This window comes from Agelaius tricolor, unplaced genomic scaffold (genome assembly GCF_023055355.1).
Source record: "Agelaius tricolor isolate 1412-34295 unplaced genomic scaffold, bAgeTri1.0.p SCAF_2, whole genome shotgun sequence".
Lineage (NCBI taxonomy): Eukaryota > Metazoa > Chordata > Aves > Passeriformes > Icteridae > Agelaius > Agelaius tricolor.
This window is the reverse complement of record NW_027269262.1, coordinates 14568823-14713001: the sequence shown is the minus strand read 5'-3', so window position 1 is coordinate 14713001 and position 144179 is coordinate 14568823. Positions and strand designations below refer to the sequence as shown.

Here is a 144179-nt window from a genome sequence, read left to right as displayed (position 1 = left end):
GTTGCATACAGAGAGAAAAAGCCTTCAGAGCTTGCCTTTTCTTCTTCAAAAGCATGCATGAGAATTTTCATTTAGCTAAGATTTAAATTAAGGTTTTGATTTTTAAAAGTTTTACAGTTCTTTCTAGTCTGCAACCAAGGAACGCTGGTGTGACTACATCAGTATCAAAAGAAAAAGCAAATAGTTTCTTCTCTCTACTTCACATTCACAAATGATGAAAAAAAACCCTGCCTGAACCAGAACAGACTTTTCCCCCTTTAATTCAGAAATCCCATGTTCCTTTCCTATAATACCAACTATCAAATGAAAAAACATTTAGTGTCTCTTCAGATTTAGCTGACATTTGAATTCTTACAAACTTGGGAAACAAGTAAATGTGCAAGATTACTGTTTGCTAGAAATCAGTCATCTTCCTATGAGGTTACACCAGAAAGTCTCAGCACCACAGAACAAGTAGCACTTGATGCAGGACAAAGGACAAGTTCGGACTTCAGCCACTCTTCTTGTATAATCTTCCCCCACAACAAGTAACTAAAAATGAGGTCCATGAGCTTACTGAAAGCGACAGAGATCCAACCTAGCAGGACAATATCCTCTTCTCATTTGTCTGGCCCCTTGGAAGAAGCCTTCAGGAGAAGATGCAGGAGAGCATTCCCTGCCAAAGAACAGCCTCAAAGAGATAATATTGAGAAATGAATTATAACTCAAACACAGAGAGTTTGGTTGGGTGGCTAATTTAATGAGAAGACATCCAAGCACACAGAAGTGCTTGCGATGATGCAGGTGCTGCAAGGTATTGTGGATTAAGTTAACTACACTTGTGCTATTGGGTCATTAAATCTTATTCATTCTTCAGAGATCTTTCCTGCCTACTAGACAGTGCTATGGAAATGAGAATGAAAAGCTCTTATGGCACAGCACTACCCTGCTTGGCAGAACAGGTGATGATGCCTAAAGCTATGACGGAGCAAAACAGAACTAAGATTTGGAAGGAACATTTGGTAGAGTCTCCTCATTAGCAATATTTAGTCTCTTGACAGAGTTGAGTGATAAATATATTTTCCTTTACTTTAGAATGTTAATTGTATCACAAACCAGAGGACTTCAGTGGCATGGGTGAAAATTCATAACTGCTAGTTCCCTGACCTGCTGTCCCCTCTAGATGAGGAAAAGCCCAAAATGGGTCTTTGTATTCAGTTAATAGGAATATTGCAACCAATTAGGGATATAAACAACTAGATCAAGCAACTTGCTCCAGCCTGTGATAAACAATGATTTTGTGTCACTATAAGTGTTCTCTATTGTCCTGGTGTCCAGGTTCTATTGCCTGTTCTCTTTTTATGAGTGCTGTCAATGGCTGCTGTAGTCTTGCAAACCAACCAGGTGCCTATGCCAAATGACACCAACTGTCTTCCACATGTCTAATTTCCCTTCAAAACACAGGCTTTTCCCCAACCTACCACAGTCCTGACAAATGCATTTCTTTATGAAGTTCCCACAAGCATGGTAGGTTACTGCATCTTCTCATTTCTGTACTATGAAGTTTAGCACACAGAGCAGCGCAAAACTGGCATGTCACTGTGACTGAGAACAGCTCCAGGACCTTTTTCTCAGCAGCCAAGGCCTTAACCAGTAAGCAGCAAATAGAAGTTGCCATGCAGAAGGAGCTGTAATTAGACCCAAAACAGGCTGGCAACACTGACAGAGACAGATGACCTTGAGATGGATAGGTGATCAATAGATAGATAGACTTGTTCTTTTGTTTTTCAATCATTATTGATAGTACATCTTAAATTAATTCATCATTCTGTAAATCTTCAACTCTTTTAGAACAAAAGCATTCTGGAAGTTTAATTTATCTTTTTTTTTTTTTTTTAACTAACACATACACTAAGCAGCAACTGAAAGGCAGGAAAAATCAAATCCAGAGCAAACTAGTTGTACTCAAATATTTGTAATTAAGCATGATAACCAATTACAGAAATACCTGGAATAGCTTCTGATTCACTCTCATATCAGAGGTTCCCTAATCAAACTGAAACAACTAAACACTGCTACAGAAAATAAGCAAGATCACAGCATTTACTAATGAGTCTCAAAAATGGATCTCACTGCATGAAAATCTTCATTGTCAGGAGAAAGCCTGTGTTCCCTGAATCTTTAGGGTCATTTCCATTTGCATTCAACTAGAGAGAAGTCCTTTGTTCTTTTCTTCCTTCTCACATCCTCTACAACTCCACTCATTTTTTCCCCTCTCTCCCTCTGTGAGTTGGTGTTTTGTATCAATGTGCTACACTATCTTCTAAAAATATATCCGAATGAGGCCCTTTGTGCTGAAGTAGTTTAAATCCACTTCAATTACTATCTACTTTCTCTATGTTGCTCTGATTACCATGAATATAAATTTGGAGATGTGTGATTTCTGGAAAATTATATGGCAGAAGATGCAACAGCATAACTCTGAAGCACACACCAAGGTAGTGTATTATGTTATGAATAATACCACTTAAACATTTGTAAAATGTAAAGCTTTTCTGAGCTCTTGTCCTTCCCCAGAGACTTGAACTCTTGTTGAACAAGCTGTTCAAAGCTCACAACTCTGTTGAAACCCTACCCCAATAACTGAGTGACAGTGACTTTTTGTTGTTGTTGTTGTTATTTTTATTATTAAATCACTGTTTCAGGTTGCCAATTGCTTGGTCTTCCTGCAACAAAAAAAACCCAACAGTATCCATTTGACCTACTTGTCCCTAACCCAGCAATGTTTGGAGCAAGATGAAATCTGATGATAATGAACTTTTCTTGAAAAAGGAATTGCAAACTATGTCCCAGACCCTGCAATCAATTATTCATGTGAGCAACTTTGAACTCAGCAGGAGCACCCACAGGCATAAACCTTCTTACAGGGGAACAGTTGGCAGGATCAAGACCCACCTCAGGAGGAAGACACACAACACAACATTTGAACCCTTTGTGACTCTTTATTTTATTATTTTTTCCCCTTTTTGTCCTTGTTATTGTTCAATTTCATTTGCTAGTGTATTTCCCACTTCCAGCTGGGAGTAGAAGTGAAGATGCTGAAATAAAAAGACAAAAGCTGTTGTTATGCTCAGCTGGAAGAGAAAGTCCTAGAAATCTCTCTCTCAAAAAAAAAAAAAAAAATTAGGCATAGAGATTTTCAGACTAATTTTTAACTCCCCAAAGGCACCATGATGGTTCAAAGAAATTTTGTAAAATTTGTAATGGAAAGCAAAGGAAGAAAGACAAGTTACTGGTGTGTTGTAATTGTCCTGCCTAACTTCCCTCACCATAATCATTCTTCATCAAGACAATGTTAACAATCCCTACCCAGATGATGTTGCAGAGCCCTCTAGATGCAGAAAGACCCCAGGTCCACAAGTCATGTAACCCTCAGGTCTACAGCAAGAGAAAAGACATCTCTTATGATCCTCCTCCCGAAGAAAAGGGGTTCCCTGGGCAGAGAAGATGTCACCCATAGAAAAACTCTCTTCTTTAAAGCAAGCACTTCTTTGAGCAAGTCTTTGAGCTCAACAAACTCAGAGAAGGAATGAGATGACTGGCTGTTGATAAAACAAAGATTAAATGCATAAGAGCTATTTTTGTAGACCCGAATCTCTTATACACAAATGCAGAAACTTGGACTTAAGGAGTAAATTACTGAGTCAGAGGAATTAATGTCTCACTTCCAGGATAAAGCTGGTAAGAGGAACAAACCTCTTAAAAAGAGGAAAAAAGAAATGAAGACTTTCTAGGACAAGGTTATAAAACAGATGAGGAACAGATAATGTTAGGATTGTTGGTGTTCCTGAGGAGTAGCAAGCATAAGACATCTCAAGCTTGAAGCCCTTGAAGTAGACGTTGCAATTAATGTCACAGAGAGGGAAGCAGGAGAGCACCAGTAAGCTTCTGCAAGGTGATTAATCTAGGATAGCTAACATACTGAAGTTCATGACTGTATACAAATTGCTCAGAAGAGCTGGAATATGTGGTAAACTGAAGAGGGAAGACATATTCCTCTACAGAGGTGTTCTAAGAGTGTTGAAAAGCAAATACACACTATTCATAGCACTAGCCACATGTTTTTACAAGCCATGAAATGCCTCATGAAACACCTAAGTACTCTATTCAAGCTGTGTGATAGCCACTAACAGTTTCCAGTATTCAGCTCTGTCAAAATCCTCTGCTAAACAAAATCCTTTCCTTGTGCTGCTGTTGGGTAAATAAGCAAGAGGATCCCAGCTGAGATTAAGGTATATAGGTGTTTCACATTGTGTGAGACTACAGCCAGAATGCTGTCCTGTTCAAATGTCCACACTACAGGGGGATGACACTAAATTGACAAAGGCTATGAGAAGAGCTGCTTGGATGTTTATATTCACTGAATCACATGCCCTAGAGTGACATGTCAGCTTTATGACAAGGGGATACAGGTATGATTTGATCAAAAACAGGGGAGAAGCAGAAGAAAAGTCAAAGTCTGAAAGTCAGAGCTAGACAAAATTCAAGCTAGCCATAAGGCAGAATTTTTTAATAGTAAGGATAATTAACTACCAGAGTGTTAGAAATAATAGAGTGGAATTTCCATTACTGGAAATGCCTCAGAGTAAGGGTGGGATGTCTTTTTTTTCTGACAAGCTCAGATGATAAGTCAATTAGGAACTTCCTGTGGCCTGCATGATTACTGAGGTCAGAAGAAGTGGTTGACAGTGTTTCTTCTGGCTGTGCATTTTGCATGCTGAATGCAAGAAAAAACTCTCCTGCAAAAGTCCACAGTGTATAGCTGAATGCCATCTGGGTAACTCTGGGTTTGTTTTCCTTTCATCCATTGTTTTCCTTTCATCTGCTGAGCATGTCCTAAAGACTGCCAGTGGTTAGGCTTTATATGGTGCTTAACAGCAGCATTCCCACCATGTCCCAGTTATCAGAGCTTTAGAAAATATGAAGGAGATCAGTCATTCCCACCAACACATAGAAGCTTTGAAAAGAAGAATACTTAACTGTACATTATTCTCATTTTGGCTCTTATGCTGGATTGAAGTAAAAAGGAACACTCCAAATCACTCTGGATCTTTGGTGCTGTGGTATCAACAGGTGTCTTTGGGATCACAAATTTTTGCTTTGTCAGGGAGAAATTAATTCAAAAATTAGCTCGAACCATTATGGGTCTATATGAGCCAAACAGCGCCATAGTCAGTTCCTGACAAGCAAAGCCTGTAGACACAAGGAGGCTTACTCATTCCACTAGCAGCTGGAAAATCTCTTCATTTTGGGGGCTCAGTTCAACCTCTGAGAAGAGATGGAAATCTCTTCAGAAAGAAGAGATTCTAACATACCACTAGTTAACTGAAATTGCAAATGATGCAGCAATGAAGAGAGTTTCTAAACCATACTTCAAGAACAGTATTGTGACTATCTCTTATTTGGGAAGTGAGTTTCCCAGGCAGTTAGGGAAGCTAAGGTCCTGATGGATGGTTGTGGCCTTTGTGACTTTAAGCATTGATGAATGAGGGACTTTTGAAATAAGTAATTTTGCCTCCCTAACAACTGTAGTATTCTAAGATATTGCAAATGCTTACATGAAAGAAATACAGCATACTCTCCAGTAGCAGGAGAAAAAATCTTCATAAAGGCTAATAAAATGTTGGCATCTCTATGTGAGACATTTAAATTTATACCAAGATCATGCCAAAACAGTATGAAGAGAAAACTGTGAATCAAATGAGGTAATAGCTTAGAAAAAGTGCTAGAAAATTAATAAATTATATTTCATTTTGGCATAACCAAAAATTTTAGAAAGCATAAAAAAGCAGATTGATAAACTAATAGTATAAGGTAACTTAGTATAAGTACACATAGTACAAGATAACTATAGATAGATAACTCACAGACTAAAACAAAAACCTATGTTCAGCTTTATATCCTTCATGACTATCCATATAAAAAGACTGGAAAGAATACCTGAGAGCATGACTGCATTTCACAGAAATAGACCTAACTGTGAGAAAAATGGTAAGTCCCAAAGCAGCAAAGGCTTTCCAGTGGAGTTTTATTTAAACTCTAACTAAATAACCCCCAGGCTCTCCAATGAGCTCAGTGAGGCCAAAGAGCAGTATCTCACCTCTGACCAAGCAAGAGGTACCATGATATGTTACTCAGGCTGAGGAAGCAATCCTGCTGACTCTGCATGCTGGAAGCCCATTTCATTGATAAATTATGATGGGATCATTCTTGCCAGAGCCTTCGTTGTCAGTTGGAAGAAGTTACAACTCAAATTATTCACGTAAATCAGGTCAGATTCATTTCATGTCAGATTTGGACACACCACCCCAGGCCATTCATTGAAACAAGTACCATTTCACAGCACTCACAAGAGCCTTTGGGAGCCTTTTTGCTAGATTCTTTCCTTAGATTTGGCTGGGATGTCCCCATAATTTCTTAATGGCCTACAGTTTGGCGACCAGTGTCGATTAGGGTGGATTGGGCTGCTTCAGCCCCACTCCTCCTGCCTGTGCACCTCCTTGCCTCATTATGAAGGCAGGACCACTTCATCCCAATGGCTGAGTCAGCACTGGTACCACTAAAATGAGCATCTGTGGGGATTGGAGAGTGCAATGTAGGGGTAAAACTGACCATATAAAATGACAGCAGCAACAGACTGCTTATTTGGACCCAGCACAGACTCAATTCTTGAGCTCAGAAAGCTCAGTGCCCAAACTGTTGAAGGGTTTGGCTTCTTGCCTGGATATGGGATTAAAAACAAAAAGACATTGGTGGGATTTCCAATAGCTGTTTTGACTGCCAGGTGAATTTATATATCTAGGAATTACGATTTCTGGAAATTTAAAACAAATGCTTCAGTTATCATACCAATCACAAATAAATGAGCTCTATCTCCATAAAATTTCATAAAATCCTGCTTCAGTGAAATTGTTGCCCAGACAGATCACATGCAAGCAACTCCATTACTATGCTCCACAAACCACACAAAGCAAAGCAGCTTTTTCTATTATAGTGTGATACTATTTTCAAATCTGTTTTCCAAAGTGCTTCTACTGTTTGTGTGGATATTCATCCCTCCAAGAGCTTGTTCTTAGCATGACTTTTGAACCATTGGCCAAATTTAGACAAGCTGAACAAAAGGGCAGAGGCTGTAACAGTCTTAAATTCCTGTGAGTTTGATGAAAAGAGATGACAGGGTAAGAAGATCTTACTACTGAATGGATCACTGAAAGGCTGTGACCTATACATAAGGAACAATTCTCCAACCTCAAATCACCCACTTCTAAGACAGAAGGCTTGCCTCCAAGGCTCATAGGCTACCTTCCTGCTAGAAGAGGGAAATGTCCATACGTCTATTTTAAAGAGACTGTGCCTACCAGCTGAGAATCAGTAGCTAAGATTCCCAGATTTGAGGGAGCATTATGATGCCTTTGTAACTAGTTCATAACATAGCCTTATGAACTACTCTTAATAAAACAAAAAAAAGTCCTAGAAAGCAAAAGCTTTGGAATTTTGTAGATGCCAAACATTATGGTGAGTGTTGGGCCCTGACACTGCTCACTGCACAGCAAGCACTTGTTCCACTGAAGTCCTTCCCATTGGCATTAGCAGATCTCCAGGTATGGCTTGACGTTGCAGCTTCACCCATGGCTCCAGCACGGTGTGGAGGTACTTAATCAAGTTTCCACCCAATTAGTGTGAGTACCAGGCACAATAAACACAGCAACATAGAGGTCAGAACTGACTCCAACCCACACTAGTCCTTGCATGATAACTTTTCAGATGTAGTCAGTGCAGCAGAACCAATAGACTAGAAGTCCTGAATAAAGTCTGAATATAAACCCACATGCTTTCATTCTCTCTCTCTCTCTCTCATCCATTATCTCTAATCCCAGAGTTTGGCAATACTGAGATGCACGACTGCAGCACACATATCCCCACATGGGCCAACCTGCATAATGAGCTAGCATAACCTAGAAAGGCTTCAGAAAAGCATGCTTCCCACCTGTCTGGGATTGGAATACACAGTTTGCCTCAGGTAGCAACTCTCTGTATTAAACATATCTAAAAGAACTCAAAAACACCTGCAGCAGCGCTTCAGACACAGCAATGTGCACTCTAACCTCTAGTGTTACTGCCAGATTATCGACTGCATCCTTCTATCTCTGTCACCTGTTCTTTTTCCCTTTCCCTTTCAACTGCTAACTGCTTCTGCATTTGAAATCACTGGGAGCATTGAGAACCCAAGCACTGTTTGAATGCATGTCACTCCTCTTTCTAATGTATAATATTTTGGTACCCAAAACGTGCTTGTTTTGGAGTACTTGAACACATAATGTAGGGGGAAAAGCACAAAAACAGAAAGGAAAATGGACCTTGGCTAAAAGTCCAGCAGTTTGTGAACCACTGCAAACTGACAGAAATGAAGTAGCACAGTTTGCTTGGAATAATTTCACAGAATCACACAATGGGTCAAATTGGAAGGCACCACACTGGTCACCTGGTCCAACCTCTCTGCTCAAGCAGGGTCATCCTAGAGCACATGGCACAGAATTGTGTCAGGGTGTTTCTTCAATATCTCCCATGAGGGACTCACCAAAACACCTCTGGGCAATCTGTTCATTCCACAGTCACCTGCACAGTAAAGAAGTTCTGCCTCGTGTTCAGGTGGAACTTTCTGTACCTCAGTTTCTGCCCATTGACCCTTCACCTGTTGCACAGCACTGCCGAGAAGAGCCTGGACAGCCTCCCTTAGATACTGATAGACATTGATGAGATTTCTTCTCAGTTTTGCCTTCTCAAGACTGAACAGGCTCAGCTCTCTCAGCCTTCCTTTGTAAGAGAGAGGGTCCAGTCCCTTAATCACCTTTTTCGCCCTCCTCTGGACCCACACCAGCAGCTCCCTGTCTCTCTTGTGCTGAGAGGCCAGAACTGGACACACCAGGGCTGAGCAGAGGGGCAGGGTCACCTCTCTTAATCTGCTGGCAACAATGTTCTTCCTAATGTAGCCCAGGATACCTTTGTCCTTCTTGGCCACAAGGACACACTGGTGGCTCATGGACAGCTTGTTGTCCACCAGGAGCCTCAGGTCACTCTCCGCAGAGCTGCTCCCCAGCAGGTAAAACCATGCTGGTCCATGGGGTTATCCTCCTCCAGGGGCAGGACCCTGCCTTTGTTGAATTTCAGAAGGTTCCACTCTGCCCATCTCTCCAACCTGTTGAGGTCCCTCTGAGGGGCTGCACAGCCCTCTGGGGTTGGCCTACTCCTCCTAGCTTTGTGCTATCAGTGAATTTGCTTATCTGGAAGCAGTTTCTCTCATTAGAGGAGGACTTGTAAACTTGTATCACACCTATGAAATGTCCTTCAATTTTCTTCTTTTCTTCTGATTTTTTCCATACTACTGTAGTTCATGGAAGAGTTTGTTTTAAATACCTCTAGTGTGACAAAAGGGGAGAGAATCCATATGAGCAAGACATTTCAGGGTGCGCTACCTACATCTTTAACTGAAAAACTCCCTCTAAAATCAAAATGCTCTGTAGACTTTAAATCTAATTTTGATTAGAACATAAACTAAGACAAACTAACATACAGGAAATCTTGTGTAAATTTGAACCTGTCAAGGGACAGTTACCAAAGTAAATAGTTCCATGGCAGAAGTGCTGCATGCCTTCAGTGAGTCCCACCTCAGAGCACAATATGAACTTTTTCTGATGAAGTTACGGTGAACTGAGAAAATTCATAATACCTCTTAAGTGCTCAGATATTATGATATTACCCATGCAAATAATTAAATAGATAGATTAATTTTCTTTTTCGCAATTGAGATCCCTATTTAGCTCACAATTCTTTTTTACTTCAGTCAATAACTTTTAAACCACTTCACTTTTAGTAGTCTCTTATCCTGAAAATTTCCAATTAAATTTATGGTTGGAAATTATAGAGCTTTATATAAAAAAAGATTGTATTGTTCAGCTCACTCTACAGTATAATTCAACTGGCAGCCTACAGCCTGATTCCTCGGAGATCCTTGGACAGGGGAACAGGGACAGCATTTCTGTATTGCCTGTGAATAGGCAAAAGCAGAAAGATAATGGTATTAAATATTACGCCCCGAATGTTTTGGGGTGTGTCCTGCCTGGCTTCGTCTGGCCTCACTGCTGGACCAAAGGCGGCAGCTGTGGCGTTTTTCATCCCAGAGATGCCTTTGGCTGGCTAGGTGCTGCAGCTGGGCACTCAGAACAAGTCCAGGCAAAATAGGAAATGGTTCAGGCGACAGTGAAGAGAAAAGAAGCAGGTTCTGCCGTGGAGCTTAGATCCAGAATTTTATTGTAGCATGGTAGACTTCTGAATGTCGTAACAGCTCCAGACAGACAGACCCCGACTGCATGGTCTCGTGTCCTTTTAAGCCCCGGGGACAGGGGGAGGGGAGGGACAGGTGAGGGCCAACCAGGTGTGAGCAGGGGAAGGGTCAGGGGATGTGGATGCTAGGACAAACCAATGAGCCCAGGCCTGGGGGGCATCTGCCAACCACACGACGCCTTGCTGGAAGGTTTAAGATTGATGGGCAGCTCCTAGGCAGGAGGGCAAAGGGGGAGGGGGAAAGGTTGGCATACCTGAGGGGGATGGGATAGGTGAGACAGGAAACCACACTGCAACATAATGGCATCTGCTGGAGTACTTTGCACGGCACTCTTTGGGCAGATGCCACTCCTGCCACAGAGGCATTGCTCGTTCATTTTCCTACTGTGGAGCTGCACTGTCAGCTGGAAAGGAACCTGGGTAACCTTGTTGCCACTCCACCCTCAGCAGGAGTATGTAAAACTGCATATTCTCAACAATAAATATTGTTGTCCAAATGTGCAACTTCACCCTTTGTTCATACACCTTGACTACTGGTAATGGTCTGAACTGGAACTAGTAAGGGCTCACGGAACTGGAGAAGCCTTGACATTTGTTTAAACTTTGTTGCAGAGTTGAAATGCCCTTGATATGAATGAAGTGGCAGGGCAGGAGTGAAAACAGAGTTGTCCTGGCAAATTACGGAAACTTCTCTTAGGTGATTGTCTTTGAGGAGCAACATTTTGGAGTAGGTTACTTTGCATAATTACAGATTGCTCATGCCTGGTTAAATAGGAGAATAACCAAATCAAAGAATTACAGAATGATAGAATGGTTGAGGCTGGAAAGGACCTCTGGAGGCCATCTGGTCCAAGTCTCCTGCTTAGGCAGGATCACCTGGAGACAGCTGTCCAGGGCCACATCAACAATACTCCTGTTGTGGTCTCACAAGCACTAAACAAAGGGGAAGGATCACATCCCTCTACATGCTGGCAATACTTTGCTGAATGTAGCCCAAGATAACCTTAGCCTTCTTAGCTACTAGGGCATGTTGCTGGATCACATTCAACTTGGTCTTCAACAGAACATCCAGGTTTTTTCTGCAAAGCTGCCTGTCAGCTGGGTGGCACACAGTGTACATTGGTGCATGGGGTTGTTTCTCCCTGCATCCAGGAATTTAAACTTCCCCTTGCTGAACTTTCTGAGATTTCTGTCAGCCCGTTTCTCCAGCCTGTCAAGGTCCCTCTGGCTGGCAGCATGACCCTCTGACCTATCAGTCACTCTTGCACTCATTCATACCAATACCAGAAAAACACATTGGTACACTTGAATTGTCTTTTAATTCATAGGTGGAGACGAAAAAAAGCAAAGCGAAACACTATACAGGTAGACCCTCATGAGAATATTATGTGTAAGAGTCAAAAATGGGATTGGTAATGACTGATGCAAGTGATAATCTTTCAAACTATAATAAAAATTGCTAATAAAGGAAGGAGGGTGACTATTTAAAAAGCAAGATAGGGTTTGGGTTATGTTTTCTTGTTTGTTTTTTTTTTAATTTTGTTCTTTTTTTTTTTTTTTAGATTTAAAGACATCTATATAATATCAGTAGGAATTAATGGATACATAGCAGGGAGATGGATTTGCACCTTATTAGTGAGTCCATTCCAGAGAATGCACATATTTCTGCAAACAGAATGTGGTAAGGTAATATGGAAAGACAGACAGAAAAGGATTTTGTTCTTCACTACAAAGTAATCATGACGAGCTTTTGTTTTCTGTGATTACAAAGCCAATAACACAAAAAAAGTGCCTTGCAGCCCAAGAACACCTTGGTGACAACAATAGATTATGCATGGATAGGTGGAAATGTATCTACCATGAGCATGGTAACAGAGGACAAAGCACTGAAAATGAGAGATAAAGAAAGTTTGTCTACTTCCCAACTTTATAGTCATCCTAGTAAACAATTAGAAAACATCACATTTGTGTTTTTCAGCTTTTGTCTGCTCCACACCATATCTTTCATCCCACTTCTTGGATAAGTCAGTGTTTGAAAATGAAGTCTAAAACCCAATGAGTTTGTCATGATTAAAGGACCACGAGGATCCAACTTCAAAGCTTCATGCAGACAAAATAAACGGAGTTACTGTGTGTGGCAACTGCCACCATGCTGGGCTTATGATTCTGGCAGCTACTTTCAATATTAAGGAGCAGGAAACAGGATGACAGAGGCCTTTCTCTACATACCAGACAGATACTTCGAGCCTTTTGTTAACATTCAGAAGAGTTTCTCTGGTGGTCTCAGAGGAGAGAACAAACAAGAATAGTATCATTTCTGTTGCAACTACATCAGTTGATGATGATGACAGGGAAACAGGAAAGGAAGAGTGACCTTACCTCCTCTGCCTTCTGCTCATCAGCAGTACAAACGCCTAGAAAGGCAGAGGGAAGTATAACACGAGAAATTCACATAACTACAGTCAGATCTAAAGAAAAAAGAGAAAAAAAAAGAGGTATCTTTTTAGCCTGTGTTCCATCAGGCAAACTTTTATTAAGTACTATTCATATGCACTGTATCTGGGATCGTAGTATGCTAAACCACATCAGCAAATATGAATACACTTATTATTCCAATTAGTTTCTGTGACTCCCCTGGAAGATATTAATTTGAGATCTAATGAAAAAAATGGGATAAACAATTCTTTTGTTGAAAGGATGATGAACAAGACTGGTACAAAGTTGATTAAAATAAGTAGAAATCGCTGCTTTCTAATCTGGGATTTTGGCTAATTCAGTGGGACACTGAACACCCATTCTACAATCTTTTTAGCCCCAAGCAGGAGACATGAGAGAGAAAATCCCCAGCAGGGGGTAATGTAATGTGACCTTGTTGGGATGTTCCTACAGAGATGATAACAGAAGGTTTTGTTCATGACAGGGCACCCTGCAAATGTACTAGTTTGCTAGGATTGGTAAAAATTTCATGTGTGTGGCTTTTTTGGTTACAGAAATGCCAATATTTTATGGAGTTGTTATTGCAATACTAGTGGGAGAATTGTATATTCACCTGATCTCTCTAATATAAGAACCATTCACAAAATAAAAGGGGAAAAAATACTGCCTGGAATCCTGTCAATATTTTAAAGGAAGAAATAAGAGTTTACCACCCAAATGCCACTGAAAAGTACAAGCAGTTTGGCATCCGAGTCTTAATGTTGTCTAAATCTGATGAGGCTAAATGTTTACGTGCAGTTACATGCTCTTTTAATTGAAGAGAAACTGGAAGAGTCATAGATGAGCCTGAATCACAAATTAAATACCACAGGGCTAATTTGCTCCATCTAGAGCTTTTGTTTTAGTGTAAACAAACATCTTTTAGCCTGTTCTATTTTAAGATGAAGATTGTACAGTGAGAAGTGGCTGTTCCTATGATACCTCTGGGAGCCGTGCTGCAAAATATACACCATATTCTTCAACTCTGACAGGGAGGCATTGTCAGAGAGCCCAGAGTGGTTGGGTCAGTGCAGTTACCCGCTCTGCCTCTCACTTCACACTGCAGCCTTGCTCTTCCTGATGAGCCACAGCAACTGTTATCTGACTGCTCTGTAAACCAGATCACTCAACTGCTTGGGGTTAAAAGTAACCCTGAGAAGTTACAGCAAAATAACTTCAGTGACCTAGCTCACTGGTTCAGCTCTCATCGAGCTGTGTCAGCAGAGCTGGAGGAGTTGGGATGGTGAACTGCAATGCAGTCTTCAGCATTTCCCAAGCAGCCTTCCCAAATGGAACAAGTAATTACACCCTCCTCAGCCCCTGCAGCCCTAGGAGCTGGATGCCTCTTACCAAAAATCCCAAAAATAACAATGCTGTGTTTTGGGAATATAGTACATTTGGCTTCAGAGTTCATCACAGATCGTGGATGTAATGTATTAATTCACTCTGCCAGAGGTGACAGGTGAATTTTTACCAGTTGGCTGTATCAGCATTGTCTGTTGCCCCATAGCCAGCATGCAGCCACTGTACCAACACATCATCATTCATTACTGTGAATCTATGCTCTGTTCAACAACCAAAGAAATAGCAACTGTGAGCCGGTTCTTGATCCAGGCCAGATGTCTGTTTTGCAGCAACCCAGCCCACAGATCCACAGCTCGGGAGTGTGGAATTACAGGCTGGGCAAGGCTGGCATGAAGGCAGCTTCACTCCCACCCTGTGCCTCACGCCTGGCTTGCCCCAGCTCTGTGCCAGCAGGATGGGCCCACGCAAGGAAGCCCAGCAGCTTTCACCTGATATCTCATCAGCTCGGCCACAGGAGCTCTCAGTGCTGCTATGGCAATGGATACATCGTCGTGCAAGATTGGGAAATTATTTTCATCCAGCTCTAACAGCGTTTTCCTTTAAAAATTTGCCCACTGTGTAAGAGAGTGAAAGCAGTGATGGATTGCTTTCTACCTGGCAGCTGACACAGTTGGCGAAGGCCAACTGGAAAGGCCTTCTTGAGGAGGGAGAGCTGATGTGCCATTCCAAAAGCCGCACTGGAGGGGGAACTTTTCCATAAAAGGTAATGCCGCAGCTCGGAGATTTTGCAGGGAGATGTTGCAGTGTGTCTAGGGAAGCTTCTGCGACAATCAGTTCCCAGTTCCAAACCAATCCTGGTAATAAGACTGCGTAAGTTCTGAAGACTGGTTCAGAAATAACAGGGACCCTCTCCAAGGCTCTTTGGTCATCTTGTGACACAAACTATACTTTGATGAGATTACTTTGCACTTTCAGAAGCAGTATTCACCTCCTTAACAGATATGGAGCCTTTGTATGTGTCACTTTTCATTTCAAGATTTTGGATCCCTGAATAAAGCTCACCTGTCTTTTCACTATAATATTTCAGATTTTTTTTTCTGTTGATTATGCCCATACTCCTTGCAGATTTCAGAGAGCCAGGTTTTCTCTTGCAAACTACCCAAGAAAAGAAATGGAAGTATCTTGTAAATCCCAAACCAAGCCAGCATAAGCTAGTAAGTGCAAAAAGGACAGAAAGAGCCATAATATTCTGTAGATGAAATGCACGGGTAAGAAAGGATTCTGTGTGTGTTCTTGCCTCCTTATGTACATTAGAGATTCATTGCAGCCTTTAATTGCTGGTGCAGGTGGATAAAATAGAAGGGTTGAAGAAGAGAGCTAAGGAAAAAATAATGGAAACCTGACCAGTGACAGGAACTGATTACTGTTGGCAGACTGTATAGGTTTCAAATTCATGCTGTGACTTAGGAAATAAGGCCTGGCTGGGATGCATTTTTCTGGAATATCCCTAAGGAATATCTATCAGTGATTCATCTAAGCAGCCACTGGATATCATTACCACTCTACCAAAAATGAGGATAAAATAACAATCTGGAAGAAATGAAAGAAACAAGTGCCCCAGATTTTCTCTCCAGCTGTAGTAAAGAGATCACAAGGGTGGGTAAAGAAAGGAGGGGGGAAAGAGGAAAGGGCTGAACTTTTCATCTGCATGTCCTCAGTTTGCCTTTAAGCTGTGCACATCTAGTTTACTCTTGTCAGAAGCTTCCACCACCGTACTTTGTAGCTCTAAAAGAAAGAGATAATTGCCTTTTTTTCCAGTCACATGCTTACTAATACAGAACTTTATTTCTTTTTCCCCAGCCCTACGCAGTAGGACCTCCATCATTCAAAATAGCATAAGCTTTGCTAGAGATGTTAATGCACCATCCAGAGCAAATACAATGCACAGGCTTTGACAGGTTCACATTTTGAAGTCCCTTTTGAACTCACAGTTTCTCTCTTTTTTGTCAGATGAACAGTGGCCAATTATAAATTATGGCTCTTTCCAAAGGCCCCATCCCAGCAGCTCCTATGAGTTACGTTCCTACTGGGGGTCTGTTACATTAGGCTGATTTTATGTCTCCAGATAGTTGTTGGGCATTTTCCTTGCTGTGGTGGTTAGCTAATATATAACTAATCTTATGGGAGAAAATAGAAGGGGAAATTAATTCTAGCAATAAAAAGCCTTATAAACATTTTTTTTTTAAGGACATGCCAAGAAACCTATTTTTATCCATAGCATCAGATACTCAGCTGGACCTCGAACAACAGTTCACTAATTACGTCAGATGCCCCATAGGGTCTCTTTGATTTGCAAGTTTAAATAGAAGACTGTTACTGAAATCAGTGTTCTTATATAAAATACATAGCTGATCCAAAGAGAAAGTAAGTATCTACCACAAACCAAATTCACCCTAGATTCTCTGAACCTTTTAGGAATTAACTGCAAGAATTACACTTTGGAGCTTTTAAAACAAGAGATAATTGCCTCTTTTTTCTGTCATGGGTTTACTAATACAGAACTTTAGATTTTCCCAATCCTCCACAGTGGGACTTCCATAAGTCAAAGTAATGTAAACTGTGTGAAAGATGCTAATGTTAAGCACTACAAAAATATTCAAATAGGCTATACAGTATTTCAAGTGTGAAACAAAGCCTGTGGGTTCAGGAAATATTTCCTCACCCAATTCAAGAGGAACATTTAAACAGGATTTTTTAACTCTTCATAGTCTGCAGTGAAGCTGTACTGTAGTGCTAATCCCTATACCACCTTGAGCCCTGACTCAACAGAGATGTAAGGTGAACACTCCATACTTGGGTGGACTGCCCTGGTGCCTTTAGTCTGTTTCTAATAACTTGCAGAGTGGCAACCTAGGTCAATAAAGTAGGATTTCCAACAAGAATCCCAAAGCAGCTACTGTCTTCCCCTGCATTTTTATGGGTCCTTCCTAGTATACTTATTTTCATCCAACTACGAGATGGTCTTTTCCTACAAGAGCCCACCAGCATCACTCTAATTCCTGCTAAAATACTTCCTACTTTAAGAGAAGGCCAGCTGAATAAAAGGTTAGAAGGAGGATCTAGTAGAGGATGTTTAGCTTTTTCCTTTTCAGTGTAGTACCTATTAACAGGATCTAGGTGTGTCCCACAGCATTGCAGTTCCTGAAATAGCTGCAGGAAAAGGAGACAGTGAAATGCAGAAGGCAGTGTGTTATTTCTCTTGTGAATTACTATCACAGTTTGCAATTGAGAATGTAAATAAAAAAAGGTCCTGAAAATACGTTCTTTCCTAGTGGGGACTATTCTCATTAAATGCAAAATAAAAGGCTCTTCCTGCATCTCTTTCTGACTGGAAATCCTTAACAGAGGCAAGAATACTTCTCTTCATTCAAGGAAAAATGGTCCAAAATTATATTTACAACAGGCTGAGTATCCAGCTGCATTATGCAGTTTCAATATTTCCTTTGCATTTCATAGCAACCATTAGTGAGCTGCCTCATCCTTAGGGACTCTACTTCTAATGCCACGCATAGTTGTGCAACTCCATTTGAAGGGAGTCATAAAAAATTCTGCTAAGAGTTTGGGTCCTGGTTTCTACAAGTTCCTTGAAAGTCTCAGGGCTTGAGGACACAGGATACAGGATGACTGGGCAACCATGTAAGTAACCCTGGAGGATTAGAATGAGGAGTTACAAGTTAACAGCATGGAGGCAGATGAGGTGGAAATCTTTTAAATTTTGCAGCCTTCTAAGAGAAGTATATGTATTTATAGACACTGCATGGACATTTGTACACTTTCAGTTGCAATCACACTTTCATTTGACATTCAGAAATCAATTTAAATCCAAAATACCCTTGCCTTCTTATGATGCAGACTGAGATTAGTGCCAGTCTCCTACAGTAACAAGTGTTACAGTCACAAGAGATAGGGACCAAAAAAGTTCTGAAAATGTCCTGGTCACTGGACTTCATAAACTAGAATCACAAAGTTTGCCTGGTGGCTTCAAAAAAAGGCAGAAGGAGCTGCAATTTCCACTCTTCAGATGAAGGCTTTTGTGACAAACCAGAGGAGAGGAATTCCAAAAAGAAGAAGGAGGGGGAGAAAAAAGACCTATTGTAGGGAAGAATAAAATAGCCCATGTGAAATGTCACAAAAAGAAATTTGCTAGGCCCTTGCCTTCAGCCAAACATCAGGAACAGCAAATTATGTTCTTAAATAAAGCAAATAGCATACAAAAAACCCATAAAAATGTGGTGCCAAGGGTGTTTGTTTCTTCTGGGATGACAATATCCATTGTCAAGTAGAAAGGCAGCAGCAGATCCACTGATTAGCTCAAGTAAATGCTAATACAAACTCTAGGTCACTTCAAATTCTGTATATAGCTAGAGAACAATCTTTCACAAGTGTCCTGGGGATTTTTCATCATTTTTATTACTATGCTGCTACACAACTTCTACTAAAAGGGAATGTATCTCTTAATGTGCAATATGATGCTACATTTTTTCCAGTGACACAGTCTTTAAGAAATTTCCCCCAACCACTCTCCTGCACATACACAAAGGTGCAGTAGTTCACAATCCACTCAAATTTACCACTTCAACAGGTGACCCAAACGGTCCAAATAAAAAAACTAACTTTGTCAAGAATCATTTCTAACCATATTGATCTCTGTGCCCAGGTTACAGCACATCCCATTGATGGTTTTGATGACAAAACTGGAGAGAGGTGAGCAGGGGCAGAGGCAGGAATGATGAGCCCACAGGTAGAGGAAGGGGAAATGACTTGAACTGCTTTGTCAAGAAAAATGCAATGTGCATTTACAGCCTTAGTGTAAGAGAGGTTTGTGGGTGAGTGGGTGTGTTGCAGAATTCAGAGCTGGTAAAACCTCACAGGTCACTGCAGCCACGCACAGAACATCCTTGGGATTTTATCAGTCAAAAAGGGGAGGAGATGGGGGAAAGCAAAGTACCACTTTTTAGAAAACTACTCAAAAATTATCTACTATTCATTAGGTAAACCACCTAGCCTAATAGAAAATTCTGTATGTGTCAACACTGTTATGAGGAAAGATAAAGATTTGGGCTAAGTCCTAATCCTGAGAAGGAGGAACTGATCAGCCTGGGGGAAAAGAGTGACCTGTGGTTCTCAGCAATACTTATCTGAGAAATGAGAAAGATACACCTGGATCGAAACCTTTGGTAGGGACCAGCCATGACAGGCACTCTGAATAAGAGGATAAAATACTGTTTTGAGCTAGAGCAGAGTAGGAGCCCGGTTTGAATTTTATCCCCAGATCTAAACTGACCCATGACATGAATCTGAACTCACTTCATCTCTTCATTTTCCTTTTTAGCATTTGCCTTTCATCTCTATTTAGGTGGCAAATCCTTTGGGCCAGGAAATCTGCAAATGGGTGTGTATATGTGTGCACTACTGAAAAATACACTGTGATTTTGACATATTAATTATCTGCGTGACTTTTTTAGTGCTTTTTCTCCCGTTGTACTAGGTACTGTGCAAGCTGAGGTAGAAAAGACAGTTATTTCTCCAGAGGTTATTAAAATACAAAGTATGTTCATGTCAGACTCACAAGCAAGTTATTACTGCACAGTGAGTAGCCTACATCAGCTGAGGCATAGTACCTGTTCATAGAGGTACTCTTAGCCAGGAACACATGGAAGATAATTCTTTTTAGCCCAGTCCACAGTGAAAAGGGATTGACAAAATCAAATTACATGGTGTTTTCTACCATCTGACAGTACATACAGACAGTCACTGTGGCTCAGGCAGTGAGAAGTAACTGGTTAAACCATGGTAAATTACACAGAATCTCTGAGCCCTTAGAGAAGAGAGAATGATGGATACAAACAGACAGGAGACTGGTAAGAACGTTAGATTCACACAAATAAATAATAGGTTCCTTGGCCAAAGTGCAGCTTGTGACAACAAATGCAATCATATAGAAGAGTTCTGCAGGTTGCACAATAAATTAAAGGATATTTTTTACAGAAAATTAAGTATTTCTTGAAAAATGTTTATATGTATCTTGTAAAATATTCCCAAAGCATCCAAAACTTTGACCGATGTGGAAAAATGCATTACCTTCTAATTTTGCTTCAATAACATGGCATGTGGAAAAAGGCAGATTCTGATAGTGTCCATGACTAACAACTCCTACAACAGCAGCATCAGATTATTACTGATAACCTTTTGTATCAGTTCCAGGGAAGCTATCAAGAGTCTGACTGCAGCTGGACGACGTACAGTGAAATTTGGTCATGAACTGATTCTATTGTATAATGATTATTCAGCTAGAGGGATAGAATCTGATTTTTCATTTGCTGCCATCCCTTGCATGTAGATGTGTGCTGGCTTCTCATTTATCCTAATGATGTAAGCTTTCATTTTTAAAGACCATACCCATTGAGGTTTAGTTGATCTCCATGGTGTTTTGCATGGAAGAAGTCTCTGTCCTTTCAGGCCTTTTCTAAGGCAAGTTGAAGGGCTGGTTTCTTGTAGGAATGCTGATTAGTGCAATTACAACTTCATGTACCTTATGAGGCAATGAAACTCCCCAGGCATTAGCTGCTATTTACCCATCTTATTTGTTACACTGACATTTTTATGCTTCTGTCAGGAATGATCAATCCAACATATTGGGAATGCAAAAGGTGAAGGATGCTGTTGTATTACTTTTAAGAGCAGAGTTTCTTGGTTGCTTGCCATGAGTGAGGGGTGAACCCTGAAACACAAAGGTTTGGTTCAGCTGAACCTATTTAAACTATCTGCGTGTGAAACTTACCTGCCACCCTTCAGCTCATTACTTTCACAACAAAATACTGCAATTACCGATTCCACAAGCAACACAACAACAGCTGTTCTTGTGATATTTTAATACCACTGGAATTAGGAGAGCTAAGAAATTCAGAGGTATATGACAGTTTTGAAAATATCTGTTTCAGTATGAGTTTATTCCAAAACGAAATTGGTTTTGCCATCCCTAGGCAAAAAAGGCATGGACTAAACACTGAAGAAAAAAATGGTGAGGGACCAAGATGGTCAGGTTTATTCAATTCAGAAGTAAAGCTATTCCTTAAAGAAAATCTGTGTTTCTTTGAAACAGTACCCAGAGAAGGATAGGAATGGCTACCATGGTAGTTGACTGGAAAATCAAATTTCCAGAATAGTTTTGAAAATAAATTTTCATCTTCAACCTTGACAAAAAGAAGTTCCAGTTTGCTCAGAGGAACTGCACAATTAATGAATAAATACAACTTCTTCAAGGATAAACCAAAAATGCTATTACTATTTCCTAATTACTATCATTCCCTGAGTTACACCACTGAAATGGCGAAAGACAGACACTCAAGAAACCATAAAACTGCAAGAATTTGCAGTATCAGGTTCCCTACTTGGGAAGCAGCTGAGAGGTTCAGACAGCAAGCTAAGAAAAAACAGGCAGATTTTATAATGTTTCCACAAAATCAGCAAGCTCTGATTCACATTTTGCTTCTTTGTTCTTTTGTATCTCACAGTGGGAATCTTTTTCACCCTAAAATATCTATGGAGTAGGCAGAAATGGAGTAGTTCCTTCCTCATGTGGCTTATGAAGGAACAAATCAAACCATCTGCTGCTTTTCTTCATCACTTCTAGAAGGGGCTAAAACATGTAACTAACTCAAATTAGAACAAGGCATTCAGATTCATTGGAATAATCTCCTCCTACAATTTTAGGGGCCTCACTGGAAGAAGGACATTGACAAAGAACAAAACTATTCAGAAATTGAGGACAAATATGCTTTGCAGGGCTGCGTGCAATCACTGGGATCCTTTGGGCAAGCCATTACTCTTCCAGTGGCCAAGCAGATCAGGATGAATTGACATAAAATGGGAAAGTGGTTTGTGCTATCCTGTTTCTTAGGTATCTGGAACAAACTAGGACTAGGAAGACAGCAGGGCTGCTTCAGTGCTGTGAGAAGCACATCTTGCTTGAAGAATGGTAAAATGTGACATTATCTCAACCCTTACAATTGCCTGGCTAATCCTTGATCACTGCATATAGATCTACAGGACTGGGCTTAAACACTTAAAAGATGTGTCATTCAAGCTTGAAAAAGCAAGGCTCCCCACCTCTAGGAAAAAAAATAAAGCAGAAAAGAGGGAAGAAACATTTTCTTAGACTGAGGTTTCCCCTTTATAAATTCAGAATAAGGTCCCTCTATTTTTGGAAGAGGCTGGGCAAACTGTGAAGTGTGGAGTTACAAAGTAAGACATTCAGATTGTTTTGTAGATACTGCAGCTTGTAGTGAACCATAAGTGGCTGTTTACTCTTCAAATCCCACATAGACATCTTCTACACCTGAATAGCTTAGAGAATATTGCCATATATTCCTAGCTCACACTGCATGTCCTTTTTGTGCTGGTGACGGAGACTCATGGACATTATGGTCACAGTTGGAAGGGTTTGGATATTCCACAGAGACTGCAGAGGCAGAAGTTGCTGCTTGAAGTCTTTGTTCTGGCTAATTCTTGTCAGTCCATGGGCAGGAATGCTTGCTTGAGAGAACAGCCACAGACTAGACAGGCATTGAGACAGTAAGTTTTACCTTGAGTACTCATCTGATTTCCAAATACGAGATTGGTTCAAGAGCTGCAAACAATGTTTGTCTCCTTTACAGTCTTGGAGTCTTAGACTCATGGACATTCAGTTCTTCTTTGAATTGTCTTATATTCTCCACCTCACGACAGGGAAGTTGTTTTCAGCCAATCTTGACCAATTTTCACAATCCTAGCTGAGCCCTTCACTCAGCTAATGTATCAGTTATACAGGACTCTTCACTGGCTAATGATGTGATCTAATCCGCTAATTCTATTATTATTATAGCTGTCAATAGAAGAGGGCTGAGGAAGAAAAGCATCATCCTGAAAATATCTCTCAAAAATGAAAGAAGTTTTCTTCACACAGCTATGGACTTCAAATTGTGAACCACAAATTTATATAATTGATTAGAAGATAAATATCTTATGCACATGTTATGGAGAACACAACAGTTCCTGCACTAACTTTTCCTTTTTAACAAAAATACAGAAGTCCTTCTTGGATATTATTAATTTCACTCTGTCTGAGCAAATAAAAATTAAATTAAATTAAAATAAAATAATAAAAGCAGCCTTACCAAGGCTAATCAGAATATGACGCATCTGGGAATGAATAATGCCCAAGGAGACCTCAGGGTTAGAGTGGGCAGTGAATCGACAATGCAATATGGCAGGGAACAAGAGAGCCTGCAAATGTGGTCTGTCATAAAGAGAGATAGACTGTGTCCAGAAAGGTCCCATGGGAATGCTCTGCAAATATTCACTCAGTTCCTGACCTGTCATTGCTGAAAAAAAAAGAAAATAATGAGGGAACCAGGGGAAGTTCAAAGAAGAGCAACCAGAATGATCTCCAGGCTGGAAAAACTCAGCCATGGAAAGACTAAAATAGCCAGATAGTGACAGTGGTACCTAAGTGGGTTTTCAGGGTGATTTGCTTGAGTTCACAAATATTTGCAAAGCAGAATGCAGCTTCTTTACACTGCTTTGGCTTTTGCAGTATCATACAGAGTCCTTAAAATAATTAATTTTGCCAACACAGTGGCTGTGGGAAATAGCTTGAAGGCTTTCTTAAGGAGCCTGTTGTCCACAAAAGCCAGACTCATTACCTGGTGTGCAACAAGCCAATAATTATACACTCAAGAGAGACATTGATTATTTATTTCACAGTTGCACAAGCCTAGGTGCTTGGTGGTATTCCACAAATCAAGCACACCAGCTATCAAATTTTTACTATTTATACATTTCAGCAAACAAAGGAGTTAGTGTTCATTGGTGACAAGTTACATAGTTCTCTATTAGTTACTATCCTATCTTCTATTGGTTAATGATTCTCTTGCTTCTCATGCTAATTAATCTTTATGCTCAATCTTTCTCCTGAGTTGTTGGGTTTCTTGGGTCGATGATGCATGAGTTGGCAGCCATGATCTCTCCCTGCCAGAATTACCTTTTACCCAGTTGGAAATGATTTCAGCACAATTGCTGAGTTATCTTTATTAGTTTCTTCCTTACCTTGGGAGTTCTGCCAGTTGTCCTTGTGGCCAGCAAATTCTGCATTCTTTGTGTCCACTAATGGAACATCCTTCTTCCCAAGCTCTGGTAACCTTCCCCTAGGTCCAAGATCACTGAAGCATGTCAGGCCCTAACCCTTAACAAGGCAATTCTACCAACAAGTAATTTGTTTTTCTAACACCTGGACATCACTTAGAGCATGATTGTTAGCTGTGTTTCATGGATTAAATCTCCCTTCTTGTTGACTAGTCTTGAGAGTACACAAAGATCAAATATTAAAGAACATATTTCCTTAAAAATTTTTACATATTCCACACCAGTTTCAGCTGTGCTGTGAAGATGGTGCTGCAGCACTGAGCACAAGCAGCAAGATTGCTACCTGAATTCCTGGTGCTCAGGGTATTTAAATTAAACTACAAGCCTTGAAATAGTCCAAAAACAGGACACAAAGATGGCTTAGAGCCAGCACAGACCCATCCTTAAGACATACAGCATGTAGAAATTGTGAAAGGTGGATAGGAGCAAGGGAAGAAAAAAGGAAGAGAAAAATAAAGAAAAACAGGATGACTTTAGATTTACTGGCAGGGAAAAAAAATCATAAAGGTCAAACCTAAGACGGTGGAGATGCGAGAATCAAATGGCAGAAAGCTTCAGTTCTTGCAACATTTCCTATGAATCTTAAGGGGACACCGTGCAGCTGAATTGGAGCAGACTCTTGTCAGGTAAATAATAAACTGGCTGGAAATTTCCATCTTGTAATTTAAAACATAGATTAAGAAAATGCAAAGCCTTATTTCAGGCTCTATTTAGGGGTTTGGTGGTTGTGGGGGGGAGAGACTGTAAAAAATGCATGTGTGCAGAGGGCTCCACGAGTCCCGCAAGCAAAAGCTGAGATTTCAGTTTGTTCTGCATTAAGATCAGTCATAACCTCCTGAGTGGGGAGCCCTCTGGGAAGAGAGGGACCAAGCAAAGGCAGGCACCTGGAAAATCCCCCTCCGCTGCTTTCCATTCACATAGAAACCGCCACATGCGACCACGAAGTGTCATGTCCATTAATAATTCACCGAAATATCTTGATTCATCAAGTCCAGGAACTTCCTGGGAAGTGTGGGAAAAGACCAGCGGGGCATCTCGAATGTCGAGAGGAGGACTTAAGACTAGCTCGGAGGATGAGAAGCCGCACAGCACAAACACACAGTTAACAACAGAGGAGCGTGCCTCTGTCTCCTCTTTATACCCCCTCCCCCGATTTTATTCCGCTTTAGCTATCGCTACCAAACGATTGGGAAGAAGCTGGCTGCTCTCCACCTCAAGCACGGAGCTGCTCTCGGGGGGGAAGGGGGGCTCGCTGGCACAACCCTCCTCCTCTGCCCTCCCACTGCATTCAGTTGCAAATCCCTGCCCGCCCGGAGGAATCGGCTCCGCGCCCGCTCCGCGCCCCCCCGGCCCCAGTGCGGCAGCCCCGGCAGCCGCAGCGCCGGCGCCAGGGGTGCGGGTGCGCGTATGTGCGGGTGTGTGTGCGCGCCTGCCAGGGAGCCCAGCCGAGAGGGAGGAGTTTGGCTTTTTTTTTTTTTTCTTTTTTCTTCCCTCCCCCTCCTCCTTTCCTTTTTTTTTTTTTTTTTTTTTTTTTTTTTTTTTTTTTTTTTTTTTTTTATTAATCAGGAGCAGTGAATGGAAACCAATCAGATAGAGAGCCCCCTCGGCTCGGGCTGCCTGCATGCCGGAGTTAAAAAGTGCTGCTGGCCGAGCGGGAGCCCTAGTGCGAGGCGGGGAAGCTGAGCGGCGGGAGAAGGGGCCGGGAGCTGCGCCGACCCGGGCGAGGCTCGGCCGCGTCGTCCCTGCGTGCCGGTAAGGAGATGCGGCTCTGCACCTCTGGAGGGGCAAGTTCTAGCTCTCACCAGCCAGCCGCCTTCTGCTTTTTTTTTTTTTTTTTTTCTTTTCCGCTTTCTTTCTTATTATTTCCGTGCTTATTGGGGATGCTAATTAAGGGGGGTGGGGGGCGCAGAGGAGGGGGACAGCACTTATTTTGCAAAGTTGGCAGCTGTCTTGCGGAGGGCTCTGCCCCCGCCGCCGCGCCGGGGTGACCCCCCCGGGGCTCCGCGCCCTGCCCGGCGCTCAGGGGCGTGTGGGGACCACGTTTGCTGGCGTTGCCAGTCAAGCGAAGGGATGCGGCGTTTTCCTGGGGGTTGTCATCGCCAGCAAGACACTTCGGGCGAGGAGAGGCGGTGAGAGAGGGAGAAGGGGTCCTGTGTGCTTGGAAGAGAATAACAGTAATAATTAGTAATAACAACAGCAAAGGGATGAATAACTAGAACGTAATAATTTTTAAAGTCTGTTTCTTGATACTGCCTAGTTGCTTTGAAATGAACACAGGGCAAAGCCCTTCGAATCATGAGCGAAATCCGAGGCAAAGTGCAGAACTGAATGTAGAGCACAGTTGAATTGAGGCGCTCCCTCAGTGAAAAGAAGGGGGCAGAGCGAGCAGATCGGGAGACGTTACAGGAATTGACAAATGTGAAGTCTTTTATTTGATAAAAGAACGGGTTGAGGAGTGCTGGAGGAGGTGGAAGTAAGAGGGTAGGCGTATAGGCATTTTTACAGGAAAGAAGTTGGGTAATTGCAGAAAGCAAGCACTGAATTTGGTGGTGTAGTAAATGTTTCTAAGGAGCTGGTAACATACTTTCTGTGTCAGCTAGCTTGAACTATTTATGTATTCATATGTATGTAACACCTACTTACATGCACGCACAGGGAATACAGTTTGCATACTACATCTGTGTATTCTTATGCAGAAGGTCGAGTCAAGAGATAAGCAATAGCAGTAGAGGTCAGTGGCTGTGGAAAGGAGTCCTGTCACTGCTGCAATAAAATCCATATTTTACGGGGAGTTAAATGCAGTACTTTTTAAGTGCAAGTGGATGGTCACCTAAGTAACTCCTGATGACATTCAAGGTTCGAGAAGTTTAACGACCGAAATTACTCCCAGCACAATGGCACAGCTACTACTTTTATACAAATTGAGAAGATAGGGTACCTTTTCCCTTTTACTTGTGTGTGTTTTGGGATTTTAAAGTTCTGTTCGCCGTGCATGAGAGATTGAGTAGCACAGATTACTTACAGAGTGTAAGGTCAGTCCCTTCTCCAAATTTACTGTTCTTCTAGCTCAGCTGGAATAAAGAGTACAGTTCTTGTCTATTCAGGAATCTCTGAGGATAGAATGTACATCCTACATGTGCACTTCTTGAGCTACATGGATGAACGTTTATGCAAGGAGAACATTTCAATCAAGAGCAAGGTTATTTCCATTCCTTTTTGTCACACTAGTAGTGTGTACTAGCATTCTAGAAATGACATAATTCCAAGGGAATAAAATTACTTGATCGTGCAGACCTCTTTGGTTTTAATCAAAATAGACATAACTCCTCCAGTCAAGATAAAGGCTTATCTCCTGTATTTGCTGGGCTGAAATCTCTATTATGCAAGACAGTTCTTTACAAAAGTACTTGCATGTTACTTAAAGCATTCCATAAAATTGATTAACATCTGTTCCTGAGCAATATAATGCTATGGGTAATGGTGCATCCCTGTTCATTTCTTTTTTTTCTAATTCCTGTTTAAAGGCAATAAGTTTGCATGTCACAGGAGAGTCGGTAGGGCTCGGAGGCTTGTGATCAAGATTAAGTAGATTCCTTTATCATGGATATATACAGTTTTAAAGGCCTGGCAGCAATGACACAATTGGATAGCTCCTTTAAAGAGCCCAAACATGCTAATAAAGACTGCAAAGCTGAATCTCTTTTTTCCTCTCCTCTCAGATGTTATCTGACACAGCTCCAGTAAATATATAATCTCATATGCTTCTGGCTTTCAGCTGCACCATAATCTTTCTGGACATATTTCTGGTGGTTTGCAGTTGACTTTTGAGCTGAGGGAGGGAAGAGGAAAGCAGCCAGTCTTTTCAGAATAACGTAATCAGAGCAGTAATACTTTTTTTTTCTTTTTTTTTTTTTTTTCCCCTGGAAAATGGCATTGATTCAGTCCTGTTGTAGCTCTCTGCAATTATCCTTTGCAGCCGTTTAAGTAACTGGGGTCCCCGAAGGGACTTATTAGTCTCTCTAGGTATTTTAATTTTCACACCAGTTCACAGCTCTTGCATATCTCCATGCCAGCACTCTAAAGATTATATTTATAGACACGGTCATCATTTTCTAACCGAGTTGTTTGGCTAGAAATGTGCATCTTAACTTCTGACTCTTCTCTCCCTCCCTCCCTTCCTCCCTCCCTTCTTCCCTTGCACAGCTCTTCCATGCAAGCAGTAACCTGCCGCTCAAGGCATCCTTCCCTTTCATAAAGTTTGCATTTTGCCATCTGCTGTTTCAATAATATTTAGTTGAGAGACTTCCTTCAAAGCAAAACATACACATGTTAAGAAGTGTGGGGGTTTTTTTTCCCTGCTTTCTGCAGAAGATCTCAAAACTCATGTGAACTTGATAGAAGTTATGAATGTGCCTGTGCTCTCACCAGCTGAGATCCTTCTCTAAATGAGCAGCACTCTTCTCAAGGGCATACTGGGTTCCTCTGGGCAGGAGCCTCTCTTCAGTCCACTGTCCCCTCAAGTGTGCTACATCATTTTTGCTTTGACTGAAGAAGTTTTCAGCAAGCTGATATGCTGCTTATTAATAGACTCCTGCAGTATTTTGGGGTTTGGAAGGAACCACTCTTGGGTTTTCTGGTGGTTGCCTGTGTGCTGTTTGGGGGGGTCAAGCAACATTTATCTGTTGTTATGAAATGATGGTCACTGTCTTATGCTTAACTGAACATTTCAGTGTGTCACCTTCCCTTTGTTGACTACTTTTAAATTCTGTTACCTTTCTAGTGCAATCTTGCAGCATTATGGCTCAAGATGTGCAGGAAATTACTTATGGATCTCCTTGGAAATGGTGGCTAATTACTAAAATAAAAGGTAGCTGAAATCTATAAAAAAGAGTGGGTAGAATGCATTTGAAGCAGCAAGCCCCACTGTGATGGTGCCTCATCTTACATAATGGTTACAATTCCTCTAGTGGCTCTGCTGCAATTATACCAGAATGAAGGAGAATTGGTTTTCAGTATCTTTTGATTATCATAAGCATGTGGGAAAGGCTTTGCCTTGGAAGCTGGGTGTTAGGGAGACTTTCTCATTAACTCCTTGAAGACCTAGTTACTTGCAGTAACTGTTCCTGTGTCTTCAAAGGCTTTGCATCATTTGGGGTTTGCGTCATTTTTCCTTTTTCTTTTTCCTATATAATTTCTTGGGTTCATAGCTCTTAGAAACAGGGCTGATAAACTCAGTTGTGGTTATCCTGACTGCTATGGTGGGGCCAAATTCAGGATCTTTTCAATGTGAATCTTTAAAGTGAGTCTCCCATCCCGTGCACAGAGTGAAGAGTTCTGTGGCACAGAGATCAAATCTCTTCTGCTGACTCTATGCAGGATTCAGTTTGAGTATAAACACCATTCTCAAGTTTAAATGTATTCTGGTTGAGATAAAAATCCAGTAGCAGCTGGTTTGCTCATGCTGCATGCTTAGTCATGGCAGACCTTTCCAAGGGGTCTGAAAAAAACTATACCGTGTGAGGAGAAAGGTATGGCATCTTGCCTTGTTTCATTTGGGATGGGGGGACATGAGAGGTAGCATGAACGTTTAGTATTAAATGCAGCTTTTAGTTGTCTTTATTGCTTAACAAAAGGTACAGGGCAGATTATTAATCCCTGTTTAAAAACACCCTTGAAGATGCATAATTAACACAAAACATCAGCAGAAAAATCATCCTCTCTGGGTTGTGCTGTGAGTGTTGCTGCAGTGGAATTAGGTGGGCAAAGTGCTGGATAAAAGCATTTTTAAAGTTTGACTGTGAGTTCTTCATATCCAGCTATGCTTTCTATGCCATACATCTCAGCCTAAGAATCTCTTTTTGGTTCTTCCCCAACGACTAGCTGGTATGTGTTGGGAGTCCATCCAGGTTCAGGTTCCTAAGCTTCTTTAGGGCATTGCTGTGTGTCCTGATCCTGATCACCCATTATCTACTTCCCCATCCCATTCCAGGCAGGCTTATCCCTCTTTGTATCCCTGACCATCTCCTTATTCCAGACGGGGCTGGCTGCCACCATTATATTCCACTTTATTTTCCTGGTTGTGCATTTGGCACTGAAAGGCCCAAACAAAGACTGTAAATATTTGAGTTTATGCTTTTGTTTGTTTGTTAGCAAGAGCATTCCCAGAAGAAAATAAAATAACTGAATTTCAGGAGTGTTTATAGAGTGGTGTGAATTAATGTTATTGGTCGGTACATCCAGTCTTGTGGAGCTGCCTGCTCCTTGAGTATTTTTCTCTCTGAAAACAAACCAGAAAGGATAGTTTCCTCTGCAGCTGCAACCCTCTGAGCCCAGTGAGGATCAATGCAGATGGGGAAGGGTGAGGAGAGCCTGTGAGCCCTGTCAAGATGAAAAACACTCAGCTGGCATGGTGTCCTTCCTGAGTCTGGATGTTGGATCTCCAGAAAAAATCTTTAAGCAAAGAAGTGATTGCTTAACTGTGATGGTGCCAGAGCACTTGATAGCACCATGCTGAAACATCCAAGATAGAGTGATACTGCATTATCTTTCTTCACACCCAGCCACAAGACAGACACCTCTCCATACCCTCCTCTGCACCAGGCACATAGACAAAAAGTGCATATACATTTCCATCTGGTCTCATTCGAGAACACTGCCAGCTTTGCTATATTTTAAGTAACCTGTTCAATAATGGCTTTATTCTGGCATGGTGGGCAAATATTTTATGGGTTAATTAGCCTTTCTTGTCAGGATATGCATATATATTTATATATAGTCAGAAAATTCTAGCCAGAATGCAACTATTAGATTTCATTTGCAACATAAATACCCATCATAGGTCCTCAGCTCTTCCCTAGTGACACACTGCAATGCACAGAAGAGAGCACTTTATGAATGAGATCCGTCCTGTACTAACTGGGTACCGTAATTCCTCTCAGCTAAACTAATTTCATTATCATGCTGTAATGTTTACAGCTGCCTCTGAGATAATAGGTGGTGTATCTTTCCAGCATTCCCACTTCTGCATCTAATCACAGAGTCAGAGCAGGAGGACCTAGGAGAAGGGTCAGCAGGAATTGAAAATTAGCACAAAAATTAAACACTAGTCAAGTTTCCCCAGGTACTGCAGGTTCATGCCTGTCTGGTGGAAAGCAGAGCTGCCTGTTCCCTCATTACAATTGTCAGCTAATAGCTTCTGTAAGCACAAAGGCTGCTTAATCAACACGATCATTACCATGTAGCTCTGCTTTGTTGTGAGGGTAACATCAAACTCAAAGAGAATACTTGCCTCTGATGGTAAGTCCACTTAGCATTGAGGGTCATGGTGATCCAGACTTGCATGAGAGGCCCTGGAGTGGTGGGAGAACCACTTGTGCCCGTGGGCCCCAGCTGGGGTGCTGGCACTGCAGCACTGGGGCCATCCTTCGTACTGACAGTCTCACTCCAGGGAAAACCCTCTCTCTTAGAAAGATGTCTCCTCCTCCCTCATCCTCTTAGATCCAATACCATAGCAAAAATAATTAAAAGTACAGTTCCTTTTAGTTTTGCCCTGAGGACTCAGGTGAAATCTGTTTCCTCACTGAATTGATTCACTTTGAGTGCCTGGTGGTTTATAACTTTAGTGTGTGATTAGTCTGGCAATCATTGTTTGACACAAGTATCTTCGTGCACAAAAAGAACATTATATAGCTTATTGTAGTCTGCTAAACTTTCCCCAAGAACCCACAGATACTCTGTGCACATTGGGAGTCTCACTTCAAGTAAGGGACAAGGTGTAGTTCATTAATGTGAGGCCTTCACTCAAAAGCTGTTCAAGTATTCCAGAATTCCACATCTTCACCACATGGCCCCACTGTGAGGCTGGCCTGTATAATTGGCCGTGTTTTACAGCAGGGGAAGCGAATCACCACGAAGGTGAGTGACTTGCCCAAGGTCACAGGAGGAGATCATAACACAGCAGGGATGCTGAACCAGGCTCTTATAGCAAGTACAGCTTGCAGTCAACCTGCCTGCCTCTCTCCTGCTCTCTTCAGTTGTTGTAGCTGATCAAAGAATGGATGGGGGGGAAAAGTCAGATTTGGGTCTCTTTTTTTCATCCAAAAGAAAGCCAATTATTTTTCTCAAGGACTCCTTGCATCTGCTTTGACACTCTCTCCCCAAAGGATTTTCTGGATATTTTTTGCTTGTATGTTCAGCCATGTTTTCTGTGGTGGGGAAGGGGGGGAAGCTGAGTAGCTCCAGAGCTGTCTGAGACAAGGCTGAGTATCTTATTCCCAGGAGAAAGTAATCTGAGCTGTCCCCAAGCAAGGTGGCAATGACCTTGCTCTCTGCATTGGCCGAGTTGGACTGGCCACAGAGTTTCTTTACCATTCCCTGCCTCATACATTCCCACCTACTTATGCCTGTGGGAGAGAAGGGGATAAAAAAGAAATCTCATAAAAGGCTGCCTATTCTGCATGCTGCTCCCTGTGGTTTGGGGCAGCCAGAGGTCATACCACACTATCTCTTGTTCATGTCCATGCCTGCATGAATTCATTTCAAAGCACCCCTGCTTTGTAAATATCTAAGGAGTAGTATTCCTAGCACATAGATATGAAGGTGAGTCAAAGGGAAGCTACTTGAATAAGGACATGGTGTACACCAATACCTCTGACACGGGTATTGATCTTAGTGTAAATAAAATAGAGGAAGAAGTAGAAAAAGACACATAAAAAAGACACATTAAATTTAAAAGTTACGTGGCCAGTTTAGATCGAAGCAGTACCAGGTCCTGAGCTCTGTGCCACCTACTATGACCTAATGCTTTTGGAGCTGGCCTGACAAACTGATCAAGCTCTACAAGAATTCAAGAGAGCCTATTTCCTCACTTTCGTAGTGTGAAGAGTGCCCTGGCAGATCACAGAGCAGGAATATATAGAGGTAGAATCTCTTTCAGGGAGCAAATTTCTTTTGTGAAATTGGTGCTCAATTTAGCTGTCAGGGCTGAAAGGGAAAAAGATACAGAAGCAACTCTTAAGTCCACCAGCCACATCCCTTTAAGCAATTCATGCTGTGCCAACCAGTTTTATAAAACCCTATATTTCATCTAAACTCCATTTAAGCCTAAATAATATGAATGCTCTGCTATGGTATTTCCCTTCTCACTGCTGATAATTACCAAGTTTTTTCTGCCATAAATGAAGCATGTTCTTCTCTCTGACTTATCATACCTGGTCCCAGAGTATTTTGCTTTTAAAAGTAGCAATAAACTGAACTGAAGTCTACAAGGCTGTTTGAATATTTGAGTGTTCTTCTGGAACAAGATGTCAGGGTTTGTAATGAAGTGTTTACAACTTTGCAATTACTTTCATGGTGACCACAACACGACTGCCAAATGTTTGCATAATTTGTATCCCTAAATAATAGACTACACTAACAGGGGATGGAAGGAAAACCTGTATAAGGAATAAGCATCATTTCCCATTGATGCCAACAGATGATCCCTGGATCATCTGTACAGCATGGAGAAGGATTCTCTGCAGTCTCTGTCAGCTCCCATCAGCAGTTGCAGGGGGGATAGAGAGGACTGGACTGAGATTTTCACTTCCTGGCAGTTTCTGCTGGCATGTAATGGGAACATCCTTCCTTTGTGCAAGTGTCACTGTGTATTGCATCTCTAAAACCAATTCTTAGCTCAGATTCTTCCTCTTGGTGCCTGTGTCTTCAGGTCATCTGCACTTAAGAGGAAGCAGAGCATAAGCATCTGAAAAAAAAGCTGGCCCAGTGTATCATATTTATTAATATTTACAGCCATCAGCACAATATACTCTCAAGCAGCTTTAAAATTCAGTGCTTTTCAGAGCGGTGTTTCCCATCAGAACCAGAAGTGTGCACTCTGATTTATAGGAAGGATTTCTGTTCCTCTTGGAAAAAAAAAACCAAACACAACAAAACAACACAAGAGGCTCCCACTTTTCTCAGCACATAATTTATATTGCTATTAAATGAAATGCATTACCATATTGTAACATGTAAGGGTCGCTTTTGCAGGATTTCTGAAGCAGCTTCTCATTAATCCATCGTAATTCACTTGTCAGATATCTCAAAGCTACTTGATATTGGAGTTACTTTAATGTATGACAGAGTTTTCCTTGGCAGCAGGTTGTAATTTCAACCAGGCTGGTAAATGTGAGGTCAGAGGCTGGTTGCTGCAAATCTAGAAGGTTACAATTTGCTGCACATCCTTCTTCCCTGTTGCAATAGCATCCTGAGTCCTGGATGAGAAAAAGTAAATACTGGAATTGTTCAGGAAGAACAGGTTTCATCCTCTTGGAATGGTCACTTAATATTGTGTGTTTTGTGTCTTTTGCAGAAGTATTTATATTTGTCAAGCTGGCATTAAAACCGGCCTCCATGTGACGCAGACACCTCAGGCTCAGATTTAGTTTCGAGCCCTGACCCGAGCAGGTATCTGTTACGTCTCGGATGCTGTGGGTCTCTGTGGATGGAGCTGCTGGAGCCAGGGTGGTGCCTGGGGGGGTCGCGGTGTTAACAACAGTCATCCTGGCATGGGCAAGCAGGCATCCCAGCACTAGGAGCAGCCAGGAAACTTACTTCTGAAGGCTGAGCTGAGCAAGGCAAATGGAAAGACTAGCACGGATGAGCAGCTGCAGCTTCAGTCAGTGTTTGACTGGGGCCAGCTTGTTGCAATCCAAAACACCAGAGGTCTTTTGTTAAGTCCCACAATTAGTGTACTTTGCTGCTGGTGATATAAAGTACCAGATTATGGCAGCAGGAGCAGTTTCTGGCTCTGGGAATGGTGGGGCCAGCATAAGCAGGAGATATTCAACCAGATGGTGTTCAAGTCCTATTTTTCACTTCGTTCAAAGGTGACATGGTTGACTGTTTGATACTTTTTTATATACACTACTGATGGTAGTGCAGGACTCATGCTGATTGCAGCTTTATTTCCAGGATATGTTGCATAAGGGGTTAATGAGGACATGCTTTCAGATACCACCCAACTTCCTGTATTCTCCTTCCCTTACAGATTTCTCTTCTTCCATGGGAATGTTATATACTTGTCTGTTGTTTTATAAGATACTAATTCTTTGCTCAGCCCTGTGCATGTTCTAATCATAGAACATTTAAGGTTAGAAAAGACCGCTAAGATCACCAAGTCCAAGAGTTAACCCAGCACCGTCAAGTCCATCACTAAACCATATCTTTAAGCGCCATGTTTCCTCAGGAAGGACAAGGCACACCAGGAAGCCAAAAGTTCAAAAGACTTCAGTGTGTTGGAATAGGTGTTTGTTGTCACATTGTGGGTTTATCACGAGGCTGGATGAGCTCGCTTTTGCAATTGCTGTTTTACCATTGACTCCAAGCTGCCCAAAACAAAGCAGAGACCAAGCAGAATTCATCTGCAAACTGGGATAGGATGAATTATCACAGAATATTCTGAGCTGGAAGGGATCCATAAGGATCTTGAAGTCCAGCTCTTAAGTGAATGGCCCATACAGGGATTGAACTCACAACCTTGGCTTTATTAACACCATGCTCAAACCAAATAATTGAACCGAGCCATTAGAAATAAGTTGCTAATGCAAGCAAGATTAACTTGATATGCTGCCTGAAATGAGATGTTAGAGATGATAGGGAGGAGAGAAAACTTTTAATTTAGATGGAAACAGGACTGATTAATTAAGCAGTAACGAACAGGGAACCTTGCCTTGAATTGATATGAGGCTTGCAGTGCTAATTTAACACAGAATACAGCTTCCAATTTGTTATTAAATTAAAATGGCTTTTAAAATTGTTTACTTTTTTTTTCCCTTTTCTGCTTCTGTGTGGCAAAATGATTATTCTGGCTAGTTAGAGAAACCAATCAGAGCAGCAGAAAGTGTAGGTTGAAAGAGGAAAGATTGTTCTGTTTTGTAATTAAGAAATATACACTAATATCCATGACATCATGAATAAGCACTTCAAAGTAGTAAGTATGCTCTGTATTGCATATTAAATGAAACAATCAGTATGCTAACAAGCTGCTCTGGACATACACTAAAAAAGACATCACAGTTCAGGAAATGATTGTTTCTTATATTTTACTCTAAGGATCTGCTCACCTGACTGACAAATAGTATTAAGAAATAATGAGGAAGAAGCATTCTTCCTTTTCATCCTTTCCTCTTTTCTTGGAATTTTCAAAGCAGTTTTAATTTTGGAGACTTTGTGGTTACTCCACACAAAGGAGGTTTTTCTACCCCAATCAAATTATATGGTGGAAGTGTGAGAGATTGTATGTGATAGACAAATCCTATGGAACAAGAGGGAAAACAACCTTGTAGCGACATTGCTTTTTTTAGTCTCAAACAAAATACACTCTTGACAGGAATGATTCCTTGTAATTTATTGTAGGATAGCGCAACAGTAGCAATTTGTCATACGTAGTTATGTAATTTGATGGGTTCATTTCTTAAATGAATTATGGATTATGGATTACCTCTGTATATCAACAACAGAGCTGTATCTTTTATGTAAATATTCCCTCAACTTTTTCTTCCTCTTCCAATCCATTTCCCGTCATACAGAGATGACTTTTTTCCATCTAATCTTTCAACTAATAAGGTGTTTAATAATTTAGCAACCTAAAAAATGAGCATATTTCAAAGGAGTTAGTATCAGTGGTAGTGTAAGAGCCTCAGGCTACAAAAAAGTGGATGAGGTTACCAAAGTTTCAGAGTCAGGATCCCAACTGTCTTTCTGCTTCAGGCAGCTATTTTATTAAAGTTGGTATTAAACAACACTGCCTAAGGTCTGATTAACAATTTATGACTTCCTAAGAAGGATTAACAAAAGCCTATCATTTTTATATTTAAATCTTGATTTACATCTAAGAGAAATAATACCCAGGTTTATATTATTATTATTATTATTATTATTATTATTATTATTGCTGCTCTGCTGCCTCTGAAATGTTACTTTTGTGAATATTCCAGGCACCAATTGGTTGTGCTGATCTGTTGGTACCTCATCCCCACATGTGTCAGAGGGATAACTTGCTTCTAGCATCCTGTGATGGGCTTGATCCTGCAAAGTGATGGCTTTTGACTCATGCTGGGCTCAGTTTCTCTTCACTGTCCCTGAAGTCCATTGGGACAGGGTGATCTGCAGTTGGCAGTCAGGCTGAGATCTGCAAGACCAGGAGCTGAACGTTGTCCAGCTAACATTACTTTGGGGAGTAAAATCCAGATGTACAGGACCAAGGCTTGCCTGAGGTACCTTCCCAGAGGGGAATTTTCCTGTTTGACGTTCACTTTGCACAACCACTAGCAACTCCATCCCAGTGTCTCAGTTTTTTATAAGGCTCCCAGTCCTGCTTATGAGGCTGCTTCTGGGCCACCTCTGCTAGGAGAGGAGCAGAGGGTGATTCTGCTGGTATTTTCTGGGATACAACAGAGCAGGAGCTCTGTTGTTGCTCTTTTTTGCTCTTACGGAGGCAGCCCAGAAAGAGGCATGCTACCAGGTGGGAAAGGGGTGAGGAGTAGATACCTAAATCTGCTGGCCAAACTTTGCTCACTCTCCTGTACAGGGAATCAGGTCAAACACATGGAGCTTAGTGGAGCAGAGTGGAATTTATTCTACTTCTGGCCGAGATTTTTTTTTTATTATTTTTGTTTTACTGTTCAAATAGAAAATAGTAACAATGGCCTGTTCTAACAGAAAATAGTAACAATGTTCTGTTACCTCATTTCAAACTGTCCTAATTCCCCCATTGACTGTCTTTTCCAAGTTCAGCTGCTTTAGAAAATTGTGTGGCTTTTTTTTTTCCCCTGTGTATTTCCATTTCTGATACTCTTCAGTGAATTTAACACTCATTTCACCAAGGGCTGGATGTGGTGATCATAGCATGTAGAGCTAAGGGAAAAGATTATCAGCTAGGGGCTATGAACTCCACTGGCTCACAGCAAGGGAGACGGTATTTTGGTTTTCCTGAGTTTTTCTAGTCAGTAAGAAATTAAAAGGTTGTGAAGAAATGTTGATATTTAAGGATCTTCATTACTTTATTTGAACTCTCAGCATGTCCATGGTTTTCTTTATGACCAATAGCATGGTTTTTGTCTTGGTCTTAAGGGCTCTTAAGTTTTAAAATACTAAAATAATCTGAAAACTGCTGGTTCTTCAGAGCAAAAACAAGCATTACCACATTCAGCAAAAGACTTCTCATTTTTCTGGCTTTTCAAGATTTGCTAAACTGAATTTAAGTTTTAGGGCTGCATTCACGTTTCAATAATCTGCTGTTAGAAAGACTCCAAGAACTGCAGTCAGAATATTTTCTTGTGACACTTGCCTTCGGCCTGTGCTTGTGGGTCATTATTGACAGAGGGATTTAAACAAATGCTCAAAAGATTTGCTGAATCGGGGAGAAGTACCTGAGAGGAATAAACCCCTTAGATGCTGGATTAACAACACTCAAGGTTTCTAGCTTATTCTTCAGTTCTGACTAAAATTTTATCCAGTCATATTCTCAGTCAAAAGAGGACAAACGAATATTATTCCATTGACTTCTAAGGAGCTGTAATGATAAATATGAGCTGAAAAACCAGACCAAGGAAGCAGAAGCAAATGCATGAATAAATTATCAACAGTGGACATGCCCAGGCACTTCGAGCAGTCAGCTCTCCCCACTTTCTCTTCTCTCTCTCCCATTAAAAAATCCTCAGCCACGTATCCGGAGAGCAGGAGCAATATCATGGGACTTCTGTGGCCAGAGATACAGAAATCAACTGTGCAAGTGGATATTTCGTACTTAATCTGTGTGGTGAATTAGTTATCAAATATATTCTACAGCAACACATATTTATTTGTATGGCGTTTATGTCCATGGGTCCTAATTGTGGGAAGCAGCGCTCTAACCTAATAGAGTCCCAGCTGGCAAATATGTTCAGAGAAATCAGTCTTAGCTGCAGGATTATTTGACCAAAATATGGCTAACTTCACAGGAAATCATATTGGAAGAGAGTGGTTAAGTGAGTTCTACCTTATAATAGATGTGTAAGTTAAACATGTCAGCTACACTTTTGTCCAATTAAAGCATACTTATTAAAAAAGATAGCTGAATACCTGCAGTACTGTGATTCATTCTGTAGCCACTGAAATGGTTTTAAAGTCTTCTGCACAAAGAATTTGCAGGTGAGGTCTGTGATTTTTCACTCACAAAAATGGCTTCCTGGTTCCCTAAAATGAATCAGAAATAGAAAAACAAAACCCAACAAAAAACAGGTCTGACTGTAAGACAGACACAAGAATGTCTTATATATAGGAACAGCATGGTATCAGGCATAACAAAGAATATCACAGTTCTTTAAAGAAAATAATAGAAAGAAGTAAGAAATAAAAAGTGAGGTACAAAATATTTGCCGGGAGTCACAGAAGACCATACTATGTGACTTCAGTTGTCTTCAGGATAAATTTTGCTCTGAGAATGACATATCTTTCCCCTGTATTTGTGGGTAGGATTGTTGCCAGCAAAATGACCTCTTCTCTGAGCTTTGATATTTTCATTTTATTCGTATTCTGTGACTACACTCTTGGAACTACATAAGCTGTTCAGCTTTGGTCAATAGCTACTTTGTGGTTATCCCAGGTTACTTTCTGCTGCAAGGTTAACAGAGTTTGGAGGGAAAGGTTGTCTGTGTCATCACAGTTTGCAGATACGGATCCGGTATGTCTATCAAAAGAACTGCTAGATGAAAACAGTCTGTCAGCGCCTGGTTTGTCGACATCTCTCAACATCTGCTTTTGGATGCTCCTTATGAGTTGATTTCCACCACACAAGAGTGCTCTAAAATGTTCTCATGTGGACATCAGCTTGCAGTGGAGTGTCAGGTAGCCGGAATCCAAACATAAAGCCAAGTACCTTCCCATTTTGTAAGTTTCACAAATGGTCTCATCTTGACATGACTGAATGAGGGAAATATGTAAAGTTGTGATCTCCTAACATCTGCTCCTGCCTTATTTTCTGAATCTCTTCAGAACGAGCAGACACCCAACCCTGCATTCACACACCCAGCTTTAAATGGGTTACTGGTATTCTGCACTTTGCTGCTTGAGTCTTTCTGCAGCTTCAGCCCAGCTCTGAAATGTGTCCCTCCAGGTTAGCTTGCATAAACATAAAGCCTCAAATTAGCATTGCAAGCAACCATTGCCCTCAAAAACCAGTAGTTTTTCTGTGCTCAGTGCATATTTGCCATCTGCTAATGCATTAAAAAAAAGAAAAAAAAATCTCGGCCAAGTCCTTAATTTGGAGTAAATCCATGTCTAACTCTAGTAACTTTAAGGAACTGTTACTGCCTTTACCAGCTAGAGAACAGACCTCTGTGACTGCAAAGTAGATGATGCTTTGGAGCATTTGGGCTATGCATTGTTTCTGCCTGCCTGAAAGCACGCCAAAAAGACAGAATACGTTTTCACAGAGGCAGCCTTCTGGTTGTTGTCCACTGTGCAGAACGGGGTGTGTATACAGTGTCTATACAGTGCAAGTCTTCTGTACTGCTTGGCTCTAGGCACAGCTCACATACCTATGTGATATAAATACTCAGCTTTGCTTTCTCAGCTCTAACCCTTCCCATGCAAAGTCAGAAGCATGGACACTGTGCCAAAAATAGGATGCTGAATCCTAGTTCTTTGCAGAAATGATCTCTTTAAAAGCCACAAGCAAAGAGGGAAAATGATCTGCAACCATCTCACACCGTAAAGAATATTTTGGTTTTTCTTCTATCGGGAAAAAAGGCCCCAAATAAAATAAAATATTGTAATTATAACACCAGTTCTTGTAGACACAGGAATGAACATTTTACCCAGAGTCCTGCTCAGGACAAGTACTGTGTGACAGTCTGGCTTGTTCTATAGTATTACTATTCAGGCCACTGGCACTGGAAAAAATACAGAATGTCAACACAAGAAATGTAGAAGGGTAAGAATTCTTAGAGGAAATTATTGTATTTTACATCTAAAATTCTGTCTATCTTTAAAAAGAAAAAGAGGGACTCCTAGAATTTTTTCTCCCACCGCAGTATGATGGATTGATAAATCACTCTGGGGGAGTGATATTTTTGGACAGAATAAAATACTCTCCAAAAGTTTTTAAATAATGCTACCTGAACAAGGTAGTTCAGTAGGAGTGTTTTAAAAGGCCTCACAAGAAATTCTGCGTCTTTATTTCACAGCTCGCCCTCACTTGCCTGTCTCTTTCAATAAAGTGTTACTCTGCCATTGAGGGTACCTGGCTTGCTGGCTGGTGTCACACATCTTTCAGTACATTGATACCAATGTAGTTGTTATTCCTCAGGGGATTGGCAAGTAAATGGGTGTTTGAAAGCCCTCTACCTTCAAGGCCCCTACTCCAACCCCATCTAGAGCAGATGCCAGCAGTCAAAAGCACCATTAGTACCACCTAATGGCTCTTCACATGACTGTGTCAGCAAAACAAGTATTTTATTCCCTTTCATACAGAAAAAAAGATAAATAGTAGTGGGTTGTACTAATAGCATCGTCTGTTGAGAACTTCAGTGGCACTGGCCCATGAACCAGAAGCAGAAGTGGTGTGGAGGATGGCACTGCCAAGTGATCTCTAGGCTCCTGGGTGCAGTGGACTGAATAAACTCTCATTGCTGCTGTTTATCCATTATCTGTTCTGTTGACAAATAAGCCTTCAAGCTCTGAGGCTGACAGTGTCTATACTGCAGAAGCATTGCACCAATAAAAAAAATTCAAAGGGAAAAAGGAAAAGCACATTCTGAGGTAGCTGATTTATCATGGGAAAATGTCCCGTACTTTTGGGCTCGTGAGTTGCTCAAAGAGCCTGTGGCCTGTGTTTTCTCATATCTGCAGAGAACTACAAAGTCTCTAATCTCAGGGTGGAATTCACTTGTCTCACATTCTAGTCATACAGTGAAAGACCTGCAGTATATAAATATGTACCTGATGTATTTAGGCTACATTTTTAAATCTGAGTGTAGAACTTTGAGTTGTGATATCTCCTCTGATAGAGGAGAAACAGGAAAGGAGCACAAAAAATACAGTTTTGCAACCACCTATTAGAGACCACTTTTTAAAGAAGGAATTGGATAACTTGAGGTTTGAGTGTCTGTGCCCTTCCTTTCATGAGTGAGCTCATGCTGAGTTCAATTTTTTTTTTCCTAAAGTGCATTTTATCACTTCCTTTTAAGGTCTTTCTACCCCAGAGCAGATCACTTGCAAGTTTACAATGGAAAATTATTTCATGAAGCTGGTGGTGACTCACTGGAATAGATATTTGCAGACCTGGACACTGGGGTTTGAAGATTGTTTGCGTGCACAAGCTTTTTAGATATGCACCCCAACAGAAGCACAGGCATGTACAAAAAAGACTATATGGCATGTAATTGTAAGTAGAACCAATTTTTGCCCTCACATAAATAGATCTATATGCACCTAGAATGCATGTATCTGTTCATCCCATACAGACATCTTTTTCTTCCACTTAAACCTAAGTCAGATCTATAACTCAGCCTTAAGTTTCAGTTAATCAGACAAGCACATCAGTATTCTTCCAAGGAAAAAGCAAAGCCAAACTCAATGAAATTTATAAAAGGACATGATCCTGTCTTCTGTCATTTAGATTGTCTGGCCAAATGACAGGACCTACAATCGCTCTTGGTTAAATTGAATTATTGGTCCCCCACTACCCACCAGGAGATCCTGGGGATATTTTCAGTGGACTTCTATGAGTTTGCAAGGCTGAGATTTTAACTCATAGATTTTAAGGAAATTGTCAGCTTATGTGACTAGAATTAATGAATATTTAATATTTTAGGTTTTAGGTGATGTTTGTTTCTTCTGAAAATTTATTGTGTATATCACTCCTTGTCTACTCTTAGAATTTATTTCCTTAAAGCTCTGACCTGCTAAGGTAAGAATGTTATTAAACATGGATTTTACTAAAAAAGTTAAATCCTTAGCTCTTGCATGTGAAGAAGTCCTTGAAAACATGAAGTCTACCGAAGGAAAAAAATATAAACGAACAGTCTCAAGATATTTTTAAGTCAGTTCAGCTTACGAGTAATTTGGAGACTTGGGGTTTGCAATATAGTAAATTTAATTAAAAATATTTATAATTTCTTCTTGCTAACTGGTTGCTTATTACCAGCAAACTTATCTCATAGCTTTCTGGAGCTGGGCATATTTCAGGACTCCACTTTTCCATTCCTGTGGTCTCACTAGTTCACTCATGTGCAGCCTGGCCAAAGACATGTGGATGCCTTGGTCACAAGTAGCTAAATAAAACAGAAATGTATTAAGTAAAGGTGAATGATAATGACTGTAACACTTAACACTTGCATGTTCCTCTGTGTCCAAGTGCTTCATAAGCAGGAACTAATTACCATTCATTCGGTAATAATGGTATGTTCAAAGAGTTGTTAAATCGTGCTCTTCTTGAAATAAACTGCTGTGCTAGGAAAGGAAATCACTAGATTACAAGATAGAAGGCAGCATCTTTAGGATAATCCCTCTGTAACCACATGCACCGAGGTCCCTCCCATGAGATGGCACATATCCACATTTTCCCACTAACACCTACTTGGGAGAGGTTTGTACCTTGCCTGCGTTGCCTTTGCTTCAGCTTTGTTGGTGCAAAGGGGCTGCAGGGCTACAGGAACTTCTGCCTTTGTCTGTTTGTGATAGGATAGAGAAACAGGGTTGGGAAAACATTTTTTAATGGCCATGGTTTTAAAGAAAGCTGACTAACCCCTAAAGCATTTTCAGTTACATATTGCAGAGCAAGACAAAAAAAAACCAAACCTCTTTGCTGCTCTGCTGTACTGGTGTAGCAGAGTCATCCTGTGTTTTCTCCTTGAAGTATGTGATATCACTAAAAATTGATTACTTGGGTAAAAAGAAATAGGATTGCAGGGAAAAAACAGATTTGTTATATTAACCTGATTATAGCTTCAGGTAATAGATAACCTCGTGCTTTATTTTGAGGGGAAAAAAGATAGCTTTTTTAAACACTTGAAAATTACACATTTTTAATGATGTATTTAGAAACAAAGTAAAAAGCATCCTCCTTTTTGTTTTGGTTTGGTTTTTTGTTGTTTTTTTGTTTTGCATTTGCTTACTTGTAAGAAACCTTCAAGGGACGTTCACATTTTAATATAATCTTTTTTTAACTTTAGCCAATAAGCCTTTCCAGGAAGGCTCTGCATGAGAGAGGTGGTGGCAGATACTTTCTAAGATACTTTCTAACTAAATTGTGCATGTTGTGCTTTCTCAGTACTGAACTCCAGGCTCTGTGCAGCTGCCCTGGAGCTGCTCCTTGGGGGTGCCAGCGATACTATTGCTGTGGCCCCTCAGGGAGCTAAGGCATTTTGGATAAGAGGGACCCTACAATGTGTTAGGCATTAAACAAACTTTGGAAATGAACAGGAGTTTCTGTTGTCTTGGCCATGCCCCCAACCAACATGTTCATGGCATTCCTGAGCTTGCCTAGCACATGTCACTGCAGGCAATTTTGCCTTTCCTTGTAAGGGATGGTGTGGAGATGAGCTTCCTATCCATAGATGTTTCAGGCATGGATGTTCTTAAAAAAATATACAGCCACTAAACAGCAGTGGTGGATATCTTAGTTACTGGAAATGTTCACGGTTATAGAAGAACACCCACCCCCAACTTTAGTTTCTTGACATTAAAAATTGATCTTGAAATACCAGCGCTATAAAATCCATTGATCACTCCTTCTAATGCAAGAGATAAGGCATTCCTGAACCTCTTCAGTGTTTATAATATAGATTTAGTGAAGGTGGATGTTGCAAGTTTCATGGGTGGGAACAGCTTGTGTTGTTTTCTTTCTGCTTCTCATTCTTAAAGCAGCATTTGATGGCAGTTTCCCTGGGCTAAGATGCTGAATGTCTTTTTCTCTTCTCAGCTTTCTAAAAATTAAGTGTAATTCAACTCCTGTGAACAATAGCCTGCAGATAACGACCTAGCCAAAATTCCAACTGGAGCTCATTTAAAGAGGTCATTATTCCTTTTAATTAAATAAAAAATAGAAGTTGGTCCTTTCTGATTGTCAAGGAGTATGAATTCTTTTCTCATTGATCTATGTTCAGTAAATCCCATAACTACGTGAATTCTAAAAGCCATTTTTGAAGGTATTACAGCACAATTTTTTCACAAATAATGTACGTGCTGAAACCTTATCTTTCTTTTTCTTTTTTATTTTTTTTTTCAAAACCTTCCTAAACCAGTATCTATTTGACTTAAGCTTTCACGGTTATCAAAGCACTAAAAGCATGGAAGTTCTTAGATTATTGGCAGGGCTAGCATAGCTCATGATCTATATAACTAGAAGAAGTTAATCTTCTAAAATGCTGATTTAAGAAAACAATAGCAAACAGAAGGTGTTTACATTCAGATGAGGGTAATACATTAAAAAGAAGAAAAACCCAACAAAACAGGGTCAAAAGCAAACAAACAAAAAAAATCCCCAGCTACCCAAATAGACTGTGGAAAATGGAAATGATTAAAAAAAAGTCTCTGATCAAAAAAAACATCTGCATGCTAATCCTGGTGTTTTCAAGTGGAACAACAGAGTAAGAGGAAAAAACCCACACATTTAAAAAGAAATGTGAGAAGCAAACAAAAATATAATGATGAATGGAAAAATAAGACCAAGTCAGAAAAATTCAGAGAAAGAAACAGATTGAATCTGCGTGTTCTTTCACAATAGAGCTTCTGCTGGTGTGACTGCATATTCAGCAGTGTGAATATTATAATTAAAGAATGTCAGCTCAAGCAAAATGTTTTAAAACCTTCCTATTAATAAGCAGATAAACTGCTTAAAAATACTGATTACATTAGGAAAAAAGGGAAGTGTTTGGGTTTTATGTTTCCATTCCTTTCATCTGCTAGAATACATTTAAATAGCAGATGTCTTTCGCAGGCAGTGTTTGACAGCGGCAGTGTTGATTTTGATGCCGAGGTGATAAGACCATCTTCGTGGAGGGGCTCAGTGCTGTGCTGCAGGTCCCGGCGCTGCCTGGTACCTGTGCGAGCGCCAAGCCCGGCGCCAGGCAGAGCCCCCTCAGCAGCAGCCCGCCCGCAGGATGGATGAAGTGCTGCTCCGGCGGGGCTGCTGACAGCGCCGGGCGGAGCTGGGGGCTCTGCTCAGCGCCCTTGGCTGCGCAGCCCTGCGGAGCTGCGGACAAAGAGCGCGGCTCCTCGGGATGGCAGGCAGCAAGGGCTGCGCGGCGCCTGGTGCCGGGCTGGGAGCAGAGAAGGAATGCCTGGCCTCCCTGGAGCCGGGAGGTGTGGATGCCTGGTCAATGCAAATCTCTCTCCTCTCAGGAGTTTGGAATTTCTCTCCAGCTGCGTTGCAGTTCAAGTCGCTGCTCCTTTTTGTACTGGCAAGGCTAAGCTATGAAGGTACTGGACAAGTGCAAAAAAAATTTAATTTAAGCTAGAGTGAGAATTAACTCTGGTGCCCACAAGTTAGCCTAGACAAGCCCAATCTTGCAAATAGTTACACACATAGATAATTTTAGAGACACAGTCTGAAGCCCTTACATGTATAGCCAGTTGCTTATCATTCAGAGATTTAGGGTAGATCTAATCATTACATGCAGTGATCTCAAGGAAGATCATGACACTGTAGCTTAAACCAACACCTTTTTATGTCTCTTTAAGATATTGTTCCAATACAAATAATTCAAAGTTGGCTCAACTGTGAAAAAATAGCAGTTGAAAAATAGCTGCTGATGTATATATTCATCCTAGGCTCGAAGGAAAACATTTGTTATTTGGAAAGCCACTCTGACCTTGCTTTTTTAACACCCAAAAGTATCAGAGTATCTTAAGGTTTTGTCAGGTTCTACATGTGAGGCTGCAATGCACTTTTTTCCCCATTGTGGCCAAGCTCTGTGTTGTGAGCAAGACAGTTTACCTGAGGTGTCATTACAAAGCGTGAGAAAATTGTCATCATAAATCATCAATGTGAAAATAGAGACAGCCTCGGGGGTTGACGGATTTCTTCCAAATTTTTCTTCTAGCTGTGAGGAGAACAGTAAGCTAGCACTAGGTTTCAGTCTTTTTTGGTTGCTAAAGTGCTGTTCTGCATTTCCAGGTTTCCAGAGAGTCACCATGGCAGTCACACTGTTAACCCAACCTTGAAGAGCAAACAACAGCACCAGCAACAGCCTGGTTATGAGTCTGTAAAGATTACCTCATCCATTTCAGAGAAATTTTAACTCTCTTCCCCACTCCAGACAGTGACATACAAACTGCCCACTCCAGTGTCAACTGTTTAGAGAACAAAAACTTTAAACATTACAAAAACCAATTTTAAAAATTCCAGAGTAATAAAAATGCATGTAATCACAGTCTGGTGACACCCTGATTAGGCACTTTTTGAGTCAAAGACGAAACTAAATAAATGTTTCTTACTGCATATTGTATTTAGCTTTCTTTTGTATAGAAATCTCAACAGAAATGACAGAAGTTTCAAGTTTGGCAGATGAGTAGAAAATAATGCATTCCACTACACATTAGTGTAGCAGAGCTATGTGATGCAATATGATGAATATCTAGACGAACAAAAGCTTCACATTTAATGGGTAGGGTTTGGAGAGAACAGCATTTAGTAATGTCAGTTCTGAGCGTAATTCTCCCTTCTCATTCGTTCATCCAGTTGTTGACTTTCCATGCTGTAGTAGTTTTATGGTTTTGTATAGGAAATTTATTTACCTCATGTTCACGGCCAGTCTCTCTTCTACAGTTTGGTCATCACTGTTTGTCCATCACTGTTTGGGCACTATTTCTTGCAGTGTGCTGTTTTAGGCTGCTTAATTAGAAATGGTTAATTGTCCTCAGTTCTTATGTCAGGGAAAATAGCAATATTTTAACTGTATTAAGCTCCCACAAATATTTCACTTCATGCTAAATTCCTTGCTTCCAGCTGAGCTGTTTAAAACGCTAAAAAAACCCACCCTTGTCTTCTCACAGTTAAATAGTTTACTAGGAATTTGTGTAAGGATTAGCTATTTGTAGTTTAAAATGTGTATCAGTGAAGGAGATGGGGGGGTTGTTTGTTTTGGGTTTGGGGTTTTTTGAACATTGGCTATCCTTTCCCTTTTGCTCTTAAATTATTTGCCGATATCCCATCAGAGCACGGATTTAATTATTTTTTTCCCAAGTGTCGGCGGGCCGGGCCTGAGGCCGGGTGAGTCCCAGGCCGCTGCCAGGCCTGGAGCTCCCCCGCGTGGCGGCCGCGGCCGGAGCGGGGCCGGGAGCGGGGCTGAGTCCCGCACCTCCCGCCTGGAAATAATGCTGCACCGAGTCCACCGGAATTTCAGCCCTGCGAACATCGGTAGTTAAAGGTGCACCGAAGCACCGCTTTCAATTTTTTTTTTAATTTTTTTTTTTTTTTTTTTTTTTTGGTAATTGGAAGAAACTTCTCTTTTCATCGTTTCTGCCGTGCCTGGTTTTGTAAGGTTTCCTCCCTGAGCAGTGAGGAAGGGGAGCTATTCCAGAGCGTAGTGCAGTCACACTGGGGAGGCCTGAGCACCCCCTTGGGCTGTGCCTCGTCTCCAGCCCCGGTGGGCCCGGGCACCACAGCCCGTGGGTGTGATCCAGGGGATGCCAAGTGTCATGGCAATTGTAAGGTCACATCCCCTCACAGGAGAGGAACCTCCATGCAGGGAGAGCTGACGGAGCAAACACAGCGCAGGCAGGTAGTGGGGGGCCGAAAATACCCCATCGTTCTATTGAGCATGAACAGGGGAGGCATTCAGTCATGGGGCAGGAGAGCACCATGGAAGTGGCTTGAAAGGTTTTTGACAGCAGCTGAATGTCATCATGCTGCTACCAGCAATTGCAATTGATAGAGCACAGTATTAAGTTTGGTGCCTGGACAAACTCAAACTATTCTCCACTGACAAGTAAATGAAGTGTGCTTTGTGGATCAGCAGCACCTGTGCGGACCTCACTGTGTTCGAGTGTGGGGACAAAGACTTTTCCATCTGAAGTCCTGTAACTGACATGGTCTGAGCCCTGCAATGGTGCCTCCACCATCCAACTACAGCCCTTGCCTGAGCTAGCTCCTGAGCACGAGTAGTCACAAGAGCTGACACCATCAAACCCTTCATCAAGTTTTTCAGTGTTATTTTTTCAATACATGTAACAAGGCAGCATACTTTTACCTGCATTCACTGCTGCCTCTCATAGCTTCAATTTACAGCTGCCTAGTGTCATTTCAAAATCTTGGCTTTTGAATCACACATAAAGCTCAGAGCTTAGAGATTTTCCCTCAAACATCCCAACCTTTCTTTACTTGTTACTACCCATAGGGAGAGTATTGAAGGAGCACTATATCATGCTCAGTACATTATGCCCATGTTTAGAGTAAAAGTGCAGTAATATGGACACAATTTTGCCTATCCATTTCTATATGATGGTTTCTTTAACAGCTTGTTAAAGCACTGATCCAATTGAGTTGCATTAACAGGGACTGAAACTGGGTTAACAGTTAAATGAATAAAAAATCAAATACCAAACAAAAGCCCAGCCTCCAGCCAGCCAGGTCTGAAATATCAATCCTTGGCTTTAAATGGTTCTTCTATTGTTACTCCCTTTCCACATTTAGACCTTGTTTGCATTATTGTAGATTTGCACTATTCATCTAATATAAATCTGCCCTCATTCAGCCCTGGAAAGTTTATTCCAAAATAGGTGAATTCTCAGACTGAACAGAGCATTCCTAGCAATTTTTGTATTACCTCCCTGCAGTGAGTGTAAGTCAGGACTTCATCTAAAATGTCCTTTATCACCCTGTTGAATCCCTGCTGTGTTTAGCAGCTGGCACAACTTAAAATAGCCTTCATACTACGCTAAATATTGCTGAACTTCTAGTGTACTTTCTAGTGCTATGTTCCCATAGCACTAGAGGAAATCATTTGGGACACTGAGTCCAGCTCTTCCGTAAGAACAAGTGTCCATGTAATACACATCTAGTTTGTGGGAGAGCACAATTCACCCTTCACCTCATCCTGTAACGCACCTGAGACCTGAAGTATAAGATGCAGAAGCAGTTTAAAAATGGCAGAAACATTGTTGTAAAGGAAAGGAAGTGATCCAGGCTATGACCTGGCAGAAACTGACAGAGAACTAGTAATATATAAGGATGTCATAAAGCCACCTTTAACCTTACTTTTGCTCCCCAAGCTGCTCTTAAGCCACAATTTAGCATGAGTCAGGCCCCCCTATACTGCTTTTGTGTAGTGTCAACTCTGTAATCCTTTCTAGAAGTCTGAGGCTCTGACAAAAAAGATCTGTGAGACTCATTTTAAAGCTGGAGTGCTTTACAGCCATGTAGGAGTTTGTGCTGTGTGGTTTCTGCTGAATCATGTAACATTATACTGGTGAGCTGAAAAATGCATCATAAAATAGCTTGGTTTGATACTGGCCAAAAGCAAGATCTTCCTCACCATGGTGATGTATGTCCAAGTCTTACATTCCTGTCCAAGTCTTACATTTCCCTTCTGAAATACAGGAAATACATTGTTCTAAAATCTTTGACATGACAATAATGACTTAGGAGTGCATTCCCTCAAACTGTACCTATACTTTTCCCACTTCCTCGCTACATTTCCACTAAAAAAAAAACTACCACAGGCATAGTTAATATCTGATTAATTTTTAGGGTCCACTGAGAAGGATTGTGATCCTTTCAGTCATTCTGGTTTCTTTTAATGAATAATTAAATATATGAATGTGAAATGGATTCAGAAATTATTTTCAGGAGCTTGAATTTTACTTGCCAGCTTTTCTGCTGCTTATTAGTTCGATTGACAATGACATGTTATTGCTCACCCAATAAACTTGTATGCAATACTGACACAGTGGCAGTGTTTTTTTTATTTTTCATTTTTCCCAAGAAAGGAGCAGTGCAAAAGCAATAACAATTTATCTTCTTCAGAAGTCTAAGTGTTTGCAAAAGTCTGGAAAAGTTTATGTCCTCATTTAGCAGTATGCCTACAGCTTTGTGTTGCAGTGGAGCCAAAAGAGGCAAATAGAAAGACATGTTTAAGAGCACTAATAGGAATATGCCCAAAAAATTAGTCTCATCAGAGCACACATAGCTGTTAGAATCAGTGATAACAAGGGAAGGATCTTGAAATTTTCTTCTAGATGAAATACAGCAACCAGAAAGTCTTGAGGAAGGACTAAAAAAAAACAACCTGTTAGCAGTATCTGTAACATGCAGGAATCCTGCCCCCGCTTCCATTTCCTTCTCTCCCTCATGTGCTTGCAATATGTTGTAAGGGTGCAAGTGTGAAAATGAGCACATACAGAGTTACTTGTAGGCAGTGCAGAGACACTTGTAGCTTTTCTTGGTGTGTGTATTTATTTTTGATGGCCAAACATCATAATTTGGCCATTTTCATGGAGTTAATTTGGCGATAGAGATTGCATCTGACACTTTTTCTTCCCTGAAATCTTACAAAGGTATTAGAAGTTACGGTCTCACCTGAGATGGATCATTGGGACCTAATTTTCCCTGTAATCTGAATATACTTAACACTGAAAGTCTTCCTTATACACATACTAATATACTCATGTACTGTCACCATTCATTCAAATAAAACCTTGTAAAAATCAGTTTTATATAAGTATATGGATAATTTCCATATAGATATGGATTTTTTGACTTTTATAATGAAGCGAAAGGTCTTTTACTGCTTTGTTTGCTGGACAGGGAGTGAGTAGTTTGGTAGGGTTTTGTTTGACAAGTGCATATTGTTTCACATGTTGTCTGGGCTCTGGTTGTCATGCATGTTTGTGCAACTCTGTGGGATCAGCAGAGACAAGCATTGTTTGTCAGGTATCTGTGTTTCATTGGTTCCCATTCACATAGCTGTTGTAATTCTTGCTGTGTTCTACTCTTACAGCTGCTTTGCAGAGCCTTCCACTGCTCTAAGCTTTATGGCCCCATCCCTAAATGTATAAATTCAGGGTATAGGAAATGTGGGGTTTCTCATCTAACAGGATTATGTACTGCAGGAACTGCTGCTGCACAGAATCCTGATAAACCAAATTTTTCTAGTTCTGAAGAAGGGTGTGTGTGTGGACAAACAGTAAACTGGGAATGAGAATTCCTCAGGATCCCCATAACTACTTTTGGAAAGTCCATAATACCTCAGATTTTTCAAGCTGAAAGTAGTCTGTAACTCCAGCAGATGAGGCTCCCCATGTGGAAAGCAGATTATCCCCATAACAGCCTGTTGCTGGGATCTTTGACCATTCCTCTAAATGCAGGTCATCCACCAGATGCTGGCCACCTTCAGAGAAGAGGCATCAGACTCCATCTGCCATGTGCTCATTCTCACACTGCTCAACAGCTCTAGTCCTATGTTCCTTTTTTTTTTCCCTAATGCTTCAAGTTCAAATTCTAACTCCTGTTGAGCTCTGCTAAAATAAAATAGCCATTGCCTGGAAGTGTTATGATAATCAATCTTTTAACAAACCAGGTAGAAGAGACAGAAGAGCAGAGACATAGAAAATGCCACTGCACAGTGTGCTCTCCTGTTACCTGGGGGCGTTAGGCTGTACAGAAGCATAATGTCAGCAAGCACTTGGCTAATTCAGCTCCTCCTCATCCTCAGTACTACCTTGGTAAGAGGTATAATAGAGCTCTTATTTCTGTTCTTTACAGATTTTGTTGCTATGTGTTTTTGTAAAGTCAAACAAATAGGAAAACTAAATGACAGCATGTGAATATAACACAGAATAATGTTACTTAGGGACCGCTGTGCCGTTGTTTCCAATTAACCTTAGTGTTCATCATAGGTTGCAGCCAGCTGCATCTATCACAGTTACTTGGGTTGGGGGAAAACATACATCATTATTACAGCCACACAGAGGTATATATATTATTTTCCTAAAGCATCATAATCCTCCACTTAACCAAAGAGGGCCTGGGGTAGCTGGGAGGAAATGAAACTCAATTTTCACTCACATCTGCTTCAGACTTCGGTATAATCAGCACCACATGCACTAGGCAAGGTCACAAACTTTGGCAATGCTCATCGCAACATGCAATTTCTCCATTCTAGTGCCATTAACTGCTCAGCAACCTTTCTTTCTCCATCCCACTGTTTTTAATCTGTTAGAGCACTTCAGAGCAGGAATAGAAGAGCTTGTCTTGCAGACCAGTTTCCAAGATCACTGCCACACACCACGCTTTGAGAAAGAGTCAGCAGTGAACCAGTACCCCATTTGTTTCAGTGGAATAAGGAAAAGAACATCACAGTGGGATGCAATTTCAAGTTTGCTGGCCAGCACCTGAATCTGGAAAGAGATTCTGATGGTACCAGCATTACAGGCATTGTAGTGTCTCCTCTGAGTAACACTTGTGATAGTTTGTAGGGACCTGTAGCTGACGTGTAGAGACAATGGGACCAAAAGCATATTTTTTTCTTTTATTTTTAAAAGGGTAGAGAGTCATTGTTTTTATTGCCCTCTGTTACAAAGCTGGTTGTTTGCAGAATGATGCGGTCAATGATGCACTATTTCTGAAAGCCTGTTTGCTTAACCTGCATTGTTTTAGCTGAATCTTTGTTCAAAGCCTGTAGTTTGTTTGAAGCAGAAATGAAATCAAAGCATGCATCACTTGAGACAAGGGTAGGAGGTTCTTGTGAATCTTGCCTTATACTATTTCATATGGTGATTTTTGTGCTGCAGTTGCTTCCTTCATAAAAGCAAACCTTTCCCAAGCTACCTCCCTGTAAAAACAAAGGGTTAAATGCATTCCCATTGGCTTTGCTGACTACCTCTCTCCCAGACATTGACTGTACTCTCCTTCCATGGAGGGCCTTTCCTCCCCATTGCACGAGGCAGCACCTCCACACACCACTGCCTCACTGCCCCTGGGTAAAGGTTTGCCCTGCCCAAGGGTCAGAGCACCCAAACATCAGCCACTTATTTTGAAGCTGCCCTTAGCTCAAACAAGGGGATGTAAAAGTGAGTAGAAGCATTATGAAATAGGCAAGACAGGCCACAGGTGCACAGAAGTAAAAAGATAACCAAGTCCCTGTCTTCCAAGCAGCAACATCAGCTCTAAATAGCTCTCTCTGTATGTATCCAGCTGATGAGCTGACAGATACTTCACAGCCCTCTGGCTGAGGATTTGGTTCTTATGCAAACCTATGACTTCAGATTGCATTCATGCAGGAGGATCTGGGATTTTTATAGAACCAGATGCATCTTTTGGCAGGAGGTGTGTAAGCATGTGTGTGGAGGGGGGCACATTCAAATTCAAATTCTCCTCTCCCTTCTTTTTCTCTGTAAGGGAAATTGTTAACCAGGGAAGACATTTATGTTCCCAGAACATTGTTTGCTTTTCCTAGTTTCAGAAACGCTGCTGGACTTAGCAAATGGTGTGCTGGTCTCCAGCACAGAGGATAAACAGACATCCTACTCCTGGTTTGCCAACATGTAGAACAAAATGTGTCACTGGACAAAAACTAAGGCTGCTCTGAACTTGCAGGACAATCAGAAGAGTTCATTCACCTTTGTTCCTACCTGACTCAAAAACAAAATGCCTATTTGGAAAGAATAAGTTAAATAAACTTACTGGAAACATAAAACCATTTGTTTCAATGACTGAGAGATAAGATGCAGAAATCTATTCCTCACCTGTAATCCCTACTGTTTTTATGTGCACTGAAAAAGTACTTCTATCAGCATGATGCCAGCCCATCATTTCTTAGATAATGATCAACATTTTCTGTGTTTTGCTCTCCTTCTCAGGCCCCAATTCAGCAAAACATTCAGGTACATCTTTATCTGTAGGTCCTCTAGCAGCCTTCAGTAAAAGCGTACAGTTTGAAAGTAAAGTGCTCTGCTAAATTGGGTCTTTCACAGAACTAAAGAGAAAGCTCACACAAGAGCAAAGCAGCTTTGCTTTCCTTCCAGTCACACTTGGTTTATTCACTTGCTCTTGCTGTGTACAGCTGTGGATTGCTGGCAGTGTGCTTGGATGGAATTTGCAGGATTCACAGCTTCAAAAATGAGATGTGCCAGCCTTTAGAACCAGCTTGTATAAACACAGGCAACCAAAGCCTCCATGTAAACAAAGGGAGGTAATACATATATTCACACCTGAGCAAACAGACACACTCGTACATGCAGCAGCAATGCTCCAGCAGGTTCTACAGCATTCACTGTATCAGCAGACACAGCTCTCATTTCTTCTATTGCTTTTCTCTTGGCTTTGTGATCAGAGAAGCAGTGGAGCCAAGTCTTCTAGTTTTGCAGCACACTGTAAAATGTATGAAGAGGTCTCAAAAGCTCTGACAGGGTCTCATCTATACTGAGCTAGCATTATAGTTGTGCTCAGGGAGTGCAGTATGCTACATTGAATTCCTACCCTACTTTTTGTTGTCCATGTACTTTTTGTGTTTTCTGTAATTTTTGACTGTGGGTGTGGATTTGCCAGCTGTCTTGCTGAGATCTTGGAGGGAAGGAGATGTTGCTTGATTTTTGAGGAGACGAGGAAATTTTAAAATATATCTTGTAATTTGAAAGACATGGTTTAGAGACTAAACCACTAAGTGATGTATCATAGAGACCAGAAGAAGAAAGAAACTTAGCATCACAAAGATTGAACATTTCTGAAGTCAGGCACAAAAAATCTCCCAGGTATCTCAAGACTTCAGAGGAAGTAGGTTGCTTTATTGTAGTCTTCGCTGTCTCAGTGCCTTCCCTGCCCGGCCACAACCTACACCAAGAAGCAGCACTACCTTCATTGCTGGTGTAAGATGAGCTAGATTGTACTTCCTGCTCCATTACAGAGTGGCATGTGCAAGTCACCCCAGAGGTGACTTAGTCTTTTGTGGGCTACCCAGGGCCACCTTCAGTACCAAGTAAAAGTTGATCCTGAACACACATAGTCAGAACATGTGGAGCCTTTCATGTCTGAGCACACTTAACCAGCTAGTGTGGCAGGCTTCTGGATTACCCAGGCTCACTGTCATCTCCTTAGAGCTGGATAGGCTGACCTCTTGTATAGTCACAAGTCCCATTTACTGCAGTGAGAGGTAGAAACATTCAACCATAATCATAGTTGGCTCAGACTTGACATACTCTTCTGTATGAGATTTGCAAAGATTTAATGTTACTTCAAGAGACTTGCAAAAGTCCCTGAGGGAGTTCATCCACAGGAGTTAGATTCCTTCACGGGATGCATTGAAGTCAGATGGGTGCCTAATTCCCATTAAGTTGCACAAGTATTTTTATAAGTCCCTCTCGGCACTATTCCCTTTTGGTTTCCCTTCCCTCCTCTCCTTCCCCCTTCAATCTTTTAAATAAAGATAGCACTTAGCATAAAGATGTGTTGCAAGGCTCTTCTCAGTGCCTATAAAGTGCTTTTAAACTCTGGCAGGAGTGCCTGAGTGTACAGTGTTCAGTGAAACTGGAAACAGTGGGGATTTTTATGGAGATGATGTGCAAGCTCTGTTCTATCCGATACATTCATTTCAAATTTCCCAGGTGTCAACGTAGGAAGGCTAAAAGATGGTGCTGATTCCCCAGGGCTCTCCCTGCCTTTTGGCACTGCAATTAAATCCCCTAAGTCTGATTCCCATTTCATCCATTTCTGCATGACTGAAGTGGAAGATGTGGTTTTAGCAACAACATAACAGGAGATATTTTAGCTAAAGCTATGTAGCTAAGGCTTAGTTATACTTTGTCACCTTCAAAGAAAAGATGGATAATATACAACCACCTGCATCACAAACAAAAGATGCAGGAAGAAAGTAGGGAAGGGTGGAAGCAGACAACTGACAAACCAGTAATTTGTTAACAGGGAGATGAAATGCAACAACAGATTTATTTATCAGACCATTCTGTTAACCTCTAATGCAACATTTCATCATTTATAATTAAGCTTTCCATTTTGTTATTAGACCTTAATAGCTAAATTGGCATCCTGCAGACTAGGCCAGGAAATAGAAGCAAGCACAGGAGTTCAGGCACAATTCAGTCCCTTCATCAGTTCTCCTCATTAGCCCCCATTTTTCGATGTTGCTGAAGTCTTATTCCTATATCCTCTTCTGGCTATGCTGTGCTGGTGAAGGAGACTTCCTCACTCCTCCACCTGCAGGCCACCTTCCCAGAACTGTTCACATGGACCTCTCCCTGGGACCCCTCCCCACCTCCTTTGTGTCGACTGTTTGCTTTGAGATCTACAATCTACAATGAGTTTATTTCAACTGAGATTGGTTAAGGCATTGTGCAGCTTAACAACCTCCTTTCCTGGCAGGGTGTACAGATGAGCATTTGGTGACAAAAACTAAGCCAACACAGCTGCAGCTGAGAGAGAACATGTGGACAAGACTTTGCTCCTCCATCTGAGCCCATTCAGTTGTGTAAGGTAGAGTTGCAGCACTCTTTATGCTCCATCCATTTCGGCAGGAGCAGGGAAAAGGAAAATAAACAGGAGAGAGAACTTGAGCCAAAGCTTTCCCTTTGCTACCACACCAAAGAAAGGCTGGAGATGGGTCTCAGATGTGGTGGTTGTGCAGTCAGATGGGCAGCCTGGGTGCTATAAATATTGGAGTGTGGTACTCAGCTTTAGCACAACCCGGTTGGAAAGGATTTTCCTCTGAGAGCCCCACCAGATCACAGTGGCTGGAGGTGGAAAATGGACTTGCATGCCATTCCAATTTGGTAGACACAGTTTGATGTCCCAGCTGAGGCTCCTGAGGGGAAATAGGAAAATGAGGGTCTAGCTTGTGAATCATGCCAAGTGTTAGCTGCCTGCCACATTGCCTGCCTGCATCAGATTTGCATAATTTTGCCCTTTCTCAATAGCAGAAGTGCACGCACCTGGAGGGCTTTGATGACAGAAGTACAAGTGCCTGGGGAATTCTGGCACCACCAGGGTGAGCTGGCAGCTGAGAAGAGGTTCAAAGGCTCTAAATACTGAGCCTCAGGGTCCAAATTGTCCAGGAACACTGATCACATTGGCTGTTTATTTTCCAATCATTTTTTCCAATCATTTTCAATGATTGGACAAGTATTACTTCCATTACATGAAAGTTGCTTTTGCACTTTGAGGAACCCTCTTTTTTCCTTGAATGTCACCAATCCATTAAAAATCCCACATAATAGCCACTCTTATTCCATTCCTTTATCCCATTCTTCCTGATATGCTCATCCTTTTAAAAGTGGACAAATTATTAAAGCTTGTTCTTAAAACTCTGCCAATTGCATAAGTGGCGACTGTTATCAGCCATATTTGGGAGAAAAAAAGGCATCAAATTGCCTAATGCCAGGGCAGATAGTATGTAAAATCAGGGTGTTCCAACCAATGATTCTATCCAACAAACTAGGTCACTTCATGACTGTCTTCCATGGGATTGTGACAGGTTTCATGAGGTAGGGAAGGAAGAAAGTACAATTTGCTAGTTGGAGATGGATTCTATCCTACTCCTCCTGAAGTCCATGTAAGAAATCCTATGAATTTGAGTAGGCATAAGAAAAAGGCAAAATACAATGAGTAATAAAATATTATTTTCTGGCCAGTAAGAGGTTTTTATTAAAATATTACTGAGTAGTAAAAAACAAACATGAAAGCTACAGAACTGCACTTGACATGAATGTCTTTTTAAAAATAAACAGACATGTTTGATTATTTGTAATCCAGTATAATCCACTGTGTAATATTAAATATTTTAAGAGAATTTTTCTTCCATTTGTTCTCAGCATGGTTGGCCTGAAGCCACAATCTTGTTATTTTTAAAGGCAACACTCCACTAAGGGTTTTGAATTTCTTTCATGTTGGCTCTTTTTATGGCATTTTGAAATTGATTGTGCATAGCAAATTTATAAGAGGGGGGAAAAAAAACCAAAACCCACAAACAAACTATGGCAGCATATTTCTCTCATGTACATAAACTCCTGGTCTTGTTTCCCAGGTTTCTGCAGCAGGAGAGACTCTACAAAATAGTTGCTAGGAAAAATAAACCTGTAAGTATGGAAGAATGGTAAAAATCCTACTTCCACAAGGCCAAAATATAACCAGTTCCTCCCTGTGCCAATACCAGAGAAGGAGAAGCAGGTGGGTTTCTTAGAACCCTTCAGAGCTGAGAGTGCCAGCGGTGAAAGAATTTGCCTGAGCCTCAGCCAGATATAGAGGTCTGGGGAGAATACAGCTTGGCCATGGACTGAAACCAGGGCCTAGTTCATTTTATACAGCTTTGAATGCACAGTTTAATGGCATTTTGGTGCCAAAAGATCAAGTAAATCAGTTTCTGTGAGAAACTGGATTCTGCAGTAGAAGGCAACAAAGCAATTTTTTTCTGATAGTGTTTCACTCCCTGGCAGAAATCATCCTTTTTGCTCTGTCCTGGATGTACACCTAGCAGATCAAATTTGCTAGGACTGCTGTGTTGCTCCTGGTCACAAGAGGTATTTTGCACCCCTACCACATCCTCCTTCCCATGACAGCCTCTTCCATCTGCCATTCTCAATCTCAGCATGATTCAGGTCTTGAATTTGAACATCCAGAATTAACTATACCACATTTGAAAGTCTGGGGCACAGCCCCAGTGTGTATTACTTTGGCTTTCCACTCAAGAGGTGTTTTGTCTCAAACAATGAGAACACATTGTGCATCAGATTAGCTTTCATTGCATTTGAGCCCAGCTAGCAGGCTAGGACACAGGTTATATTTCCAAATATTGTTTGGCAAATATCAGACTAGAAACATGCTTTCCTAAAAGAAAATGGAATTTCTCCAACATTAACCCTTCTCTAAGAGCTGGGACTTTAATTAAAATAACAATTACTGCAAGACTTGTAATGAAATTGCCAGTCTGATCATCTCGCATTCCTGCCCTACTCAGACTTCTAAGGTGACATCCCTTTCTTCCTAAAACTTTCTGCAATGTAAAAAATGACCTGCATGAGCAGCCCAATTCTCTTGTAAGATATTTGTATAGGCCTATAACCTCTTTCGGGGATTTCTTCTTAATTTGTATTCATTCGCAACCAGCAGAGAGAATGAAAAGTGTGGCAGGGAGAAACTCATTCCAGCAGTTCTGCAGCACCCTGCAGCTTAGCAAAGGTAATTTGTGTAGTTACAGCTCTGCTTTTATTGAACACATCTGCAGCAGTCATTGGATTGGGATGTTTCCTTTATGCCTCCTTGAGAGCTAGTACATGTCCTGGGTGGAAGGCTGAATTTGAGAAATGTTCATATAGCCTGTGACTGGCTATGAGAATACAAAAGTCAGATTACTTTGATCCTATTAAACCACAGAGATACTATAACACACACACATACACACACAAAAAGAGAAACAATAGAAAGGACTCATGGGTAAACAGCTATTTATTTGTTATGATCTCACCCTAAAGATTTTCACGTTAAGGCTTAATGTGATTTGGAACAGAGGTGAGCTGGGGCATGGGGTTGGAGATCAAGCCTATAAATAACAGTAAGTACAAAAAACAGTTTAAAATTTTGTTCAGATCGTTTTTCCTTGTCTAAAATAGAATTTATGGATTTTTCCCTTCTACTATTAGGATGAAAATAAAGTAGGATAAAGCAGCTTTAAAGTGCAATTAGGAGCAATTCAGGATAAAAAGCTAATCATGACTAAACAAGTGCAGCTGCAGGCAAAAGGCAGAGAAGGACTGACCCCCAGCCACAAGGTTGATTTTATCCAGCCAAGCGGATTAGGAGTAGGGTTAGATACCTGGAGTGTTTGTGGCCTACTGTCCCCCAGAGTGGGTGAAAGAGGTGCAGTGGAAGCACACACTCCCTTTTCAACCCATAAGGAAATTCTGTTTGACCAAACCAAAGTTGTCTGCCATCCCTTTCCCATCCCTCCCAGGCTCTGAAATGTTCAGAAGCAGAATAGTGACCCGTTCTACTTCTGATTTTCTTCCTCCAGTTTTGCATTTTAATATAATTCTTGCTACACCTAGCACTACAAGTATTATGTTCACATATATATGGGGAAAGAAAAAGACATTTAAAAAGTATAGATCCTACACTACACTACATAGAAGTCTTTCAAAATTTTGCACTATAGACCAGCTGACAATTAATCTTCCTTTCACCCCCAGCCACAAGCTGTGCTTACATCCCTCCACGTCAGAAAAAGCACATTCATCCATTATCTGTCTCTTTCCCGTCTCACTCACCAAACAGCTGTAATAAAAAATCCCACCTTATAAATTACTTCAGAACACAAAGGGAAATCTCTCCATTTTGTAACAGATTGGCTAATTTAAAATGGAATGAGGATTCTTTTTCCCTCATGTTTTATGCTAGCATATACTTTCTAGGACATCATATCTTGTAATCAATTTAGCAAGTATTCATCCAGATTACTACAGGGTCCTCCAGCAAATGCAGAAACAAATTGACATTAAGAAGCCACACATTTTCTGTAGGGAGTCACCTTCTGCAAACCTTGCCTGCCCATAAGTATGCATAAAAATGTGGCTTCTGGGAAAAAAAAGATTGAATTCTTATCTTGGGGGAATGGAGGAGGGAAGTTGGACTATTAATAAATCCAAATGTTAGGCTTAAAAAATTATGCAGAGTTTGAGAAGGAATGATAGATTGTACTCTCCCATTTGAGAAGGAATGGCAAAGACAGACATTGCCATTTTTCCCTTGAAGACAACTCATTTTCTTTCATATGCTTATTCAGGACTCAAGACTTGAGTGCCTTTTAAGTGGGAGTCCCCACAGGAACTGCATCCTGGCCTTTCCCCACCATGTCAGTTCAATGGGTATGCAACTCCACTGAAGTGAAAGGCTCTCTTTCCCTGTTTAGCTTTCAAGAGCAGTGAGGCATGTTATTTTTTCCTTTTTTATGACTGAGGAAGCCAACTTGTCTGTCCCACCTTTTGCTGCAATTGGATATGAACAGGGACCCAGCCATCACTCCCAGATTCCCTGTATTTACCAGAGGGTCTGTTTAAGGAGCTGATAAGGAACTTTAGAAGCCCCAGACACTATCAGGAAGGACACATTCCCTCAGACTTCATTGCACAGGAACTGAATTTCAGCAGCTCTGCTCACATATTTTATCAGCCATGGGTGCATGTCCAAAGACGGTCTTGGATTTGGAGAGGTGGAGGCTAAATTGCAAAACCCAGGCTGATGTGGTGACTACAGAGCTCCTCAGGACTGCCTAGGCTTTGTCAGAGGCCACTTCAGGCCTTAGAGTATGGCAGAAAGCAAGGCTGCCTAAAGTCACCCTCATCCACATTTCCCTCAGGCATCCATACAGGCTGCACCTCTGAAATGTGGCTCTGAATTTCAGTCAGCCTTGACTAATGAATTGATGCTGTCTGTTTTGGCATGGGGCTTGTCCCTGCAGTGCAAAACTGCTGAGAATAGGGGCTGTTTCAAGACCAAAAATTATCTCGTGACCAAGAGAGCAGTCACAGCCCTCGTGACACACACAGTGCCCTTCCTTCAATGCTGCTCCGAGAGGACGGCACAGGGGAGGGGCACCCACTCAGATCATTGCTGGGCTGGAATCCAGCCCCTGCATTGATGGTTGGCATGTCAGAGTGCTGCTGGCATGAGATTAATATAAATGCATGAAAAGGTACATCTGAGGGGTGTGCCCTGAGTCTTCCTTGTCTGGCTGCATCCCAGGATCACAGCTGGATAACCAGCTGTGTCCCAGCTCTGAAGCACTGCCAAGCTAGAAGCCTCTTTGCTGCCACTCCTCTTTCTCCTTGCTGCTACTTATTATTTTCCCTTTTCCCCCACTTCTGCTGCATAAAAATTGCCCATCTGACAAAGAGTATTACAGTCAAAATCTCATTGTGAGCACAGGAGGACACACCTTTTATGCAGAGCCGACAATTAGAGTTTATTGTTAGTCTAATTATTATTTCAACAGTAAAATCAAAATTAATCAAACAGTTATTCCAAGTCCAGCTACAATGAGGCTAATATTTACAGTTCGTATTATCTAATTATTGCTAATTCCCATTAACAGTACAACCCAATTTGTTACTCATCAGCTTCCTGGTATTTACCTCCTTTGTTATATCACTCTCACCTTTCTTATGAGTAGAAACAGCAAATGATTAGCACCTTAAAATCTTCACTGGGAGGAATATCTTGAGTCACACGGCTGCTTGAGTTTTTTATGCAGTCTGTTAATACCACTTTTTTAATTGGTGCCCAACTTTAGTTACCAGTTAAGTTACCACTTAAGAGGTGTTGGAACAACATGCATGCTGTAATTTCTTTAGGGTAAAACTATTACATTTTACAGAGTGGAGATAACACCAAAAATAAGTTGGATATTAGTAATCTGTTGGGCAATTGCTGATTCAGCCAAAACAAGCTAATGTAAGTTCAGGACCAGGCAAAGACTGAAGTGGCCTATGTTCAGGTAAAACAAAATCTGCAATTTTTCCGTAGCAATGGTAAGATCTTATTTCCTAAGGTGCAGGGCTATAAAAGCTGTGCTCACACTGGTACTGCTGATGCAGCCTTGTACGTGCCAATTACATCAATGCTGGTGTCAGTAAAACTCTTCTTGCCTGTTCTTTTTCCAGCTACAGCCAAATAAACTTCAGTCCAAGTGTTCCATGTCACTCCCCCAAACACCTGAGGTTTTCATTCAAGCTGTTCACATCTGATAGAGTCACACTTCCATTCTGAGGAACAGTGGCTTGTGATTTTAAGCCTCCATCGTATTCTGGATACTAAAATCAAGGAATCACTTGAACTATCACTTGAGCACTGAAATTAAAGTTCATTTCCTACTGACAATAGTAAGATTGCAATAGCCATTATTAGTTTAGGTACTAGTGTATAGCACAGAGGTACAGGCATAAGTGTGTGTGTGTATATATATATATATATGTATATGTATATATATGTTTAAATACATGCACATGTAAACTCAACACTTGGAATATGGTACTAAGTGACCATGTATCACAGTTCTGACAAACTTCAGGCATAGATAAACAGAAAGAAATGAACATCTAAAACATAAATCTTAGACTGAAGTAGATTGAATCTTGTTTTACCATAGACAGACTGAATCTTGGGTAATCCCTACTGCTTTACAAGTGCCTGTACTTGGAAAACAGTCATATTACCACCTACAAGCTAAAGCAGCTTGCAGTAAAGCAGAAGATAGGGGTATTGGTTAGTGATTATGAGAAGGGAGAAGAGGCACCTAGTACTGGGGAAGAATTCCCCTCACATTACCTGTGTGTACTCAACATTTGTGTGGTGGCTAAGTTGGAAGGGTTTTAAATAGGAGAAAGAATCTAATTTCTGGTTTAAACCAGAAAAATAATGGATTTTTTATATAATTGAAGAAACAACATTTTTTCACAAGACAATTCAATAGATAATGTGTAGATAGAGCTAATAAACTGCTGGTGTAACCTCAATTTGTTTTTAAACTTGTCTTCAATCCAGCAGGCAAGAAACATCATAAAATTGTAAATGTCTTACAGCTTCTTTAAGAAGACATCATTAAAAGGAAAGTTGACAAGACTTATGTAGAAAAACATTATCTTACAGAGTAATGAAAAAGAAACATGTATGTATTTTGTTCAGTTTATAATAATTTCTCAGTTTTTTTTGGTGTCCATATTGTCTTCTGTTTCTGCATTAGGTCTAAAATGTCAGGGTATAAGAAACTTAAATGTCATTGACTTGATTGCAGTAAGAGTTAGGTTTTTAAATGTCTTTGAAGTTCTGGTCTTTACATTCACTTTTTATGTTCAGAAATTGTTCTTTACAATTCTCACAGAACTACACTGAGAATAAATTCAGTGATGATTATTAAGTGATCAAATTCCTTGGTAATAGAGGCTATGTGGGTACCTTAGGTGAATAAACACTCATAGTTTGCAGGACAATTTGACAATTTTCAGCTTATATCAGTTTGCCTATAACTAGAGGTGAGAAGGAAACAGGAAAGTAGAAACTGGGAGGACCTTGGGATCAAAGCTAAGTGACCTTGACAGGAAGAAGGCTTTTATCTGTCCAGAAGGAAGCAGCCCAAGCTGATGACAGTCAAAATGCACTAGAAGTGCATGTAATATTTAAGATACCGAAGTGGAACATGTTACGAGTGCAAATAAGTCCAATTTTTAGAAATGTTTGAGATTTAATTAATTGCATTCTTTGTTGCAAAAGCATGGATTTCTCTGGATATAGTCAAAAAACATTTGATCACTTCAAATTGTATTTAAGTTCAGGTCATTTAAGCTCCTGTCATAAAAACCAGGCTAACAGAAATTTTGCCAGTAAGAGTAATAAAAATTGAAAGAAGCTATAGTAGAGCTAAGAAAAGAGCTTGTTTCAAGAAAATACTTAAGACACATGTAGTCTTTCCATTAATGGAAAAATAGACGATTTACCCTTCTCTCATGTGAAGGGAAACATCAGAAGTTATACTGGCACCTCAGGTGGTGGTGTTTCTTTTCTTACTGGAAATAATTTTCTTGAGCATTAAGTGCTCAAAGGAATGCCTGATGAAAAGGATTTTCTGAAAGAAAGGTCTCTCTTGTCCAGATTGGTATCTCCTCGGGTTTTGTTTTTAAACAGGGACATCTGTTTATAGGCAAAAAAGCTAAAATTATACAGAAATTATTTCTTTTAATTCTGCTCCTCCCAGACTACTTCTCCAGTGGTTTTGATCTTGGCTATCAATCCTGGCAACTCCATGGAATTTATTCAGAATCAAACCAAAAACTCCAGTGAGCAAAGGCCAATTTTGCTGTCTTCATTGGCTTGCACAGAGCAATGGTCTACTGAATCCTGGACTGAGAACAACCACTTGAATCATATATTCTGTATTTTTAGGATTAGCTCCTTCTGTTGTCTAAAACATAAAAGCAGAGCTGTCCCAGAAGCTTCTAATCCCCAATTTGCTGCATATGATGATTACATAGTTATTTATCGTTAACAATATAGTTAAGAGTTGCAGGACGGCTCCAGTCCCCTTACATGGAAAACAATAGAAAAGAGTCTGTCTGGAGCAGATTTTAAAAATAAAGCACCATATTCAAGTCTCCATTACACAAGGGGAAGATTTCAGTAATTCCATTATAGACTCCACTTGCAAAAAAACCAAACTCTCTATATCCCAAAGAGATTCCGCCTATAATTGCAAAGAATTTAGCAATACCAGAAACTCCAATTGCTCTAAATCAGATTGCAGTCTTTCCTGACTTTTGCTGATGTTCTTTTTCTTTTTTTTCCCCATGCCTAAGAAGAAAACATTTTTACAGGGATTTGATCATATACATTTTATTGGTTTCAATGCCCAGAGAAAACTCCTCACCAGAGAAGTATGCTTTCACAAAAAAAGCAAAGGGATTAGCCACCTGTATAGTATTTGATTTTCACAATGTATTTATATAGAGCTGTATGAGCCAAGAGAAAAAAAATAAAATTGTGCCATTCAAATTTCCTCAGTATTTCTAATTAAACAACTCATTAAGATTTTTCAAAGAAATACTGGTGTAAGTGGCATTATTAAATACTTCAGAAGCTATTCAGTCACAAGTAACATTATTCTTTTATACATTTTCATATTCTGAGAAACATGAAATTACTAGCAAAAATATATTAAAAAGCCCTTCTCAAAGAAGAAATCCACCTCTCAGATTAGTGATTTGAAAAACGAGTATGCTTGTTTCCTATTCAAGAAACTTCAAGAGTTTCAGAAACATCACTCACTGTTCACAAAACCTCAGTTAAATAATGAGTCATCATGGCTGGAAATATACACTGAAGTGGTAGAGTTTATTGCCTCACCTGAAGTCACAGGTTGAGTGTAGCTGCTTCTGTCAGGCACTTGAACAATGAATAAATATCATCCTTCTGGAAATAGAATGTGCTACTTGTCAAATTGCCTGAACATCCCTGCCAGCATAGCATGGTATTTATTCACCCTGAATGAACCACAAGCATTCCTTATTCCCATTTTAATACCCATTATTCAGTCCTTTTAACTCTGAAGTCTCTCAGAAATGGTCAGTCCCTCTCACTGCTGCAGCTGCTTCCTCATGCTAGTCCTCCTGGGCTATCCTGGCTATCTCCACGCTCTGCCATCCAGCCTAGCCCTGCTTGAGAAGAACTCCAAGATCCTTAGCAAGATCACAAGTAGGATCAAAAGATCTAAGAAGAGAGACCAGCCCATCTTCATTAGCTCTCCTCTCTTGCTACAGCTTCTTAAGCTGTGTAATTAATAAGGGTAACATTAGGAAGCTTTTATAGATTCTATAGTGTTTTAGTGTAGCCAGTTACTACCATGATCAAAGAAATAACAGACTTTCTCATCAAAAAAGAGGCATGACCTCCTAATCTAAAGTTCTTTTAATAGAACATTCATAATGAAATCAGTCTTAATGGGCATCTCTGCATTTTCTAGTTGACTTCTGCCATTGGAGTATATTTGCACAGATGGAGTTTGCTTGTCCACAGTGAGCTGAGCATTGCAGGCATTTCTGATTTAGTAGCTCTCTGTACCCATTTCACATTGGTAAATGGCCATGAAAGTCTATGAGAGAGAGAAGAAAGCTCCTGACAATCAAATGCAAAGTCAAAGTTTAGCTGTTTCTATCATGCCCAGGTTCCAGTACCTTATGTCCCACCTCATTTGTTTTCCCCTAACTTCAGAGTGGGAAATTAGCATATGTTTCTGTCAAGAAGTCAGGAAAAATGAACTGAGCACTGAGCCTCTAGCAGAGAGGAAGATGCAAGCAGCAGCTGGTGAATAGGAAACTGCTTAAGAAAGACAACTGCTTTGCTCTGCCACAGATGAAATGGGGCTCACTGGGAGCAGGGGTAGCGAGGAGAGCCCCTGTAGCAGGGAGCTGTGAAACGTAGGCAGAAAAGATTAAAGTCACTAAAAGAAAAAAAAAAAAAAAAGATACAGCAGCCATCCTATTTGGCATTGTGGCTATCCTAGAAATGTGAATTTACAGACAGCTGTAAATAAAAAATACAAAAGAATAATATAAAAGAATAATCTCCTTTGTACATAGGAAAAGTGCATAAGTTCTAAAATGCCTAAATTAGAATTGTGGGAGTTCTGCTTACCTGTTTGCCTTCACTTGCTAAAATGATTCTCTTGTTAGAGTATCTGGGTTTCTTTGGAAGGGAATAAATCAGGATTTTAGCAATTAATATCATATTTCACACTCTGCCCAAAACACCCCTGTCAAAGAATTTTCTTTTACTTGTGTCTGTTATTGAACTGCCTAATTGCTACTGTCAAAAATAGTCAGTCTTTGATGAGAAGATATGCCTGTACCTATTGAAAAAGACGCCTTACCTCCCCCTTTATTTTATTCCTGGCTGTGCATGTGGCAGTATAGCCTGTGCCTTCATTATCACACTACAATTCTTCAGGGAGAACTGCAATGCCACTAAAGCATCTGCAAGCCCAGATTTTTCTCCTCTGTTTGGAGAGTATCGCTGACACTTTGGCTTTGAGTAATTGATGATCAGCACAGAAAGGATCTGTTGCCTGTGGTTCTGTCTTATTTATGGGAGTTTGTGGATGATTTTCCTCAGATGGCATGAGGGTAGATACCTAATAAATGGTAGGCTGAGTGTGCGTAGAATAAAGCTAAACAGGGTATCTCCCCTAGAGCGAGAGAAACAGTTTTAAGGGAGAAGCTGACCATTTTTTCTTTAATGCCTCCAAAGATTTGTAATAGTTTCCTTACTAGATATTTTTGAGTGGTGGCATCCCATACCTTTCTCAGACTGGAGTCTCGTGTAAAATAGCTCTATTTTTTTTTTTTTTTTTTTTTTTTTTTTAACAATCAAGAGTCTTAAATGTCACTGATCACTTCTAAAGCCATGTCTAGGAGACTTCCAAATTCCAGTGTCTAAACAGAAATACAACAGCAGATATTCAGACCATGTAGCTTTTTCAGTGGGAGACAAAGAACTTTAAATTAGGCATTTGATGGTCACCTAAAAGTCTTTCTATTATCTGGATAGGAAGGCCAGGCTACTTTTGAGGCATAAAGTTTGATGCATAGTATAGACTGAATTTCTTTTTGACGACATGCCTGTTCTGAAGAACCTGCTAGTTCTCTGTTCTAACATACCTAAATAAAAAAATAAAAAGGCATAGGGAAAACCACAACTTTATAATTTGATAGCAACTTACTACATGTCTGAGAAAAACAGTAACTTGCACAATGAGATGACAAGACTGCAGACTTATATCAAGAACTGCAACAAGAAATAAGATTTTCCTACAGGATTTTCATGGCTTCAGGGTTAATTTGAGTACTGCTGGAAACTCTGGCTGTAGTTCCATGCACATCTGCTACTCTCTGCCATTAAGGTACTCATCAGGAATAAAAAATATGCATATCAAATATGCATAGCAGTAGGAGCACTACTGATTTGTTCTTCTACTAAACGTAGTTGATTGCTTGGCTGTTTTAGTCTTCTATCAAGGAACAACTTAATGTAATTTACAGTATTAGTCTGTACTATCTGCTAGTCACATACCCGTCCCTTGTTTAGATTAGAACACAGAGTTAGCAGGGTGCTTCCTGCTGCAGGGGGACATTGAAATGCTGTGGAGGCCTGTCCCCACATCACCTGCAAAGGCAGAAGAAGCTGGAAGCCTTCTGCAAGACCAGCTCCTGCTCCTTATTAATGCCACCCAGAGGTAGCTCACAAAGAGGACAGGATCAGCTAGGGCTGTGTCTGTCCTTCCTCTCCCATATCACTCCTTGCAGAGGTGACCAGCCTGTGATACCTACCTAAGGTTGCTGCTCTTGCTTTCACACCCAAGGAATGCCAAATCCTTTTCCAGGTGCTCCAGCTACAGTGTTCATACACCCTCCAGCTCATACCAATGTCCAGCATTGTGCAAAACATGCAAAGCTGCTTGTGCTTCTTAAAGCATAGGTAGGATGGCTGGGACTTCCATCAGAAAGGAAGAATAATATCCTGGTGATTACAATACTGCTGCAAGCGTCAAGTATCTACATCCAGGTTCCAGCCATTTCACAGATATTCCACAGAATATCTTCCACAGATATTCTTGAATGACCACAGAAATATCACTTAATGCACCCATACAATGAAAACAAGATTTCCTTTTCTGTGCCATTCTTCTGTCTTGTGTGTTGAGACTGTTTTTGCACAGTGGAAAAAAGACACACTCCCAGTGTGGCTAACTACAGAGACTGACAGTGGGCATCTCTGGAACAAGATGACACTAAGGATCTTTCCAAATGCCAGGTGAAAAAAAAAAATCAAAATCTCTGAGAACAGACAAATACCATCATCATTTCACACAACAGCTATTGAATAAATTCATACAGTCATCTTTTGACACGGCCATTCATGAACTTAAGAAGGAGATACACTTCTCACTTCCCCTCTTTTGTCAGTGGGTGCTTCTGTGAGGCCTGGTGCTCTCACTAGGTCCACTAGGATTAAATCAGCTGTATTGTACAAAACCACCATGTTAATAGTTCCCAGTGCAGGATGGAGGTAGTAGTTATCTTAGTATTTTTACTGCATTTAGTTATTTTTATAGTGCTGCACCTTTTTTCCTGCTGAGAGAACTGAATAAAAAAATGACTTTGAAAGACATTATAATCAACGGCTGCTGGCTGCAATTACATTGTGTACTTGATGTCTTCATAAAGTACCTCTAGTTTAAACCCACAAATCTTTCAGTTTGAATTCTCTCTTGGCTCTGTTCTGTTTTGTTATTTCAGTGGTGTATTTACAGGAATGATCGCTAGAGTATATGGGTTTATATAACAAAGATATAAAAAAAGTTATCAGAAGATTAAAATTTCATCAGCTATCTTTACACTGGAAAAGTGGCATTTTGTTCCATTTATGACTGGTATTTACAAAGGCAACCCTTATGGACAATAAAGAATAAAAAGCATTTGGGTTTCAGTGCTGTAAAAGCTTATTCACACTTGAGAAAATTATTAGATGAATACTTTCAGATTTAAATGTTCATAAGAGAGACATAATTGTAAAGTAAGCTCAAACTTAACAACGGCGTTTTAAGTCCAAGTCAATTATGGACAAGTCTGCAGTGTTACAGCTTCTGAGCACATGAAACTTAGCTATTACCGAAAATATCCAGCAAGAAATTCTTTGCTATATATGAAAATGTATTAATATGATTTATTAAAATATATTAATATGATACTGAAAAGAAGTTAATATGATAAATTTGGAAGCTTCTATTTTTTGAAGTTAGCTGGAATACTTTTTTTTTCTCTGAGAACTAATGTCACTTTAACCTTTCCACCTCCATGGTAAGAAAGTAATTTTTTTCAGATTTTCCTTAGAGACTTAATAATTTCCTTGCAGTCTGCCTCCAGGCTAGCAGAATCACATTCTTCACATTAGATAGGATGGCCCCAAGGACACCCTAGGGTCCTCGCTTCTCTGACTTATTCAAATTCTCCTAGGGACTTGGACATTGCTCCTTTGGCTTTGCAATAAAGTAAAATCCAAGCAACAGATCACCAGATCCTTACCTAGAATGCCTCATTCCATACCCCAGACTCTCACATCTGATGCAGTAAATGCAGAAGTCACTATTTAGCCATTTTTCTGCTCCCCCATTAATGCTTTCCTCACCTTTGGTTCATCAGGCTTTGACAATTAGTTGTTGATGTCTTCCCCTGTCACAGTCCTGACAGATTTAACACTTGCATGTGATGTTTGAGCTAGGGGAGCGTCCTTCCAGCAAGACTACGTGAGTACAGAGGGTTCCTCTCACTGCAGGGTCTCGCTGGGGGACTAGGAAGTGAGTCTCCTATGTAGGGAAGCTGTGAATCCAGAGCCTGCTGTCCAGGTACTGTCACTGCCAGCTGGCTCTGTTGAATTGTTTGGGATTTAAGTAGGCTCAGTTAGCCTGACAGACTTAATTGGTGCTGATTGGGTAAGCATCTAGAAAACTATGTCAGAGTTTTTTTAATGTGTTTTCACGTCATCAACAAAATTAAATATAAATTAGAGCTTTCAGGGTAGAACCCTTCTTTTCTTCCAAAGTGCTGGTAAACACTTCATATGATGATGAAGCCAGGGAGTAGTTTGTATCTTTCTAGCACCAACTCTAAATTAGACCTGATTTGGGGCAGTAAAGGTACATATACTTGTGCATTCATAGTGTCATCTGCTAGATTGAGAGAGTAGAGTCTATTCTTCGTCTTTGTACCTCTTTCTTTAAGAACTTAAGCAAACTCCTTAAGGATAGAGGCAATTAGTTGTGTCACAGGAATAAATAAATATATAAATAAATAAACATACCTCAAGCCCTAAAACATTTCTCATTCTCAGTTTCCTATATGCAATGCCAAAGTGAATATTAACTTTCACCTGCCCATTCAGTTTCTGTGAGAGAATAGCAGGACGTTATCAGTGCTTCAAAACACAATTGATCTTCATTCAGTGTGCTAATGGACCTTGATCCAAACCTGTGAAGCTTTGTATGCAGAGCTCAAACAATGAAACTCTATCTTGATGACCAGGGAAAAAAGGACCTATTAAACTGCCACTTCTGTTTGAATAAAGGTTGGATCAAAAACTTTAGAGATGCTGATGGTTGCTAGCCTATTTAGAAGCTATTTAAAATCTAATTATCAGCAGCACAAAACATCCAGGATATATAAATTCATACAGTAGCATATTTGAATGCATGGGTTCAGAAAAGAAATTATCCTAAAGTCCAGACTCTAGTACGCTTTATAAAGAATATTCCTTTGAGAATCTGCTGATGGAGTGACTGCTATGGTGTTGAACAGAAAAGAATGAGGAAAAGTTGTTTTCCCTCTCCTTGCTGATGCCTCTCATGGGAAGGCTCTTTGCTAGTCTGTTTTATTTAACAACCAGCTGGGAAGACCATTACAACCCACAGAGCTGAGCAGAGGCAGAGGTGGAACTCTGTGGGGCTCCTCATGTCAGGAATCTGTACCTAATGCCTGTCACTATGCCAGAAAGGCTTCTCCAGGGCAGGGCTCCCTGATTCATAGGAGTAACTCCAATGGATGCATTTCCTTTTTGATTTATATTTTAAATACTTGGATATTGTTCTGAAAGGATGTAAATTTGCACTGAGTTCTCACATTAAGACATTACATTAATGAAGTGTTGGAGAGGGTGAATAGAAAGGCTGACTATGACTACTATCACCTGGGGAAATAATTTTGAAATTGATACTTATAGTGATTAAGCAGTTGTCTGAGGTTTAAATCTTTCAAAGAGGCATGAACATAAACTTCAGATCTGCAACTTGTCACACTGAAAAAAGTTCTGTAGCTGCGAGTGACATTGCTTTTATCTTAACTATGACCATAGCTAAAGTTAGACTGGGATTTTTTTTAAGCTTGGATGTGCACATTCCTTCTTTTCTTGTAAGAAAGCCATTATTTGCTATATATTTGAGCTGGCAGAGCTAAGCCAGTTATCTGAGGCTGTTGTACACTACAATTGTTTTTCACTCTTGACAGTTGATTACACAGCAAGTTCCCCAGCCACCTGACCACCTGATGGTTGAGAGAAATGCCATGTTTAAAGTGCCTCTTTTTACCTGACTTTGTGCAATGCGAAGAAAAAATTTCAGCCCCCATCCCTGGGTCCCATCAGTTATATTTGCACATCTACACTTAAAGAAAATAAAATCTCCCTGGTGAATGACTTGTTTTCACAATAAAGAGAGATTGCACAAAAAAAACTATTCCGTTGCAGAGACCTCTCTGGAGCATGAGACACTGGGACTGGAGCACAGAATGGCATTTAAGAGCGACAAGAGCTCACTCTGCTAAAGGCTCAGCTCAGAGTGTAGTGCTCTGTCCTTTTTATTCACTCTGCTAAATCTGTCACTATGACCCATAAAAGAGTAATCAGCACCCATAGGGCAGAGACACCCTAGATTCAGCTGGTATTTACCCCAGTTGCATGCTTAAGCCAGGGTCTGTACAGGTGTGCCTCCTCTCCCTCCTCTCCTTCTCCACAGGGAAGCTGCTGGGGCTTAGCTGCTCTGCTGCATCATGAAGGCTGTGCAGTCAAGAAGGACATTACAGGATCATGCCCTTATTTCAGCATTTTGGACACATCTCTGCAGGGGAGAGTAAAGGGCTGTATTTCACAGCTATGATATCATTCTTGTGAGCTATAATTCAGCATGAGCCACTATAAAACCTTTCCCATGACATCAGAGCTGTGAAATATAGCTGACTTCAAGTGCAGAAAATTCCCCCACAGGAATAATTGTTTCCTGGCAATTGGTATTTGAAGGACTGATCCTTTAAAAGGCTGGCACAAATCCCATCTAGGTAATGATGGTCCAGGCAGCACTTCTCTGGAAATGTTATGTGCAGGAGCAGAGGTATGGAGCCCCACCACAGGATCTGGCCATAGAGGAGCCTGTCAGGTGATGATTTTCACTTCTGTATGCCTCAAAAATACATGCAGACCTCCCTAATAGAAAAGTAGTACGTTTGCTCATGTGCTGTACTCCCTACATCTTTCCACATCTGCCCTCCAAACACAGATCGTCCTGATATATCCATCCTGGTACATGGCAGATCACCAGGTCTGCCCCTTCTTGGGGCAGTACTTAACTCACCTGGGCAGGACCCAGAGCAACCTGGCAAGAAAATGGAAGTAAAAAATGTTGTGTGAGACACAATTTCCTCTTCCATACCGCATGAAGGAGGATGTCCACTTGAATACAGTTCAATGGGTAATAATCGATGTTGGCAGAGCTATAAAGGACAAGACCTTACATGGGTCAGAAGGGTACAGAAGGAGGAGAAAAGAGACTATAGAAATGGAGAGGGTTAAAGCCACCTCAGCTCTCCCCATCCTGGTGTCTGAATCTGCTGAACCTGCTGCTTATGTCCTGCTCTAGCAACCTGCACTCTAGTTTGCCACTGCTCCATCAGTTGAACTGAAAGCAATTGTCAAACACATTGTAAAGCTTAGTTATGCCAGCTTTCCCTGTTCCTCCTCTGGGAAGGTCTTGTGTGAATGCAGCTCTGTTCTTGCTGTTCTCTCTGTGTCTATGGTTACGTGCATGTGTGAATACACCCAGGGGTCTGTGTCTCTCTCACAAACTCTCAAAGCTGTGTGTGGACACAGCTCCCATGACCTGCAGGACAGAGTTGTCTTTCCCTGGCTGATAAGAAAGCTAGCTACAGCCCTCCCTCTTCTCCAGAAGAAATTGCACTGTGTCAGAATTGATTGTATTATTTACATTTTTCCTCTTAATGCTAAAAATCTTACTCCTTCTCACACAGAAGTTACCTCTTAACAGTATTTTACCTTTTGAAACAGTACAATTATATTGTTTGAACAGTCCTGTTTCATTACCTACTATTCATATAAAAGCTAAGTGGTGTTTCTTTGTGGAAAATGATTTACTAACAGGAACTCTAAGAGACTTGAGGTTATTTCACACAATTTATTACCAAGAACAATGACAGAGAGAGCAGAGTAGCTAACCCGAGGCATTGCAGGTGCTGTAACTCCTTCAGCATAGCTCAAGGGCTAAATTATGTCTAATGTACACCTTTAAATAGACAAAAACATACTATAGGTGAAAAAATCATCTTTGATGTAGAATATGATCCAAGAAGTGTTTTGTGAAGCACAATGAAACATAAAAAAATTTTCTCTTCAGTTTCGTGGAGTCAGATTGTCATTCCACAGTCCAAATACTGAGAGATGCTGTATTGAATCTTGAGCTGGTTCAGAATGATTTATTGGGTTTTGATTGGAATGCTGAAAAAAAACTCCTAACTTTTTTTCAAAGAGCATCAGTGAGAGAGAAAATGAAAATTAATCAAATTATCCTTCTCTGAGGTTATAGATCTGTTTGAACTAAAAATTCAATGAAGTGTTTACAACAAAAATATATGTTGTAGAATGTTTCTATCAACTAATTCTGATTTCTTCACATTCTAAAATGTTCCAAAGCTGTTCATTAGGCACTGGTTACCTGAGAGACATAGTATATTTTCTTCCTTTTGAATAGACACTTTCAGGTTTTTCAAAAACAGAAGAGCTGTCCACAGTACTCTGGGGTACTGTATCTGTAGCTTTTTGCATGTTGAAAATTATGCAGTATTCAGAGACAGAGATAATTTTTGTAATTATTTTGTAGGTACACTGATATTTAGTATTGTAATCGTAGGAAGCAGTAGCTAGTAAAAACCCACAGGTAGCAATGAACTAGCTGTGGTTTGTTTTCTATTTTTAGAAGTTATTAGTGAAAGCATTTACATAGATAACTATATATTTAAAGATTCAAAACTCTGGCTGTAGATAATGAGAAAACCAAAATGTCCACTTCATTTCCTATGCAATAACAAGCAGGTCTGTTATATGTGAGCTATTGATAAATACACACATTTATTTCACTAACCTGTTGAGCCAGGTTGACACCTTTCTAAATGGAGTCAAGGGCAAAACTCCTTAAATGTGAGGGAAAAATCCTGGAGTCAAGTCCAGTCTTTTCAGCCCATAACTATAGCAACAGAATGCTCCTGGGAAGACAGTGTGTAGTTTTGCTGGCACTTCTTTAATGTAATATGGTAATCTCATCAAGATCCCCAATCAGAAAGAAATCAGTTACATCCCAAAGTTCAGGCAGTAAAAAGAGAAATATCTGGCTTGCCTTTATCAATGAAGGGAAGCAAATGGGGTTAAAGGGGAGCCACACACACCCTGAATTCAAACATCATGACTCCTTCCTCATACTCAATATGGATCCACTCAGATCATTTGCAACATTTTGAATCAGAAACAGCCCAGGTTTTCAACAATCATTATTACCCATCCACCTTGTGGACTTATTGCTGCAGTGATGACAGTTAAATACCTTTGGAAATGCTAAAAGAATTGTTATTTTTCTTTTCAGGGATCCTTTGAGACTGCAAAGACTATTTAAAGAAGGAAGACGGCATGAGATTGGATTTAGTGCAGTAAAGTAGGTTAATTTGAGGACAAGACAAAAAATCATTATTTAGACCTACTTGTATTGCCGTGATGAGAACTTACCATTGCTTCTGGCTGCTCTTTTGGGCTGGTCAGCCCCACCAAAGTTTCTTAACTCCATTATCCAAAAGGACTAGTGGCTTTCCAGAAAAGGAAAAGGTTTTGGTGTTGTCTGGAAACAGCAGGCAAGACCTTCATCGTTCCAAAAGGAGCTGGATGTGGAATCAGTTCTTTTTATTGGAGGAATACACAGGAACTGACTACCAGTATGTTGGCAAGGTAAGTTACTTTCGTATGCACCTGTGTTTTAATTTTAGAAGCACCGGAAAGCCAGCAGTAGCAAGTAGGGAAGAACAATGCCTGCTACAACTTCTAGTTCGTGTTCCTGTGTGCCCAGCCTCTGCTGAGGAGTAATTCAGTGGAAAGGTCTGTGCACTTCAGCTTCAGAATGTAATCAACAAGTCTTCATTTAACTAGGAAGTCCCGTGGCAAATCACTGGCAATTCTATTAAAGATTTTGCATTTTATTTTGTGTCTGGAAATAATGCAGCTTAATTATAGGCTAGATTTTTAGCTTTAAACTGGGATATGTGTTTTCCCTTGTGCTTACTAATTTTGCTGCAGTCAAACTATTTAAACCAGGAGAGGTTTAGAGCTAAGTTGGGATTCACAGTACTTACATTTTTGGTGAGGATTCTCTCTACCCAGCAAAAGGTAATTGTTTCCCTTTTTATTACCCACTGCACACAACAATGCTACAGCCATTTTCTGTTGAGGTTTCATGGTGCCACTGATGACTGTGTGACATGACCTTCACAGCACCAGCCATGCTACTACAAAGCATGGTTGAAGCACACTGTGCATGTACACTAAGAAGCAACAGGCAGCTGAAAATTTCTAATCTCTAAGCATGCTGTCAGTTGGGAAAGGATAAAAAAAAATTTTAAGAAGAAAAGTCACAGCTTAACTGAGAACATCCACCTCCCTGAGCAGCAGACTCCCATGTAGGTGACAGACTTTATGTAATCTGTAGAGCAATGCACCTGTGTCAAGAGCCTAAAGAGAGTCTATACTGCCCAAGGTGCCACAGTCTATAGGAATATGTCTTGCAGAATGCAGAAATTATGCTACTGATGATGACATTCAAAGCAGAAACAATACAGCTTGGTTTTCCAAACAAAAATGGGGTTGTATCTGATCTAGTTTGATCTCTCAAGCCTCTTAGCAAAGGCTGCAGATCACAGTGGTTTGACATTTTATCTCCCTCTGCAAGCTTCTGAGCATTCCCATGAGAGATGGTGGCTGCTTTTCTTGCCTGCCAGTCAGCTGTCAGTCAAAGTTGGATGCAACATTCCTTTCTTGTTAAATGGCTGCAAGGCATGATTCAAATGAAGAGCTACTCAGCTGGTGTAATACTCATAGAACTCCAGCCAGGATAATCAGCATTCATGAAAGGTACCATTGAGCCCAATCTACAGGAAAAGGCCAAAGGCAGAGAGCCCTCAGAGAGGAGAAATAGAGAAGGAAGATAAGAGGGTAAGAAAAGATACCAAAACAGAAGAGAGTAAGAGGAAAGAACTAGAAAGACAAAGATGGAAGGAACACAAGCTTTATAAAGAGGAATCAAGATGGAAAGGAGAGGGAAATGACATTAAATGGGGGTAGAGGATAAGAGCTGGGAGAAAATTTACCTAAAGAGAGCAAAAACAAAACCAGAAGATGAGACAGTGAAGGAAAAAAAAAAAAAAAAAAAAAAAAAACAGGTATGAAACATGGACTCAATGACAAAAAAAAAGGCCACAAATTGAAAGACAGCAGTCCGCCACACACTCCCCTGTTTCACAGTCTGCTGAGGGTAGTCAGGGTAATGGGGATCTTTTTGTTCAACGACAAAGCATATGGTCCTGAGGTGATCCTACAATCTCTCATTGTCACTGTGAATTTTGACATTAAACTTCATCAGCCCCCCATTTTTCCTACTGCAGAATTAGAGCACCAGCTACTGACTTCAGAGGGACTGATGGGGAAATGAATATTCCTGCAGAACAAATTTGCTGAGAGACAGTTTAAAAATGGTCTAGTTGTCTTGGTCGGAAAACCAAGACACTTTCAAAAGGAGTCAGATAGATTAAAAAAAGTATGTTATTTTTAAAAGTTGTTCTTCCACTTATTTGTACTTTATTACACTTTCTGTTGTAAAGCATAGAAACAACATATAATGTATAAATGTCATTGATTTTGTGTTCCTAAGCCATTCACAAGTGGCCTTTCACACATCTTTCAAATGCCAGAACCACTCACACTCTTTTAACTGAACAATTAGCCAAGAGGCATGAAAGAGCAGCCTTTTATTATTAAAGTTGAGGATTGGTGTGAGGGGAAATGATAGAAACATCTAAATGTCTCTAAATTGAGGTAACTAGGCAATTTAACGGAGCAATTAAACTTGATTGATGTGGGCAAATGAGGATTATGAACATTTTTATGAAGCATATTTTTTTTCTCAGAGGACTAAATGTTAACCTTAAATATAGATTAAAAAATGGTAGGAATACAAAGATGAAAATTGAACAGCAAAATCTTTTAAAACAATAGTAATAGATGTATATAAAAGGGAATTGTGCTTATGCCTTACTGTATAAACAGACAAACAGGAATCTTCTTGGGTTTTTGTGTTTAGTGGTTAAAGCTAGGTGGGCATTAACGTCATAACCATAAAAAGAAAAGATTCTATATGAGCTCCAAAAAAAAAAATCTTTTACTCATGCTGGTTTCACTTTTGCCTCTTCATTTTTTTAACATCTGTTTAATCCAAACGTCTACATCAAAATTTGAGATGTAAGAAGTCTGTTGTGAAAGATTCTAAAAAACAACTTTATTTGTATGAGATGCCCAAATTACAGTTGTGAAATCCTGTAACTGTTTAAACTACAAAAAACAGATTTGCATCATAGTAGTTTTAGAGCGTAGGAAAATAATAGTGAAAGGGGATGCATTCAGGTTGGGATAATAAAAGAGAAAAGTAGTATCTCTGAAGACAGAGCTCAAGGCAGTACTGAAGAGAATGCTGTAGCATCATCTGAGTCCCAGACCAGAGCACTATTGTTGTCTATACTCTGCATACTCTTTTATTCATTGAACTGGAAAGGAATTAATTGTCCAAGCACATATGAACCATTTTTTTTTTTTTTAGCTGTGGATACTGTCAGTTATTAAAGAGTTCTCCCCATTTTTGTATGCCTCACATTTCATTGTCAGCCCAAACATGCAGCTGTATCTCACTGGACGAGGATGTGCAGCTGCCAACAAGACGCTCGCAGTGTTACAAACACAAGTTGATTTTGCTGTGGCGCTGACACCAGATCGATCACTTTATTGCCCATCCTTCTATTCCTGAATTTCATTGCTGTGTATTTTTGAAATAAAGTCTTTTACAAAAGAGATTAAATTCACACTCCCAGTCACTGTAGTCTCAGACCTCAAGGAACTTGAAGAAAAGTTCTAGACTGGATTTATTCATTGCACTGCTGAATAACTTGTGAACTATGGCTATGCACTGAAGTGTGACTGATGGGCACAGTGACATTTTAACCTGAAGATATCTTTTCTTCTGGTTCAGAAATTGTGGCACTTGGCAGGGACTCAATCCAAAAATGAAATAAAAGAATTACATGGGCATCAAAGTAGAGACGTGTCTAGAAGTACTACCTAACCAAAATTTGCAACACCCGAGTGGAGTTTTAAAAGAGATCTAGTTCTACATGTGGCTGCTTAGTACAATTTGAAAGGGCTGAGGTGAATGCAGCTTTAAATCACGGGTAAACAATGAAGTGATAGTATAACTATATATAAAAATATATGCTGTGTTTCCTAGAGATCTTCAGATACTCCAGGGGTAAAAAAAAAAGAAAAGAAAAGAAAAAAAATCTGCCCTGTTGCAAGATCATATTCATAGGTACAGTTACTCTTTGTATGCATTTGACAGCTTTGACATGGCAGTCCCACTGGCTACATAAATCCATGTAATGGCATCCATCACTGAGTTTAGAGCACAAACCTAGAATTATTCTTACATAAAGGGATGAGATTCCACTTTCTTTAAGACTAAAGATAGATCTGAACAAGTCTTAAATCTTACTCGTTAACCCAAGAACAGCTTTTGGCAGTCTGCAGTGGAAAGGACCAACCTGCTTTCCTGGTAACAAGAGGCACAACTGTGGAATGGTTTTGTAATGCTCTGGATGGCTGGCACTAAAAGGAAACTTCCAGACATCCTTTTCATTTTTGCTGTGTCTTATTGATGTTCATATAGTTCAAGCAGTATGCTCGCCTGGAAGCTATCTGATGTTACTACCTGTACAACCCATCATAAACAATCAACCTCTACTGACAACTCCATTTTTCAGGGAAGATAAAGTCAAACTCCTGCTGGTATGTGGCTTGGCAAAGCAAAAGGGATACTGTGTTACTGTAGGCAAACCCAGAATCTTTTTGCTTGGTGTTGAAAGAACCTCTTCGAAAGATGAATTCCCCTCTGTCAAGGAATGATTTAAGGTACTGTTGACCCTGCTTTTGAGGAGGGGATGAATTAAATTTTATCACAGTATCATTTCAGCAGTGTTTTTCTTTTTTTGTTGTATGATTTTACTTCTGGCTACAACTATTCTGAAGGCAAGCACAGCAGTGTATTTCAGCAGAAGCAAATGAAACAAAAGGCAGAATCTCTTCCAAGCCATTGCAAGTAGAGGGACTAAACAACATACTGAGGCAAAATTATCTGGCTGTGAGCACACACAAGGGGCTATTTAAACAATGAAAATTACTGTCATGTAATACAGTCCATGCCTTTTCAGCATTTTAGGAAGTAATGGGTAACATTACTCCAATGGTTAAAAGGTATCATATTTTAATTGGATGGCATGATAACTAGCAAGAGAAATCTTCACTTTCTCTCAGATTTTATTGCACTAGTGTTCTGTACTTACCTTTAAAATTTTTGTACCCCAAAAAAGCAAGATGTGAAAAGTCAAACTAAAATGACTCCCCCACCTGCACTTCTAAGATTCTTTATGCAGCTTTATTGGCACTTGTTCAGTATTTGTTTTCCTAGCCTTGTAACTTGCACTATGATGTATACTTGATGCCTTCAGTTTCCTGTTCCAAGCACAGTGACTATTTGTTATTTTTACAACGCCTAAAGTTAAAAGTTGCCTTTGTAACTTCTGTTTATTCAGAGAGTATCACAAAGGAGTTTTCCATTCATTTTTGATTATTAGAATAGGCTCTCTCGGCATCTAGATTTTGCCTTCTGCATCCAGAGGCAATGCAGACCAGCCTTTTGCATGTGACAAAACTGGTGTGCAGGGAGGTTAAGTGGCCTTCCGCACAGATAAAAGTCAGAAATTTTACAGCAGAGATTGGAAAACAAAAAAAAATCAGAGTTCTTAGCCCCTTGCCCAGCCACCACCCCCCCACCCCTCCCCCCTCCCCGCCAGTTTCTATGATTAGGTCACCTGCCTCCCTCTTCAGTACTTGTCATTCTCCTAAAAAGTAGAACAAATGCTGTGGCGCATCTGCGCTTCCATTATTCCTCATCCATCAGTCATATTTTATGTTCCAGCACTTGACTTTCCCAAGTGCCCTTCATTTCTATATTGCATTGCACACACATACACACACTTGTCTTGTATTCCTCTTTGAAAGATTTACGGGCACTGGTAGAAGTTCTGTGTGCTGTCGGTCCCTGCGGAATAGAGATAACTCTGTAATGAGGGACAGCTGAGAGGTTAGAGGCCCACGACAACAATCCAGAAACAGCTTGCAGGTTCTAAACCATCACACAGAGGCTAAGAAAGGAGATAATGAGCAATGGGTGGGATGGGCAAGGATATTGTTCAGAAAATGAAAAGGCAGGAAATACAGCATGGTTAATGTTTACGATCATCATAATTGTGAATCTACTTGGCATCATCCTTGTATCCAAATATATTGCACAATATAAGAGCCTTACAACCATCTGTTTCAAACAAACCACATTTCCTACATGATGGCACATGATGGTACTTACAGTGTAACTATACAGAACCTCCTCCCCTTCTTCCCATTCCGCCTACAGAAAAAAACAAATCCTGGGACCCTCAAGGCAATATTTCTGTTAATTCTTGTTTTTCATTTTTGTGTCCCAAACAAAACAATTTTGTTTTCCACATGCTAATTACCCACTCATACCGGTGCTTATATTTTGGATCACATCTTTTCCCAGATTATCCTGTTCTACTCTCGTTAGCAGTCTGCACAAAGTCCTGAATTGTGTGTCCCTAGTCTTCCGGCTATAGAAAAACAGCTGAACATCTTAATCTTCCTCTCTAGGGAGAGACTACATGTGAAGTTCATGCTTGATTATGGATTGTTTAGATCTCTGTTATTTGGAGCTGTATTACTATTTTTTTGTTTGTTTGTATAGTACAATAGTGTTCCCACTATGAAGCTGCAACATCATGAATATAAATTTTGAAGGCTAGGGATAACTGAAAAATAAAATCCTTCTTTCAGGCCTAAGACAACCATTGTTACTCCACCATTTGTTATTTACAGTTGGCTTACCAAATATAGTAAACCATAAAGCTTAGAGAAATCTCTTTATTAAATTAAATATATTGTCTGTGCCTCCCTTTTCTTTTTCTGCCATTTCTCTCTCTGGTGAACATCAGTTCACAGTGGGGCAGCAGCAGGTTGAGAGCTGTGGCCAGTCAGTGTAACATTTCAAAACACAAACTGAAAATGTGTTGTGATGTGAATGCCTACTCTTGATCCGTATGCACTAATGCAAACTGTGGCTTGCTTTCACCATTAATGGGGTGAAAGAAACCTCAGCATGCACTTGCAAGTACTTCAGGGTGCAGTGAAGCTTGTAGTTGTCATGAAAGTCTGAGGTCGCAGATGAAGAAAAGGAAAGAATTGTCCTCTGAAATTTCAGAGGAGGGAAAGAGAAGGAAAAAAATCAGTCCTTTCTCTTCTGTCTTCTAATTTCATAAAAAATCCACCTCAAAACAGAAAAACACAGTTTGTAAAGAAATAAAATGCTGAGTGAGCTTGAAGTTTAAAAATTTACATTAAAGGACAAGGGGGAGACATTAGCAAATATTTATGTTCAAATTCTAATTCCCACTGTTTTCTCAATAGAGTTGTTTATTTTGGAGTCATATCTGATGAAGATTGCAGTCCTTCTATCCCCAGCTTGCTTATGCCATGTGGTACAGGGCAGGGCTCCTGGAGAGCTCAGCTGAAATGGTCTCTCTTTATGGGAATATCGTCCCTCTGGCTTTATTTCATACTTTGTCTCTATGAAACATTAAGTGATGTTTCACATTAGATGTCTGACGGAACAAAGGAGGTTTTAATGCATTGCAGAGGCTCACATAATGATCATTTAGTTATCTTTAGCATATTGGTCATCTCTGCCCATTCTATATCTTCATGTTGGAAGGCGACAAAGTCATTTGTATAACTTTTCTGTTTAGCATCATGTCATTAGTGGAAAGTTCTCCCCAAGAGACAGAACCAAACAGCATATGTGTACCTTTGGCTCTTTGACATATTTCCTTGTGCCTAACAGCCCTTGCAATCAAGCTGATCAGGGCACTGGCAGAGGATTTAAAGGACATGCAAACTGAGGTGTCAGAGCATTCATTCATAGTTCCTTTCCACTTCACGTAGTTTTGCGCATTTCAGGTCAGTTGCTTAAAACATAGTTAATGCTTCTTACAACGGCTAAAATTGCTCCAAGAATGGGAATAACATAATTCCCACATCTTGGGAATAACAACTGCCAAGGGGATTGCAGGCAAAGAGCCAATGCCTGTGGAAGAAAACCCTTGCATGTATATTTGTGGTATTTGTAAACTCAGGTGAGCTTGACCCTCATGCTACTTGCAGGTAGATCCTGTCAGGATCTACACCATTCACCTTATAAATATCTGTTATTTTACCTGCAGAAATATTTTATGAACAATTTCCTTTAGAATTTTTAGACTGATGGTATCACAGCAATTATATGTGCTTCAGAGAGAATTCTTTCCTTTCATGAATACTAGATATTATATAATTAGGAGAGCATAGATACAAGTATTTTCACCAAAGGAATTCCAGGTTCTCCAGTCAAAATTAATATTCGTTCCTAGAGAGGCTATCCTGGATCTTGAACCTGAATTGGTGTTACTTTCCCTATTTACAGAATTTAAGAACCTTCCCCAAAGACCATGGCTTTTCAGACATTATAGAAAGAAACATTTCATCCCTGTCACTGTCCTTAGATGCATAATTTTTTTTTTTTTTTTTATGGAACTGTGTCAAATTTACTTAAAAGGCTCCTGATTTATTGGTTTTTCTCTGCTGTGGATAATGCTTCACTCTACATGAATTTTCTGGCTGACTCAAGGCTCTTTGGGGCCTGTGGGCAAAGTGCTGTTCCATATCCCTGAGCAGTTCTCCTTTATTCATGATGAATGGGTCCAGCACAACACACCCTCTGGTCAGCTCATTAATCACCTGGGTGAAGAAGTTGTCTTAGGACATTCTGCAGAAACCTGGGTTGCTTGCACACAGACATATTGCCCTTCCAGCAAACATAAGAATGATTAAAGTCCCCCAAGAGCACAGGGGTTTCCTCCATCTGTCTAAAGAAGGCTGCATCTGCTTCATCTCTTTGAGCAGACAGTCTGTGGTGGACACCTAATGTGATGTCTTGTGTTGGTTTGTCCTCTTATCTTCAAGATCTCGACTGATTTGTCACCTGTTTCAAAGCAAAGCTCCACCTACATGTGCTGATTATTTGCTATTCCACCTCCTTGCCTTCCTGAGCTGGCGTCTGTAAGGATCTACATTCTGCTGCAGCATTCAGGCCACTTGAGCTGTCCCTTCACAGCCTCATTAATGGCACTTGGAGGAATACTTATTTGAAAGAAGAATCTACTCAATGCCAGACTTGCCTAACATTTCCCATAAACATTTTTCCAGGTTGAGGAGTCTTCATCAAAAGGGTCGTGTTGAGACATAAATGTGTGGCCTTTTGTATTGCATCTACTGCCTCACAAACATTTTAATATCTGGTATATATAACACAAACTTATGTTTAGAAACAAAGAACATAACAGAATGGAAATATATCTCATTTTCCCAGCTTCTGACCTATAGAACTAAATGACAGAAGCATGAAAACAGATTAAAGACTCAATTAAACTTGTAGATATGAATTAGTATCCTTTTTGTTAAGTCTTCATTTAAATCAGAATGTGGGTTTTCATTTATTTTAGTGCTTGTATCCTCCCTTCTCCATCCCGCTTCTTCCTCCCTGATACACACACTTTTATACAGCATATAAAATTCATACACACATTTCAGGGTTTGATTGTCAGCATCAAGCACTCCGAATATCAAAGGGTCACCTTTGTCAGTAAGCAAAGGATGAGCATTTGCTTTCAAGCGCATCCATCAGGGAGTAGTCAGAAGCTGTTACTTGCTGAAGAAGCCTGATGTTTTATTCAACTGTATCCCAGTAAAAACATTTCTGGATATTAGGCCAAGGTTTTGGGTTTTTTTTTTTATTTTGTTTTGCTGTTCATCTTTCAGATAGATTCTCCTGTACTACCACAGGAGAATAGAGGTTTTCACGGAATGAGAAATGTATGTGCTCATATACCTTAATTAAAGTGCTGTATTTGCTTACAGTTTAATTATGAAGCATTTTTGAAAGTTCATGATTCCAAAGAAAATATTTTGTCAGTGATTAAACAGATAATTCTGACCACTGATAAAGAGTGATCAACCATCTCTGGGTAAATTCCCAGAGAAATCAAAGGTAAATAAATCTGGACATATAATACAGACCTATTTCACTAACTATACACGTCACATAATTTAAAGACTAAAGCACATGCATTAAAATTATTATTGAAGTGCATGTTTGCTGAATGTACTCTTTTTAAAAAAATATTTTCTCCTAATCACAACAGAATACCTGCTGCCGTCTTCTACTATCTGAATTCCCTTTTCTAATTGACTAATGCAGTACAGGACAGAAGTCCCATTATAATCAGTGGAAGGATATCAGAATATTTGAATTAATTTCCTCTGACTTGGGAAAAAGCTGTAAAGAAATTTGGTGCTCTTGAATTGTAGGCACAGTTCTAATTGAAGAATGGGGTTTATGAAGAATGGGGTTTATGAAGAATGTATCCTTTATGAACTCTTTGTATTCCCACTGAATGTCATTACAAGTCAGGCACCTAATTTTCTTTAACTTCTCATATGAAAGCACACATATTCCTTTTTGAGGAAATTTTAAGATACCTCAAAATGCTATTTTAGCTAATATAGCCAACCTTGCAATTCAGAAACTTCTCCACTTACCCATCCAAACCTTTAGTGATGGTAACCTTCAGCTGTGGGATAATAACAAAAACCTGAGAACAATTCCATTTTCTACCATTGCAGCTGCATTAAGGAGAGGCCATCTGCCCCTCCCTCTAAATACAGTAAGCTATAGCAAAACCACAATGTTGCTATTCTTGATTCCAGTTAAATGATACCCAGTCTTTACATAAACATGGAACAAATTGTACCCAAGGTTCTCAAATCATGTTATAATCATTACATACGGAACTGGACATTGTTAACATGTTACTGCAGGGAGAATGTAGAAGCATCAAATAGTGATCTAAGATCAGACAGGAAGATTGTGACAAAAGCCGTATTAAAACTTGAAGCCAATGACTGACTATTCAGTTAATGTGGCAGATTTGTAATGCTAGCAATGTTTGTCTCCTAAAATGATTTGTACAGCTTTTTCAAGAATTCAGAGGCTTGAATTATCATTCCTGATCACTGATTTGTATACACTAGATAAAATATTTTTTTTTAATCTATTCTACTATTCTGCTCAGCCATTCAAGAGAATTTTCTTAGTACCTGAGCTAGGTTGTGAGAAGTCTGGAGTTGGCTCATCCATTTATACTTTTTAGTAAGTTAATGCCGATATCTCAACTAAAGCAAATCCTCGTATCTACCAGGTCCTTTTGCTACCCCACATTTTGAAAACACTGGCAAGAAGAAATAATTCTTGCTTTGACAAAGAAATCCAGATGTTTAAATAGATGTACCAAAAGCATAAAACAGGGATTTTAAACTGCCTTGGCCTGCCTGGAGAGAAGAACAAGATCTTCACGCTTTTGTGAAGGTAGTTTAGTCTGTATAATGCTCTATTGTTACCATCACTACTGTTTAGCTGAAGAGAGCTCTTTGATCTTTCAAAGGCATAATGAAGCCCAACTGCTCTAAGTAAAACTGGGAAAATTCAGTATGCAACCATGATTTTTTTTTTCAAGTAAGAGGTCAGTTATTACTCAGAGTCAGAATTGTTTTGAGTTCGTTAGAGTATGAAAGGAAGACTGCTTCTTTCTAGTGTTATACAGTAGTTCAAAGAAAAGCAAGTTTGATAAAAGGACATGAAATTTAAGAGCCCATATGTATAGAGATAAGACTTGGCACCATGGTGTCTTGTTCCTTGCAAATTAAAGACCTATTTGTCTTTGTAAGGGCAAACTTTGTAAATTCCTGCTATAATTTGACTTAGAGATAATAGGAAGAGGAGCAAATAAAGTGCATTACCACAGAAGTCCTTAGCAGCACTCAGCTTAAGAGAACATGAAAATACCTTTACCTAGTTTGCAGCTTTGCCAGATATTCATTAAGATCTGATAATCAGTTGCCCCTAGAGACAAGGGCTGTCAGAATAAGGTACCTGGCTAGTTTGGTGTACTGCCGTGCAGGACAAAAGCTCTTGTGCCACTGGCGCTGTTTAATCACAGTGAAGAGCAGAAGCAGCTGGGGCACCCAAGAGGGAGAAGCCTTGAGAGGTCCCAGGCAATGTTGAAAGGATTGACATATTCCAGTTGATTTTTTGCAAAGCTGATTAGCTGTGGCTGCATGTTTGCGCTTCAAGTTAGAAAACCCATTTGTGGTTTTGAAGAGTGTGTAAGAAAGGTGTGAGTCACCAGAGTATGGATGTTTATTCTTAGCTCCATACACTTAAAACAGAACACTGAGTTCCCATTACACTTTGGGCAGCCTATTCCTTAAAACAAGGATCCCAACATCAGCCAAACTGTGGTCCCTGTCTGTCTCAAGCCATGTGGCCTCCCATATGGCCTGCATAAGTCTCACAGAAAGAGACTTCCAGCCTGCCTGAAGGGTGTGAGCCTGAGGTTCCAAAGTGAGAGAACACCTTACATCTTGTCTCTGATCTAATGACAAATTCTTATTCCACTGACCTTTATATTTCTTTTTTTTTTTTTTTTTTTTTTTTTTTTCACTCTGGCACCCTCTATTCTTATTATATTGACCTTTCTGTGTTGTGTTTATTTTGAAATCAAATGCCACCATCTTTTATACTCAGTTTGCCTTTTGAGTACCTGGTTGCTTCTGAATCTTGAAATATGCTTAGTGCTTTTTGATCTGTTCATTTACTGAATTTTTTCATCTCTATGAAACTGGTTTTAGCCTCTTTTGGTGTCATTCATTTACAGGGAACAAATTGTCACTGCTACTTTTGTGAATGAATGAGAAAGTTCACTGACATTTTGATACTCTCAAGAAGTAGAAAGACAGTATCCTCATGATATTTTTTTTTAAATTCTCCTGCAATTCTTAATATCAGGACAATATGTTTTGCAGATAATAGTGCTGTTGCAGAATGCTTGTAGCTTTTTTTGCTGTTTGCAGTGGGTGCAATTTTAGCTTTTTTGTTGTTGTTCTCGAATCCCATGGCTGCTTTTTTTTTTTGTTTTCTTTTAAAAAGCCAGTACTTAAGTTAAAGGTTACCCTTAGAGGATATTTTTGTTTTACCCTTTGCATGTTCTGCACCAAGGTTGTTATCTTAATAAAGCATTTGACTTTTGTTTAATAGTTCAAGTATTGAATTCCTATATCCTTTAACATTTTTCTTATTATTATTTCAATATCAATTTTTCTGCTAATTTGCCTGTTTGAATGCAACCAGGGTTTCTATGCTTTTTATAAATAAGGTATTTTGCAGATATGTTCTTTCTACAAAAACACAGCCTGCTATGTATTATTATATTAATAGGATTCCACAGCTGAATGAGATGGGTTTTGAGGTATTCTTGGGTTTGCTATACTAACTCTTATGGATCAAAAATGTAAGCACAATCAAATAGACATAGTATATTTTTAAATAACTCCAAAAAAACCAACACACTAAAATGCAGGAACCTCCTATAACCTCAGTAATTCTTCAGTGCTCTATTTCATCAATTTTTTATAGATTTAATGTTTTCAATCAAGATTTGGATTACTCGATGATCCTGTTAAATCCCTTCCAACTCAGTGATTCAATGATTTTTGATTTCATTTTACCCTTTATTATGAGAACATACTACAGTAGAAAAAGAAAGCTATTAAAAATGGAAGGAATAGAAACAGGAAAAAATGCAATGTTCATGAAATAGGAGTCATTAAGAAAAAAAATCTAATAGACAATGTATGATGGTCATAAAATGGAAGGAGAAGGAAACACAGAAGGAGAAAAAAACTGAGTGTTTTAGTCTAGAAGAACTATTTTGATATAGCAATGAAAATAGCAAATCTTTGTACTCATTTCTAATGCAGGTAGGAAAACATTAACATTTCAAAATCTATGTCCATTTGTACAGAAGAAAGGCCAATTGAAATGCAGCAATTACAGAAAACCAGCTAGGAACATCAGCCCTCCATATCTGGCCTTTTCTTCACTGGCTCTTTTTGGAATCCACTTGACTTGAAAACAAGATACTGAGGTTGTAAACAGGTTTTCAGCTGAGGACTCAGAAGTGCCTATTTTGTAAGCAAAAGCCGTATATAGGCTGGGAGTCTAGAAAAAAAATAACAAAAACAAAGCAAAAAGAAAAAAAAAACAAAAAAACAAAAAAAAAAACAAAAACAAAAAAACCAAAAGCATATGGAATTATTATCTGTAAATGCAGGATGAGGAAGAATGTATGTATGTGGGAGGAGGCTCTTAAAAACAGAAACACAATGTTGGCACGAGAACAACATATCTAGTTTGGGAAACAAGATCTTTTCTACCCTCAAGAGCAGCTATTTCTTTGAACAGGAACTGTGAACCTGTTACAGCTTTTTCTTTGCTAGATATAGTGAGAGCCAAGCAAGATAAAACTAGATTAATAAATTCAAACACTCAGGAATCAGTCACACTGAACAATATTTAGGTTTACTGTATTAACTATGGTATAGGAGCTGTACTTACTATACTAAACCAATCACTTACTGTAGTTAACCCATTCAGTTACTTCATAAACTGTGACATCTGTAAGGGCAAGAAAGTGATTAAAACTGAAGACTGCTGGTGGCTTAGGACAGCAAATCTCAGGTTAGTAAGGAGATACAAAAGAGTGTGAATCTACTTGAAGTACCTATGGTAACAATTTAAACACAGCCCCTGTGTGAAAGCATTGTTTTGACAGCTGTGCATGAGGCATCATGGTGCTGTGATCTGCTAGCACAGGTCTAATTGCCTTTCTTTTTAATCTTGTCCTTTTTTTATTGTTTTATTTCCTTTGAAAATGGCAGTGTTTGAACCTTACTTCAAAGTCTGTTTCTTGATTTTTTGATGCTATAGAATATAATTCTTATTATAATCTTCAAATTGCTTTATATAAGAATGGAAAGGAACCATCCCTTTTAGTTTCTGTAAGCACCAAGAAGATTTAGAATCACCGTAGCATCTTTCTCCCATTGTCTTCAAAATTATTTTTAAGCATCTAGCTGTCTAATAATCAGGTTCAGTACTCTATCTCTGCCCATTGGCCTCCTCTAAATAGCTCTATAGTCCATTAACTTATTGGAGTTTATTTTTGTAGAAGAATAAAGGTGTCAAAATCATTAATCTCACATACTGTTTGAAGAACAGTAGCTACATCAAGCAAACAAACTTACTTTTAGCCTTGACTGGCTGGTCAGCTGGCTTTTCCATAGATACGCAAATAAACCACCATCCACTGTGGCCCATGGTGGTTCTTCTCCAGAAAGTATGTAAGGAACATGAGAAGCAGCACCATTTTGCAGTTTCTAGAGGACAAGGGCCAGAGCAGTGATGTGAGTGATATGAGGGAAACAAGAGATTTTGGCTTAGGGCTGAGTTAGGTAGGTTATGTGGTGTATGGAAGGATCCAGAGCTTAGCATGGTTGAGACCAAAAAATATGGCACACACATCCATTGGAAATCTGACACTTCTGGTGATGCTAGATCTCTTAATGGACCTTCTGAAATATCCTCTGGAAGAAAGCATCTTTTATGTCTTGAAATAAATTATTTGTGTAGGTGTTTGCCCTGATGATATTCCATTTTGTGGATATGGAGATATATGGAACCCGTATGTAGGGTTTTGGGGTTATTTTTTGTGAGTTAGAAAGAAGTGTATACTTAAACTTCGCCAAAATACATATAAATACTTATTACCTAATGTGCAGAGCCAGTGACATTTTCCTTTTAACACAGAATTACCAGGTAGAGTGAAAATTTTGGTGCTGATTATTTGATGATACTAAAGGAGTTGGTTATTATAGTAATTGAGGGATTTTGTTGGTGATGTAGGGGTAAAGAGCACCAGGAGAGCCAAGGAAGAGTGCAAGGTTGTTATTGCTTTTACTATTACAGCATTAGCAGTTTTTTGCATGCCTTGTTTTCTCTAAATGCTTCAGTATTGCACTCTGTAACTTCAAGCAATATATTTAGTTGAATTTGTTTGTTTCTAGACTGTACTTAGGTGTTTGGATATAGTAAATTTGGAGCAAAATCATGTGCAAGGAATATTCCCAGGAGTAAAACCATGGTTCCCTTCATTAGCTACCTACCAACTGCTTGCTTACTATTTTAACAGTTGGTCTCTATTTCATTTCTGTGTTAGGAGACAAAAATGGGACCACACCAACCCCAGAATATCAAGTCACTCTTAAAAACACAAACGAATAATAAGACACAACAGGCAGCTTATTTGTGCATAATTGTAGGTTGATGGTTCAGTGTATACATCCCAAGGTCAATTGACAGTGATCTTCGCAGAGATTCAGTAACTGCTCTGAAATTCAGCAGCAAGCATGTAATATTCACAAAAGGGAAAGGAACTCGGTCTGTAGGGTGAATAGAAAACCATTTTACCCACGGAATTGCCAGGTATCCTAACCAGCTATATGACATTAGTGGGAGCTAAACTGCAATTTACAGCTGTCTTTCATAACCTAAAGCCACTTCACAAATGAGATTAACTATGCTGTTTAAATCAGTGTTACAGGCTGAGGTAGAGGAGGGGTGTTATTTAACTCTGGAGAATAGTCATGGCCTGCAATTTCAATTTTTTGGAATTTAATTACCACAGCTGTAAAAGTACATTTTCAGTACAACCTTGTTACAAATATCCGTGCTAGAAAGCCACTTCTCTCTGGTGTATTCCATTTAAACACACAAAATAAGTCAGTGGTTAGTCTTAACCTCTTAAAACATATGGGATCTCTCCTCAATTATTCAGTTTTGGTCCTGATGTTTCATAAAGTTTCATATCAAGGTAAATTTAGCATGTTGAGAAAAGGGCCCTGAGTTCATTTCCCAGGCTTGACTGTCCCTGTCCCCCTGCCAAGAGCCAAAGACTCCAGGTCAGCCTCATGGCCCTGCCCCAGAAACACCACAGCAGGGCCAATCTCCAGCTCCTGACACCTCTGTCCATCCATCTCCATTCCCAGGAGGCTCCCAGTACCCAGCACCACGGCTGTCCTGGTCACCTGTGTGGCTGCCCCACTCCTGCCTGGGGTGGTGGGAGAGGCCATGGCTGCCAGGCCCTGCCACTGTCCTCCTGGGAGATGCTATTCCCTGCACACAGCAGTTTATAGTCTAGCTGCAAAAGCACTTGGAAGATGCCCTTAAATTCTTCCCATATCTTTGCTGAAGGAATTCCTGAGTGTGTAGAATGGATCCAACTTAATTCTTAAAATCCAGATCAAAGTTTCCTGGAGTATTACTTTTAAAATGAAGCAATGCTATCTGTTGATATGATGTGAGATGAACACAAATGCTGTCAATATATTCAGTCCAGAAATAAATTTTTTAAAAAAAATCTTGTGTAAAAATACTTTGAGCAGAGATTTCACTTCCTATTTCTTTGATGCTGCGCCAAAGACAGTCCGTTGCTACTACCCTTGGAGATTTTGGAGGGCTCTGCCAGAAATACTGTGGAGAACAAGGCTACTTAGATTGTGGCTAATTTTAAGGGGGAAAAAACAGAAAACAAACAGCTCTCACTTTAAAATAATTATGTATATGACAACAAGCAGAATGTCCAATCCAGGGAGCTGTTGCTCCAGTCCTGAGTGCACTTTAAACACCTCTTCCTTCAGGGGGAATGCAGCCTTCCCCACATTCAGGCAAATGTATTTGAATGGTTTGGGCCAGGATATTTGAGAGGAACAGAAGAAAGATAGAGGCTGTAGAGTTTTTATCTGACTGTAAGTCATTAAAAGCAAACCAGATGGCTCACTTTACAGTGGTATTAAAGTAAAATGAGTAAAACTATGCCTAGGGCATAGTAAAATCTTTAATTTGTCGTTCATCCTCAGCCTTAGCCAGTGATTGATGGACAATGTCAGAAGAGTGTCCAGATTAGATTCTGAGGGAATCAATTTATTATAATATTAATACAGTGCAATTGCTGATACATTTACTTTTTATTGCATAGACTTAGCTCTTCACCATTTTGCTTACCTTTGGGGTATTGCTCAGTTCAGCCACCAACTGAAATGAAGACCAGTGAGTAACGCTGAGTTCCAACAGAAGTAAAAAATCTGTCCTAAAGTGGAGTACTTAAAAAATTGGCTGCGCTAACTTTGTCTTGAGGAATGGTTATATGGTGCAGCCCAGATTACATGAGGGTTGTGTCCCAAACATTTTGTTCTATTTCATGGCTATCTGCTATGGCCCTTTTATTTGTCTAACTTTATGCTGAGGATAATGGACATCTTTTTGCAATACAAATGAGTAAAGAGAGTGAAGCTATAATATCATGTATTGGCTAGTGACAGTCCTGCTAAAAGCATCCACAGTATAATATATGCACATACTTCATTACAGCAAACTTTCTTCACAATGAGATGTCTGGGGAAGTGAAAAATAACTTCAACTTAAAAAGAAAACAGGGTTGTTATTACCATTTATTTCATCCTCATAACCTCACAATGGTGTTTTAAGTTTTATATGCAAAACCCATCAACTGTAGTTTTAAGTACATCTCACCTCCAGGCCTTTCTTCCAGACTCAATTTGCACCATTTTTTTGTTGTTTGATGTTATTTGCAAATTTATTTTTTTAACTTGGTAGTAGTAGCAATTTCCCTCTTCATATAGGTCATGCAAACAAAATATTTCTTCCAAGATAAACTGACACTTAAAAAATGAAAAAAGAATATTGTCTTTACCTGGGTAGATCTTTTCTACCAAATAAACAGTCAAGGATAGATAAACTAATCTAAAATAATAAATCTTTATATACATATATGTATATATTTTCCTCACTGGGGGATGTTGCAAATTTTTCATCTGTGAGAAACTCTTCTTGAGATCTGCTTGGCTTTTAATTTTTTTAATATGTATATATATTTTTTTAAATTTTTTTTCTGAATAGAAGGGAACAAAATCCAAACTATTTTGATAATAAAGTTATTGTCCCAGCAATTAAGCAGGTGGTGTGATACAGGACTATCCCACAAAAACCTTATGGCGAGACCTATCCTCCCTTACTGAAATCAAATAGATTTTGGTCATACTTTTAGAGGCCCTTTGTGAGCCAGGTTGATGAGGCCACGCATGATGATATGCTGCTCATTCATTGTTGGTTTGAAGATCCAGTATTCAGCCAGCCTCAGCTCTCTGTAATACACATGCAGGACATGACCTCCCACAGGTCAGACTCTCACAGTAAATAACTCACATACAGCCTGGCTAGTTGAGCACTTAGTTTGCTCTGTCATGTCTTAGGAAAGTTGTAAGACTAAAGATATTGGAAAGGATTTTACCCAAGGGAGAATCTTTTTTTAAAGATAGTGATTTAGATGGAGGTCTAAAGATTGAACCATGGATTGTACTTTGTCTTATTATCTGGAGTCACAGTGGGTCTTACACAAGTGGGTTAATTTTGGAGAAGAAGAGAAAATTTAATAAACAATTGATACGAAAAAAATCATAAAAGTTTCCATTTTTAATTCTTTAAGTAGTCTAGGCTAGTTAAAGAATATTATGGAAAACTATTCCCAGTGGTTCCAACACCTTTTCTATCTTGACCTTTTTTTGCTACTTTGTTCGTTGAAACCAAGTTTAATTAAAATTATGATAAAAATGAGCTTGGGAGTTCAGCCTTTACCAAGTCTCAAAACAGCACATTCCATGACTCATACGAATTAATGATAGTCCGTTACTGAGGGCTGTTTTTGTCCCGTTCTGATACAGACAAAGTTAAACAGGCTTTCAAGGCAAACAGAAGTTGAATTTTTGATGTGAAACAATCATAAAAATACACAATTTTAAAATTATTTCCATGCCTTTTCTGTTGCAGGTTGCCTTTGAGGAAAGTTGTATTCAAATAACTAATTGAAATTACTTCCTGCAGTAGACTTCTAGTCTGACTTCTTAATAAGCTGGTCTGATAGATGTTTTTTAGAGTCTGTATTGGAATAAAATCCCAATATTACCAGGTGGAACGTGCCTGGTCTCGTCTGACCCATGCTGCTGGGCCAAAGGTGGCAGCTGCAGTATTTCACCTCAGAGACACCTTGGGCTGGCTGGAAGTTGCAGTTAGGCACCCTGAACACGTCCAGGCATGGTAGAAACTCAGTTTACCTCTGATGGAAAGGCTCCAGGCTAGGTGAAGAGGAAAAGGAGATGGATTCTGCAGAGGGTTTAATCCAGAGTTTTATCCCAGAGTCCCATTTGTCTGAATCTTGGTAACAGCTCCACATAACCCCGACCGCATGGTCTCTGTGTCTTTTAAGCTCGGGGGCAGGGGGAGGGAAGGGACAGGTGAGCCACCAACCAGGTGGGAGAGGGGGAAGGCTCAGGGGACAGTGACACTTGGACGAGCCAATGACCCCAGGGCTGAGGGGCATCTTTTGAACCTTTGCCAATCACATGATGCCCCTGCTGGAATGATAAGATTGACTGACAGCTCTTAGCAAGGAGGCAAGGGGGAGAGGAAGGGAGAGGTTGGCACACCTGGGGGACTGGGAAAGGTGAAACAGGATATTGCTTCACATCGCAACATCTCCCCCTAGTTTTGTTTAAAAAGAAGAGGACTGGGTTTGTGGTGCAGATTGCTTGCCAAACCATGGTTGGTAAATTGGTTCCTCCTCTACAGGAGGGTCAGTGCTTTCCACTGAGGCTTCCATGTCATTCATTGGAGCACTAAGGGCTCCCAAATGGTAAACTTCAGGAGGGGGAGGAGATGAGCTTGAAATCAACTTGAGAACCATGCGTTTGATTATACTAAAAACAATGCTAACAACTACAACAACAATAACTAATATAAACAGTACTAAAACCAGTTTTCAGAATAGATCCCAACCAGCCCAAGAGTCCCCAGTCTTTGAACAGTCCACTCAGCCAGTCGTCAGTTTCTCTCTTGATGTCCAAGGTCTTTTGCCGAGGTAGTCCATACGTGCTTTGGGCTGAGGGACTATCCAGGAGATCGCTGGTGGGATGATCACAAGCAGGATGAGGAGCAGGCTTGGTCTCATGGTGTCTTGAGACTACACACAAACCGTGGGATCTAAACTGGTACAAGGAACTTAAGACAAACATATATATATATATATATTATAAACTATTCCAGATAGGAGGCTTAGATGGAATTTCCTCCAGAGAACTCGTGCGTCGTTTCCTTCTCCAGGCAGCATTGGCAACCTGGGGCGCTTCTGTTGATTTCTCTGAGACCTTGGGAACATAGGGCCTTACCCATTTGGAAGGAACCCACTTTAACCCAGAGGGGGTGGACACACAGGCGTATCCACATCCCCAAGTAACCAATTTTTAAGGTCCCACCGTCTTCCAGGTCTCAGGGTCCTTTACTAAAACCGGAGGCTTTTCTTTCATCAGCGTATGACTGCTCCCCCCAAAGTGGCGTAGGATGGGCGGGTTCAGGCTGCCAAAGGAACAATTCAGAAAATTGATTGTGAACAGCACCCTGGACAACCTGATGTGGGGAGGTTCCACCTTCAGAACCTGTTGATGCTGGTCCAGGACTCTTTTAATATTGCAGTGAGTCCTTTCTACAATGGCTTGACCTGTAGGGGAGTAGGGGATGCCAGTTTTGTGCTCTACTCCCCATTGCTGCAGGAAGCTCCCGAATTCCTTGGATTTATAGGCAGGCCCATTTTCAACTCCTTGGGGATGCCCATGAAAGAAAAAGCCTGTAAGAGGTGCTTAATGGCATCATTAGATGACTCTCCTGTGTGGGCAGAAGCATAGACTGCTCCAGAAAAGGTATCTACACTAACATGAATGTATTTCTGCCATCCAAATGACTGTATGTGTGTAACATCTGTTTGCCACAGTTCACTGCTGTTCAACCCCCTAGGGTTTGCTCCCGTACTCACTGTAGGGAGTGCATGTTGTTGGCAATTTGGGCATGTGTCCACAATCGCTTTGGCCTGTTCTCGAGTGATGTGAAACTGACGAACCAGGCCAGGTGCATTTTGGTGGAAAAGCTGGTGGCTGATTTTTGCCTGTTCAAAAACATTTGGGAGAGTGACCATCACTGTAGGTGCAGCAAGAGCATCTGCCCTTCTGTTGCCTTCAGTGATAAACCCTGGCAAGTCGGTGTGTGACCTGATGTGCATCACATAAAATGGTTGCTCTCGGTGAGTGACTAACTTTACAAGTTTTGAGAGCAATTCGAAAAGTGTGATGTTAGACACTTCTTGCAGTATTGCTTGATCTGCCCTGGATACTACTCCTGCCACATATGCAGAATCCATAATCAGATTGAATGGTTCTGAGAACCTTTCAAAAGCCCTAACAACAGCAGCTAATTCAGCAACCTGAGGTGAACTTTCCACCTCAGCAATGTCCGTCTCCCACTGCTGGGTTTGAGGATCCTTCCGAGTCATAACGGACTTGTGGGACCTCCCGGACGCATCTGTAAGACAGTCAGAGCATTTTTTAAAGGTCTCCTACTCTGAGCACTTCTCAATTTCAGAGTAAATTGAACATCTTGTTTGAACATTTTGTGGTCAGGTCGCCCCACAGAAATTTGTCCTGAGTAGGAATCCAGAGCAAACTGCAACACTTCATTTCCTCGAAACAATTGTTCCAATATTTGCATAGTGTTTTGACCCAATTTTAACTCAATTGGAATGTGAATGCACTAAAAGTCACATCCTGCTAACTCCCTGATCCGAGTCCTTGCTTTCCGGATCAGTTCTGCTACCAGCTCCTGAGGCTTTGTAATTCTCTTGGACCTTTTGTGACTGAGGAAAACCCATTCTATGATCAAGAGAGGGTCCCTCTGGTCCTGGCCCTTTTTGGGTGTTTCCTTTGCCTTAGGTGTTTGTTTTTCCTCCCACTGGAAAATGATTCCATGGAGGTGTGGCAACTTATCTAAGATGATAAATTTGAATGGCAGGTCAGGCCAGCATCGGTGGGCCTGTCTTGTGGACATTGCAATCTGAACCTTTTCTAGAGCTTTCCGTGCCTCTGGGGTAATAGACCTAGGAGCACCCGGGTCCTCTCCCCCTTTCAATAAATTGAAAAGAGGGGCAAGGTCTTCGTTAGTCAGACCGAGCCATGGCCTTACCCAATTCAAAGACCCACACAACTTGTGGACATCCGCAAGTGATGATCTTTGGATTGATTTCTAGTTTTTGAGGAACAATGGTCCTATTTCCAATTTCTAGGCCCAAATATTTCCAAGGTGGCATCTTTTGAATTTTCTTTTCCTGGAGCTCAAACCCTGCAACAATCAATGCATCGATCGTTAGGTCAAGCGTATGTGTGAGTAAATCATCATTGGGGGCACACACAGGATATCATCCATATAATGATAGATGATGGACTTTTCTGCAGCTGCACGCACTGGGGAAAGCAGGGAAGAGACATACCACTGGCAGATCGCTGGTGAGACCTTCAGGCCCTGGGGAAGGACTGTCCAATGGTACCTTTTCATAGGGGCTTCCATGTTGATGGTGGGGACCGAGAATGCAAAACGCGGTGCATCGTCAGGGTGGAGGGGAATATGGAAAAAACAATCTTTTATATCAATAACAGCTAATTTCCAATCTTGGGGAAGCATCTTTGGGGATGGCATACCAGGTTGGGGAGAGCCCATATCTTCAATGACATTATTAATTTGTCGGAAGTCGTGGAGGAGCCGCCATCTCTTTTTGTCAGCTTTCTGAATGACAAACACTGGAGAGTTCCACAGGGACATGGTCTCCACAATGTGACCCTTTTTCAGTTGCTCTTTTACTAGATCCTCAAGCACCTTTATTTTTTGTTTACTGAGCGGCCACTGTTTCACCTCAACTGGTCTGTCTGTTTTCCACTTCAGTCTTTGGGTGGGGCGCTGTTGTTCAATGACTGCTGTACAAAAATGCTGTGGAGACTCTGGAATATCAATTGTGACACCCCACTGGGCCATTAAATCTCTCCCTAACAAAGGTTCCAAATAATCTAACACAAATGGACGAATATTTGCCAATTGTCTGTTTGGTCCCTCGATTTGGATTATGCTTTTGGATTGACTTGCCAATTGCAGGCCTCCTACACCTTGAACATGACCAGCAATGTTTTGCAAAGGCCAATGTGCTGGCCAGTCTTGTACTGGGATCACTGTGCAGTTTGCACCCGTGTCTACAAGCATCTCAATGCGTTTTGACTCCCCACCCCCACTGACATTACACCATAATTTGGGTTTGTCTTTCCCAATAACTTGGACCCGGGCAACTGTGGGTCCTTGTTTTTTGGTGCTTTCAGGTAAATACGGCACAGGGATAGCTTGTGCAACAATTTTTCCTCTAGGAAGAAACATGGGTGGGTGGAAACAGTGCAGCCCGAGAACGAATTGATCAGGATCTGGTGTTGTCATTCCTGGAGCAATTTCAATCTCTTGTGGTGTGTGTTTGGTGTCCCCAATGACGATGTACTTACAGCGAATTCGGTGCCAAGTACCCTTCTGTTCTGAGTTGACAGAGACAAAATGCCAGTCAGTGTCTTTCAGGTGGAGTGATTCTGTCAGCTGCAACCTGAAAGGCTTATTGATAGAAGACGTGGTTAACATAGGTTCACCTAAATCACAACAAAGGTTATTTTGTTTAACTTTCAACAGTGGATCAGCAGACCTGGTCTTTGAAGCATCTGCTTCACTTACAGAAATAGTAATATTACCGTGCGCTTGGTTTGTTTTGGTTCCCTTATTCCCTTGGCCTGCTCTTTTTGTGACTGCACTCCTGGCAGGCTGGTGCTCCCCTTTCAGTTTTTTTGTTGTTGTTGACCCCTCTGGGAGTGCTTGTAGTTCTCCTCCCATGCCATTTCTAAATTCATCAAATTGCCCTTTCAGGGGGCACTGGCTACTCCAATGCCCAAGGTTATTGCAAAGCAGGCATGGCTTTGTGGGGTCAACCATTGCTGGTCATCGCTGCTGCCCAGGGTACTGCTGTGCTGAGGGAATGGGCGCAGGGCTGGCAACTGCGACACGCTGTGGTGGTCTTGGCAGCAGCCTTGGTCTGGTGTCTTCAGCAACACTCATCAGAGGCACTTTCCTGTTACAGACTAGAAGCGTATCTTTTAGTGTAGGGGGAGGTTCTAGAGGGAGACTCAAAATTGCCGCTCAACACTGTTCATTTGCATTTGTAAATGCCATTTCCTCTAAAACCTCTTCCCTTGCATTCTCTTTTTTAACTTGTATTTCAATAGCTCTAGTTAACCTTTCTACAAATTTCAAAAAAGGCTCTGATGGTAGCTGCTTGATCTTACTATAGGGCTCAAAAGGCCCCTCAGGTTGGAGGGAAAAGAATGCTTTTTCAGCTGCTTGTTTTACTTTCTCAAGTGTTTCTACAGGAATTACAGTGGCTTGGATTGAGGGTAAAGACCATTGGCCCTCACCAGAGAGATGCTCAATGGTCATTGGCATGCCATTGGTATCTTTCACTGTGTTTGGATCAGCATGCAAGCCTGGGAGAGCTTCTTTTAACAGTTGTTTCCATGCTAATTCCCATAATTTGAATTCTGTAGAGGTCATGAGGCATGAGAAAAGCTGTTTTAAATCATGTGGGACTACTACAGTCCTACTCAGTTCAGAATTTAAAAGGCCATGGAAGTATGGGCTGTGTGGGCCATACTCCTTGTGTGATTTACAGATTTCTTTAATCAATTGTCGTCCAAAAGAGCTCCAATTAGCAGTTGGGGCCGCTCCTCCTTGTGCTGCAGGCTAATACGTAACAGGAGCGAATGGCAAAGTGGGAGCCTGTATTGGGTCTGAGGTTCCCTGCCCTGTATCCTTTGAATCGGAAGCAATGGGATCACAGATACAGCTGTGAGGAAATGCAGCAGGCGTGCCCCCACCGTGGGAACCCGGGGAGGGGGTGGGGATGCAATGGGAACAGGGGGCGGGCACAGGGGGCTGGCAGGGGGCGGGGATACAGTGGGAACAGGGGGCGGGCACAGGGGGCTGGCAGGGGGCGGGGATACCGTGGGAACAGGGGGCGGGGACACCTGGTGACATCACATCAGCAGCCGCCCCCTGGGAGGAGTAGAGGGGCGGAGCTGAGGGTACTGCAGGTAGGGGAGGGGGAGGGAACGTGTCATGAGGAACAGGAGGGGGATGGGGAAGGAATTTTGGGATGCTTAAGGGGATCTTGGGAAGATGACCAGGTTTGGGATGGTGCAACGTGACATCCTCCATCTTGTGGACCCCCTAGGGACTGGGGGCCATTTTGGGCATCACTACCCTCTGAAAAGCAAACACGTGCTCTGGGTTTCAGAGCAGGGGACACAGGGTTTTGGGAAAGGTTCCATGCGGTCTGGCCAGGGCCTTGTGGACAAAGAAACTCAGGCATTTTAAAGAGCTCAGGGAGTCGACTTCGCAGAGAATGGGCAGAGTGTGCTCTCTTTAAAATACCAAGTTTTGGGGTAAGAGGTTTAGAGCTGGGAGAGGGAGAAACAGGGAGAGCAGAGGTACATTGCTTGACATTTGGCTTTTTCTCCAATTCTCTTTGTTTGAGCAAGGCTGTTCGAACTTGTAAACTCCAGAACACAAATTTAGCTGAAGATGTATTCCCAGACTGTCCCAAGGTTATCAATTCATGCCCTACTTTATCCCAAAATTGAATATTGTGGGCTTCCTCAGGAGAAGTTTGTGGGAAGTGTAGAAAAAGCCACCTTATAAACTGTTTCAATTTTCCTTTAGAGAACTTTACATTTCAACTGACTAAAATTCCAACAATATGACAACACACTACTTTTTGTGCTGAGCCCATTTTAGACGTAAATGGCACAGAACAAAGTCCTGCCGACCGAATACAAAGCCAAAATCAGCTACCGACTTCTAAAAAGACCACGGTTAAAAAGCGATAACGATCAGACGAAAGCTTTCACAATGCAGCTGTATATACTGCTTTTAAAACTGCCGCGGCAGCAGCAGCAGGGAATGGGGACCCGCCCCGCCATGTGGAGAGACAGACAAAGCCTCCCCTGCCCGAGAATGCAGCCCCCCCACACCGTGCAGCAAGCCGAAACGAGGGCCGCCCCGTGCCGCATGTAGAGAGCACTCCCTGTCCCCCCGCACCGAGAGCCGAGCACGCTGCGCTGCCCAGCCAGGGGGAGGGGCAGGCAGAGCCGTCCCACTCCTCCGAGCCGGCACCGCCAATTCTAAAAAGGGCAAAAACACGCCACAGTGGGCTAAAGCTTAACAGGGTATCGCTTTCGCTCCGCAGGGCTGTGCAGCCTAAATGCAAGAGCAAAACGGAGCAGAACTCACGGCAGAGACTGTTTTTTGAGCTTCTACCCCCACAAGGAGCAGAAATACTCACTGAAATTGAAGCTGTTGCTGGCAAAGTCAAGCAGGCTGGTCTCTTCACTTGAATAGGACCCCACGGGCAGGAGGGGCTCCCCTATTCTCCCCTGGAAAATTTGCTCACCAGAAAGGAGCTGCACTTTCCAGAGGTGCAGAGCATTCCGCAAGGCTTCTTGTGGGTTCAGTCCCAAAGTCTCTCTGGAGAGCTATGCAACCGAAGCTCTACCATGGACACTAAACTGCCTAAGTCTTTCCAAGGTTCTGAGATGACTTCTTGGGGCTGCAGATTCGATCAGCCTCCCATTGGGCGCCAAATATTAGAATAAAATCCCAATATTACTAGGTGGAACGTGCCTGGGCTCGTCTGACCCTTGCTGCTGGGCCAAAGGCGGCAGCTGTGGTGTTTCACCTCAGAGACACCTTGGGCTGGCTGGAAGTTGCAGTTAGGCACCCTGAACACGTCCAGGCATGGTAGAAACTCAGTTTACCTCTGATGGAAAGGCTCCAGGCTAGGTGAAGAGGAAAAGGAGATGGATTCTGCAGAGGGTTTAATCCAGAGTTTTATCCCAGAGTCACATTTGTCTGAATCTTGGTAACAGCTCCACAGAATCCCGACCGCATGGTCTCCGTGTCTTTTAAGCTCGGGGGCAGGGGGAGGGAAGGGGCAGGTGAGCCACCAACCAGGTGGGAGAGGGGCAAGGCTCAGGGGACACTTGGACAGGCCAATGACCCCAGGGCTGAGGGGCATCTTTTGAACCTTTGCCAATCACACGATGCCCCTGCTGGAATGATAAGATTGACTGACAGCACTTAGCAGGGAGGCAAGGGGGAGAGGAAGGGAGAGGTTGGCACACCTGGGGGACTGGGATAGGTGAAACAGGATATTGCTTCACACCGCAACAAGTCTGAACTTATGTCTAGTAAATAATATAATTCCTCTAGGCCCCCTGGCCAAGGAAATTGGCCAACTGAATGCCACTTAAGAGAATTCAATTCTATTCCAAATTCCAAGACTAGCCTTCTGGGAAACTTTGTTATCCAGAAAACAGAGCAAATGGTATTGACTGGTTTTGTGAAGGGATGTGAAAACTGTTTAGGAAAAATTCTGCACAGGACCTACTTATTGCTATTCTTATTATCAAGAGAAAGGGCTCCGTGCAAAATTACACAGAATGCCCATTTTCTCCCTGAAGGAGAAAATTAAGAAGAGTGCTTCAGCATGTGTGCTAATGATTAACCATGCCACAGTTATGATATTTTGTATTATTGGACAGTCTTGGAAATGTGTGGTGATGGAGAGCTTTGCCCTTAAAGGCAGACTTTTTGCACAGAACATGCTTTCTCTAGGGATCATTGGCATATGCACACACAGTGGAGCACTGTGCCACCAAGTGTGGTGTCTGTGGATTTCTGATTTGAACTGAAACTTGGAGGAAGCCCAAAACATTGACCATATGGTCATGCTGTAGGCTGCCCTTCCAGCATGGTAGGGCATAGCCAGGCACAGCTGGAGTCTATGCCAAGATTCTTTAAATCTACAAATTTTACTGGCTTCTGCATGCCATCCAGCAATGCTAAGTGCTTTGCAAAACACTCAACCAGGGGTTTTTTTCTAACTCTTATTCAGGAAAAGATAAGCAAAGAGATGGTTGAGAAAATCCAGCTCTCCTGATTCTTAAACCAGTTTTGTCTATGAAAGAAACAATTTCCAGGAATCTGCTACCTAACAGATTTTTTTCCCCATTGTCTTCATGACCTATGCTCTTACATTGGAAGCCATTTTAATGTTTAATTTTTTTAATTTTTATTTTTGCTAATGTAACAATAAAATAAGTTGTAGTTGAGTAGCCTGGATTTTAAGGCCAGGGGAATAAATAAGGCTTTTTTTAAGGAATACCCATAAGGGTATGATTTAATCAGTTACACCTTTTGAGTCACTCAACAGAATTCCAAGAGATGTGGAAATCATCTGGGGAAATAAAAGATGATGGTTCAGGCAGCGCATGCTTTGTATGCTAATTGCCATCATTCTTTTCTTTCCCTTTCCCCCACCATGTTTCAGCTTCATCTATGCCCCTTTGGATAAAGCAACTGATCTCTTCACTTCCAGTGCTGTAATGGTCTGTTAGACCTGCCTGGCTCTGGCCTTAGTTTGCCAGATCTGTGAATGCATGTATTTATCTGCTGTTTGTGTATGTATTTGGTAGGTCATTTTTTTGTGCATTATATGATATATTACATAATGTCTATGGGGCATAAGAGCCAAGCACCCAGAATTTAAATTTAAGAAGTGTCTTGACTGGCCACTTTTTAATTCTATGCTTACTGCAATTCCCAAACACACTGTTTTTTCACTGCAGGATATCATTGCCCTATATATTCCTAGGATTCCATCTAAGTCACTAGAATTTGGATTTGATTGATGTATATTTAGCTTGGGAAAGTGGTCTGCAGCTTCAGTTTATGGTTATCCTCAGGCAACTTCTTATAATATTGCTGACCATTTCAGTTCTGACATCAAGACACAACTCAATCTATTCACTGCTTCTACTGTAGTATTAACTCATTTCCCAAAAGCAGTGTGCAGCCTTCTGGCTGAGTATTACTGATAGGAAAGCATATATCATGATATTGGTTAAAGTATCTAGAATTGTGTCCCAATTATATTTATTTTCCTTTCTTTTTTTTTTATTCCCATTTCACCACCAGCTGCATTCAGACCAGGATAAAGGAGATGGATCACTTAAATACATCCTTTCTGGAGATGGAGCAGGAGACCTCTTCATTATCAATGAAAACACTGGTGACATCCAGGCCACAAAGAGACTAGACAGGGAAGAAAAGCCTGTATACATACTCCGTGCCCAGGCTATAAACAGAAGGACTGGAAGACCAGTGGAACCAGAATCTGAGTTCATCATTAAGATCCATGATATCAATGACAATGAGCCAATGTTCACAAAGGACGTTTACAATGCCAGCATTCCTGAAATGTCAGATGTTGGTAGGTGCTAATTAATAACTGGTTTCAGTGGCTGGTCTGGCTTCTTTCCATGGAGTTATTGAAGGGCCCAGACTTTACAAGTGTTGAATAGAGACATCTGCTGTTCGAGTCTGGACTAAAAGCACCTGAGACATTAAAAAAAAAAATTAAAATCCAGGAAAATAGTGGCAACAGTTTGCTGGAATCAGAGGTGTCAGCTGGGTGAAACATGCTCCCTCTGTTGTACCACAAAAAAGTGCAAGTTAATACCATCTGGTTTAATGTCAATTAAATTGAGTCGAGCTCTGTTATGTGATACCTGCATGTTAGTAATATGGTATTTCATGGTCATTTGTGTCAATACTGTTCCTAGATCTGTTCAGCAGCCCTTATTTAGTTCAGGAAGGTAAACAAAATGGAAAAGGAGGTACAGAAGGGGTTGTACACATTTCTGTCACCCATTTGTTCTGCGATATGCCATTAACTTCCTATGACCTTTTTTATTCTTTCCATGCAAAAGACAAGAGCTCCACAGTCCCTTGAAGTCCACTGAAATTTTTCTATTGATGTAAAATATATTGAGCTGTAAAAATCAATCAAGACAAGAAAAAAAAAACCAAAACTTATTTGGAAAATTATTTTAAGATGAGATCTTTTCCTGAGAAGTTGACAGGTTTTGATTCTTAGGGAGGTCATTTTGATTTCTTTGTCAGAAAGCAATGGATGGTTAAATTCCAAGAAGTACATTTCTAATTTGAGATAATGTCCAGGGAGAGAAGCATTAATTAATCATGATCAAGAGTGAGATTAAAATAAAGCTCAAGCAATATGAAAATAAAGACTTTGGGGCATACACTCTCCCCTCCTTCATGGGACTTGTCACATGGATGAAAACTCATCTGATGAAGTGAGAACCTAATATTCACATTTTAATATGTGAACACTTTATTCACAAATTATTTTAAATGCCAAAATCTAAGCTAATTTCTAATGTTTCTTAACACCTTGCCTAAGAGTCAATACCATTTCTTTCTCTAGAAAACACCTGAAGAACCATAGTCACATTCTCACGTCAAATACTTTACGAGTATGAGTAGATTTGCAAAAGTATATTCTTGACCTAGATTCAAGGAATGCTGAATGCTTACAATATCTGAAGAGGGGTGCATTTCTGTTTCCTTCATGAAGGAAGGATCCACATATCCAATCAATAACTGTTTTTGAATGAGCTGAGAATAAGACATTTTGAGTTTATGTCCTTCATGAGCAGAGAAAATTCTATAAAATACAGAATATTTCTGCCACGAACTTCCTGCCACAAGTCTGACCTGAACATGAATTGTTTTTTTCTCTACATCATAAACTGTCTTGGCCATGAAAAAAACCTATTAATTTTTGTTTTCTTTAACTTTTCATTGCAGGTACCTTTGTTGTGCAAGTCACTGCAACTGATGCCGATGATCCTACATATGGGAACAGTGCTAAAGTTGTCTACAGCATTCTCCAGGGACAACCATATTTCTCCGTCGAATCTGAGACAGGTGAGGGGACCTTATCTGTCATTCTGTGACAATGTCTGTAATTCAAAATGACATGCTAAGCCAAGCTAGGATAAATTACTAAACAAACTTTGAAAAGATTACATCTTACTCAGTGCAAAATCTGACAAATTTAATAGAGCGATACATCTGTAAACATGACACCTACGTTATTTTAATCTTACCAGCAAAGTCTAATAAATACAATTAGTACTAGTTGTGAACTAGTTTTTAATCATTTTTAACAAGCAGTGGGTACAGAAACTGCAGTGGATGCTTAAATTAAACCAAATAGGTTGGCTTTTAGATGAAAGAGAGAAACAGGTGGGTGTGGAAAAAAGTGCTTAATTCTCATAGATCTTCATAATAGCTAAATTAAGACTGAGGGTTTGTTCAGGTGAGTTTTCTTTCTCCGTCTGCTTCTTCAAAACTTGTTTAAAGCAATTATAATTTCTTGCATCTGCAACATATCACTTTAATGCTAATTTTATGAAAGAAATCTTAATTAAGAGTAATGATAGAAGAGGTAAAATTGACTGTTGCGCTAAAGTAGAAGATCACAAATAGAATCCCAAAGTTCTGAGTTCTGTTTTTGGAAGATGTTTAAATTATATGCAGTGACTGGAATTTTTAATGGTCTGACTAACAGACAGCTTTGGAACCTGTGCATATATATTCTGTCTGACTGAATCTGGTGTACCATTGACTACCTGACTACATAGATAATCTCTTCCCAAGCTTTTTGACTAGGTTTTTCAAGAAAAATCAAACTATCTCAAGAAACTCCTTCAGTGGAACATCCACTGTGTTATGTTTCTAGAAGCTAGGGAAATCGGTTCTCCACAGCATCCTTACAGGAAAGAAATAGATTATCCCACAATTCATCAGGTTTAGGATTGTTTCTTAGATAAATCGTAGAGACTCAGGCAGGGAAAAAGAAGGAGAGACTATATGTCTCAAAGTGAAACTTGAGTTGAAAGGGTGTACACAATTCTGAGAAGAGGGAGAGCCAAGATCAAAGGGAGCTTCCCTTCAAGTATAAGGTATTAGATAACAGAAGCCAGGATTTTTGCACTGATGCACTCTTTCTGACATGGACAGTGCAGTGTGTACTCCTCTAGAGTTATAATAAGGATAGAGTAGCTGGGAGTTCACCAGTAATAAACTTCTATCAAGCGGTTTGTGTGGGGGACGGGAAGTTAAGTAAACCACAGTCTTGATCTTCCTGCCATGGAAATCAATTGCAGAACTCTTAGAGTGAAACATGTCTCTTTCAAAGCCACTGTGAATTTTGTCATGGATTTCAGTACTTGAATTTCACCCCTTTTGCCTACAAAGGAGTCCGTTCTTACCTTGAGAGACCCAGTGAGAACGCAAACGCTTGGCTTCATGGTAAATCTGAATGATTGAATTTCAGTAGTAGTTGGCCTTATAACTGTTATTTGTGCCTTTGAAGAAGGAAGTAACTGGCAAATCATTTCAATCAATGTATAAATAGAAGTATATATACTCAGGCATGTTTGAATGCTCATAATTTTCTTAATTAATTTCTTTTCTTCCATTTAATGTTGCTGCACTCTTTAATGGTGCTTTGCTGAAGTTAGCTTTACTTCTTTTTTACCACATCTGTCAAAATAATGAACAAACAGCCTTTTTCCAGTTCAGTGAGAGATTTTAGCATGGAACTGAAAGAGGGTAAATAGTTATGTAAAATAACATGGCTCACAAATAAGTAGAACATTTTTCTGTGGGTACCACTTATACTGTGTCTGTCACATAGGCAGGAGCCTGAGATGTGACATGACAAATCTGTAATTTAATGAACCATCTCATAACAGTAAATATTTGTACTGGGCAAAGTTTACTTACTCTGCAGAGATCATTTTTTGTTCTTTTAATAAGAATTTCCATCAAAGTCACTACCTGTGAACTCCCCACTCTTAAATTTTCATGTTTACAGGCATTATTAAAACTGCTTTACTGAACATGGACCGTGAAAATAGGGAGCAATACCAAGTGGTCATCCAGGCTAAAGACATGGGAGGCCAGATGGGCGGATTATCAGGAACCACCACCGTGAACATCACACTGACTGACGTCAATGACAATCCACCTCGCTTCCCCCAGAGTACGGAATATTTACATTCTATGTTCTAACACTAAAATGGACAAAAATGGTTCTTGTTTTGTTTTTTGTTCACCTTAGGTATTGTTTCTTCTATTGTGAGTTTACTGAATATCAAACTTCCTTTAGGAAAGCAAAAGAGAGCACATAAGTAAGCAATAGCATCATGCCAAGATTAATTGCAATAACTGGGAAATTAATATTTAATATTTTTACTCCAATTGCAACTGACAGTCTGAGAGGTGAATTAATGTGCAGAAGCAACTTCTTTTTTCCCTACTTTTTAAATAACTGATCAATGTAATCTGTATTTCTTGTTCACTATCTTTCAGACTTCGTGATTGATTGCATTTTAAGGTATTTGTTGTAATCTAATATATTGAAGTTTTGAAACAAATTTATTTAAGTATGCAAAAATATCCCAAGAACAATTCTATAGAAATGGATATTTATAACAAGAAAGCATTTGCTGCAATGAACTTTCCTATATTATTTGCATACATAACCAAAAACACATACTTAAATATACCAGGTGTTTCTGCCTATTTACTTCCCCTCTCTCAAATAATTCAGTAGATATCTGTGTGATGCTTATGGGAATCAATTGCACAAGCTCTCTTAGAGAGTAATTTCTATTAATGACCATTCATTGCTGTAAGGGATTCAAAGTGATTCAGCTTTCATCCTCTTCTCTTTCCCTCTCTCTCTACTTCCTTCTTTCTCTCTCTATTTTTTTTTTCCTTTTTACTTTGTCTAACCACTGCTCTCTGTATGATGTGTGTGTATTGCAGTGTCAGTGTGTGTCAAAGTCAAGAGCAGCTGTTACAGAAAATAATTGCAGATACTATCAGACAAATCAGTGAGCTTTGGCAGTTAAGTCACTGGGAAAGTTATTGGAAGCAACTTGTCATTTAGGTTCAAAGTCTTTTCTTAGCTGTGGGCAAAGAGTTTCCATTTAAATTAGAGCAACTTAAGAAGAAATATAACACTCTGCACCCCATGAGTTAATTATACATCTCTGGACATAAGTGTCTTCAATGTAAAAAGCAAAGATACAGCTTCATAATGTCAACACTCCAAAAGCAGAGGTTTTTTCTGACAAAAATTCAATGTAGTACATTTTTAATGGGTATTTGAGCTGGATTCAGTTTTAGTGATACTAAGCTGCACTAGCTTCTGACAATTCTTAATATTTGCCCTTTGGCCTCAAGACATTTTTCATACACATTTCTGATACAGCCAACAGTGACCATGGGAGCACCCAGAAAGGGACATCTGTTGCTAAAGTTACATGTTTATAGCAAAGCAAAATGCCCATCCTCCGTATGAGCAAACAGGTGGGAAAATAAGTAACTTTTACCCCCATGAAAGTACAGCAGAAGCTGAAGGCTTTTGGCCGAGGAAGACCCAGTGACTTCCTAACTCACCTGCACACTCCCAGCGTGGACAGTGGGCTGAGAGATGGTGTCCAAAGCACCTTGAGACTGACTAACCAGATTTCCCTGTCTGTCTGCTGTAGGCACATACCAGTTCAGAGCTCCCGAGTCAACGCCGCTCGACTCCCCGGTTGGCAGGATAAAAGCTAATGATGCTGACGTGGATGAAAATGCAGAGATTGAATACAGCATCACTGAGGGGGACGGATACGACATGTTTGGAATTACCACAGACAAGGACACACAGGAAGGAATTATAACCGTGAAAAAGGTACAAATCTTGACATACTTCATCCCAGCCTCTACATATGTAAAGTTTCTTTTATGCAAGCAATTGGTATCCTTCCTCTTATACCTTCTTTACTGAAGCAATGCACAAACTTTGGAGGACCTGAGAGAGTAAATTACCTAAGGAGTGGGGTACAACTGAGAAAAAATTCTGCAACCTGAATATACTCACAGGAAAACTCAAGGAAGCTCCACCATCCAACTGTGATTTTCTCCCTATGATGCTTACAGGTTTTGCTCACTTAGTAGAAGATACTGTGTTAAGACCACAGAAATAATTAGTATCACATTGCCTATTTTTCCTTATAAGAGGGTGTTGATTCAGCAGCTATAATATATTAAAGTACATAGACAAATTTCTTTTGACTTACATTTTGTAAAATTTAATATATCTATCAGCATGCTTTTGCTTTAGAAAAAAAAAATCAGTGCCTTGCGAGATCACAGTGGACATCATCTACTAGGTTGCACATTGGTTGTCAAAAAAGGTTTGAGAAATATTGTTTACAGTGGGTTATCAGGCAAACTTGATAAGGTTACAGATATCATCCTTCATCAATTCAAGTTCAGTCATCACTAGATAGACATTGTGTAGATTTTCCAAACATGCACTTGCTTGTTGATATCAGTACGACACCTGTCATTACGTGTTTTTTAGGAGATGCCTTCCAGGGTCTGATTATGATATCAGTCTAACTCTGTTTGTATTTCTGTCTGTTTCTGACAGAAGCTGTGAATTTTCTACAATGTAATGGAAAAACGGGGTGACTACTCTCTCCCCACATTTCTCCAAGTAGTAACAAAGAGTCTCTAAACGCTGTTTCTCTGTAGTTTTAAGGGTGTGTGCTATAGTCATAGCCTATCATGAAATCATATTTGGCTTTGTGAGTGGTCCTGCATATCCAGACACTAGATGCCACAGTGTTTCATTTCTGTGATGGAATGCCAGTATCTAAACAAGCAACACCTAGAAAATCTTCCCTCCTTTAGTGTGTGGTACCTATGGGCAGGAAATAGATAATAAATCATCAAAATGCCAAAAATGACAGAATAACCGGCATGAAGACTTAAAGCTGTATGAGAAAATTGCTTGATGTTTAGGAGTTCCAGGCATGGAATTCCTTGAAAAAAGTGGTTTTCTTCCTAATGTATTATCTGGGCATATAGCCCTTTCTCCTTTCTGCTGGCATTTTAATTCCAGTTCAGGCTCCTGTTATCTAGTACAGGCCTCTCCATGACTTCCCACCATTCACCCTGCTCATCTGGCTGAGAATCACAGCAATCTCTACAGACTTCCTGACTTCTAAACTTTTTTTTTTCCCTTCCCAGGCACTGGATTTCGAAAGCAAAAACTTGTATATTCTCAAAGTGGAAGCTACCAACACTCATGTGGACCCTCGATTCCTATACCTGGGGCCATTCAAGGACTCAGCTACAGTCAGAATTCAGGTGGAGGATGTAGATGAACCCCCCATGTTCAGCAGACCAGCATACATAATGGAAGTGAAAGAAGATGTTCCATTAAACAGTGTAATAGGAACAGTAACTGCTCAGGATCCAGATGCTGCCAAGAATCCTGTCAAGTAAGCATATACTACTTCAACTTGCCTGTAAATTTTTTACAGCCTTGATTATGCTTTTATCATGTCAGCACACACAAAAAAATCCTTACTTGTAACATTGTGAATTGTAGGGCATGCTTGAATATGGGGTATTGTACATGGTAAATGATCTCATGTTTGAACATATTTAGGTATGTGTGAATGTGTCTGCATGGCCTTTGCATCTTGAATTATATCCTAATCTCTTTAGTAACTAATCTATGTGGTTATTTCTACCATGAAAAAATTTACTGTAAAGAGACCACTGAGAAAATCTTAGTGTTTTCCTTCCACCTTTAACATTTTCTAGTGCAATGCAGTGCATCCTCTTGGATATATGACAGGGGGGTGATCCAACAGCCTTTTCTTCTTCTGTCTTCTGTCCAGACCTGCTTAACAGAGGCCACAGTCATCTTTTCTAAATCACAAGTAGAAATGCCTCAAAATCAGCTAATGTGCACACCCAGGCTCTGATCTCACCTGTATCAGTGCAAGGCTTGTAAGATAAGAGTCAGTCTCATGAGCTGCATAAATTAAACTTGCCATGAATCAATAAACTGTTCTTAGAGGAAGTGGAGGAAATGTTAAGGTTGGAGTAGCTATACCTAAGTCTTCTTTTTTTGTGAATTGTGTATTGTTTCAGTGCGTACTGGAGTACTGAAGTCATACTGGATAGAGTATTAAAGAACTTTTAAATATTTGTGTTCTTTAATTAAAGTTCATTTCTACTGACAAGGCAGCAAGAGGAGGAATCAAAAAGTGCAGCAGTATTAAATCCAGGTCAATTTTCAGCAGGTTTCTGAGTTGGGCACCTTGGAAATTCAATAGTAGCCTTTGATCAAAATAGAACAGTGCATGTTTAATAAAAATTTAGTCCATCAATACTTTACACTTGTGTGAACAATTATCTTTCATCAAGATTTTTTACAGTAATGAGTAAGTTTTAAGCTCTTAGCTCATCTTGTGAGAGCAGTAAATATTTTAATGTAAATTTCCTAGATGAACAAGCTAAATCTAAAATGTTTCTGGCAGAAACTATCTTCAGTTTGCATAGCATGACCTATACATGAATTCTTCTTCAAGACTAAGCCTTCCAACTTTAATTAAAGTTTTCTTAAATTCTATCCGGACATGCAGCAATTCTCTGGCATTCTGGGCCAGCAGAGCATAGTCACTTAAAGAGCAGCATAATGTTTTGCTGACTTTGGTGAAGCCCCAGGACAAAATGAACATCTTCCGTAGCACATTTTTATGGGCATGGGCATGCTAGCATGAAGATGAAAAATTGATTGGGGTGACACCCAGGCCCCTTGCAGTCTTCATAGGAACCTGCTTTTTTTTATCTAATGGCACCAGAGAGTAAGGGGAGTGCTTCCCTCCTTCCCTGTGGTGATAACTACAACCATTTGCATTTCACACCAGCACCAACTCCTAATTATAAGTGATTTACAGTGGTTAGGGACTATGCTGTTCATTGTTGAGTACTGCCTGCCGGCTCTTTGCTATTAATTGAATGTGTGTGCTAAAACTTCTCTAACTTTCAAAGGGCACTTCTTTAATACCGTGTAAGTACTTTGCATATTTTAGTATCAGATAGTTATTGAGCAAAATTTAGCAGAAGTGTCAAAACTGATGCAGTGCAGCAGAAAGCTTGTCTACTTTTTACCTTAATAGCATGCAACAGCCAAGTGCAAGGAGAAGAAAAATAAAAATCAGAAAGAGGTTAGAATAATAGAAATAAACATAGCAAGAAAAAACATGAAAATCAGTAGGAGAGAAAGGAAATCAGCAGAGAGCAGTAGCCTGAGAGATGTTAACTTGCAATAAATGTAATTTTATGGTGCTAATATCTTGGGTATCTGCTAGAATTTAGGGGCATGGGTTGAGTCTGCATCTTTTTGACAGGGTAATTTTTTTTTTCTATCATGCAATAGAGATGCTAAATCCGATTTTCACTCTGAGCTTCGGGGAAGATGCAATTAGACTGTATATATATGACTTGTCACTTGCTTGTCAATTTTTCTTGACAGTTAAAAATAAAATCTTTAGACACTTGATATTACAATGAAAACCTTCCATTTTCTCCTCTACTCGAGTGAAGATTTCTCTTCTTAAACAAACTGAGCCCTAACTCCGTTAGATGAAAGCCACTTTGATCTTCCATTAAAGGAAACCTTCACAATATCATTATGAAAATGCATTATGAAAAATTCACACACACATCCCTTCCTGACCCACAAATCTTCCTGACTTGTGGTTGCATTAGACAGCAAGCTGCTGAGCATCAGAAGACAATGAAGCGATAGCAAAATATGAAGTGGATATCTTCCCTGGTTGTAAGGCTGCAGAACCATTTGTGACCTGTGTATTGCCAGAGCTAAATTGCATCAGGCTAAGTCTTCTAAGTAAGTTTTGCTCTGATATGACATTGAGAAAATACAAAAATGCACCAGTACATGTTTGAATATATGTCCAAGTATAGTAACATTAAGATGCTCCTGAGTAGCACTCTACAGTCCAGAGGTGTTATAAAAAAAAAGTTTTGCATTCTACTTGTGTTTGATCTACACATAAATAATATGAACCTCTGCATACTGATTTAAAAAAAAACAATGCTGAAACTGGCACTGCTGTATTGTACATCAGATCTTTTTAAATTGCTAGCTGAGTTTTTTTGCTATAGTAACTCCTCAGAGGCATAATGAAGTTCATCAGTCACTGGAACTGTCTTCCCGCTGTGATTTGATTTACTAAAGTACCCCAGATGAGAATGATCTGCAAACAAATGTAAGGCTAAATTTTGTTTGTGTATTTTACTGACAACATATTTGCATGTGTTAGATTCTCTCTTTTACCCTTCCCTTCTTCCTGTTGCGTGCAAGGAGAGACTGGAGTCTTCAAAGATACTTTTTAACTTCCTAGCTTGTCAATTCCTCAGAGCTTGAAAGAGATGAAGTCCTGAAGTCTGACAAATACACACCCGTAATTTCATTAAATAAATGTAAAAATTAGTTTGATGTTGTCTACTTAATTCTTACTAGGTTGTGATCCAGAAGTCAGAATCAGCACCAACTCAAGATAATTAAAAATCCTTGATCAAAAGAGACTGGATTATGCAAACTGAGAAACAGAAGTGACAGTCTAGCTTATTAATATCATCCTTCTAGAGCAGATTTAATGGTATAATTGGAATATACTTTAAATGCACTGACCTTGTATGTATTTTCTTTGGGATATGAAGAAATAAAATTAACATTACATTAAGAAACTGTCTCTGCTGGGTTTTTTTTTTTATGAGTTTGAGTTTCCACTTTACAAATGACTGAATATACCTATGGCTTTACAAATACTTGTACTTTAAAATCCTTAATATCTTGATGAAGAAGAAGCCCTCAATGTTACAGCTCTGATAATCTTAGAAAAAGTCCAGAACCTCTTTTTTTCTTCCAGATCCTGTACCACAGACTGAATTTGGGAAATCTTTCGAAGATAGTGATTGCAATATACCAAGGCATTAAAATGTGCTAAGATAGTAAGATATTTTAAGTGCATTCAAAATATGAAGCTGGAGTGAGAGTAAAATTGAAGCAAAAACTCCCAATGAACAGACAGCTCATGCCTAAAGCTAGTTGCTTATTTAAATGTCTTGCTGAATAAGAGTTTGAAACATAGTATTACAGTTAGCTGGAACAGCTAAACTGTGGAAAATCCTGATATTTCATTTCAAAGAAGAATACAGAATCTAGATTTAACTGCAAAATGGAAATACCAAAGTATTTCAGCTGAAAGGTGTGGAAATGAGCTACAGAATATCTGAAAATAATTGAATTCAGAAGATACCAACATAATATTATATAAAAGCCCGAATGAATGAAAGTTAAAATGAAATGTTTACCATATCAAATACTTAGTCAAAATATAAAAGAGTCAGACCAGTTTGTACAAACTCATTCGCATTACATATTTCAGCCAAGTCAACAATTTCACACATGCTGTTTAGATTTAGACAAAGCAGCACTTTTCAAGCTGATGGTAACGTCACAGTGCTACATAAAAGAACTAAGTTAGTGACACCACAGCTGACTTCCTGCAGCCAAAATTGCAGTTAGCTGTCAGTGAAGTGACAGCAATGAATGAAAACTAAATCTGAACTCCCGAATAATTAGCAAAGTGTGCCCATGCAAGTCCTGCCAAAATATGTTAGTTTTTTGTACTAGTACCTTTGAATGTCATTTGGGTGTTCCCTAAGAATCACCATGGAAAAAGAAAAGCAGTTTAGTGCAAATAAGTAATATTTGCCATTGTTTTGTTTAGAAAGGTAGGCTTCACTTAAATTCTTATTTTGGAATAAGACCTAATAAGTCTAATTTGCTGTAGGCATTATATCCCACATTTTATTTACAAAGAATAAAGTTACAAGATAATTAACAAGTTAGTGAATTTTAAAATTTTGGCATAATCACATTTCAGCTATTTTCTTCTAGTCCTTCTTTCATGCAAGATGTTTCTCAGAATTTAAGAGACACTGCACAGGCACTCTGTAGGAAATCTGTGCAGAATGGAGGACGTGTCTTGCAGCTGCTTCTAGGGCAGAGCAGGGGAGAAAAATTCTTCTCCAGCCTCTGCATTCCCCTGAATTCTGTGGTGTCAATGCCATTCGCTGGCCCAGTTTTCATCTGACTGCTTACCAGCTCAGCTGTTGTCTTCACCCTTGTGTGGACACGAGGGACAGCAGTAGCTGCCTTGTCTCCATCGATGTGGCGTGCAAGGAGACCAAGGGAACAGACTGGGCTTCCAAAGGATCTGTCCTGCATTGTACATGAGCACACAGTTGGGCTGCAAACAGGAGCAGAATAATGCAATTGCATTCTTGCTTTGGCAACATCACAGGCATATTTCTGTCAAAACCCTCCATAATTTATGCAAGAATTTTCCCTTCAGGAGAGATGAAACCAAGTCACAGCATTTGGATCAAGGTGGAAGTGCTCTCTCCCGGGAATTGGAGAGTTCTACTTTTAAACTTGGATTTAGTTCAGCTGAAAAAGCAAAAGATCAGATCGAAAATTTGAATCTGTATTTAGACTCTGAGCTCATCCAGAGCTTGTTAGCATTCCTTTTCACATATAGATACCATCAAGCAGGGATGAGAATGTTAGTTTTAATGAGTTACAACAAATCATTTTGTGATATGTGGAATAATGAATCTCTGTTCTGTGCTGACTTGGTTTGGGAGGGCAACCTTTTTAAATGCTGAAAAGTGAAAAGTACAAATGCGCTCCAGCTGTCACATTTTGTATCAGAAATTATTTGGAACAGTTGAGATATCAATCCATAAAAAGAAGGTTTTATAAAGGAAAAGCCAACTCAGCCTTAAAATAAACTTCGTATCTTTCAGGGCACAGACTTCACATTTTTCACTAAAAACAAAGCTTTGATGATTCTCAGAGGTATGTAAATTCCACAGCAATTCATTTATTCAGTGACAATACTCCACCTTCTAAATCAAACCTCCAATGTGTCATTATCCAGTAGCTCAGAACTAGCTCTTTGTGTGAATACATAAAGACTCTGAAGCCTGTGCTGAAAACAAAAGGAAACCCCATTTACTAGCTGTTTGATGTCTAGTCTTAGAAAAGGGTTTTAGAACATAGAAATTAAAAGGAAAGCATTCCTCTAACCCCTGTCTCTGTATTTGCAGGTACTCTGTAGATCGTCACACTGATATGGACAGAGTATTCAACATCAATTCAGGAAATGGTTCGATATTCACTTCCAAACCCCTTGACCGGGAAACACTGCTGTGGCACAACATTACAGTAATAGCAGCAGAGATCAGTAAGTTAAAGCTAAATATGACTCCTGTCCCTGCTGTAATGAATTTAGCCTTCTAGCTGAGTGTGTGGAAAGCGCAGCTGGGCACATGTCAGGTTTATGGATAGCCCACTCAATACTAATGAAGAAGCAGTAACTCTGCAAGAGGTCGTCTGCAGTTTTGTGTTTATTAGGGACACAGTTCATGAAGAGGTAACGGAGCAGGGAGAAAAGGTGGCAGTTCTGTGTTCTCTGATCATTATAGCCACTTTACATTTTGAACGTGGTCATTGAATTCTGAAACTGGTATGCAGCAAGACAGGTGATTTAAAGCCAAAGTGCATTCCTTGGCTGAATTCAGTCTCATTCAGGCTGGATGTTTTCAAATAAGCCTAAAGTGGCTTGGTTGAGCTGGGTGCTCGGATCTAAGTCCTTTTACGAATCTCCATTTTTTACTTTGTGCAAATCTTTTGAAATTACAAGCTGCAGCTACAAATCAGTCTGTCACTTAGTTTAGGATTGTTCCAAAGTATTGATCTTGTGATAACACTAGACATGCTGATTTTAGAAGTCGAAATGCCAGGGGTCTAAGATAAAGACATATGTTCGAGATGGCCTTAATAAACAATCCACTTTGTTTTAATTCATTATCTATAAGTACATCACATGCTCGAATATCAGGAAATGCAATTCCATTTGCTTTTGCAGAGTCACAGTGCCTATGTTTATGGTGGAATGGTAGATAAGTTTAATATAAACACCAGTTCTGTGACTGTTACAATGCCTCTCTGCAACCCAGAGGCTAAAAAGCTTTTGATTTTTCTGAGACGATATAAGCTCTACTTTCTTTTTTGTATGTGTGTATGGCTCAATTACCTGCTTAACAGTGAGATGAGTATAAAAAGCTCGAAATTACTTGACTCAACTTTCTTCATTGTGTAAGTCTTCTTTAAAACTGAAAACCAATATAAAATGATGTTATTGAGGCAAGCAAATGGGGTTATATGAAGAGGTAGTGGGTATGAGCCTATAGGAATGACAGGACATTAATAATTTTCTCCCTCTCATGAAAGTTTGCATTTTCTAATGCTAGGTATGGGATTTCAGCACACCAAACACTGAATGTTAGTCATGTGGCTGTGTTTCTGTTAAGTTCTTGAAGGTGGGTTCTAGGGTCAAAATTTGTACACTATAGGCAGCTCCTGGGTAGAGCAGAAGGGAAAAATACATGCCTAAAAAGGAAAGAATAGCGAGAATATTTAGCATTGACAATAGCAAGAACACTTGCATTGACCCCAGCTGGCTGAAATAACATGCAGTATAGAAAACTGTCCAAAAACCAGCTTGGCATTGTATAGGAAGTACTCATTTGGTTTCTTGCTTCCTCCCCTAAGCACAGACCTTCTACTGCACCAAACCTTCTCAGCTTAACCTCTTGTGTCTGACACAGGCTTCTGTCTTAATTACCATTCCTCTTTAGTCTGAATCCTTTCAGGCTGCCCCAAACCTTTTTTTTTTTTTTTTTTTTTTTTTTTTTTTTTTTTTTTTTTTTTGTTGAAATGTACTTTTATGATCCAGGACACTTCACTAATTTTAGTCTCAAGAGACTTAGACTGGAAAGCACCACTGCTTATTGTTCCTGGCAAGCCCAGAAATTTCTAGCAAGGCTACTTAAAGTCCCATTCCACTAAATTCCATAGAATCACTTGTTACTCTCAGTGACATTATCTCATCAAGCTCCAACTATATTTCACTGAAGTAATCTAAAAAATATCTAGTCAGGTTACAGGCAGGATATGCCTTCAAATGGGTGGGTGCTCCCTTTGATATATGAAAAAAATAATTATAAAGTCATAAAGAGAAACACCTTTCTGTGATGAGTGCTCTTGATTTGATTTTACAGTTAAAAAAAAATACAGAAGTTGTTTTGCCTTTGTCTAGAATTGTCAGTAAGTGTAGATTGCTCCAGTTTTAAATGCTCTCCTTTTTCACCAGTATGAGCTGCAGTTGCTCAGCAGCCCAGAGAATCAATCATGCTGTGACTGCTGCACATAAGCAGTTGGTGAAATCCCAGGTCAGTACATCTGCCACAGCCAGACAGCAAACTGGCATTAAAACAGGGGACACAGGGCTCGTGAGCCACAGCTGCAGAATTACAGCTGATTTACCAAAGACAATTCCCAGAGTGTTTTTAAATATTTGCTGCTTAACACTTATGGCTAAGTCAAACATTGTCAGGACTATGAGGCTGTATTCTGAAAAAAAATCACCTCCGTAAAAGTTTTATTGCTGGCTCAGCAGAAAGCATATCCCTATGCAAAGAAATAGATTTAAGCAGCTTGTAGAGTCTGTGGAGATATAGAGCCCAGCAGTAATTAAGGGATAATGCTAACAAATGAACCGACATGAATTAATTTGCACAAATAATTTGAAAGATGATGACACAAAATATCCAAAAAAACAAAGACTTGAAGATGTATATAGATTTCCATTAAATCAGAGAAGAGGAATATGTTCTTGGAGCCTAGAGTTTATATCAAGATTCTGTTTATTACAGTATGATTTTAAATTGTGAGAACCTTAAACACCTAGAAGTAAAATGAAAATACGTATGTTTAGGTTTAAAAAGCAGGAAACAAGACAATTCTCCATCTTTAGAGGAAAAGAAACATGTTTGTCAATATACTTGAATGTATTTGTTTGCAAAGTGTGCCCTACAAAATAGTCTTGCCAATAGTCCTGTGACCTCAAATGAATGCCTTTGATTTCTGCCTGTTATAAAAATTCAACTCTTTTATTGATGTATTTTAGCAAAGAATTCAGCTCACTCCATATTATACATAAACTGTTATTTTATACATCGAATGAATTTAGCCCAATGGCTGATATTAGAAAGAGGTTTATGCCTAATGGAATCATATAAACTTCAATGGGACTGTGGAGCCTTAAAGCACAATATTTTGTCCAAATGACTGAGCTCCGTAATACAAATAAGCAATGCCAATTTTGGAGCAAGCATTTTCACATTTGTGAAAGGATGATAAACACATTAATAGGACTTTTATTAAAGTCAACAAGCTACTATAATGAATAAATAGAAGTTGCTATAATGAATAAATATAATAATAAAACCAGCAAGCTACCATAATGAATGCTTGTAGAAGAATATAGAGTCTTAGATCTGCTATATTTTATTGCACTATTTTTTCATTTGAATGATAGGTTTAAATGCATTGATAAACCATATTAACGTGGGTAGGAGATCAACATAGGAAATTCAGTATGAACCCTCATGTAGGAGAGGGGAAGGTACTTATTTTAAAATAAATTATCTCAATCACACTCTTTTCCTCATATTTCTCTCTCTCACATTCCCATACCCACATAATCCTAGGTGGATATTGTGTGATATGCAGCACAAAGGAGACAGATCAATGGCAGTGTCTCTTGGATTTCTTTCAATTAGGGATGACAAATTTCTTTGGGACCAGATCTTGTACATTTCAGGAGTCAGTGGTTGTTATGGTGTGACTTTTTGCCTCAGAATCTTGCCTATTTCACCATGCATGGCCCTGGGCAAGGTTACTGTCGCTGCTTTTATTCCTTATTCTCTGTATCATTTTGACTTAAGCGTGTCTTCTCCCATCAGGAAAAGGAATGGTCTATACAGTATGGTGTGCTTTATTTGGTGTTTTTATTTTTATCCAGAAAGATGACAGTATTTTCACTAATATTCTGTGCTCAGGAATATCTTTGTCAATTTCAATCTCTTGGCACTATGCAGTCCTTATAGGTTAAAAAAAGATTGTTTACATAGCGGGAGGTCTGCAGGTTCTGTATAGAGTTTATGTTTTTCAGCTGATCCACTTCAGTATTTACTCTAGAACATCAGACAAAACAATTCACAACAGGTTAGAAAGCATCTGTGATCACAGCTGCAGTTATTATATTATTTCTATAAAATAATGATAATCATGGTAGCTTAAGGAACTGTGCCACAAGATTTGTAGGGCACAGAGTACCATATTTAACAAGTGGAGAATTAAAAACCCACTCAATCTCATCCTCATGACTTTTTCTGTTAGAGAGCTAAGGAAGGGAATATGTTCTAAATACTTCACTGCCACCAAACAGTATCAGTCAGGCTAATAAATAGATTTAATTTAGTTCCAGTATTATATTTACATATATCACACATACATTCATAATCACACTTGGAACAATCAAAGGAATTTATAAATCCTGGACTCCTACTCCATCATAACTCTGTATTTACACAGAATTAGAGTAATGATACTACATTCATCCCATAACACACCAGAAATCAACAGAATGTAAGTGAAGTGCTCTGAGTGAGAAGAATTGAACCCCCAAGTCTGTCCTTTTCTTCCACTGCACTGAGTCAGTAACTGGGCTAAATAAAATCTCCATTCTGGTTTTGTCATTTCAGACAACCCCAAACAAAGCAGCCGTGTCCCTGTGTTCATTAAGGTCTTGGATGTAAATGACAACGCTCCAGAGTTTGCCATGTTTTACGAGACTTTCGTCTGCGAAAACGCAAAGGCAGAACAGGTGTGTTGCCTGCTCGTACTCAGAAAATATTCCATATTAAATGAGTTTTGCTGCTACTCTTGCATTACCTCATCAAGCGGTGTACTTTGCATTGCATCAAACTTAATTGCAAAATTAAACAGTGACTGCACATTATCTGATTTCACTCAGTATTCTTCCAGCTGACATGATGGCATGTTTTTGAATGTTATTTCCTGTACTGCACCTTGTTGCCCCTGATTTATTTTCATTCTTTCATCCTTTGCTTTATCTAGGCACCTCCACTGTCTCCTTCAAAAACAATTTCATGTCTGTAAATGTTACAGGTTCTGTCTGTGATACAAGTATATCCTGTTAGATAGCTCTCGTCTACCACTCCTATTGTGAAGCAGCTCAAAGTTGCAGATGATTTGGAAAATTCAGCCAAACTATTTCTGTGACATGACATTTGGGTAGATAAACATAAATTCAGCTTGGACTGTCTCACCTTTCATCTCTATTCCTTGTCACATGCAAAGATTTCCTACCCATCTGCAGTGGCATTAACCCAAGCCTTCTGGTGAAATCAACATGATTTTCCTGCCAGCTTTCAAAATCATTATGTCACTCCCTGATGGCATAGGATATAATAGTATGGTGACCCCAAACAGCATCAGCAGCATGTGGATGACTTTTCTTGAGCTCACCATAGCAACATCACCTGCCTTGAAGCAGAATAAAAAATTAATACAAAAGATTGCTTTTACAGTTTTTTTAGAGTATATAAATAAATATAAAGTTCACTGACTTAGGAGATAATTTTGTTCTTATTGTTTCAGCTGATACAAACATTAAGTGCTGTTGATAAAGATGACTCTTACAATGGACATCAGTTTTCATTCTCCTTAGCTCCCGAGGCAGCCAGCAGCTCAAACTTTACACTACAGGACAACAGAGGTGAATTTCTAGGAAGACTTTTCTTTATTATCTTATCCTTGCTTTCAGTCTTCAGATAAAGATTTAATGCATGCTTTGTGTTTCCAGACAACACAGCAGGGATTTTCACTCGAAAAACCAGATATAACCGGCATGAAACAAGTACCTACTTCCTGCCAGTGGTAATATCAGACAATGATTACCCCATCCAGAGCAGCACTGAAACAGTGACCATTCGAGTGTGTGCTTGTGACCATCGAGGGAAGATGCTGTCCTGTAATGCAGAAGCCTTGATTCATCCTACTGGTCTTAGCACTGGCGCTCTCATTGCCATTCTTCTCTGCATCATTATATTACTTGGTAAGTAACTCAGGGACATTTTGTTCCTTTCATAGTCATTTTGCACTGCTGTAATGATTATTCCAAGACTAGGACAAAGGAAAAGTAAAGATATCATTGTCTTATCCTGTACGTATGTTACTGTATTTCTTCTTTTGAGGGCTGCTACAGATGGGGTGCATAGGGCACAACCAATCTAACTTTAGGTATCTGAAAGTTAGCGATATATGAGGGAGAGGAGACAGCTGGGCTCTACACTCTGTTCAATGGAAAGAGACACCTGTAGAGAGACATCTATCCCATCCCATCCCATCCCATCCCATCCCATCCCATCCCATCCCATCCCATCCCATCCCATCCCATCCTTTATTGGTATCTGAGGAGGACCAGACACATTACTCACAACCCTCTGCAGGTGTCCATCCCTTTCTGATGCCCATAGAAAGAGGGCAGATAACTTAGTTTAGAAGAATTAACTTTCCATTTCTAAACTGAGGAGAAAAAAGTCTCAGTGCTTTTTCTCTGTTGGAAAAGGATGCTGAATGATACTGAGGGACTCTCTCAAGGGCTGCGGGGTCCTCCATTTCAGCCACCATTAGTAAGAGGTTGGACCCTGAGTGTGGAGGATGTGCAGAGGACTCTGGCTATGGCACTTACAGGTGGTCAACTTTAAATAGAAATCTAAAAATTAAAATAAATATAAATATAAATATAGATATAGATATATAGATATAGATAGATATAGATATAGATACAGATATAGGTGATATAGATATATAAGGACAGTTTGCAACATCTCTCACATACCTGTCAGGTTCCACCCCTCTTGTACTGCAAACAGTGGTAGTTGGTCACTCGGCCATTATCTGTACCTGTTCATCTGGGGACAACTGTACAATACAACATAGGCTGTTCTCTGGGAGATTTCATTAGGATCTTAGGAGAAAAGGAGGGAGTCAGACCAATTTTACAGCAGTAGGGTCATGCAGGGGACAAAATGTTTCCTTTATGATTCTACTTCTTTTTACCATACTCATATCTTCCTTGGACATGCTTCTCACCACTGCAGAGTTATCCTGATCTTTTCTTTTAACAAAATTTCCTTCTCCAGTAATAAGTCTAAGATGAGGTTGTGGTTCTCAGACTCTAACAATGTAGTCGTGGCTTGCTCAAATAAGCTCCATCCCATTTTCAGAAAAGATTCCCACAATAACAATCTGATCTTTAATTCACCATTAAATTCATTTTTCAAAACATGGTATCATTGCCCCTAAGGGCTAAGCTCACTTTGTATTAAGTTCCTTACCAGAAAAAGTAATGTAATGCTGCAGGTAGTCTTGCACTCGTTAGTACAACTGTGCTCATTAATATCAATCTGACATTAAACGATTTCCTGTTTTATGTCAATCGAAAATAATTGATTCTGTGTGCTAAGCAGCACTTTATGTCAATTACTGCTCATGCCACCATGCACCATAAGCAGATTTTCAATTAACTCAGCTATATAATTTTCTATTTTCAGGTTGGTTGCAGGGTTTGAATGTGCAACCACTACTGAGTGAAAAACAATACTCTGGGCAGACCTGAACCACAACTCAAAGTTTAGCAGCAACAAAAAGGGCCTGTAAATTGCTAGGTTCATATGCAATTTGAGTAAGTTTATCATCTTATCAGGAGGTTTCAGATACTGCTGAACACAGACATGCAAATAAAGGCAATGTATTTCAACATGTAGCTTATGATGGGGTCTTTTCCCTGCAAGTTCAGCACAAAGCAGTAAAATCCACGTATCAGACATGTGATGTATTTATCAAAGTCTCATCCTTGCATGTTCTCTGTAACACTTGTTTTTGTAATGTGATACTTCAGCAACTCTTTGATGTAAAATCTATCATTCCTGTGCTTTCTCAGACCATTCTACCAGTCACTGTTCCAGAAGCCCATTCCAAACTGACATTGGGTTTTTCAAGTTTCCAAAATGTTCTCCAGATATCTCTCTTCTTTCATACACACTTTTCACCAGTCCTTCTACACAGTGCCACGGCTTTTTGCTCTTGAGGAAGACAATCATCTCTCACTGCATTTTTGCACAGCAGCACGAAGAAGCATCACTCAAACTAGGACCCTTCTCTGACACCATAAGTAAATTCTCATCATTAGGCTGAGGTCCAAATGCAATCTAAACTACCTCTCCTAATCCTTCAACTTCACCATCCATTTTCTTTCAACTCATATTTGCAGATGTTCTTCCTTATTCACAGTATTCCTGTGGTAAAATACAGCATTTTCCGGCTTTTTCCTGTATTTCTGGTGACCTTCTGTAGTCAATCTACAAGATGCTTGGGCACACTTACAGGCAGTATTTTGCTCTAAGCAATCCTGCAGGGGAACTCATTATTAAAAAAACCAAGCAATCACATAAAACAAACAAAAAACCCAAACCAAAAAAAACCACCAAAAATCCAACCAAAATAAACAAACAAAAAGAAACAAAAAACAACCACCTTCCCTGACCAAAAGAAAAAACTCACCAGAATTTGTCTGTCAAAGGAAACTAAGAATTTTAAGGTTCCATGGAATAAAGTTTTGGGCTTGGGACGCCCTTAGTCCTTGATGTTGGCCTTAAAAGGTTACAACTGAGGAAAGGACTGAAAAAAAAATCTTTAACAGTTACTGTGCTTGACTCACACGCCATTTTAGAAGCAAAGCTGACATGAAGGATCATTGTGATCCACCTTATCAACTCACATCAATGAGTTTAGGCATTTCTGCTTTGCTTTGCTATGAAAAAACTGTAAAGACAGCAAGAAGTGTCCTTCCTTGGAGTTTGGACAGCAGAGCTGAAATGCTGGGCACTGCAGACCTCAGACTACCAAAGCAACACTGACAGCAGAAATACATCCCTGCTCCTTGCTACTGTTCATTTGTCAATATTCAGCCTTTTACATTTTAATGTAGAATCCAGCTAAGAAATCTGAAACTAGCTTCTACAGGAAAGTGTTGACCATATCCCTTTTCCACGCGCTGTGTCCACTTCTCCATCACTACTGAAAATCATTATTGAATAAAAACATTAAAATTTGCATCAGGATCATGGAAAGAATTCCTTCCCTCCAAATAAATGAAAAATATGTGTATGCAAACACACACTTTAAAATGAAGGGCATAAAATATCTTCTAGAAATCTGCCTTTGTCAGATTAAAAAATACTTTTATCATATCTCATCAGTCCATTTTTTAATTTGTATACTTTTCAAGGTGATGTACACTGTAAAAACATTCCAGGGAAGTTAATAAAACTCAGACTTTGTGCTGGCTGAAAATCTGTTCCATATTCCAAGCTTTTTTCCCAGAGGAGCATGGATTTACTTATCTTGAAATTTTGCTTTGCTAACATCAGTAGATGCCATCCTTGTCCATAGCAGAAGTTGTATATTGTCCAAGGGGTTCAACATAAGTAACATCTGACACTACTTATTCTGGAGAAAGTGTTTCCTCCTTCCCAGATGTCATGAAACTAGTTCTGTTCTCAAGGTGACAAAATTAGGATTTGGCTTTGGGTAACAAAGTGACTACCAGCAAAAAGACATTCTGCTTGGCTTCCTACAGGCTTGAGATCTCCTTTCTTCTGTGCATCCATGCCATTTCATCTCCCAAGGAACTCACAGGCAGAGCAAGCACAGCTTGAAAATCTGATGTGCACATTTTCAGTTTTTCAAAACATCTTCTCAAACTTCAAGCTCAACCAGAGGCGCAGCATTTCTTCTGGGCTTTAATGGATTTGGGGATTAACCTTCTTTCCCTTTCTCTTTCGCTGTTGTTTTTGTTTGCAGTTACTGTGGTGCTGTTTGCAGCACTGAGACGGCAGCGGAAAAAAGAGCCTTTGATAATTTCCAAAGAAGACATCAGAGACAACATTGTCAGTTATAACGATGAAGGTGGCGGAGAGGAAGACACCCAGGCGTTTGATATTGGCACGCTGAGGAATCCCGAAGCCATAGATGATAATAAATTACGCAGAGACATTGTGCCAGAAACGCTTTTTCTGCCGCGGCGGACTGCAGCGGCGCGAGATAACACGGATGTCAGAGATTTCATTAACCAAAGGTTAAAGGAAAATGATACAGATCCAACAGCACCCCCGTATGACTCATTAGCAACCTACGCGTACGAAGGTAATGGTTCTGTGGCCGAGTCCCTCAGCTCCTTGGAGTCAGTGACTACGGACGGAGATCAGGACTACGATTACCTCAGTGACTGGGGACCTCGGTTTAAAAAGCTGGCAGATATGTATGGCTCAATGGACAGTGACAAAGACTCTTAATATGTTGTATTCGGGTTTTTTTTCTCTTTTTTCTGTTCCTCATTCCCAGAAACAGCATTGGGATATGTGAAGTGGCTATTTCTTTCTGTTTCTCCACAGCTGTTTGAAAGGGTTCTCTATTCTACCCATTTGAATTGTCTAATGACTGCAGTCTGTGTGGGTTAGCCATCAGTAAACTTTCTCTAGTATCATTTTATGAGCTTCCAAGAGGCAAAATCCTTATTTTTTGAGTGCATCCAGTTTACCAAGCCAATCTTACAGGCACAGCAGTAGTGGAGGGGAAAAAAAAGGATCAGATGGGGAGCAATATTTTTACTTGTTCTGCTTATATTGTAAAGTGGAGTATATTACTGTTTAAGCTCACTTGCTTTTTACTTGTATTCAGACTATTCAGCTCAGACGACTGCTCTGTCGATTGTGTATTGCACATCCCAATGTAATGAGGTACCCTAGTTTACCCTATGTATTATAGTCAAAAGTAGTGGTGATGGAATGAAGGTTTATTATACAAGTAGAGTAAGCTGAGAAAAGAACATCAAGCACGCATTTTACTCATGAGGAGGGTAGAGAGGCTTAATGGTCATTTAAACCTGAGTGTTTCTCTAGAACTCACCATTTCCCCATTGCACTGAATCATACTAACACACACATATATATAGTTCATTGACTGCTCTGTATATATTCTTTGGACCTAGCATTGCTGGAGAGATGTGTGTGTGTGCACGTGTGTGTGGTCAGTAGCCCCAGTATATAATTCTTAGATGGTTTCCTCATTCTAACCCAGGCTTGCTTTGTGATACAGGGAAGTCATCCAATCCAGCTCCAGATTAGGTCATGACTTGGAGGAAGGAACAGATCATAACTGGGCTTTTGCTTGCACTTCCTCAGTCAGCCTCCACCTGCACATCAGTTCAGTGATGGCCGCTGTCCTGGAGACATTGTAGTCAGGATGTTCATACCCAGCTACTCCTGCCTGTTCTCATGTGCAGGTGGGGAGGAGTGACCTCGAGGTGACTGCAACCCTCTGAGGCAGAAGGAGCAACTGCAGAGGAGGAAAGTGCTTTTTTTTTGGCCTGACTTTCTCTGCCTGGATGTCCGGGGTGGATTCCTGACTGACTCTCTGCCCAGTTTTGCTATCTGTAAAATGGGGAAATAATGCCTACCTCATCAGGATGTTGCAAGAACTATGTAAGACATTTGGAAAATGCTTTAGAAATTGAAAACACTAGCATTCTGCCAGAGGAAGTAACTTTTCATGCTTTTGGGTAGTTGTTTCTTTTTTTTTTCTCTAGACTCAAGCCCTGAACAAACAAATAATGGTCATTCCAGTGGCCTGAAAAGGAGGTTTATAATTATAATTATAATTATAATTATAATTATAATTATAACTCATTTTTTAAAATAAACTACTCAGTAAGGGTTGATAAAGACTTCAATGGAAGGTAAAATTGTAACCACAGTTTTCTCTGTGTTTATCTGGTTTGCCAAGCTGTTATTTTTGTCCTGGTGTGGAGGGGGGTATGTTGCCATAATCTTGGGCCAAAACAGTTTTCTTTATAGCTTGCACACCACACAGTATTTCAGTTGGTTTTTCAAACATGTAGTGGCTGCTCTTCCAACCCAGACATCTAGGAGAGGCTCTCTGGAGAAAACCCTAAGGGTCTGCCATGGGCATATCCCATTCCAGGAGTTAAACGCCACCCTGTGTCCCAAAGTAGGGACCCAGCCCATAGCACTGTGCCAAGGAAAGAAATAATTACTATTTTTAAAATACCTCGTGTAACTATTCTAATTTATTTCACGAAACAATATTTAATACCAGAATTGCAGGAATGCATCTATTTTCCTCCTCCCCCAAATTTTAAGTGAATAAATTTGAAAACTAAACAGCTTCAATTTACCTCAGAAATAAAGAGAGATGAGAAAAAATGTTAATAAACAGAAAACTAAGGGCAATTAAAAATTAATCCCTGGAATTCATTATTCCTTGTGAGTTAAAGAGAGCAGTAAGAGTCCCAAGTATAAGACTTTTACAACCACAATACCAGAATTTTAGATTTTGTGGACCAGCTCAGAGTGAAGAGGATGAGCCAGCCATGCTGTGGCCCTGGCTGGGCAGGAAAGGACTCATTGAGCACTGCACACCTGTAGGTGTAGGGCACAGCAGATAATGGCTGGCAGATGCCCAGCACTATAGATTGGATGCTTTCAGAGCAGAGGGGCCCAGAGTTTCCAAGGGTCCAGAGCCTTAGGCCTCCCTGGTGAAAGCCTCTCAGAGTGTTTATGTCCAAAAGAATATGGTTCCCTACTCCATCACTTGGTGAGGTGCTGAGCTGCTGCACCCATCATAATGGCAATGGCATGGCTAGAGCCTTATTTTGTCCTCTTCAGGGCCCCTAAGTAATTTAAGATGCTACAAGCCTAGCTCTTCATGACTTCCTTGAAATTGGAACTTCTAGGAAGCAATCTGTCCAAAAGCTGGCTCTGGCAGACAGGAGAGACCTTATGGATTTCAGACATGTGGAGGAGCAGCAGATGCTCAGCACCACCTGCCCCAGGTCCCTCACCTTGGGGTGCTCCCCTCACACAGTGTCAGTGGGGCCAGCACATCCCTCCAGGGGCTCTGCCCAGGGGCTTCCTAACACATCGCTCTCTCTCCCTTCACTCTGGGGTTGCCTCCAGCAAATATCCCCAAGCTCAGAATCCAGCTGGATGCCCATAGTGAGCCAGTGAACTGTCCCCTCCCTTCCTTAAGCCTCAAGGAAACAGATTGGTGTGTGGAGGGGATGGCAGGGCTGGCTGTGATATTGTCCAGCCCTGCAAGCCACCTCCAGCTTAGTGGGAAGAGGGAGTTGGTGGCGCTTGGCTGAAGACAGCCCCGGTGCCCTGAAGGGGCAGGGCCACTCTGCAAGTCAGCAGCCTGCATTAGTCACTTCTTGGGTGGGATAATGAGACAGCAGGACCAGTGAACTCCTTGTAACTATTTTCCTATGTTTGTACAGTGATTTAGTGATTGTTAGTAGCAGTCCAAGCGCAAGTTTTAGGTTGATTTGGTTTTTTTTTTTCCTTTTAATTCAAAGCCGGTTTTATCTTGTCCATTGAGTGACACAGTAAATAATAGAGAGTGGCTACTCGTGCCTGTTATGTAAATATATTATATATATAAAATTATGTTATGTCACCACAAATATGGTGCCTGAATAGCAAATGCATTCTTCTAAGAAAATTTGAGGAAAACTTGCATCCAAATTATTATTTATGCATCTAGGTTTTAAGGTCTATTTTTTTTCCTGCAAATTAAACAGATTTAGCATCTCTCACACAGCAAGGAGAGTTCAGTTCTTTCTTTTCTTCTTGCTTGGCAGTACCACAAAGTGCAATTTATAAAATCAGTACTGCATTCTAAATATTGAAAGTGCCATATTGCAGTGAATACAAACCTTTGCAGTAGTATTTCTTTGCACTTTGTTGCATGGTGGTGTGCTAGATGATAGAAATGAGTATTTAACAATGCTTTCACACAGTGCTACAGTTGTCATTTGTAGATAACCAGTTGTTGGACTATGGGCTATGAAGTGGCTTTCAAGGCTGTTTTAAGCCTGCTCTTTTTACAACCACACCTACTTCAGAAGAAGAAATATTATTAGGCAGTTTAGCTAAGCCAGGTAGAGAGATAAAAATGCAGTTGGCTTTTAATTTGGGAAAGCATCTGACCTAACAACAGGAAACATATTAAAAGATGCCAAGGAATTCAGTGGAGTCAACGTGAAACAGGGACCTGGTAGGCTATACCAGCCATGCTACTGCAGAACAATAACATCTCTACACTTTAAATAGAATAAGGTTTCTACAGTAACTATTTCATCTCAACTCCCAAGAGAGTCACTTTACCCCAGAAAACTGGTGGGGAGTTGTTTTTGTTTTGTGTTTGCTGGGGTGGTTTTTACCCCAGGAGAACTACTTAAGCTTAAACCCAATTCTATCCCACAGCAGCACCAGTATAGGGAGACACAGCAGCCCGTGCCTCCAGTGCAGCTGTTTCAGGACATCTCTCTGTGCTTGGAAGAGAGCTGAAGCAAAGACTTGCAGAGAGCTCTGCACAAGACTCTACCAGCAGTATCACAGGTCTGAGATGTGTTCTCAAACCTGACAGAGAAGGAATTGTGTCAAACCATGAGAAAACCAAATTGTATGTATTTTTCAATTATATCTGTTAAAAATCTGCTGGAAAAGATAGGTAGTAGAAGAATATGTCACCTGTATACCAACAGAAATGTTTTCTAAATTTTTCCTAAGAAACATATTTGTCTGGTCTTGCTTCCAGTGTTTCTTTACTGTTAAATGTGAATGGAAGAGGCAACCTTCAAATAATCCACTTTAGGAAGTAGTAGTCTACATTACAAGTTACAGCTTTTCCATTTCTCTGTTATGAAAATAAACAAAAAAAAAATCCCACAAAACCAAGAGAATGAATATCTGCAGTACCATAAAATCCAGAACAGTCATAGCGAAGTATAGCAGAGAGAAATGGCTTTAAAAATGTATGTCTACACATGTTTGAAAACCAGAATTATGCATTTTGAGCAGGACCAGCAGTGGACTTCTAACACTTTCAGGCTTTCTGACACACCAGAGAGAGATCTGCATGGATAGGGAGAAAGACATCTCTTTTACACCAAGCAACGTAAATCCAGGCTGTTTCATCCAGGCTGTAGATCTCTTGGAAAGAAAGGCACATGTTAAATTTCTGCAGCAGAACTATCTTCATGGTCTTCTGCAGGGTGATTCCTGAGAGTGGTTTTGAGCAGGTAACTCTCTGCAAACACCACTGTGTTAGTTCTACCTGCCACCATCTATTAGAAAGGTCTCTCCACGTTTCCTTTGGCTATGAGAAGCATTGAAGTGTTTCAGAAGACCACTGTCCCAAATGGATGCTGCCATCCTCCTGCCCATTTGCATTTCAATTAACGCTGGAGTCTGAGCTGCCTCATCAAATGAGAGCTGACAAAGTAACAGTCATTATGCTGCTTCCAGTGAGTATGAAACGTCATAAGCTGTGAAAGGCAGGATTTTTCCAACCCATCTACACCTCTGAAACAGCAGCCTCATCCAATAAATGTCAAAGCCACAATATTTTTTGCTTTCAGTTCAGTCTTTAGAAAGAGTTCTTTTCTCAGAGATTGTTTCTGTACTTAAAGAGGAACAAAAGCATGTTTGATGTCCACAGACTCATGCATTGCTCCAGAAAGAGAGAAAAACATAGAACTCCAACACAATGCTTTAATACCAGTCTCTGCCCTCAGCAGTTTTATTTAAGCCAGCTGAAACAATCTTGATCCTGCCCATCATTTTGCAATATTACACTTTTGAGCCCAGACTTGTGTTTGTCATACACTAAAACAGTTTCCTGAAGAGTTCATAAAATTCAGTGGTAGGTATCCAAGAGCTGTGGCTGGGGTCATAGGAAGTACAAGTGTCAGAGAACTGAACATTTCAGGAAGAAGAGCAGGAGGTGAATTGCATGGGGGGTGAGGGGAGATAGTCAGTCATATGCAAGGCAGGCCCATGGCACTTAAAAGCCACAAGGCTATCATCTTGTGTGTAGAGTTACTGGATCTCAAAAGAGTTTTTACAGAATCTGCCCTTATTCTTTTTTTCTTCATGTATCTTTCGCTTTCTTTAACAATAAATTTTAAAAGAAAAAAAAAAAAAAGAAAAAAATAAAAAGGAGCTGCTATATTTAAATTTCTCTTACCACAAATTCAATTTGACAAATAAGGCATAAGTCCAGCATATAGAGAAATCCTTTCCATTCCCATGGGCTTTTGACTTTTCCTATGAGACTGCACTATTTATGTAAATATACTTGGAAACACTTTCTATAAGCTTTTAGTTTTCTATGATCTATTACTTTAGTGTTTATTAAAGATAAAAACTTATAGAACTATTAAGCATTCAGGTGAACACAATAAAGAAAAAACACTGCAAACACAAAATCTTTCTGGATTTTGACACATAAAAAACTCTTCAGAATCACTGTACTGTTTTAATTCTGTGATTACTTTCATTGCTTTGAAAAAATTAAACTTTAAAGAAAGGCCTTATAATAAATGCTATGTGCATCTTAACTGTGTTACTGAGCTAAATCAATCTGGCAAACTCCTATTGTGATTTTTGATTTTTTTAAACCCTTTAAAATAAATGCTTTTTGGAATTGATTTTTTTAAATTAAAAATACTTCCAAGCATAAATTGAAAATGATGCCTCCACCTGGGAAGATTTACTTGCTGGCATGCTCCAGCCACACAGTCTCTCATGATGTCATCCCCTGGTTGTGCCAAGGGAGCCTCAGCATTGGATGGATCTGTCATTGTTCAGCAGAGAGCAATGAGACATTTGTGGGTGACAATTTTGTCACCCAAGAGGTTTACACCTAGAACTTCCCTGTGTTGCAGAGGGACCCATGCTGGAATGATTATCTCTTCTGCAGCGTGGATGGGCAATTTGTTTTTGTCAGATGGAAGGTGTGCACTCTCTCCCTTATATTTCCTGTTCACTGTACTGGCTTCTTTTTTTGGGGTTGGGGAGGGCAGGGGGAGATGAAATTTAAGGATTTGATGAGAAACCAATTTGAACAACAATTTCTCACAGACAGAGTGAATTTGCCTTTTTGCAAATTGATTTTTGTAACAAGTTATTTATATGATATTACTTAATAAATTGTTTTTTCTAACTTGTTTTTTTTTTTTTTTTCTAATTCTCTCAATCTATGTTATGTATTTACAACACTATCATAAAGATAAACCTTTGAAAAGATTCTCCAATCACTTTAAGACAAAGGGCGAAATTGACTCAGTCTTTGAAATTCCATTCTTAAGTGTCTGGTGTGCACCATGCTCTAAAAGCAGTAGGATCACTATTCTGTGATCATTGAGGCCTCCCAAGAGTGGTGTAATTCCAGAAGGAATCATCCACAAGGAGGATATTAGCCTGTGATCACAAGCCTAATTTTGACTAGCCAAGGTTCCCCAGGAGGGCAGCAGAAGCTTTGTCAAGGTAAAGCGTGTAAAATGCCTTTATTTAAGCATATAAAGATCACATAATTTATAATAGCACTGCTCAGTTATTTGTCTTTCATCATGTGAGATTAAAAAAAAATTAGTCTCATTGCAGTTATGGAGAGTCCAAATGTCATTTGCAGTATCTTTTTACATAAGAAGAACAACCTCCAGAGAAAATTCTTCATTTTAATTCTCCCTTAATAAAAGAGCTGTCTATATCTCCAGAAATTCCATCATATTTTAAAGGACAAGGACAAGGAAAGAGTGGGAAAGGTCACAGCAAAGTAATATTTCATTAAAAGCATTAGAGTGAACCACAAATTCAAACAGTTTAGCACTGAAACCCATATAGGGCTCCCATATGAACCCATAGCCCCATATGAAAGGACTAAGTTCTGTAACTGATGAGAAATTAGCCCAGATATCCACCTGCAATCTTTGGTGAAGCTGCCTCTGTATGAATGGCCAAAAACCCCTCAGCTTTTAAAAACAATAGGAGATCACAAGGATATAAATGCAAAAGTCAACGCAGTTTTTATTTACCTCATTGTCTGAACACCAAACCAGGGAGACCAAGCATGGCACTGTACAGGAGGATGCATCTTCTGCCCACCCCCTCGCTTCAACAGAGGCACACACATACACACACATTTGCAGGTGCAAGCACAGAGAGGCTGCAGTGACCCCATCTCTGTTCCTTTGTGCATCAGAGCAGCCCTGTTTCACAAAACCTCAGATTCACAAAACCTCAGATTGAGCTTTTCATCTTCTAAATAATGGCAGTAACAGCAGAAGACATCCTAGTTGTCCACCTGCTGAAAGGTGGTCCAGACTCTCACATGTGCTGAGAGCAGAACCACATTTATTTACACGATAGAGGAACCTGTCACATTTCTTGCCTTCTTATTTAATTTACTATATCAAAGACCAGTCATAAAGAAAATTCAACTAAAGGGTAGCATTTCAGCCAGAAAAAATTATTTGGCTTTCCAACATTAATTTACCATGTTTATCTATGTAAATTATCCCTCCCCCAACAAGCAACACACCAACCACAACCCCCTGCAAATATTCATCTTTCATTAATACTACCAAATTCTTCACAGAGATAAGTCAGCTAGCCAAGCCATTAAAGCCAACAGCCTTTTTACTTTTTTTAAGTTCTTGTTGAATTTGTCTCCTCCTCCTTTGCCTCTCTGCTCCAGTCTTGTGAGACCCCACCTGCAGTGCTGCATCCAGCTTTGGGACCCCCATCACAGGAAGGACATTGACCTGTTGGAGTGAGTTTAGAGAAGGGACATCAAGATGACCAGAGGGATGGACTTCCTCTCCTGGGAGGAAAGGCTGAGAGAATTGGGATTGTTCAGCCTGGAGCAGAGAAGACATGATCTAATTGATACCTTCCAGTACCTGAAGGCAGCTGGAGGGACAAGTATGATGGAAAATTATTTTTTTACAAGAGCAGGTGGTGACAGGACAAGGGAGAATGGCTTCAAACTGAAAGAAAGTAGGTTTAGGTTAGATGCTAGAAAGAAATTCTTTACTGTCAGGGCAGTGGGGGACTGGCACCGGTGTCCCAGAGAAGTTGTGATGCCCCTTCCCTGGAAGGGTTCAAGGCCAGTCTGGATGGAGCTCTGAGAACCTGGTCTCGTGGAAGGTGTCCCCCCTGCCCATGGCAAGGGAATTGGAACTAGATGATCTTTAAGGTCCCTTCCAATCCAAGCTATTCTGTGATTCTATACATTTCAAGGACAGCTCAAACAAGAGAACCCAAGAAAAGAGCCGACATTTAAGATGCTTTAATTCTTGCATAAAAATTGCAGGAATGATTACTTAAATAAGCTGCCAAGTGAATTCAGTGTTGGTTTTTCCAATCTTACTCTCATATAACATTCTGCTGTAAAGGAAATTCGAGTTTGTTGGATGAGGCACAAATTAAAGAAAACAAACCAACAGTATATTTTAATCCAAAATCTTAGAAGCTTTTCCTCTTTCTTGCCAACACTAGTACTTCTTTCCCTGATTGTAGTACAGTTACCTGCAAATACCCTCTCCAAACTGTTTCAGTTTTTCTCCAAACTGCTACAACAGTTTTTCAGCAGCTATCTCCACATCAGATCCTCAAGCACCTCTGTCCCTCCAGTCAGAAAGGCTGATTCCACTTCCTTTATTCCCCACACAGAAGCAAACATAAGCATCATCAGAATCCTCAGTCACCCACTATTTCTAATTGCTCCAATATTCATGACACATTTTTGACCTTGGCAAACCACGGAGTGCACAAAACCATTTATATTTTTACTGGTTGTGGAGACACTTATGGCCTGATAGGACCTTATAATCATATCCTACTTTATTTAAGCAAAAGAGAAACAAACTTATCATGATCAAGAAAACAGAGTCAAGAAGACTGTATGCAAGGGCACATGCCAGTCTGAAAATTCCAAAAACCTTTGGGGCCGTTCCTTCTTTACAGAAGGTAAAAACAAACCAACACCCAAAACCCCCAAAAAACAAGCTAACATTCTCCCCACACCCAATCAAATAAAAAAACCCCTAAAACTCCAGGAATCTTCTAAATACGGCTTTTCCTGCACCCTTTGTTGGAATTTTGCCTTTCTTAACTCAGAACTTCAGCTGGCTGGCTGCTCATGCATGCATCTTAATTAATAACCAAATGTATAAATCCCCTCCTGATTCCTTTTACATGTTTTTCTAAACATCTGCTTCTACCTTCATTGTTAGCAAAGCTGCTCTCTTCTACAGCTCAGCTGGGGAACTTATTTCTCTCTCTCTCAGAGTGCAATTGGGTATTTCATGTCAATTATCTTAATTGGAAGCAAGCTTAACCCATTTCCCAATTACAGCTCCAGCTTATTAGAACAAACAAACTCTCAAACCTCCTCTAATAAAATAAACCCAAAAATGCCCCCGAAGAACAAACCTAAACTTTGGTAACAAAACATTGAAGACAGGACTGAATAAAAGAGCTCTGGTAAGCAAAAAATGAGTAAGCTGAAATGTAAGGAGACAGTGTGGTTCTGACTGGCTTGGTCTCCAACACAGCATTCCCCTAATTCTGTTCTCTGCAAGCTCTCAGAGGGAGCACCCCTCAGCCTGGCACTGCTTCACAGACTTTTATACCCACTTTTATCCCCACATACCAAGGTGGAGCTGTCAGAACAAAAAATAGAGGCAGGTGCATCTCTGTTTTGCCACTTTTTTGAACTGTTTGAGTACAGAGCCAGGTTCTCTCTGCCTCCTCCTTCTCACACTGCTCCCAGACTTTATCACGTGTTCGAACAGACATCGATTCAATGTCTGTTGCCAAAGACAAACAGCCTAAAGAGAAAAGTCATCCAGAGATAAGAGGGCCAAGCCACCTGCTGCTGCTATGAGTTATGGCTTGGTTAGCCATGGCTCTTCACATGGCCTTCACTCTCTTGCTTGCTCATTTTTATGTTCCAGTGTCAAATGCACACCAGGCATATCCTTTATTACACATCTGTGAAGACAACGGATTAAAACCATTCTATTTGGCTTCCTAGGGATGTCATCACCTTTTTGAGTGGCATCCACCTTTTATGCACACACTGGATACTAGTCTGAGAAGCTATGTGTAGAAATTATTCCACATGTTATAATATTTATTAGCACAGGATAAATGGGCCAAACATTTAGGCCATGAAGTTGTAATATTCTTGCCCACCTACAGCACCTGCCAGGTACTCATTCAATGATGAGTGTTTCCCCCCTGCCAAGATTGCCTGTTCAGAGATATTGATTATGATGCTATTTTGATTTTGTTGTTTTCTGGTATTGTCAACATTTCTCTAAATAATTTCTACAGTTGTTTTTGAGAAACAAGGAAAAGTCAAAAAACATACTTTTGAGATTCACCACTCTAATATCTTGATATTTAATCAACCTGTAATATAATATTGATTACAAACACTGTGGAGACAAGATATTGGTGTTTGTCTTTAGAGCAAGTACTTTGTGTAGCTCTTTATTGCAAAAAGAGCCCTTCAAATGTTTTGCTACCAAATATCCATCTGGCCCATGGGCTCTCTCACTTTCACAGTCAAAATTTTATCATTGATCCTGTCAGGAGGGAGATGGGACTCCTGAAAGGCAATGCAGATTAACTGTTTGATGACCAGCACGAAGTGCAGCAGAGGACAAAAGGGGACTCAGATCATACATGCTGCTCCTGAAGACTGTGAAATAAAAGAAATATGTGTGAACAAAGATCTCTGGCAGGAAGGTCATGACATATATAACATTGTGCCAAACATTCAGAATTCCATTATTACTATCCATTAACCATTACCTTGCAAAACCAAAACCAAACTCTCATTGTGTGTCAGCTAAAACATCATCAAACCCTGTCAGCTGTCTGCTTTCCCTCTCTCAATTCTTCTGCACTGCAAGGTCATGTCTTTCCTGGAGGCAGTGCTTGCTTTGTGCCAGCTCTGGTCACCCCTCCTGCATACCCAGCCTGCAGACCAACTGGACCAAAGCTGAACTTCAAACTTTTATTTCACTGAGCTCTTGTTCTTGCATCTCCTTTCTTTTATCCTCTGGGTAACCTACATACTTCCATAAACATTTACACCATATATATTATATATATATAGATACATACCTGTTATGCTAATGATTGCACAGTCTTATCATACTTTCTCCTGTCTTCTGAAATCCTGACAGCTGCTTTGCCCATGCTCTGATTTACCCCTGCAAGTGTGAATAAACTATTCACATTTCATTGATGCAGACAGTTCTGGGCACTCACTAAGTAACTTTTAATAGCTGGTAAACTCCAAAAGCCCTTTTCTGTATGTCCAGTACTGTCAGCATGAGTTACTCCTGTCATTGCTGGTGCTAATATTGTGATGAAGTGAGAAAATGCTAACTCCAGAAGATGTTTTGATTACTCAAGGGAAAAAAAACACTTCCCCATTTAGGCTGCCTTCCCATTGCCCAATCTCTTTGGGACAGCAGTGAGTTAGAGGCCACCAGAACACTTTCTATGCTCCTTGGCAAATAAGGCACATATTTTTGTTTGGTGTAAGGGATGTTGAATTTAGGAAATAAAGACACAAATATAATTCCTCCAACACTGAAAGGAAGACCCAAAAAGTAGCTTTATGAAAACCTTTTCCTATGCACACAGCAGCCAGCTAGTGTTCTCTTCCTACCCTTCCATTCCCTTACTATCCGCCATGGAAGAAGGAGACAAGAGTCTTTGTCTGTCTCACCTAAGTACAAAGAGGGCTGCCTCTGAAAAGAGTGTTGAGGGGCAGCTAGAGAAACACTGTTCCTGACAGAAATAGAATGTCATAAAATGTTAGTGGCCATATTTACATCTCTCCCATAAATCCGAACCATTAGTATCAGGGGAAGGGGGGATCAAGGGGAGCTCAGAGATTTAAAGACTGCTCCAAAAAACATGATGTTGGCTTCTATAACCTGGAGGCTCAGAAACTGACTTCCAATTTCTTTGCAAATGGTGATTATTTAGTCCGTCTGTTCAGGGAAACTAAAGGCACTAGTTCTGGTGCATAAAGTGAGAAACGTAGATCAATCCAGGCAAGATTCATGCACTGTTTTCTTCAAGTCTGGAACATGGATTCAAACTCTAATCAGTCTGTCACTTTAAAAAGCACTTCCACACTAGTGAAGATGTGCTGATATGCTTCAGGTATGAGAGTTGTACTTGTGACTAAATGTAGACTTGTAATAAATGTACTGTTAGACACTGCTGGTTTCAGGCCTCAGAAACCCTGCTGCTTTACTGCATCAGACTTATCTGTTTGCTGTAGCAACTTCAAATCATTTACTATAAAGTCAGAAAAAGAATACTTAGAGCAAGAAGGTTTGGAGAGAACTCCCAAATATGAATATGCTCTAGGACATAATAGGAAATTAAGCAGAACATAATTTTATCATTTATTGCAGAGGGGTACATCAGTACTTTTGTATTAAGCCAGTTTCAATGAAATGAGCCCTGTAGCTGTCCCCTCCAATGGAGCAAGTTTGTAAATATGGCATTAATTGCTATTATTGTCCTGAATTAATGCAGTACCCTCCTTTGCTGCCAATGGTTCTGCACTTGTAGGAGGATGCTTGTCTAACCAGATGTTGCTCGCTGTGTCATGGCTTTATGAAGTTAGCTTTGTTCTGATGTACAGTAATTATATTTAAGTTGCACTAGGCTGCACAGTTTAAATGAATAAATGACACTTTGGCACATCCTAGCTGTAAAAGTTCTTGGAGTTAGTTTATTTAGAAGAAAAGAGAAGAAGGAAATTAAGTCCTCGGTCTCCTATTACAGTATGTGCACAGATCACTACATCTGTGCAGAACAGAGCAAGCCAAGGAATAATTTACTATGCTCTCAAAGAGAAAAAAAAAAAAGTTGATTTTACCAAATATTTAGTGTTACGGAAACATTTATAGCCCTTTCATGCAGTCTATTTTGTACCTGAACAGCCTAAAACTCACATACCTATAGGTGTTCAGGTTCTTTCTCTGTGACAGATAATTCAAACTCAAGAGTGACTTCCTTAAAAAAAATGGTTTTGTCAAGTTAAAAAAAGGTCAAACTTCTTGTGTTTTCTCATATTCACGTCTATATATA

At 40.2% G+C, this 144179-nt stretch overlaps 1 protein-coding gene and 1 long non-coding RNA gene across 3 annotated transcripts; one reads left to right on the top strand and one right to left on the bottom strand.

Annotated features, from left to right (window-relative positions):
* The first annotated feature begins 25758 nt into the window (after positions 1-25758).
* On the top strand, positions 25759-131724 carry CDH6 (cadherin 6). Of its 2 annotated transcripts, none has more exons than XM_071453615.1 (12): positions 25759-26154; positions 77373-77728; positions 107274-107568; positions 108969-109088; positions 111046-111213; positions 112730-112917; positions 114264-114517; positions 120234-120370; positions 124797-124918; positions 125716-125833; positions 125921-126172; positions 129985-131724. In XM_071453615.1, the coding sequence occupies exons 2-12, from the start codon at positions 77501-77503 to the stop codon at positions 130473-130475; spliced, it is 2373 nt and encodes a 790-aa protein (XP_071309716.1). In that variant the 5' UTR covers positions 25759-26154; positions 77373-77500; the 3' UTR covers positions 130476-131724. The 2 variants fall into 2 exon arrangements, with proteins under 2 accessions (XP_071309716.1, XP_071309725.1); XM_071453624.1 differs by lacking the exon at positions 25759-26154 and adding an exon at positions 26390-26531.
* LOC139603142 (uncharacterized) lies at positions 107474-112775 on the bottom strand. Its single transcript, XR_011683589.1, has 2 exons — positions 112638-112775; positions 107474-107693 (listed from the first exon to the last, which is right to left on the bottom strand). It is a non-coding gene; the product is annotated as an uncharacterized lncRNA (long non-coding RNA).
* Positions 131725-144179: the final 12455 nt, after the last annotated feature.

Bases quoted from the DNA above. Each gene is read 5' to 3' on its own strand.
- CDH6 (XM_071453615.1), top strand. From the start codon at position 77,501: ATGAGAACTTACCATTGCTTCTGGCTGCTCTTTTGGGCTGGTCAGCCC. The intron at 109,089-111,045 runs GTGAGGGGACCT...TCATGTTTACAG, and splicing joins CTCCGTCGAATCTGAGACAG to GCATTATTAAAACTGCTTTA. The intron at 112,918-114,263 runs GTACAAATCTTG...TTCCCTTCCCAG, and splicing joins GAATTATAACCGTGAAAAAG to GCACTGGATTTCGAAAGCAA.